This window comes from Oncorhynchus tshawytscha, linkage group LG05 (assembly GCF_018296145.1).
Source record: "Oncorhynchus tshawytscha isolate Ot180627B linkage group LG05, Otsh_v2.0, whole genome shotgun sequence".
Taxonomy (NCBI): Eukaryota; Metazoa; Chordata; class Actinopteri; order Salmoniformes; family Salmonidae; genus Oncorhynchus; species Oncorhynchus tshawytscha.
Window position 1 is genome coordinate 59,776,575 of NC_056433.1, and position 123,616 is coordinate 59,900,190.

At 41.7% G+C, this 123,616-nt stretch overlaps 4 protein-coding genes and 1 pseudogene across 17 annotated transcripts; all 5 read right to left on the reverse strand.

Moving 5' to 3' along the window:
• Window positions 1-1,398: 1,398 nt before the first annotated feature.
• Window positions 1,399-31,863, reverse strand: rnf11b (ring finger protein 11b). Its single transcript, XM_024421617.2, has 3 exons — window positions 31,342-31,863; window positions 5,322-5,491; window positions 1,399-3,069 (listed from the first exon to the last, which is right to left on the reverse strand). Exons 1-3 carry the CDS (start codon window positions 31,462-31,464, stop codon window positions 2,898-2,900), a joined length of 465 nt encoding a protein of 154 aa, XP_024277385.1. The 5' UTR covers window positions 31,465-31,863; the 3' UTR covers window positions 1,399-2,897.
• Window positions 31,864-32,434: 571 nt separating this feature from the next.
• Window positions 32,435-69,459, reverse strand: ttc39a (tetratricopeptide repeat domain 39A). 8 transcript variants are annotated; one of them, XM_042322168.1, is made up of 21 exons: window positions 66,749-66,885; window positions 65,655-65,799; window positions 65,279-65,338; window positions 64,666-64,731; window positions 59,618-59,722; window positions 48,336-48,467; window positions 46,995-47,038; window positions 46,563-46,630; window positions 46,351-46,415; window positions 46,158-46,257; window positions 45,895-45,960; window positions 45,665-45,773; window positions 45,394-45,461; window positions 44,846-44,905; window positions 44,500-44,661; window positions 44,184-44,275; window positions 35,818-35,938; window positions 34,769-34,880; window positions 34,550-34,664; window positions 34,280-34,396; window positions 32,435-34,113 (listed from the first exon to the last, which is right to left on the reverse strand). In XM_042322168.1, exons 2-21 carry the CDS (start codon window positions 65,690-65,692, stop codon window positions 33,996-33,998), a joined length of 1,818 nt encoding a protein of 605 aa, XP_042178102.1. In that variant the 5' UTR covers window positions 65,693-65,799; window positions 66,749-66,885; the 3' UTR covers window positions 32,435-33,995. The 8 variants fall into 8 exon arrangements, with proteins under 8 accessions (XP_042178102.1, XP_042178103.1, XP_024277386.1 ...); XM_042322169.1 differs by lacking the exons at window positions 64,666-64,731; window positions 65,279-65,338; window positions 65,655-65,799; window positions 66,749-66,885 and adding exons at window positions 67,190-67,240; window positions 67,363-67,416; window positions 69,121-69,459; XM_024421618.2 differs by lacking the exons at window positions 64,666-64,731; window positions 65,279-65,338; window positions 65,655-65,799; window positions 66,749-66,885 and adding exons at window positions 67,363-67,416; window positions 69,121-69,458.
• A 1,361-nt stretch (window positions 69,460-70,820) lies between these two features.
• eps15 (epidermal growth factor receptor pathway substrate 15) lies at window positions 70,821-95,594 on the reverse strand. Of its 7 annotated transcripts, none has more exons than XM_042322173.1 (25): window positions 95,445-95,594; window positions 92,763-92,804; window positions 92,172-92,261; window positions 92,002-92,049; window positions 91,800-91,895; window positions 91,587-91,649; window positions 91,213-91,338; window positions 90,923-90,982; window positions 90,491-90,703; window positions 90,257-90,402; window positions 89,808-89,970; window positions 88,990-89,072; window positions 85,309-85,381; window positions 80,033-80,194; window positions 79,665-79,862; window positions 79,088-79,420; window positions 78,918-78,980; window positions 78,602-78,782; window positions 78,436-78,480; window positions 77,952-78,325; window positions 77,570-77,642; window positions 77,383-77,453; window positions 76,949-77,096; window positions 76,546-76,733; window positions 70,821-73,615 (listed from the first exon to the last, which is right to left on the reverse strand). In XM_042322173.1, exons 1-25 carry the CDS (start codon window positions 95,469-95,471, stop codon window positions 73,469-73,471), a joined length of 3,213 nt encoding a protein of 1,070 aa, XP_042178107.1. In that variant the 5' UTR covers window positions 95,472-95,594; the 3' UTR covers window positions 70,821-73,468. The 7 variants fall into 7 exon arrangements, with proteins under 7 accessions (XP_042178107.1, XP_042178106.1, XP_042178105.1 ...); XM_042322172.1 differs by having other exon boundaries at window positions 77,570-77,639; window positions 78,602-78,785; XM_042322171.1 differs by having other exon boundaries at window positions 70,821-73,612; window positions 78,602-78,785; window positions 95,445-95,593.
• A 175-nt stretch (window positions 95,595-95,769) lies between these two features.
• On the reverse strand, window positions 95,770-99,498 carry LOC112251016 (annotated as a pseudogene).
• A 13,762-nt stretch (window positions 99,499-113,260) lies between these two features.
• Window positions 113,261-117,130, reverse strand: LOC112251017 (torsin-1A). The gene is made up of 7 exons (XM_024421626.2): window positions 116,966-117,130; window positions 116,499-116,765; window positions 115,966-116,088; window positions 115,603-115,868; window positions 114,874-115,049; window positions 114,644-114,768; window positions 113,261-113,991 (listed from the first exon to the last, which is right to left on the reverse strand). Exons 2-7 carry the CDS (start codon window positions 116,662-116,664, stop codon window positions 113,744-113,746), a joined length of 1,104 nt encoding a protein of 367 aa, XP_024277394.1. The 5' UTR covers window positions 116,665-116,765; window positions 116,966-117,130; the 3' UTR covers window positions 113,261-113,743.
• Between the last annotated feature and the right edge of the window lie 6,486 nt (window positions 117,131-123,616).

Here is a 123,616-nt window from a genome sequence, read left to right on the forward strand (position 1 = left end):
TGCCTTACCTCCCTAATCTTACCTCATTTGCACACACTGTATATAGATTTTTTTCCCTATTGTGTTATTGACTGTAAGTTTGTTTATTCCATGTGTAACTCTGTTGTTGTTTGTATCGCACTGTTTTGCTTTATCTTGGCCAAGTCGCAGTTGTAAATGTGAACTTGTTCTCAACTGGCCTACCTGGTTAGATAAAGGTGAAATAAAAAATATAAATATTTGGGCTGGAATTTCTGAGGCTGATAACTCTAATGAACTTATCCTCTGCAGCAGAGGTAACTCTGTGGCGGTCCTCATGAGAGGCAGTTTCATCATAGCGTTTGATGGTGTTTGCAACTACACCTGAATAAACGTTCAAAGTTCTTGAAATTTTCCAGATTGACTGACCTTCATGTCTTAAAGTAATGATGGACTGTCGTTTCTCTTTGCTTATTTGAACTGTTCTTGCCATAATATGGACTTGGTCTTTTACCAAATAGGGCTATCTTCTGTATACCACCCCTACCTTGTCACAACACAACTGGTTGGCTCAAACGCATTGAGTATAAACGTTCAAAGTTCTTGAAATTTTCCAGATTGACTGACCTTCATGTCTTAAAGTAATGATGGACTGTCGTTTCTCTTTGCTTATTTGAACTGTTCTTGCCATAATATGGACTTGGTCTTTTACCAAATAGGGCTATCTTCTGTATACCACCCCTACCTTGTCACAACACAACTGGTTGGCTCAATCGCATTGAGAAGGAAAGAAATTCCACAAATTAATTTTTAACAAGGCACACCTGTTATTTGAAATGCATTCCAGGTGATTACCTCATGAAGCTGGTTGAGAGAATGCCAAGTGTGCAAAGCTGTCATCAAGGCAAAGGGTGGCTACCTTGAAGAATCTCAAATATAAAATATATTTTGATTTGTTAAACACTTTTTTGGTTACTACACAATTCCATGTGTTATTTCATAGTTTTGATCTCTTCACTATTATTCTACAATGTAGAAAAGGGTATTAAAAATCCTAGATTGAGTTGGTGTTCTAAAACTTTTGACTGGTATTGTATATCTTCTAGTCTTGCAGTGCATTCCTGTAATTTATGCTGTTGGGGGCTGTGGATAATTTGAAGTACACAATCTCATTGTTGCTTCATCTTTCAGCATTCCCACCATCTCTAGTGTCCTTAAAACTTATCGGCAACGACCAGGCCATTCCTAAGCCATGTCTGGGATCCATGTTCACTCCCCTCATCTCTTTGAGATAATGTGGGTCCCATGCCAGACTGGGAGCTAATCAACCTCATAAGACGACGGATGAGGAGAAAACAGTGATAACAAGTTACGACATGACTTCCTTTGTAAAATAGATAATATACCGCTCTTCACATCCAAAAACTTCAAACTAACAAAATGGATCAACATTTTATGCTTTCATAGTAATTTATGGAACATTTGCATATTTTTCCCAACTATGAGAGAACAGGTTTTCAATTAACAAATACATCTAAAATACTTTTATTAAATGTCGCAAAATGATCACTTAACATGAAAGATACCTTGCCCCCATTTAAAATAAAATGGAAATAAACATTTGCATTTAATTCGAGCCAGTCAAAATACAGCAACATAACATGACCAAAACCACACCCATTATTTATTAACTATTGGTTACAGCGAACTGTGCTGATTGAATAGTTGTTAAAAGGTTCTAGCATGTTATCATAATACATTTGAGATTTTTTTCTATGTTTAAGTATGAGAATCAGGATCTTGGAAAAACAACATTATTTACAAGTAGGATGAGGAAACACACGTGCTCAGACAGATGCAGACGAACACAAAAATCTAAAGGTTTGGGGTGGTTAGCACACTCATTTCCAAACCCCTTGCACAACAACCTGATGATTCATATGTTGAACTCATAAATAAACACTAGGGCATGTAACTTAATTCATTGAAATTAACTGAATGACTTGTGTGTATGCATTATGAACTAGGGCCCTGTGTTTTGGTTAATCATGTCACATGACCTGGATTTCAACCATTATTTAAAGCTTTTTCATCAAACTTTTTATGTCAGATGCATCAGCTCCATCCTTAGACAATTGCTTTCATTTTGAATCTAAATTCTGGAAACGGCTAAAAAGAAAAGGTTAAAATCCAGGTCATGTGACATGATTAACCAAAACACAGGGGCCTAATTATGATAAATCATATGGTCTTGGTAATATGACTGACACTTGTTCTGAATGGGGTGAATTGAAGGTTGAATATCTCTGGTATGAAACGTGATGTGCAGTCTAGAAAGACTGTGCTAAACAAGAGTATTTTGATCGAACACACCTTGCGACCAACCACTAGCAGACCAATATGATCAGTTTTTGACTTCTGATTTGTGTACATGTGCATTAATAGTTTGCTCCTCTGTATTAGTAAAACTAATCCAATGAGCCCTTAAGAGGACTGGTAGAACAGAGCTTCCGACTTGAACACAATGTTAAGGAGAGGAAAGCCAGTGAATCACCTCCTTGCAAGAGATCTTTGCATATATCTGTATTTCTAGAGAGTTTTAACGCGTTAAAAATGTTGGCTGTGGACAGAGGGTGATATATGACAGTAAGAGACAGTCTTGGTCACCAGTATCCACAGTCCTCCCCCAGCCTGTGCTTTCCTGTCCAGCAGGCCAGGCCAGAAGGTAGAGGCCCCCTCTCTGTGTTAGCCATCCATCGCCTCCACAGCACCCTTCAACACCACCACACAGCCCTCAACTGCTCCCAGAGGCTGTGACCCTCCCCCATGTTGGAGGTGCTGTCTGTGGGTTATGGGGATGCTGGAGGGGGCCGCATAGGTGGAATGTGGGAGTAAGTCAAAACAGTGTGCAGGGGTGGTAGCGGTGGTGCTGTTGTGTCTCAGTTGGTCTCGTAGGAGGAGAGCAGCGCAGCATCCACTGGCTCCATGCAGGAGGGGCAGGTGAAGGAGCGCATCAGCCAGTCATCTATACAGTCCATGTGGTAGATGTGCATGCAGGGCAGGAACCGGATGGGGTCTCCATACACAAAGTCCATCATGCAAATCACACACCTGCACAGATGGGGAGACAACATTTGTATCATGTGGGATTTAGAAAGAAGTTGTATCTACCTACTTATCCTATGCAGTATTTTCATTTATTACAAATTGACATTCAGCACCAGTAATGTTTCGGGCAATTCCACCGTAACAGAATTACGTTACCAGTTTTTTCACTTTAAAATGTATGACAAACAAACAAAAAATATTTCAAAGTTTAACAAACCATACAACTACTTTGATCAATTTCCGTAGAATATTTTACAAAAACAAATTTTGTGGAAGAAATGTACAGGTGCCAACTTTGGTAACAAAATTACGGTAAAATCTCCCTCAGGTTTTTAAGCGACCATGTTTTTACAAAAACTCTTAAATATATGCCCGAATTAAGATTCAAATATGTCTGCAGAAAGAATGGGGTTAGAAAAAGTTAGAAAAAATATACTTTGGGCTTTGAACTACATTAAGTGAAGTGGATTAACACCCGATAACATATTTACGGTAACGTAATTATATCATGGGTCCCGTATCTGTATTACACAGCAATGCATAATTATGGATATGAATGTCATTCTCCTCATGTTTCACATGTTTGGACATCACAGTGCAGCACAGTTGAATAGACTGCAGTACAGTACAGCACAACACAGCAGAATAAAGTAGAGTAGGGTAGAGTTCAGTACGGCAGAGTTCAGTATATTACAGTAAAGTACAGTATAGTTCAGTACAGTACATTATACAGTACTCTACAGTAGTGTGCTCTACTGTACAGTATTGTACTGCACTTTACTCTACTGCAGTGCACTGTCTTGTACTCTACTGTGCTCTACTCACTGTAGTGTACTGTACTGTGCTCTACTTACTGTAGTGTACTGTACTGTGCTCTACTCACTGTAGTGTACTGTACTGTGCTCTACTCACTGTAGTGTACTGTACGGTGCTCTACTCACTATAGTGTACTGTACTGTGCTCTCCAAACTTGTGAAACATACGCCTATGGTAGGTTCAGATTGGGTCCAGTCTAGTCTGCCTGTGGACGTTGAAATCAAGGCCAGGGTGGACCAAATTGCAACTACTTTTTAACATCCATGGGCATCCGGTGACGGTCACTGCTCAGTGTGAGGATGCTGGTTACATTCGATGGAAAGAGAGGGAGCTCATGGGTAGGTGTCAGTAAGAGCTAGGAAAGGTGACAAATGGAGAGTGAGAGAGAGAAGCAGAGAGAGAGCGAGAGGGATGAGTTGTCTAGACTCAGACCGTTATAACATTCTTGGTTTGACCACCAGATGACAGAAAGAGAAAGAAAAAACAGATATGAGCTGAACATGGAAGGGAAGAAAGTAGCAGGGGACCCAACTGTGGTTTGTGACTATTATGATTTCCCATTGAAGCCGATTCAGTTGCAGTAATTACATTACAGATTTGTTTGTAATTCTGTTACCGATTTGGTAACAAAATTATGAATTTTAATCACTTAAAGGGATACTTAGAAATGTTATCTAATTCCCCAGAGTCAGATGAACTTGTGGATGCCATCTTTATGTCTCGGTGTCCAGTATGAAGGAAGTTCGAGGTAGTTTCATGAGCCAATACTAACTAGTGTTAGTCTATGGGTATCTACTAGCATACCAAAATACCAAAGTATACCTTTAATAATTCATAAGCAAAATAATTAATAAACAAAAATAAAAATCACTATAACTAATTAACTTTACTTGTTACACATCTGTGAACTTTCATTATCCTCTCTCATGAGGTAGAGAAATTTGAAAATATCTTATAGATATGTGAGTTTTTGATCACGGATTTACAAGGCACAAGGCAATATTTCTTAAACTTACAGAAGGCAAACAATTTCTCCAAAACTAAATATAAGTGTTGATATTAGTTGCCAACGGTCTTTACATCAACATTATGTTTTGATGTATTTCTAATTCCTTATTTGACTTTTTCTGGTAGATGTTTATCCAGAAATTACTTATGCCAAATATTTAAGATGGAAAATGGTTGAAAAATGTATCTATGGCTTCATTTCCCCAAAATATAAACTCTTAGCTTTCTTTTGATTGGCTCCCATGAACTTCACATGTTGGTCCTCATGGGGTCTTTTACATGGAAATACCCGATGTGCATGTGCATACAGAGGTAATGCAGATTCTCATTTCCATTCAGTACGAGGCACATTAATGCAACACAATTACAACATAAGTGTTTTAATGCTTGGAGATGTGTTGCGTTTGAGTGCTGTTGCCGGTGGTACTCACTCTCTGATTTTCTTCTCGGAGCCGTCCCTGCTAGCGTCGTACACTCCCTTGGGGAGGTGGTGTATGAGGCCAATGCGTTGGGCAATGCGGACCTGCTCCTCCTCTGTTAGCTGGCTGGCCAGGCGGGCCTGACTGGGCGTGGGGTGGTACACTGGCACATAGGGCTGCTCCTGCATGGGCACAACGACACATAGGAACTTGCACTTAGAGGCCTGAGAATAGGCCTAGGTAACACAGAGGGGATTAGTGAAAACACCCACGTTGAAAAACCCTTGTTTATTGTGAATATAACGTACAAGGCCATTACACTGTTTTACATTCAAACGACCAAGTTATGTGTTGACTGGAGTAAAGAGCATCACTGTAGTGCAACTAGAATGAGAATATTAGAGGTGGTTTGAAATTATAGAGCCAGCAGGTGGCAATCTTTCCCAAGTCAGAGAACTTTCACTCTAAAAAGGGGAACATGGGCAGTTCAGTTCAAATTACTGTAATTGAGAAAATGCAAGACAAAGTGTCCTATTGAAATCTGTTACCAAAGAAAGGAGTGATTGGCAAGGGCAGCATAAACTATTAAGCCGTGTTCACGTTGGACCGTTTGAAGTGACTCAAATCCTATTATTTTTGCACATCCGATTCCAGTTTGTTATTCTTCCTGCAGTCTAAACAGCCAAAAAGCACATAGATTCAGATATTTCAAGCCACATTTCAAACCACCTTCGTAAGTGGTTTGAAGTCATACACAAATCTGATTTCTGGCCATGCGACATGTGTCTGAACAGTCAAATCTAATTTATTTGCCCTCAAGTGGTTTTTAGACTGTTATTTGGCATATCTTGTTGCTTGTTAGCTACTCTGTTGACAGTTTGATAGGAACATGTGGTAGCTAAATAGCTTCTTAATTGTTTACAAGCAAATACGTGAATTTGCTAGAAAGCTAAACAGCTACAGCTATCTAGTTGACTGCTGTGGACAGCCAAAAAGGACTCGTTTGAAAGTTATCCTTTGAGGATTTAAAAGTGTTCTTACACTATGATTTTGAACATTCAAAGAAACTGGGAAACATCCATGGCAGGCATTGTTGTCACCTTAGCTTGCTACATAACTTCTGAGTGAGCACCACCACCAAATCAGCTTACACCTCTGTGCACACACCTGTCGTTACTATGACAACTAACTGTAGCCATGTCAGCAAATGACTGCTGTCGGAACACACACAAATCTGATTTGGCCACATGTAGCTTGCTGTTTGGACAGTCAGTATTCCAAAACAGATTTGAAAAACAAAACTGATTTGAGCATTAAGGCCTGCAGTGTGAACAAGGCTTTAGTTTAGAGCATGCAGTCAATGTCTGAAGCCCATGTGAGGGTTACAACTTCTAACAGAGTCAATCACTCGTACATACACGTCTGCGTCAGATTTTTACCTTGTTAGCTCGGGATTCGATCCAGCAACCTTTCTGTTAGTGGCCCAACGCTCCAACCACGAGGCTACCTGCCGCCCCATTGACTCAGGGGGTTTAATAATTATCTAAATCAAGATATATGTGTTTAATTTTCCATTAATTAAAAGAAAGTTAGCATTTTTATTCTACTTTGACAGAGTATTTTGTGTAGTTTGTTGACAAAAAATGGACAAAATCCCTTCTGTAACATACCAAAATGTGGAAAAAGTCAAGGGGTGTGAATATGCTCTGAAGGCACTGTAGATATCCAAATCCTGCCAGAAGCTTTGTCTACGTTTTCCTAATCAACCATAACTTGATCAGGTCCCATCATACGTAGCTTCTAATGTTACAAACATAGTACTTACACTGATTATGAAATCGCCTTTTCTGCTTAGCCATTAGAAATCCTGACTGATCTTTTTATTTGCACACATTGTGTAACACCAGCAATTTTCATAGAGGCATGGCGTGCATGGCAAAGACCTCAATTTCATGCATTTGCGGATTACTATAGCAAGTATTTTAACCCTTAAATGATGTAAATTAATCTCTGCAGTCAGGCCAGGGACAATAAACCTGATGGAAGAATGTTAAATGTTCTTCAACGTGACAATATCTCCACGGATAAGCAGCATAGTGTCACAGCCAGGGGAATATCGTCGCCCCAAAGCAGTGCTGGAGGCATCGAAGGCAGAGAGGTGCTGGTATGAGGAGGCAGCACGGCAGCGCGGTTGGAAGCCTGAGAGTCAGCGCCAAAAATGTTGTCTCTGATTGGGAACCATATTTAGGCAGCCATCTTCTTTGGGTATTTCGTGGGCTATTGTCTATGTTATGTTGCACGTTAGCACATTGTTTATATAGCGGTCACGGTCGTCTTATTCGTTTTGTTGTTTTAGTGTTCTTCATTAATAAAGAAGAATGTATTCTAACCAAGCTGCGCTTTGGTCTACTCCATACGACGATTGTGACACATAGTTTAGGCCTAATAAACAAAAAATAATCCTGTTCCCAATCGCATTGGAAGAGATTATACCAAATACCATTCAATTGGTTTCCTGAACAAAAATATAAATGCAATGTTGGCCTCATGATTTCATGATCTGAAATAAAATAAACGTTTCATATGAACAAAAAGCATATTTCTATCAAAGCTTGTGCACAAATGTGTTATATCAAGAAGCTGATTAAACGGCATGTGGTGCGGACAATAAAAGGCCACTCTAAAATGTGCAGTTTTGTCACACAACACAATGCCACAGATGTCTTAAGTTTTGAGGGAGTGGACAATAGGCATGCTAACTGTAGGAATGTCGACCAGAGCTGTTGCCCGAGAATTTAACATGAATTTCTCTATCATAAGCCGCCTCCAACATTGTTTTAGAGAATTTGGCATTAAGTCCAACCGGCCACACAACCGCAGACCACGTACAACTATGCCAGCCCAGAACCTCCACATCCGGCTTCTTCACCTGCGGGATTCAGCTGATGAAACTGAGGAGTATTTCTGTCTGTAATAAAGCCTTTTGTGCAGAAAAACTCATTCTGATTAGCTGGGCCTTGCTCCCCAGTTGGTGGGCCAGTCTCCCAAGTGGGTGGGAGTGGGACTATCCCCTCTCATACCCACCCATGGTGGCTCCCCTGCCCAGTCAAGTGAAATCTATAGATTAGGGCCTAATTCATTTATTTCAATTGACTGATTCCCTCTATGAACTGTAACTCAGTAAAATCGTTGAAATTGTTGCACGTTGAGTTTAGATTTTTGTTCAGCATAGTTTGTTTCGCTAATTGAACATAAGTGGGGCATTTAAGGAAAGTACTATGTAATAGGAATAACCACAACGGAATCTCCTTGATTCAGGGTTTCGATGGTGTCCATTTATCAGAAGTTCACAACAACCCGTCTAAGCTATTAGTCTAGGCCTACTTAGTGTATGATCTGTGAATCTTCTCAATGGGATTGGCTATGATGTACAGTGCCTTGCGAAAGTATTCGGGCCCCTTGAACTTTGCGACCTTTTGCCACATTTCAGGCTTCAAACATAAAGATATGAAACTGTATTTTTTGTGAAGAATCAACAACAAGTGGGACACAATCATGAAGTGGAACGACATTTATTGGATATTTCACACTTTTTTAACAAATCAAAAACTGAAAAATTGGGCGTGCAAAATTATTCAGCCCCTTTACTTTCAGTGCAGCAAACTCTCTCCAGAAGTTCAGTGAGGATCTCTGAATGATCCAATGTTGACCTAAATGACTAATGATGATAAATACAATCCACCTGTGTGTAATCAAGTCTCCGTATAAATGCACCTGCACTGTGATAGTCTCAGAGGTCCGTTAAAAGCGCAGAGAGCATCATGAAGAACAAGGAACACACCAGGCAGGTCCGAGATACTGTTGTGAAGAAGTTTAAAGCCGGATTTGGATACAAAAAGATTTCCCAAGCTTTAAACATCCCAAGGAGCACTGTGCAAGCGATAATATTGAAATGGAAGGAGTATCAGACCACTGCAAATCTACCAAGTCCTGGCCGTCCCTCTAAACTTTCAGCTCATACAAGGAGAAGACTGATCAGAGATGCAGCCAAGAGGCCCATGATCACTCTGGATGAACTGCCGAGATCTACAGCTGAGGTGGGAGACTCTGTCCATAGGACAACAATCAGTCGTATATTGCACAAATCTGGCCTTTATGGAAGAGTGGCAAGAAGAAAGCCATTTCTTAAAGATATCCATAAAAAGTTTGCCACAAGCCACCTGGGAGACACACCAAACATGTGGAAGAAGGTGCTCTGGTCAGATGAAACCAAAATTGAACTTTGTGGCAACAATGCAAAATGTTATGTTTGGCGTAAAAGCAACACAGCTCATCACCCTGAACACACCATCCCCACTGTCAAACATGGTGGTGGCAGCATCATGGTTTGGGCCTGCTTTTCTTCAGCAGGGACAGGGAAGATGGTTAAAATTGATGGGAAGATGGATGGAGCCAAATACAGGACCATTCTGGAAGAAAACCTGATGGAGTCTGCAAAAGACCTGAGACTGGGACGGAGATTTGTCTTCCAACAAGACGATGATCCAAAACATAAAGCAAAATCTACAATGGAATGGTTAAAAAATAAACATATCCAGGTGTTAGAATGGCCAAGTCAAAGTCCAGACCTGAATCCAATCGAGAATCTGTGGAAAGAACTGAAAACTGCTGTTCACAAATGCTCTCCATCCAACCTCACTGAGCTCGAGCTGTTTTTCAAGGAGGAATGGGAAAAAATGTCAGTCTCTCGATGTGCAAAACTGATAGAGACATACCCCAAGCGACTTACAGGTGTAATCGCATCAAAAGGTGACGCTACAAAGTATTAACTTAAGGGGGCTGAATAATTTTGCACGCCCAATTTTTCAGTTTTTGATTTGTTAAAAAAGTTTGAAATATCCAATAAATTTCGTTCCACTTCATGATTGTGTCCCTCTTGTTGTTGATTCTTCACAAAAAAATAGTTTTATTTCTTTATGTTTGAAGCCTGAAATGTGGCAAAAGGTCGCAAAGTTCAAGGGGGCCGAATACTTTCGCAAGGCACTGTACATCATGTGATATGTGGTCAGACAGAAAATGATCTGTCTGTGGTGTGTCTGCATGAACAGAGCACATGGACTTCCCAATCTGTCGTTCTGTCCTCTCTCGGGTTATTTCTGTCAAGAGTCTGGCTGTGAGACCGGAGTTCAGACCAGTTCACGGTCTCAGAGCCCAGTTCAGTCAGATGTTAAACTCGGCTGCTCGGCCAATTTACAGGAAGCTACAACCAGGTCACAGATTAACTTCACTCTCAAAACCAACAGAGCCTCAATGGTAGTGAGGCAGTGATGTAGTGAGGGTATGCATAGTACTGTGTATGTAACCTAAAAGATGGGAGGGAGTCTCAACTCTGAGGGATTAAAGCAAGAACTGGATGACAGAAAATAAGCAAGAAATGAGTGCAGGGTGAAAGCTGGACTTAAAACAACAAAACAGGTTAATTTCTCAAAATGCAACCCTTTTGGAAAATGCTTAAGTCCTCTTTATTTATGTAACCTTTATTTAACTAGGCACGTCAGTTAAGAACAAATTCTTATTTACAATGATGGCTTACCCCGGCCAAACCCGGGGTAGACCGCCCTTTCACCAGGTGACCTCAGTGCCGAGATGCTGCATATATATAAAAGTCAGAGCCATAGAGAGTTGGAGGATGCAACATTGTATCTGTACCATTATGGCGTCTGTAAGAGCATGGGCAGCTCCATTGAGGCCATCTCCATTTTGAAGCTTCCCCTAAAGTAAATTTAATTAAATTGACAAAATTGTATAACCTAATAAGCCTAGTCCTTTCTATACAGAAATAAATAAAATCATTCAAAACAGATTACCAAGAAAGCATGATTTGGCCACAGAGGATCTTTAGCTTCTTTAAAATTTGCAGTGTCTATAGTCGGAAGGGCCTGCAATTTTGGTAGCTTGCGCAGCAAATATCAAATAGATGATTGTTGAGTTGCAACTGTCAGTAAAAAGTAGAAAGGCCCAGCTAGGCATATTGCAATATTTTTAAATTCAATTACGGGGGAAAAATGAAGACTAATCTGTGTAGTTTAGTTCAAAATTATTTTAGTTCAAAATGATCAACTTAACTGAGAGAACAGTAATAGCCTATCTTATTGGCACCAACGGAGAGCATCGGCCATGTCCCCAGTGAGTGCACATATTCACTCTTTATCATTGTTGGGTCAGTGCCACTTGACAGTTTGTTTTTGGACAATCATTTCTTCCAAGTTATTGTATTGTATTTGTGTCTCCCCTTCTCGTATGGATCAGACAACGTCGTTTTATTCATCTGTCTACCCTGCAATTTTTTTTCCTATTAAAAAAAGATTCTGCTAATGTCTCCAGTCATATAAAGTGTAGTAGAATTGCATGAAATGTGTTTATAAAAAAGGTAAATTTTTCCCGTGTAAAGGATAAGAAATGCATTTGATAAAGCCTAGGCCTACTTGACGCCACGTCGCGCTCAGCCATGCATTGAAGTTTTTTTTGCCGAACAGTGATTGAGTTATATTATTAACCTAAATAATGACTATCCAATCTACTCATCGCATTAGGAATAGAAGGCTATCTTCCGTAAGTCTGCAAATGCAATGATGCATAGAATGCTTTATTATAAAGGTTAATTTTTATGGTGAAAAATAACTTCCCCAAATTTGAACCGCCACCTATGTTTTAAGTTGATAAACTGAAAGGGTGCATACTGCCACCTGGACTGTGTTGTTTGAACAGATATAAAGCTAAGATGTTTGCTCAAGAGTATAATCCATTGGCTGATCTCTCCTGATGACCTGAATGGAATTATGTGATCCTTCCTTAATAACCCATAGGAGGTCCCACCCAGTTGACTACTTCAAAATGGTGAAAGTCGTCAATGGTGCTGCCCATGCTAAAACAGCCTTTTGGGTACTAGAGTCCTCTTACCTCTTATTGTCAGAGCCCGTCAGACTGAGATGACATCACATCAGACCAATGCGCTCCAGGCACGAATGCTGTCTCATGGGGAGAAGCTCAAAAACTTTTCCTTGATTCCTCATGTCCTCGCTCCTCACCATCCAAAACCTATTGGATGAGGTCATAGAGAAGGGTCCTCATAGAGAAGGGTCCTTCTCATCCAATGGGTTTTGAGAAAGAGGTGAGGAGAGAGGATGCAAAGAATCTAGAAAATTGCAATTAATATTCTACCATGGAAACCTCACTCAAAGTGGTCATCCAATCTCACCTCAACATGGATCACACACTCAGTATAATGAAAAACAGGGTCTCCGGGTGTAAAACAAAAAGGTGCTTTTTCTTTGTACACACATTTTCTAATGTCAGAAACATAACATCTCTCAAGCATGCAAACGGTTCAACTTGAAACTTAGTTTTAATAGGCGTAAAGGCCAAACAATTCATATCCGTTAGGCTTTTTGCACTGGGCACTGTATTGTGTAAAGCAAAAGTGAAGCATGAGTGATTAAGTTCCTGTGGGATTTCAGTCACAGTCCCTCATTCCCTTATACAGTCACTCAATGTTTTTTGAAAAGCTGTGACTCAGCATTTAACTAACAAAATGGCCAGGACATAATTTTCAGCCCTGAATTATATTCTCCCTGTCCACTTGTGTGTTAAAAACAGACAGACTGAGAATAAAAGTGTCAGAATAACTTTTCCAGACGAGGTCTGGTGGGAGGCTGTGTGATTAGCTGGGGGTGTGGCGGTGGGGCCAGGGGATGTAGTGCAGCAGTCAGCAGTCTCTTTGTCCCGGGGGCATTAGCTGGGATGTAACGGCTCAGCTCGGCCTCTCCTTTTGGCAGGAAACCCACAGGATGACGAGGAGGACAGGAACATGACTGTCCTTCTCCCTGCTCTCCCATTTAACTCAAAAAGTCACCCTAGAACAGACACCCTTCAATTACCTAAAGGACAGTTTGAAAAATACTGGAGGGGGACTGGTCTATCTCGAGACCAGCCCCCCTACAGTAAATTGTGAGTTAAATGTCTAATTCCACATCATGGTTTGCCATTCGGGCCGTTCTGCCACCCTAGACGACGAGACCAAAAAATTGCCACTCCGAAAAACGACAATAGTCCCAGTCAGCAAAATTACATTGAAGTTAGTTTAAATTTTCAATTTAAATTCTGAATGAAAGGTGAAAATGTGTCTTTGCCGGATGTTGAAATCAGGATAATTAAGTGAAAGTTGAAAAGACTTCATTTATAGACGTCTATGTTTGGGCAAAATCAAGGCTGGTCCAGACCGGACCAAATCTGAACGTCTGATTGGTTTAGATTTGGTCCAGAACAAAAACCAACATCTGTGGACATGGAAATCAAGGCCGGTTCACACGGCACCATAAAAATATGTCCAAAGCCTACATTGTTGCCTGAAATAGAATTTTAGAAATGCCCATTTATGTGGTAGGCCCACTATTTGTAAAACAGGCAGTTGCATTGGCTTTATTAGTCCTGATTCCTGTGACTAATCAATTTGGCTATTAAGCTCTGAATATCAGCTACCCAACTTTATAAGAAGGAGTTATCCTGAGCCTATTTGCAATGTGCTCACACAGCGGGAAATGCAGAAGTATTTTATTTCATTTCATTATGATCAACTCATAAAAACATTTACGGATACAAACTTGAAAACCACCAATCGTGACAATTTAACTCAATGAAACTCCCGGGCAGCAGCTGTGAGTAGCCTGATTGTCCATTCCATACTGTCCATTTTACTTTGACCTGTTTTAAGGATATGTTGTTTGTTAACATGCCAGTGAATTCTCATTTGATTGTCCGCCATTTAGGTTTAGCTAGTTAAATTGGAGAAGCCTGCATGATGTAAAAAGTTTCCGTCTCATTTACATTGTCATACATTTTAACTTCAGTCTGTAGGCTAAAGAAAAGTCCAGATACTCTTTCTACCATTATGCTATATCTGCTACATGATTTTATAGATAATTGTTTTGAGGGAACGTTGGTGGAGCGCTGCAGAGATGATGCGGCTCTCCAACAGCACCCTGGAGAGGCGCGCAGGGAACAAACAAGATATTTGGGTTTTGGTTCCCTGCCTTTGACAAAGTGGGAACTGCTTATCACAGGGCGGCATCAGTACTCACCTAAAAAGCCCATATGCCACTGGTTGAAAGAAATTGACATTGTTTTTGGGCAGAATTATGTGAGGCTTTATGTGTTGTTGGAGGTGCGTCTTGGCCAGTTTAGCTCAGAAAATGTTGCCATTGTCAATCTGGCGCCATAGGCAGCGTCTAATTCTGCCTAATGGGCGGGCCGGCCCTGTGTGCAGGTAGCCTACAGGAGACGGTTGAAGTAGCCTAATCAGATTAAAACACTGGACCTGGTTGTGTTTATGCCCCACAAAAGATAATACATTTTAAAAGTTGAGACAAATATTTAGGCTATATGCTATTGAAGAGTTATGAGTTCTAGGTGGGCAAGGAATAGAGGCTCGAATCGGAGGAGGCAGAGAGGGCATTAAGCTTTCCTGAATAACTGGGCCTGCTGGGAGCATATGTGGCAACATTATTATAGGATGACTTGGGAGAATGATGATCCGCAACAGACAGCGCATCTCAGTATCAGAACTAAAAATACAGCCAGACTGGCATGCTAATGTGTCTTTCTGTACCTTATAAACTGTAGAGAATAGACCCAACACTGATCCAATTGGAATGAAATATTTTGCGCCATTATTCAAAATGATATTTTCACAGCAGTTTACAGCCTAGAGTAGAATTTTGTACTCGCTTAAAAACAATAATGCAATTACTCATTGTAATGTGGTATTGTAGACTAGTCTAGGGAGGATAATTGTAGTGTCCCTAAACTAGATCAATAGGGGAGCATTGAGCTGAGCGTCTCATGTCTTCACTGTTCTTTTATGAGCAATGACACACCATGGCCTCTCTCCACTTATATTGAAAATTGGTGCAGCTTTGAATGATTTTGTGTGTGGTATGATTGCTAGTTAGCATTTTGCAGATCTGGACCTACTTACCACTATTGTCACTATGAATGGTGTATAGGGTGCAGGATAGACAGACAAGAAATGCACGATATATCAGTGAACATATCGGAATCGGCTGATATTAGCTAACAATGCGAACATCGGTATCGGCCCGATGTCTAGTTTAACGCACATGTTAAAAAACGTTGTCAAAGCTACCGTGCATAGCTATAAAACGTAGAAACATTACATAATAACGCCACAAGAAAATTTGCGCTACACGTGCAACACAGCATTCATAACCTAGCCCACAATGTCTGCTGTGTGGATAGAGCAGTAAACAAGTCGAGCAGTCATTTGAAAAATTAAGGTCACAGTTATGAAAACTTAGGACACTAAAGAGGCCTTTCTACTGACTCTGAAAAACACCAAAAGAAAGATGCCCAGGGTCCCTGCCCATCTGTGAGGACTGCAGATGTGGCCTGGGCAATAAATTGCAATGTCCGTACAGTGAGACGCGTAAGGCAGCGCTACAGAGAGACAGGACGGACAGTTGATCGTCCTCGCAGTGGCAGACCACGTGTAACAACACCTGCACAGGATTGGTACATCTGAACATCACACCTGCTGGACATGTACAGGATGGCAACAACAACTGCCCGAGTTACACCAGGAATGCACAATCCCGCCATCAGTGCTCAGACTGTCCGCAATAGGCTGAGAGAGGCTGGACTGAGGGCTTGTAGGCCTGTTCTCACCAGATATCCCAGGCAACAATGTTGCCTATGGGCACAAATCCACCGTCGCTGGACCAGACAGGACTGGCAAAAAGTGCTCTTCACTGACGAGTCGCGGTTTTGTCTCACCAGGGGTGATGGTCGGATTCGCGTTTATCGTCGAAGGAATGAGCGTTACACTGAGGCCTGTACTCTAGAGCGGGATTGATTTGGAGGTGGAGGGTCCGTAATGGTCTGGCGCGGTGTGTCACAGCATCATCAGACTGAGCTTGTTGTCAATGCAGGCAATCTCAACGCTGTGCATTACAGGGAAGACATCCTCCTCCCTCATGTGGTACCCTTCCAGCAGGCTCATCCTGACATGACCCTCCAGCTGCCAATGTCACCAGCCATACCGCTCGTTCTGTAAGTGATTTCCTGCAAGACAGGAATGTCAGTGTTCTGCCATGGCCAGCGAGAGCTCGTATCTCAATCCCATTGAGCACGCCTGGGACCTGTTGGATCGGAGGGTGAGGGCTCGGGCCATTCCCCCCAGAAATATCCGGGAACTAGCAGATGCCTTGGTGGAAGAGTGGGGTAACATCTCACAGCAATAACTGGCAAATCTGGTGCTGTCCATGAGGAGGAGAAGCACTGCAGTACTTAATGCAGCTGGTTGCCACACCAGATACTGACTGTTACTTTTCCCCCTTTGTTCAGGGACAAATTATTCCATTTCTGTTAGTCACATGTCTGTGGAACTTGTTCCTTTTATGTCCCAGTTGTTGAATCTTATGTTCATACAAATATTTACACATGTTAAGTTTGCTAAAAAATAAACGCAGTTGACAGTGAGAGGACGTTTCTTTTTCCCCCTAAGTTTACTACGGAACGCTGTTTGGGTCTTTGCGTGTCGAAAAAGATACACTAGCACTGTCAAAGCTGTACAAAAAAGTTGGCAAACAAGCAAACACCGGCCACGAACAATGTGTTTTTAGAATACCGCGTTGGTAATAAAGCATCATTTGTTCGACCGCAACTTCTGGGGTAGCTAGCTTTAGCTTGGTACCTAGCTAGCACCAATACAACCAGCCTGAAAACAATGACCAGTAGAATCTGCAGTCATTTTCATTATTCTTAGCAATGATTTAGGAATCCTTTTGTTTTAGCTAGGTTGCCAATTGAAATTGAACTTCAGTTCATGAAAATAAATAGCTAGCAAGCTACTATACCCTGTTGCCCAAAGCTAACGTTATAAGCAGCCAGCTAGCTTCATCTGGCTAGTGAGGCTCTACCGGACCGGGTTATGAAGCTAGCCACAATAAGGACTAGGCACAATAGTGGAATTTGCGGATTTCCTTTCAAATAAAATATGTCATTGACAGTGATGCAAATGAATACAAATCGTAGAAATATGCCAAACTGTTATTTTGAAAGCTAACCGCAAAGTCCACTATTGTGGCTAATCCTTATTTTGGCAAGCTTCACATAGATGGGTACGACCACCATTAATCAAATAAGAACTGTCTCATAAATTAGGGTTATTTTAGATGAGGACACCTAGCTATATACTTAGCTAGCTAATTATAGCTACTGAAACAGATTGTCGTGTTGCTATATTTTTGTGGAAGAACATTGTTTGCATCCATGAGCTAGCTAGCTTTTTTTATGACCAGCACTGTAGGTGCACGAGATAACTTTACCAGCATCATAGCATACGTATCAATGAATCGTTGTGACATATGAAATACGAGTGATAGGGTAATCTATGTGTAAGAACTACATAAAAAAATGTATGTTCAATTATTATGTGACATGCAGTCATATTCAGGTCCTGACTGGTCAAATAGTGTTATTTGAGATGTATCTTTTATGACACGCAAAGACCCAAACTGGTTTAATAGAAATCCTGATTGAGAATGAAACGACTGAACAAATGAACAACGAAACAGCACAGCAAGTAAGTGAAAGAGATAGGTTTTTCATTATGTTTTACTGGTAATGGGGATATGTAAATGTATGTAAATGCCAACAAAATACCTTTTTGGTCAGTGTGATGTGTGTAACCTTTATTTAACTAGGCAAGTCAGTTAAGAACAAATTCCTATTTACAATGATCGCCTGGACGACAATGGGCCAATTGGGCGCCGCCCTATGGGACTCCCAATCACAGTCGGATGTGATACAGCCTGGATTCAAACCAGGGACTGTAGCGACGCCTCTTGCACTGAGATGCAGTGCCTTAGACCGCTGCGTCCATGTGTGTTAACTATTTAACTGTACTAGAATGCTTAAAAGGCCCCCCCAAAAATGTTATATCGGTTATCGGTATTGTTTTTTTTTTTGGCAAGGAAAATATCGGATATCGGTATCGGCTAAAAATGTCATATCGGTGCATCACTAAGCCAGACTGTAGACCATATTGACCTGGGGTATAGTTAGCGCACGTTAAAGCGTAATGCATAAGGCAAGTACCAAAACACCTTGATATAGTGGAGGCGCATGCTAGGAGATGAGGAAATTTAGCTAGGATGGAAGAAAATATATAGTCAAACCAGCAAAAGGGCAAATGTAAACCTGGGAGAAAACGCATCACCCTCCCCTGTGCCCAATAATGGCAATGTTTTAAAGCTAATTTCCTGCAATTCTACACATTTTGCCTTGGCTTATGCAGTGTAGAATTAAAGATGGCGCTGATAGACATGGCCGCTCTGTTTGTAGCTACTAAGCCACTTTTGTAATATATATATTTTTGGTAATTTCTGATAATTTTTAGCCCCGAACATTTTTTGCGTTATTATATACAGCCGGAAATAACTTTTGGAAATCAGAGCGGTGGTAACTAACCAGCATTTTGATTAGAAATATGACTTCCTGAATTGGATCCTTTGTTACTACCCTCCAAGGTGATTTAACATGTCCCAGAGGCTGCTCCAAGATGTCGCCGGCAGAGAAGTAGTATTCGGAGTGGACTTTTAGTCTGACTCAGGAGGCGTGCACACCATCCACCACTTCAGAGCATACTACTCACTAATGTTCAGTGAAAGGCCTGATTACCAACAACGATGAGCCTACAGGGAGGAGGTGAGGGCCATGGCGGAGTGCTGCCAGAAAAATAAACACATCACTGGGTGCACAGTGCCTGACCTCCAGAACATCTACAGCACCTGGTGTCACAGGAAGGCCAAGGAAATCATCAAGGACCTCAGCCACCCAAGCCACAGCCTGTTCACCCCGCTATCTTCCAGAAGACGAGGTCAGTACAGGTACATCAAAGCTGGGACCGAGAGACTGAAAAACAGCTTCAATCTTCAAGGCCATCAGACTGCCGGCCTCCACTCAGTACCCTGCCCTGAACCTAGTCACTGTCACCAGCTGGGGTACCACCAGGTTACTCAACCCTGCACCTTAGAGGCTGCTGCCCTATGTACATATAATCACTGGTCACTTTAATAATGGAACACTGGTCACTTTAATAATGTTTACATACTGTTTTACACATTTCATATGTATATACTGTATTCTATTCAAGGCCAATAAGGACTAGGCAGAGTTAAATTCTTCAGTCAGTCATATCATTTAGTGTCATTACTTGAAGTCAAGAGCATTTCAGAATCTCCAAATAAAATCTCCAAATCGTTAACTATTGCTGCACAGATACTATTCTATCCTACATATTCTTCAGATATACTACATATTATATCCACATACTGTCCATAATGTCTATACATCCCATACACATACACACACGCTCACACACACACACACACACACACACACACACACACACACACACACACACACACACACACACACACACACACACACACACACACACACACACACACACACACACACACACACACACACACCTCGTCCTAATATTTCTATATTTCTTAATTCCATTATTTTACTTTTAGATGTGTGTATTGTTAGATATTACTACACTGTTGGAGCTAGGAACATAAGCATTTCGCTACACCCGCAATAACATCTGCTAAATACAGTATGTGTACGCAACCAATAAAATGTTATTTTATTTTGTTCTTATGCTATCTGAGTGACTCAAACATAACAAAATTAATGGGGGCCCATGCCATGCCATTTTGGGAATTTAAGATTCTCTTCATCAAAGTATCTTGTATATCTTGTGTCCCTGACTATTTTTATTTTGGTGATTGTTAGTTCTCAAAGACTATAATTACATAGATACATTATCCTTTCTGCATACATTATATCTGGTTTTAGCCATTTGTTTACACAGAAAACGTTTTACCATCCTGAATTTTTAAGCAGCCCTCCGCTGCTAAATGAATATAGGCTGAACACTGGTAACTCTAAGGATAACACATGTGAAGAAGGGAGCAGATAGACAGACAGGGAGCCCATAGAGAGAGGGAGAGCGAAAGCTAGAGCAGAGTCACAGAGCAGCCCTATGTGCACTGCCAAGCCCTGGGCAGCCAGAGACTCAGCAGACAATACTGGCTGCCAGCCTTCCCCCACAGACTCACTGGAGATACAGAGATACAGATACAGAGAGAGTAAGAGAGCGAGCGAGAGAGACAGAGAGCAAGAGAGAGAGAGAGTGAGACAGAGAGCAAGAGAGAGAGACAGAGAGCAAGAGAGAGAGAGAGCGAGACAGAGACAGAGAGACAGAGAGAAAGAGAGAGAGAGAGAGCGAGACAGAGCGAGAGAGAGACAGAGAGCAAGAGAGAGAGAGCGAGACAGAGCGAGAGAGAAAGAGAGAGAGAGAGAGCGAGACAGAGAGAGATAGAGACAGAGAGAGCGAGACAGAGAGAGCGAGAGAGAAACTCCCATATCTACTGGGTGAAATACCAGTGTAACATCACAGCAGCAAGATTTGTGACCTGTTTCCACAAGAAAAGTGCAACCAGTGAAGAATAAACACCATTGTAAATACAACCCATATTTATGTTTATTTATTTTAACCATTTGCACATTGTACAATACTGTTGTAACGATGTGCGAGACCGAGAGAGCGAGCGAGACAGAGAGAGTGAGCGAGTGAGTGAAACAGAGAGAGGGCGTGGGTCTGTTCCTCTTCAACCATCCACTCCCCCACCCTTCAACTCAGACAAACAGGCATACAGATGCGCCCTCTCAGCCTGCAGTAGGAGTTCCAGGCCCTGTAATCTCCACACAGACAGACACAGGCCAGTAGCAACTGCCACTACCTCAGTGGCTTCCTTCAGGGGACAAACAATGGAAGGCTCTGCTGGCTGCCTGAACTGCTGAGCCCCGTCTGAGAGCCTGGCACTGAAGCACAGCCCTGGAGATGCACACACACACACACACACACACACACACACACACACACACACACACACACACACACACACACACACACACACACACACACACACACACACACACACTTCCCTGAAGGAAGCCACTGAGGGAGTGCCTGTGTCCCTGTGGCCACTGGCCTGCGTCTGTGTGGAGACTACAGGCACGTCCAAGTCTCGGTTGATATGGGAAGCAGTGAAAGAGAATCTGATGACAGAGATTTCTCTTCAGCCTGTTTTCAAACAGCAATGTCATCAGTGATGCAAAGAGTTAGATGCTGCTTTCACAACTAAAATCTTCAGCGGTTTCCTGAGGAATAAACAAAACAAGGCCTTCTACAATAGGCAGCATGACTTTGCATTATTCCCTCTGAAAACAACAGAAGAAACTGTAGCCCTCGCTGTGAAATCTTAGTCGTCAGTCTGGCGCTCCTCAGAGCAATCAAGTCATTTGTTTAACCTGCAAACACTATAGTGTACACCCTTGTAGTGTATAACGACACAACAGGGGAGAAAAACCTGAACATCAATGGATGTTGTGTTACATTTTCTCACAGGAAAGCCTGTAACTGTCAGATTAGTCATATCACATTAGGGTTGTTCCATGTCACTTCAGCAAGCCATGACATCCACCATCTCAGATTGTTCTGAAATCGTTTCTGTAGTTAAAAACAGATAAGCATTCCTGCAACATTATATTGTTGAAATGTAATTTGAACTGAGAAATTAAGCTAATTGATTGCACCAAATGTAACATTGTATTCATACAGCATATAACATCCGAGTTGGATCCCAAAACATTCTAACACTTTAAAGATGCAAAATATTTTTTATAAATAAGTCAAAATGACAGAAAACTTGAGCGTGCATATTTAATCACCCCGCCAAAGTCAATACTTTGTAGAGCCACCTTTTGCGGCAATTACAGCTGCAAGTCTCTTGGGTTATGTCTCTATAAGCTTGGCACATCTAGCCACTGGGATTTTTGTCCATTCTTCAAGACAAAACTACTCCAGCTCCTTCAAGTTGGATGGGTTCTCCTGGTGTACAGCAATCTTTAAGTCATACCACATATTCTCAATTGGATTGAGGTCTGGGCTAGGCCATTCCAAGACATTTAAATGTTTCCCCTTAAACCACTTGGGTGTTGCTTTAGCAGTATGCTTAGGGTCATTGTCCTGCTGGAAGGTGAGCCTCCATCCCAGTCTTAAATCTCTGGAAGACTGAAACAGGTTTCCCTCTAGAATTTCCCTGTATTTAACGCCATCCATCAGTCCTTCAATTCTGACCAGATTCCCAGTCCCTGCCGATGAAAAACATCCCCACAGTATGATGCTGCCACCCCCATGCTGTGGGGATAGTGTTCTTGGGGTGATGAAAGGTGTTGGGTTTGCTCCAGACATAGCGTTTTCCTTGATGGCCAGAAAGCTCAATTGTAGTCTCATCTGACCAGAGTACCTTCTTCCATATGTTTGGGGTGTCTCCCACATGACGTTTGGCGAACACCAAACGCGTTTGCTTATTTCTTTCTTTAAGCAATGGCTTTTTTCTGGACACTCTTCCGTAAAGCCCAGCTCTGTGGAGTGTACAGCTTAAAGTGGTCCAATGAACAGCTACTCCAATCTCCGCTGTGGAGCTTTGCAGCTCCTTCAGGGGTATCTTTGGTCTCTTTGTTGCCGCTCTGATTAATGCCCTCCTTGCCTGGTCCATGAGTTTTGGTGGGCGGCCCTCTCTTGGCAGGTTTGTTGTGGTGCCATATTCTTTCCATTTTTTAATAATGGATTTAAATGGTGCTCTGTGGGATGTTCAAAGTTTCTGATATTTTTTTATAACCCAAACCTGATCTGTACTTCTCCACAACTTTGTCCCTGACCTGTTTGGAGAGCTTCTTGGTCTTCATGGTGCCGCTTGCTTGGTGGTGCCCCTTGCTTAGTGGTGTTGCAGACTCTGGGGCCTTTCAGAACAGGTGTATATATATATATATACTGAGATCATGTGAACTTAAATAAAGTACACCTGTGTGCAATCTAATAAATTATGTGACTTCTGAAGGTAATTGGTTGCACCAGATCTTATTTAGGGTCTTCATAGCAAAGGGTTGAATACATATGTACGCAACCATTTTCTGGGGGTTTTTGTCAATTTTTTTTAAACAAGTAATTTTTTACATTTCACTTCACCAATTTGGACTATTTTGTGTATGTCCATTACATGAAATCCAAATAAAAATACATTTAAAATTACAGGTTGTAATGCAAAAATTTTGGGAAAAATGCCAAGAGGGATGAATACTTTTGCAAGGCACTGTATTTTCTTTGTAGCCTAATAAACTGTATGGTTTCCCGATTCGCAGAGGGAGGACCTCACACAATATCATGTGACTCCAAATTGACTTTGATATGATGGTTATTATATCAATATATGTGCATAAAGGCTTTTCCACTGCTATTTCTCATATAATTAATTTTACCAACACAAAAAGATCCCACCATGTCGAACGAACAAATGATCTGTCAGCATTTTAAAATTTGTACCGAAACTCCTTGTTCAATCACAGCTGTCTTGATTTTTTTTTTATCGATAGATTGCTTACAGGGTAAGGAAACCAATGTAATTTTGTCATTTGGATGAAAAATATCACTTTAACATTGGGTGGGGATAGACTTAAAATAAAATAATCTAATAGCAGAAACAGCATCTAGTGGTCAGAACCTGGTAATAGCAGGATGTAGGATGGGACATAAACCTTCAACAACTAATTTCGCTGAACAGGGGGAAAAAATCCAATCACCAAATTCACTGAGAATACGCTTCATAGGATGAAGAAATAATACTCTGAGCCGCAGCTCCATACTACTGGTCATACATACTGAAACGGAAACTGTACAATCTTTGTCGATTTGGGATTGGCGTCTTTGTTATTGTTCAAATTTTTCTGGGTCCAAACTGGATGTCATGTACTATATTTATTGAATATTATATGAATCCTATAATTTTAAAATACCCAAATTGCAATCAATTAGCTTAATTTCTCAGAGTTCAAATGATATTTCAACAAAATAATGTTGCAGGAATGCTAATCTAACCTGTTTCTAACTACATTAACAATTTCAGAACAATCTGAGATGGTGGGTCCTCTTTCTTGTGCTTTTTAAGGTAGAAATTACCCATTATTCTATCAGTACAGTTAAACGCCACATCATAAACCGAATATGAACAAATGTTGCCACTGAAACATTTGTTTACATAGGCCCCCCTCCAAGTTACCCCCACTCAAGCCCCCCAACATGTCGCCTCAGTCACTACCACTTACGGGAGCTAGAGGTATGAAGGGGGAAACAGTTGGTTATCTCAATGGGGAAGGTTAAACAAACAAGTGTATATCTAACAGCCAATCAGAGCCTGAGACAGTCAGAGTAGTAACAGGCTGAACCAGTGCAGAGTTGTTCTACATACAGCAGTACAGTAAGGAGACCTGGGGATCTCTCAAACAGGAACAGTAAACACACTCTACTGGCTGACCGACTGGCCCCATGTTGGTCAAGGCTGGCCTGGCTGACAAAGGCCTGTTTGTTTGTCCTTTGTCAGTTAGTTCTGACGTAACGTTTAAATATATAATTTGGGAACGCCACAATGTTGTAATGCCTCCAGATTACAGTCAGTCTTACTCACGTCTTTTCGAAGGAACATGTCCTTCATTGTGTTCATACTTGAAGAATGTACAATACAGGCATGATAACCTATAACCCCTATTTCTAGCCTGTTCAACCTCTCTTTCGTATTGTCTGAGATTCCCAAAGATTGGAAAGCTGCCGCGGTCATCCCCCTCTTCAAAGGGGGTGACACTCTAGACCCAAACTGCAACAAACCTATATCTATCCTACCTATTCTTTCTAAGGTCTTCGAAAGCCAAGTTTACAAACAGATTACTGACCATTTCGAAACCCACCATACCTTCTCCGCTATGCAATCTGGTTTCAGAGCTGGTCATGGGTGCACCTCAGCCACGCTCAAGGTTCTAAACAACATCATAACCGCCATCGATAAGAGACATTACTGTGCAGCCGTATTCATCGACCTGGCCAAGGCTTTCAACTCTGTCAATCACAACATTCTTATTGGCAGACTCGACAGCCTTGGTTTCTCAAATGATTGCCTCGCCTGGTTTACCAACTACTTCTCTGATAGAGTTCAGTGTGTCAAATCGGAGGGCCTGTTGTCTGGACCTCTGACAGTCTCTATGGGTGTGCCACAGGGTTCAATTCTCGGGCCGACTCTCTTTTCTGGATACATGAATGATGTTGCTCTTGCTGCTGGTGATTCTCTGATCCACCTCTATGCAGACGACACCATTCTGTATACTTCTGGCCCCTCCTTGGACACTGTTTTAACTAACCTCCAGACGAGCTTCAATGCCATACAACTCTCCTTCCGTGGCCTCCAACTGCTCTTAAATGCAAGTAAAACGAAATGTATGCTTTTCAATCGATAGCTACCCGCACCTGCTCGCCCGTCCAGCATCACTACTCTGGACGGCTCTGACTTAGAATACGTGGACAACTACAAATACCTGGGTGTCTGGTTAGACTGTAAACTCTCCTTCCAGACTCACATTAAGCATCTCCAATCCAAAATTAAATCTAGAATCGGCTTCCTATATCGCAAAAAAGCATCCTTCACTCATGCTGCCAAACATACCCTCGTAAAACTGACCATCCTACCGATCCTCGACTTCGGTGATGTCATCTATAAAATAGCCTCCAACACTCTACTCAACAAACTGGATGCAGTCTATCACAGTGCCATCCGTTTTGTCACCAAAGCCCCATACACTACCCACCATTGCGACCTGTACGCTCTCGTTGGTTGGCCCTCGCTTCATACTTGTCGCCAAACCCACTGGCTACAAGTTATCTATAAGTCTCTGCTAGGTAAAGCCCCGCCTTATCTCAGCTCACTGGTCACCATAGCAGCACCCACTCGTAGCACACGCTCCAGCAGGTATTTCTCACTGGTCACCCCCAAAGCCAATTCCTCCTTTGGTCGTCTTTCCTTCCAGTTCTCTGCTGCCCATGACTGGAACGAATTGCAAAAAATCTCTGAAGCTGGAGACTCACATCTCCCTCACTAGCTTTAAGCACCAGCTGTCAGAGCATTTTACAGATCACTGCACCTGTACTTAGCCTATCTGTAAACAGCCCATCTATCTACCTACTACTATTTAGTAGGTATCTACCTACCTACTATTTATTTATTTATTTTGCTCCTTTGCACCCCAATATCTCTACCTGCACAATCATCTTCTGCCGATTTACCATTCCAGTGTTTAATTGCTATATTGTAATTACTTCGCCACCATGGCCTATTTATTTCCTTAACTTACCTCATTTGCACTCACTGTATATAGACTTTTTGTTTTATTTTGTTCTACTGTATTATTGACTGTATGTTTTGTTTATTCCATGTGTAACTCTGTGTTGTTGAATGTGTCGAATTGCTACGCTTTATCTTGGCCAGGTCGCAGTTGCAAATGAGAACTTGTTCTCAACTAGCCTACCTGGTTAAATAAAGGTGAAATAAAATAAAATTAAAATAAGTATATTTTGTCTTTGTACTGGATCATTTGAGGAGAGTCGTTTCTCTTGAAGCATACCATAAAATGTGATTTCCACTAGAAGAAAACTAGTCCCAGTTGCCAGAGCCTGGGATAAACATTTATCATTATACACAATAAGATACTTTATTGTAAATCAACAATGTTAGACAGGACACTGTGCAAGACGGTGCAGTACAACAGGGAAACAAGAGTACAGTAATACTGATCTCTTTTTGCATCTCCTATCCTCAAGCATTTCTATGGAAGCACAGCCAGGCAAGTGAGGCTAGACAGCTGGTTCACTGTGGGAGTGGGAGACCAAGGATCTGCAGGTGAACCAGGTACCAGAGCAGCTCCACACAAAAACGGTCGGTCACATCTGAGGAATTCACTGGTGAGGAATTATTATTTTAAATGATCCCCATATTTTCCTTTCACTATTGGTACAGCGGTGTGAATGTGAGTGTCTTAAACATTGTGAAGTCAGCATCTATTCCAATCGAAGCTTTGTTTTCATTGCTTTCTTGACCTCTGCCTTCACTAGCTCACCTTTCTCTCCCGGCAGCAGTAGGTCTGACAGCTCATTAGACCGCCCCTCCAAAGCAAAAACTTTCCCTCTTCACAGCCCGAACTGAGCTTGCTGGCTCAAAGCAAAACGTTGACCAGACTTCCATTCACCAGAGTAGTGACTATGATACAGGTTCTCTCCTCCTTTTGCCTCCAATTCTTTCCTCCAGGCCTCATGACACCTCTGAGGGGAGATTTAGTGTTAGTTCTCAGTCCAGGCCAGCACACGCTGCTGGTAAGTCTTAGATCATGCTCTCCCCTCCAGCCCTGGCTGTGACAGGAAGGCAGCCTTTTCAATGTCTGCAAGGTTTTCAATCCAATGAGGTCAAACCATAAAACACACTGACAACAGGATAATTGCCATTGTGCTGGACTGAATATGATCAATAAAAGAGGGCCTCTGCTCTGTCATTGGGTGAGGAGGTAAATGGACCTCGGATTAGTCATGTCAGGAAACTTGATGACAGTAGCTACAGTGATGGGACCTAGATATTCTTTACCACTCAGCCATCATATTTGCCACCAATGCTCCTTATAGGACACATCACTGCACTCTATACTCTTCTGTAAACTGTTCATCTCTGTATACTCGTTGCAAGACCCACTGGTTGATGCTCATTTATAAAATCCTCTTAGGCCTCACTCCCCCCTATCTGAGATATCTACTGCAGCCCTCATTCTCCACATACAACACCCATTCTGCCAGTCACATTCTGTTAAAGGTCTCCAAAGCACACACATCCCTGGGTCGCTCCTCTTTTCAGTTCGCTGCAGCTAGCCACTGTAACGAGCTGCAACAAACACTCAAACTGGACAGTTTTATCTCAATCTCTTCATTCAAACACTCAACCATGGACACTCTTACTGACAGTTGTGGCTGCTTTGTATGATGTATTGTTCTCTTTACCTTCTTGACATTTGTGCTGTTGACTTTGCCCAATGTTGTGTTGCTACCATGTTGTTGTCATGTTGTGTTGCTAACATGTTGTTGTCATGTTGTGTTGCTACCATGTTGTTGTCATGTTGTGTTGCTACCATGCTGTGTTGTCATGTTTTGCTGTTATGTTGTTGTCTTAGGTCTCTCTTTATGTAGTGTTGTGTCTCTCTTGTTGTGATGTGTGTTTTGTCCTATATTTATATATATATATATATATTTTTTTTTTAAATCCCAGACTCCCGTCCCCATAGGAGGCCTTTTGTCTTTTGGTACACCGTCATTGTAAATAAGAATTTGTTCTTAACTGGCTTGCCTAGTTAAATAAAGGTTAAATAAATAAAAATAAAATATACATATATATATATAGCACACCCTGCCCCCCTTCACTCACACAGACGGGCAGTTATCTCCTCTGGCCCAGTCAGTCAGCACTCTCGCCAGCTGCTATCCAAATTACCACTAGCTCTGTACACCCCTTCCTCTCACAACAGACTGCAGAGTAACACTGTAAATAATAGGGGAGCCTTCTTCCTCAGATCACCATGCAGTGGAGGGTGATGACATTAACACAATCCCCCCAATAAACATCTCCTTTGAGCTGGTAATCAAGGAGGATGTGTCAGTCTTGTTTATTAAGAAATTATTTAACAGAAAAAAAAGAAAATCAACATTATTGGTGTTTACAGCCTCACTGCTGGGCTGAGAACTGTAAAGGAATCAAATGGTATTTATTCCCACAACAACAACAAACAAAAAAATCCTAGTCTAATATCAAGTGATTTCTTACATTACTTGCTTATTATATGCTACATTTTTGTCTAACCATAGCCTAGGTTAATTTGTAAATGTTACCAGTTTTCTACTCTGAAGGTTTGATGATTATAGACCTTTTCAATCAAAACTTAGTGCAACTGTGCAGCTGTTTAATGAAAATGGGCAAGAGAAGTGCAGCTCCAAGGCTCTCCAAACATACCAAGCATTGGCAGGTCTCTGTTTAAAAGAAGAAAGTGCAATCGAAAATGCTTGGCGAGTGCCCGAGGCAAGTGTCTAAATTGGGAATGATGTGGGTCCTAAAGTAGATATCTGGCCTTCCTTTGCTCAAGCTATGGTTCAAACAAGACAGTTAGTGTTGAAAAATCCAACAAGAGCCTCAGCTGTTTAACCAGGATATTGCACAATGCGTCCTGCCATCCAGTCTGTTACTGGAAAATCAGCTCCAGACTGTTGAATTCCAGCCCTTCTTATTAATTCCTGATCCTGGACCCAAGGGACTCAAGTAAACACTGAAATTCTGAGAAAATGAGAGACGAGTGGTTTTCAGCAGAAAAACACAGTATCCGGGGTGTGTGAATCTGCATTTCTGTGCAAATGAGAGTAAAATGTGTTTGTTTTCTTTTATTATGGGGATAATCTGGACAGATGCCACTTAAGAGAGGCTGTTTTCACTTGGCTTTTAAATGGCCTCATGGGTATTATAGGTCTTTGCATTTTGGTTAAATAAAAATGACTTATTCTGTTCTGTACTCCCTTATAATGTTGACAGTCAACTTCAGTTCTACCGGTTGGTAAATTGTTTGTAATGTCAATTTTTTAAGAACAAAGACATATTCTAAATGTAGATTAGTAGAAAATCTAAACAGATAAGTTATAAGGAAAATTACTTTTCAAAATGAGTTAGGTATGCGTCATCATGCAAGCTATGTGTATGATCAGACTTTGTGTTCTCTTGAACACGTCTTACAGTCTTGTACTACTCTGGTAAGTAGGCTCAAACTAATTAATGGATAATTCTGGTGTCACATGAGACCCGGAGACTATGGTGAAAGACTACCTACTCAGCCAAAGCTCTGGGAGTTGTGGAAGCTGACACCCGTGTCAGCCATGGCCATTGGAGACCTTTACTGGAAGGGTTCCGGCAGGGGGACTCCAGCTATCAAGATCTGTGTATAACATGCTTATCTTCACATTTGAGATAGGGAATTAACCTGGTGACACTCTTTCCTTCCTGGCTAAAGTCTTTCGTAACATGACCGACTTACAGAAAAGGAATCCATATTTGGATTATTATAATGACAATGACCTGCAACAACCTGGTCCAAAAGAAATTTGGGAGCACAAAGACTACTGTTTTCTCATCAGCATTAGAGTTCAATCTGTGTTCTCCAATGTAGGCTTTTGCCATTGCCTGTATCAGGGAGTTTACAGGTTCTGAAGATCATTCTACTTTTGAAGTTATCTTTCTTTGTTGAGCTAAAAGCAAAGGTGGGTGCTTCTGTAGTCTTTGGTCTAGGCCTATTTCAAGTATATTTTTGGATTCTAGCTTGAGCTTAAAAAAACAGCCAGCTTTTGCCTCGTCTCTCCCTCAACACTTCAGACCATACACTTCATTCCAGGAGTATGATGAGCATCTCCAGGCTCTTTTTGCTGTAGTGTGTGACTACATGGCTGTTCTCATAAAATGCATTGCTAGATCATTTGCATCTCATGAGTCCCTTGGGTCAGTGTTCTGTGATGATGATATGTAATGAAGGAAGACATGATGGTCTGATAAAACTAAAGACTGCAGCAATAGTAAACTTGTCATTACACCCCTAAATCCTTGTAGAAATAGAACAAGATGATAATGTAAAAGGACAGCTAGTTGATGGTCGTGTGCAGCATTGATAAACAATGTAAGGTTGTGTGTGTATGTATACCTGCCATATCTCCCAGAGTCAGCTGGTTATTACTGTTTACATGAACATCTGAAAATCATAACTGGCTGGCAAGCTTGAGTGCAGTGTTTTTTTACTTCGGTTAGCCAGCTGCCAGCGCCACATAAAGGCAGCACCAAATTGTAAAGTTCCTTCGCATGTCAAACCTTGAATTTATTTAAATACTGTATAGCTGGCCAGCAAGCTAACCAGTAGCTATTAGCTAATGACCTACCTGGTATGGTGGCGGTGGTTCCTGATCTGGATCTGCCCCATCACCATAACTAGCTCTATCCGATAGTGATTCATGAAGCAAGGAAATATCATCCGAGGTTGGAGATTTTAGACAATTCCCCATCTCCTCGACGTCAAACTCCTTATATCTTTGTCGCTTTGCAACGTCCACAGGCTACTTTTTCTAACCTTTCAGTCAAAATTCGCAGCGTATGCTATCAATATTATGGGCTTCAACACATTGCAAATGATCTAACAAGCTACGAGAGCTGTGATGTTCAACAAAAACAAAACATCCCTACACAAAGAGCCTGGCTGGCCACCTAGCCAATGTACACCCTCAAACTGAAGTGATTTAGCGGTTGTTTGCTAGCTAGAACTCTCACAACGCCTGTGTGCAGGTTGAACGTAATAATGCTAAACACCTAATAGTTATTAACGCTCTAAAAACGGATTCTCATCTTCAGACTGAAGACCATTTGAAAGGGACTTTCCAGCCCCGTCAAACGCGGGGAAGGTAACGAACGTAGCAACATGAAACACCGCCCCTTGATGCACGGACCAATCAACTGCCATCTGTATTAAGGAAGCTCTCCACCATCTCACCAATCAGACCGTTGTTAAAAACATGATACATCATTATATTTGGTAATATTTAACATGAATTACAATGTAACAAGCAAGTATGTAGCTAAGTACAGATAGATAGTTGTTCGTTGGCAGTTTTCTACATAACTGCGTCTGCATGTACACTAGTAGTAGTGCGTAATCACAAGGAAACGTTATTTCAGTAGCAGTTACTGTGGTATAAAATGCCTATACCTACTATGTTAAATGTGCAATATATTTGTAATTTCTGTGTTTTATTGAAGGAGGGGATACAGTTTAGTTGAATGTGCCTTACAGCACGTCGTAGTTGGTTCCTGGCTGCCTAATATGGCAGTTTTGACTGTTCCTAGTCACTTTATACTGTTATATGAAATAAGTACACAAACAATACCAATTTGAAAACCAGACAGCAGCTTGGTGTTCAGAGTGCAGTTCATCCAAAAGCAAATGGCTCATACAAGAGTAAAAAATATAACCAGACTCAATTTCAGTTACTTATCATTTAATCTTAAATGAAAAAACAAACATTCAGTATGTACAGGCCCAGGAATGTCAATCTGTTTAGTAGCCAGTTCCCATATAATATGCTGACCTCAACATCACAGTGCTAATAAGATTGTTTGTACTAATATCAGTTAATTCAAAGAAAACCATAGAACAAAACAAGTAATGTCTAACATAATAATTTGAACATCCCAAACTACAATCATCTCTATATTTAAAATAAATCAATGTCTACATTTCCTCCGCCCGTTAGAAAAGTCTAAATGAATGACTGGTCAATTGCTTTCACCCAAAACCATATTCTAAGTATGAATAAATCAGCTCTGATTACATTTAAACTTGAGACACCATTCTAGTGCTTGGGGCTGGATACTCATCTTGTTGTACATAAAGGTTCAATAATCATAGAACATGAAAAAGGAGGAAAAAAAATCTAATTACAAATAATATTGGTCATACACAGTCTATTAGCTCATTTATTACACATGAAAGGAACTATTTAATATATAATAGTTTCCTACAAGTCATTCTTTTATAGGTTGATGTTGGAGGTGTATATTTATATATAACGGAAGGCTCTAGTGGTTGTCAACGCTTCACTTACTACAGATGGAACTGTTTGTTTGAGCTCAAGTACTGCTGGATTGTGTCCACATTAAGATAACAAGGAAGGAGTCTGCCTTTCTAAAAGACACATTCATCTGTCCACTTAAAACGAGACAATTTAGTAAAAGGCGCCATTACAGTTAATAAATAAATACAGACAAAATAACCCCTTAACCATCACACGTGTATTCCTGCAATGTGAGTTTGCACGGTTGGATGACTTAACTTTGTGCAGTCAGTGGGCACTATTTTCGCAAACATTCAGTTGGACTGGTCATGCATGCCTTCACAGAAAGTGTTTCAGTTGATCCAATGTGCCAAAACTTCCATTGAGCTGTTCAGAGTGGGGAAAGGAGTGTGAAAATGAAGAAATAAGAATAAATCCAGTAGAATAATTACAGAGATAAAAGCATTAGGGAAGGAGGTTATCTGCCATAGAACATTGTCAACCCAAGACAGACCTTGTCCAAGATTGGACACAGTGATTTTAGTCATTAGCTCCGAGCAGAGGGTAAAACCCAGGAAGGAGAATACCGTTAACCACTCGAATACTGTATGTTGCAAAAACCCTTGTGACAGGTGTGAAAATACATGTTTGTCAGTGAATGTATGTATTTATACCAGAGGGAGAATATTCAGGCATTGGTAACGAATAGGTTTTTGCAATGACGGATGAGACCCTGTAAATTTCCATCTATTAGTGACGTATTTTCTATATATTGCGTAGACTTTCTTTGTCTGAGTAAATACTAGTGTCTGTATGCTTTTGACTGTTTAGTGTAATAGTGTAGTGTTGTGTATCTTTTTGAAAGCTTGATGGCTGGCAAGTAAAGCACTTGTTGCTGGTAGTGGGTGGTTTGGTACTCTGCCTCATCCCTGCTGCATTGGGCTGTGCACTTTGGGATGGCTGGACTTTGGGCCTGCCATGCCCTCCAGCTACGGGCTGGAGGGCATGGTGTGAATTCCATTCTCGCCTGTGGCCTTGGCCTTGTGCAAAGCAGCCTGGATTCTGAAATGTGTCCGCGATTCCATGGAGTAGTTTTTGTAACTTTGCCTTTAAATATTGGGGAAAGAGCAGATCAATGAAACAGCTAGACCAGATGATTTAACTATCTGTTCTGATATAATTATTGTAAACAAGTCATGTTTAAGAATTCCAATGAACTACTGTAATGGGATGGGTAGAGATAATAATGTTGTGTAAGAACCAAGACACTCACTTGGCTGTCTCCAGTAGTTTGATTCCCTCCTCCTTCCTCCCTTGTTCCAGACATAACAGCCCGTGCTCCAGCAGTGCATTGGGAACCAAGTAGTGATCAAACTTGATCTGTGTTTCACTGACAAGAGTAACAATACAGTAGAGATCAGGATTTAAACAAGAAAGGAAGTATTTGCTAAACTTGTAAGGAATAGTAATCGAGTAGGTCTCTTCTACTGTCATGTTGTGAAAATTTGAGTATGTGCTCAATATTGGTGTGTTTTGAGCTCACTTGCAGAGGACAAGGGTGAAGTAGTGCTCAGCCTCCTCCTGGTGTCCCAGGTGCTTCAGACAGAGACCTCTAAGTAGGCTCAGCAGACACTGGTCGTCTATGGAGAACTCGGTCCCTGAGGAACACAACATACGACACTCAGGCCCATCACTCTCTCACAATAGACTGTGTAGAGGCAATATCAAGTCTCTAAGGGGGACATGAGTTTGTGTTACTTACTTGGGCTACTTTCGAGTTTCGCCTGTGCCTCGTCCAGTGTTTTCAGCATGCCCTCTGTCAGGTCTTTGTGTTTCCCAATGACTGTGTAGCCATTCCAGATATACATCATCTCCTGCAGAGGACAGACAAGGCCACAGGGTGTCACAGTTACACTGTAATAGTGAACATGCGGTCAGACCACGCAGTACTAATCTAGTCTTGAAAACCAGACCCTAGCCAACAGTAACTAGGGTCTGGTTTCAATGACGGACTTAATTTTTTACATTTTATTTTATTTGACCCCCTTTTCTCCCCAATTTTGTGGTATCCAATTGTTAGTAGTTACTATTTTGTCTCATCGCTACAACTCCTGTATGGGCTCGGGAGAGGCTAAGGTCGAAAGCCATTAGTCCTCCGAAACACAACCCAACCAAGCTGCACTGCTTCTTAACACAGCGCGCATCCAACCCGGAAGCCAGCCGCACCAATGTGTCGGAGGAAACACCATGCACCTGGCGACCTGGTTAGCGCGCACTGCGCCAGGCCCGCCACATGAGTCGCTAGTGCGCGATGAGACAAGGAAATCCCTACCGGCCAAATCCTCCCTAACCCGGACGACGCTAGGCCAATTGTGCGTCGCCCCATGGACCTCCCGGTCGCGCCCGGCTGCTACAGAGCCTGGTGTGCGAACCCAGAGTCTCTGGTGGCACAGCCTAAGACCACTGCGCCACCCGGGAGGCAATGATGGACTCTTTTGGCAACTTCGTTAATGGAAAGAAATTTGTTCCGTGGTGGGTCCTCTTGAGACAGACAACTCTCTCAACAAATCACAAGGCAGACATGCCAGAACATTGCGATTTTAAACCAAAGTTTGCAGGCAAAACCGTTCCAGTGGTTTTAGTGAAGGTAGTCGATGCACTTCCCACTAAAGAAATGCACTTATTAAAAATAACCTTGCTAGCTACATTTTCAATTTCATTTAAGCGAATAAGGTAGTCACGTAGGCAGCGACTCAGTTCTTCGATGCCAAAGAAGTCACCTAGGGTCGGGTTTCGGAGACTTGTACTGACCAGAGGAGGTGCAGGTAGTGTAACTGGGTTCTCAGTCAGGTAGCGACGGGCTTTTCGGATGGCAAACTTCTCAGTTGGCAAAGACTTTCCAGCAATTTTCTGCTTAAGCCCATGTACCTGCCTGGAATGGATAGACAATAGATAAATATAAGATATAGATTAATTTGGTTAGAATGACTTCTTTTTGTTTTTATTTATTAGGATCCCCATTAACCGACGCCAATGGCGACAGCTAGTCTTACTGGGGTCCGACACATAACGAAGAAGACAATACAGACATTTTTTTTTTTACAATTTACATACATTTAAAAACATTAACATGTAGTGTGTGTGTGTGTGCGCATCTATAAGTTACACATACATGTCAGTACATACACACAACAAGTAGGTCACATGGGTGAGAGGTGTTGTGCCATGAGGTGTTGCTTTATTTATTTATTTTCTATTTTTATTTTTTTGCTGTTCACTTATGCTATATAAGATGGAAGGGAGTTCCATGCACTCATGGCTCTGTATAACACTGTACGTTTCCTTGAATTTGCTCTGGACCTAGGGACTGTGAAAAGACCTCTGGTGGCATGTCTGGTCGGGTAAGTGTGTGTGTCAGTGCTGTGTCGGAAAGTATTCAGAACACTTGACTTTTTGTTTATTTATTTTTTTACGTTACATCCTTATTCATCTATCACTCCAGTGTTTAATTGGTATATTGTAATTACTTTGCCACCATGGCCTATTTATTGCCTTACCTCCCTTATCTTACCTCATTTGCACATTCTGTTTATAGACTTTTTCTACTGTATTATTGACTCTATGTTTGTTTATTCCGTGTGTAACTCTGTGTTGTTGTATGTGTCGAACTGCTTTGCTTTATCTTGACCAGGTCGCAGTTGTAAATGAGAACTTGTTCTCAACTAGCCTACCTGGTTAAATAAAGGTGAATTAAATCAATAAAATACATTTTAAAATTGATCAAATTTGTCATGGCGTGGCCCTCTTTGGGTATAGCGAGTACCACCCCCCCCCTCTCTCACTCTCCCTCCTACACCCAGGTTCTGTTATCTTAGGATGTAAATTCCTGGAGGAGACTCTCTCCTCATGGCCAGGCAGTATAGAGAGAGGGTTTCACAGTAGAACAAAGGAACTTCTTCTACATCACAGAACTTCAGAACTGAACAACTTAATGTGAGAGAATTGTATTTCCGTCAAAGTTTAAGTCATTGGCCCGCCCCCGTCAGCACAGACATGATCTGGCTCATGGGACAGCCCTTTTCTACTGTTACGCATAAAACCCCCACCTGAAGAAACCCACTTCAGACCATGCATACCTCGGTCAGCTGAGGGAGCGAAGGTTGAGTAGAGACCACAAAAACCTTAGTATAAGCTAAGGTTGTAATGGTTGTTGAAACACTGAGACTATCGATCCCGACAATAAGAGCAAATCTTAGATACTAATTACTAGTCTGCAGCTAGAAATTATGTTAACCTGAGATGCGAGGACCGACATCTGCCGAAACATCTATCTATAAGAACATTTCTGAATGGGACTCTGAAGTATCCATTCTAACCACGAAAAACTGATTGGAAGGCGCAGTGCCAACTGTGCCACCAGAGATTCTGGGTTCGAGCCCAGGCTTTGTCGCAGCCGGCCTCGACCGGGAGGCCTATGGGCAGCACACTATGGCCCAGCGTCGTCCGGGTTAGGGAGGGTTTGGCCGGCAGGGATATCCTTGTCTCATCACTCACTAGCGACTACTGTAGCGAGCCAGGCGCAGTGCACGCTGACCAGGTCGCCAGGTGTACGGTATTTCCTCCGACACATTGGTGCGGCTGGCTTCCGGGTTGGATGTGCATTGTGTCAAGAAGCAGTGCGGCTTGGTTGGGTTGTGTTTCGGAGGACGCATGGCTCTCGACCTTCGCCCCTCCCTAGTCCGTACGGGAGTTGCAGCGATGAGACAAGACTGTAACTACTACCAATTGGATACCACGAAATTGGGGAGAAAAAAGGGGTAAAATATATATTTTTTAAATACTTCTTGGAAGCAGATGGAAAGACGAGCAGATTAACTTTCCAACAGAGATCACGACGACACACTGAGTGTAAATATATATATTGATTTAAATTATTCCTGAATGAGTGAGCCTTCAAAGGTGCAAAGGATTAGCATTTCAATTCATATAATTATCAACTGTGTAGTGACTCTTTTGTCTTTCGCGCCCTTCTCAGTCCACACCCACTTCCCTTTGTCCACCAAGCCGTCATATCGGTTTAGCCCACTAGGGAACCTCCCCTATCATTTCCTTGTAACCACATCTACTGTTTGTTTGTTTATGCATGTCTGTGATTATTTAGTTAGTTAGTAAATAAATGATTAAGACAATTGATGTTTGGATGATTCATTGTGAAGGCTGGGATCATGCAGATAACCAACAATTTACGACGTTTGGAATGAGACTAACATGAGGTAAAGAATAATTCATTAATTAGAAGACTAATTGATCAAATATTAAAATATCTGAAGAGTTATATTAGGAAAATTATAACTTTGTAATGTGAAGATTTTCCTTGGTGCCCCAACTTCCTAGTTAATTACATGTACATGATTAGTTTAATCACGTAATAATAATAACAGAGAATTGATTTGATAAAATAACAGTCTTCAATTGAATGATGCCAAAGACATGACAAATAGTTTTTTCCATCATAAATCCACACATACTATCCCATAATGACAAAGCGAAAACAAGTTGATTTCTTTGCAAAACAACCTACCAAAACCCCCCTGAAATATCACATTTACATTCAGACCCTTTACTCAGTACTTTGTTGAAGTACCTGTGGCAGCGATTACAGCCTCAAATCTTCTTGGCAATGAAGCTACAAACTTGGCACACATGTATTGGAGAGATTCTCCAATTCTTCTCTGCAGATCACTGCTCTAGCACACTCTGCTAACCCTGATGTCCTTGCTGTGTCTGAATCCTGGCTCAGGAAGGCCACCAAAAATTCAGAGATTTCCATACCCAACTATAACATCTTCCGTCAAGATAGAACTGCTAAAGGGGGAGGAGTTGCAGTCTACTGCAGAGATAGCCTGCAAAGTAATGTCATACTTCCCAGGGCCATACCCAAACAGTTCGAACTACTAATTTTGAAAATTACTCTCTCCAGAAATAAGTCTTTCACTGTTGCCGCCTGCTACCGACCCCCCTCAGCCCCCAGCTGTGCCCTGGACACCATTTGTGAATTGATCGCCCCCCATCTAGCCTCAGAGTTTGTTCTGTTAGGTGACCTAAACTGGGATATGCTTAACACCCCGCCAGTCCTACAATCTAAGCTAGATGCCCTCAATCTCACACAAATCATCAAGAAACCCACCAGGTACAACCCTAACTCTGTAAACAAGGGCACCCTCATAGACGTCATCCTGACCAACTGGCCCTCCAAATACACCTCCGCTGTCTTCAACCAGGATCTCAGCGATCACTGCCTCATTGCCTGTATCCGCTACGGAGCCGCAGTCAAACGACCACCCTCATCACTGTCAAACGCTCCCTAAAACACTTCTGTGAGCAGGCCTTTCTAATCGACCTGGCCCGGGTATCCTGGAAGGACATTGACCTCATCCCGTCAGTTGAGGATGCCTGGTCATTCTTTAAAAGTAACTTCCTCACCATTTTAGATAAGCATGCTCCGTTCAAAAAATGCAGAACTAAGAACAGATACAGTCCTTGGTTCACCCCAGACCTGACTGCCCTCGACCAGCACAAAAACATCCTGTGGCGGACTGCAATAGCATCGAATAGTCCCCGGGATATGCAACTGTTCAGGGAAGTCCGGAACCAATACACGCAGTCAGTCAGGAAAGCTAAGGCCAGCTTCTTCAGGCAGAAGTTTGCATCCTGTAGCTCCAACTCCAAAAAGTTCTGGGACACTGTGAAGTCCATGGAGAACAAGAGCACCTCCTCCCAGCTGCCCACTGCACTGAGGCTAGGTAACACGGTCACCACCGATAAATCCATGATTATCGAAAACTTCAATAAGCATTTCTCAACGGCTGGCCATGCCTTCCGCCTGGCTACTCCAACCTCGGCCAACAGCTCTGCCCCCGGCAGCTCCTCGCCCAAGCCTCTCCAGGTTCTCCTTTACCCAAATCCAGATAGCAGATGTTCTGAAAGAGCTGCAAAACCTGGACCCGTACAAATCAGCTGGGCTTGACAATCTGGACCCCTATTTCTGAAACTTTCCGCCGCCATTGTCGCAACCCCTATTACCAGCCTGTTCAACCTCTCTTTCATATCGTCTGAGATCCCCAAGGATTGAAAGCTGCCGCAGTCATCCCCCTCTTCAAAGGGGGAGACACCCTGGACCCAAACTGTTACAGACCTATATCCATCCTGCCCTGCCTATCTAAGGTCTTCGAAAGCCAAGTCAACAAACAGGTCACTGACCATCTCGAATCCCACCGTACCTTCTCCGCTGTGCAATCTGGTTTCCGAGCCGGTCACGGGTGCACATCAGCAACACTCAAGGTACTAAACGATATCATAACCGCCATCGATAAAAGACAGTACTGTGCAGCCGTCTTCATTGACCTTGCCAAGGCTTTCGACTCTGTCAATCACCATATTCTTATCGGCAGACTCAGTAGCCTCTGTTTTTCGGATGACTGCCTTGCCTGGTTCACCAATTACTTTGCAGACAGAGTTCAGTGTGTCAAATCGGAGGGCATGCTGTCCGGTCCTCTGGCAGTCTCTATGGGGGTGCCACAGGGTTCAATTCTCGGGCCGACTCTTTTCTCTGTATATATCAATGATGTTGCTCTTGCTGCGGGCGATTCCCTGATCCACCTCTACGCAGACGACACCATTCTATATACTTTCGGCCCGTCATTGGACACTGTGCTATCTAACCTCCAAACAAGCTTCAATGCCATACAACACTCCTTCCGTGGCCTCCAACTGCTCTTAAACGCTAGTAAAACCAAATGCATGCTTTTCAACCGATCGCTGCCTGCACCCGCATGCCCGACTAGCATCACCACCCTGGATGGTTCCGACCTTGAATATGTGGACATCTATAAGTACCTAGGTGTCTGGCTAGACTGCAAACTCTCCTTCCAGGCTCATATCAAACATCTTCAATCGAAAATCAAATCAAGAGTCGGCTTTCTATTCCGCAACAAAGCCTCCTTCACTCACGCTGCCAAGCTTACCCTAGTAAAACTGACTATCCTTCCGATCCTCGACTTCGGCGATGTCATCTACAAAATGGCTTCCAACACTCTACTCAGCAAACTGGATGCAGTCTATCACAGTGCCATCCGTTTTGTCACTAAAGCACCTTATACCACCCACCACTGCGACCTGTATGCTCTAGTCGGCTGGCCCTCATTACATATTCGTCGCCAGACCCACTGGCTCCAGGTCATCTACAAGTCCATGCTAGGTAAAGCTCCGCCTTATCTCAGTTCACTGGTCACGATGGCAACACCCATCCGTAGCACGCGCTCCAGCAGGTGTATCTCACTGATCATCCCTAAAGCCAACACCTCATTTGGCCGCCTTTCGTTCCAGTACTCTGCTGCCTGTGACTGGAACGAATTGCAAAAATCGCTGAAGTTGGAGACTTTTATCTCCCTCACCAACTTCAAACATCAGCTATCTGAGCAGCTAACCGATCGCTGCTGCTGTACATAGTCTATTGGTAAATAGCCCACCCATTTTCACCTACCTCATCCCCATACTGTTTTTATTTATTTACTTGCTCTTTTGCACACCAATATCTCTACCTGTACATGACCATCTGATCATTTATCACTCCAGTGTTAATCTGCAAAATTGTAATTATTCGCCTACCTCCTCATGCCTTTTGCACACATTGTATATAGACTCCCCTCTTTGTTTTCTACTGTGTTATTGACTTGTTAATTGTTTATTCCATGTGTAACTCTGTGTTGTCTGCTCACACTGCTATGCTTTATCTTGGCCAGGTCGCAGTTGCAAATGAGAACTTGTTCTCAACTGGCCTACCTGGTTAAATAAAGGTGAAATAAATAAAAAATATTTTTTTTTTATTTTTATTTTTTTTAAATCCTCTCAAGCTCTGTCAGGTTCGATGAGGAACGCTGCACAGGTATTTTCAGGTCTCTCCAGAGATGTTAGATCGGGATCAAGTCCGGGCTCTGGCTGGGCCGCCATTCAACGACATTCAGAGACTTGTCCCGAAGCCAATCCTGCGCTGTCTTGGCTGTGTACTTAGGGTCATTGTCCTGTATGAAAGTGAACCTTTAACCCAGTCTGAGGTACTGAGTGCTCTGGAGCAGGTTTTCATCAAGGATCTCTGTACATTGCTCTGTTAATCTTTGCCTCGATCCTGACTAGTCTCCCAGTCTCTGCCACTGAAAAACATCCCCAAGAGCATGATGTTGCCAACACCATGATACATCATAGGGATGGTGCCAGGTTTCCTCCAGACGTGACACTTGGCATTCAGGCCAAAGAATTCAATCTTGGTTTCATCAGACCAGATAATCTGGGTTTCTCTATTTTGGCAAACTTCAAGAGGGCTGTCATGTGCCTTTTACTGAGGAATGGCTTCCATCTGGTCATTCTACCATAAAGGCCTGATTGGTGGTGTGCTGCAGGCGATGGTTGTCCTTCTGGAAGGTTATCCCATCTCCACAGAGGAACTCTGGAGCTTTGTCAGAGTGACCATCAGATTCTTGGTGACCTCTCTGACCAAGGCCCCTCTCCCCCGATTGCACAGTTTGGCCAGGTGGCCAGCTCCAGGAGGAGTCTTGGTGGTTCCAAACTTCTTCCATTTCAGAATGATGGAGGCCACTGTGTTCTTAGGGACCTTCAATGCTGCAGAAATGTTTTGGTACTCTTCCCCATTTCTGCTGCAGTAGTTTATGTGTCGGGGGGCTAGGGTCAGTCTGTTATATCTGGAGTATTTCTCCTGTCTTATCCGGTGTCCTGTGTGGATTTAAGTATGCTCTCTCTAATTCTCACTCTCTTTCTCTCTCTTTCTTTCTCTCGGAGGACTTTAGGCCTAAGACCATGCCTCAGGACTACCTGGCCTGATGACTCCTTGCTGTCCACCTGGCCATGCTGCTGCTCCAGTTTCAATTGTTCTGCCTGCGGCTATAGAACTCTGACCTGTTCACCGGACGTGCTACCTGTCCCAGACATGCTGTTTTCAACTCTCTAGATACAGCAGGAGTGGTAGAGATACTCTGAATGATTGGTTATGAAAAGCCAACTGACATTTACACCTCAGGTACTGACCTGTTGCACCCTTGACAACCACTGTGAATATTATTATTATTTGACCCTGTTGGTCATCTGTGAACACTTGAACATCTTGGCCATGTTCTGTTATAATCTCCACCCGGCACAGCCAGAAGAGGACTGGCCACCCCTCATAGCCTGGTTCCTCTCTAGGTTTCTTCCTAGGTTCTGGCCTTTCAAGGGAGTTTTTCCTAGCCACCGCGCTTCTACACCTGCATTGCTTGTTTGGGGGTTTTAGGCAGGGTTTCTGTACAGTACTTTGTGACATCAGCTGATGTAAGAAGGGCTTTATAAATAAATCTGATTGATTGATTCTTTGCCTCGACACAATCCTGTCTCGGAGCTCAGCGCACAATTCCTTCAATTCCTTTTGCTCTGACATGCACTGTCAACTGTGGGACCTTATATAGACAGGTGTGTGCCTTTCCAAATCATGTCCAATCAATTGAATTTACTACAGGTGGACTCCAATGAAGTTGTAGAAACATCTCAAGGATAATCAATGGAAACAGGATTTACCTGAGCTCAATTTTGAATGTCATAGCAAAGGGTCTGAGTACTTATGTAAATAAGGTATCTGTTTTTTTGTGAACATTTATTAAAACCTTTTTTTGCTTTGTTATCATAGGGTATCAATTGTAGAATAAGGCTGTAACATAACAAAATGTGGAAAAAGTCAAGGGGTCTGAATACTTTCCGAATGCCTTCTACATTGGTAAAAATAGAAGAGTAGAGGGCCTAGAAAGCTGCCCTGCTGCACACCACACTTTACATATTTGACATTAGATAAGCTCCCATTAAAGAAAACCCTTTGAGTTATAGTAGATAGCTCAGAATCTACGATTTGGCAGAGATTGAAAAGCCATAACACATACGTTTTTTTCAACAAAAGGTTATGGTCAATACTATCAGACTGTACTGAAATCTAACAGTACAGCTCCCACAATCTTCTTATTATCAATTTCTTTCAACCAATCATCAGTCATTTGTTGAGCGCCCTTCTCTATAAGCATGCTGAAAGTCTGTTGTTCATTTGTTTACAGAGAAATAGCATTGTCTTTGTTGCAGTGACCTACCTGAATAGCGCTACCTCGTTCTCCCTGAATGGTTGGCATTCCTCCCTGGTCAGCATGCTAAGGTAGGCACCTTTCATATACGCATATGTTGCCTGGAGGGAAATGTGCATGTTTTACTACCGCAACTCTGTAAGCATCAACATAGATTTGTCCCTCTAAAGGCTAAGCGGAATACATTAAAAGCTGTTAAACAAACAAATCTATATCGCATTTACCAGCAAAATAATGCAACCATTACTGTACTGAAACAGATGTCCTTCATACTGCACTATATTGAACTGATATGCACAAATACAATTACTCCAGAATGTCCCACCTTGGACCATGCATTCTCTTTGCTGAGCAGATCAGCATAGAAGTAGGCCATCTTCCAATGTCTCTTGTATGTGAAACACCACATCAGTTCCCAGTAGCACATGTGATGGAACTGATTCCACTGCTGCTGAGCTTCACAGCACTCCTCAAAGCGCACTATAGCCTGTTACACACACACACACACACACACACACACACACACACACACACACACACACACACACACACACACACACACACACACACACACACACACACACACACACACACACGTGACAGCTGGCCAGATTTGGAGTCTAAATACAAAATCATTTTGGTAGTAGTCAGAATCATTGATCCACACTCACAGCATCCAGGTTTCCTTTGATAACCTCAATTCGACCAGCGAAGAACAAGAAGATGGATCCCTAAAAACAACACACTATGAACTGTTTTGATGGGACAGTGTGTGTGTCAGGCCTATGCACTAAATAATTCAGAGTAGTTTCACAAAATCAATACAACTGGAATATATTTTAACTGTACACTGAGTATACCAAACATTCGGAACATTGTTGATACAAACTGTTGAGCGTGAAAAACCGAGCAGTGTTGCAGTTCCTGACACAAAAAGTGTACCTGGCACATACCACCATACCCCATTCAAAGGGACTTACATATTTTGTCTTGCCCATTCACCCTCTGAATGGCACAATCCATGTCTCAAGGCTTAAAAATCCTTCTTTAACCTGCCTCCTCCCCTTCACCTATATGAATTGAAGTGGATTTAACAAGTGACATCAATAAGGGATCATAGCTTTTGCCTGGATTCACCTGGTCAGTCTATATCATGGAAAGAGCAGGTGTTCTTAATGTTTTGTATACTCAGTGTACATGCTACAATGTTCTCACTGACCTTAGGATACCGTTTGAGATATGGCTGAAGGAGTTTCTCTGCATCCTCCACATCCGCTTCCCCAGTGCCTGGAAGCCGCGAGGAGAAAAATATACAATGTTATTTCATGTTAGTTTAAGACATTTCTGCAAGATATGACCAGGGTTTTCCTTTCCTGTAGAGGTGACCACCAACCAGAATGTGGCTAGGCTACAGTATAGAGCTTGTTTTGGCAGTTGAAAAGGTCAGTGTGGTAACATTTGATGTGTGAAAACATCAGTCTTTCTCTCACCCAGGATGAAGCTCATGAAGGTGTGGTAGCAGAGCAGCAGCATATTACACAGGAAGGACCTGAACGTCTGCCCTGCTGCGCCTTCCGTCAGCTGCTGCAAGCCAAACTCCTGCAGACACACACAACACAGGACACAGGGGGCTTAGCTTAAACCTGCCCAGTCCAGCCCAGTCTAGTCCAGCATCTCACACATCATCTCAGGGCCACCTGCCTAACAGTAGGAGATCTACCTTGTTTCCAGAGAAACCCACAAATTCCAGCAACCTAAGGGTCCGAGTGGGCAGCATGGAGATCATCTGTACAAAACCCAAGAACACAGGAGTGGAAGAGTGAGAAGATGAGCCAGACACAATTACATATTGTACCAATCAGGACCATGCTTTGAGTTACACAGAGTAGCTATTGCCATAACACCCCAAAATGTCCTTCTATACAGTCTACTAGCCCAGAAAACTGGACCACAAACGTTTGTAACATGAAGCATTTCCCTCACCAGGTTGAAGGATCCCACTCCAAGCTTGACCCCGCCTTCAAAATGCCCATGATTGTCACCATGGATGTAGCTTGAGGACTGGAGGACCGTATGAAGCTCTCTGAAATACAGATATACATTCTTTACTATAGTATGAGTTGAGACATAAGGGGAATGCACTATAAGGCCCATGCACTACATCAAGAGTACTTACTTATATGTCTGGTAGCTATTCCTCACTTTAATTCCTCCCTTGATGAAACTGACCATGTTTTCATCCTACAAAAACAGGGGGAAAGAAAACGTTTAAGGATACAAAGAACAATATCATAAATGCACATTCAACTTTTAAATCTGTATCAGTGCCTCAGCGAGATAAAGAGTGTGTGGGTGTGTGTTACTGATGTTGTGGTAGCAGTGGGTTACCTGAAGGAAGGTGAGTGCTGCCCTCTGCAGGAGACATTCTGCATAGCAGACTTCAGCATGGAGTTCCTCTGAGGTGAAAATGACAGCACAATTATCTTCTGACATACTGAAACCACTACATCAGCAGGAGGCTGCACAATAAACCCACAGACAAGAAACACATTTTAAACTGTATTCTCAACTACTGAACAACTAGTGAACAACCATCATGGCTTGAAGCAATGGAGTAATACATTAAAATCACTCAAAAACAGAGTATATTCTCCAGTATCACAGCAGCTGTGTTTTATTTACTTAGGAATACACAGCTATAAAAAACTTTGTTCAATTTACACTCGTGAAATGAGTGATAAGATAAGAGGCCTGTGATAAAATAATATGTCTATGTCTAAGTGGAATGTACTGAAGTAAGTATGTTTTAACTATACTAACCTTCTGTGGAGTTTCTGTTGCTAAAGGTTGTCTTCTTGCGGAACCTGGGAGAGAATACACTTTATTACGCACCAAATCCAACATGCCACATTACAGTGTTTGATGAGACAGATATAGCAGTGTTTGTTCACAACAACTCAACACCAGTCTGTGGATGTGTGAGCTAAGAATCTGGGAATTCAACACATTCCTGTGCTTGGATATTGAAAAACGGTGATATGTAGTAACCACATTCAGACAGACATTGACAGACAGTATTTCTAACTAAAATCAGGTTTCAGAATTAGACGAATTACATGGGTTAAGGGAGATACACAAGTATAATGAGTGGTTTACTGTGATCCATGGGAAAACATTAAAGCTCCTGTAAAAGTTGTATTTGCATAGATATCTACATTTCATGCAAATCAGTGTGGCCCAGCCACATTCCATGGCTTATGTTGGTAAGATGTAGAGCGTCTCCCAGGTTAACACAGGGTCCTGGGCCTTGTAGCCAGGCAGATGGCTGTGTCATGCCCCCCCCCCAGTCCGGGAGTTTGTGTGTGTGTTCCAGCCTTTGGAAAGGCGCGTCCGTACAGGACATTTCACACACTGACTCCAGAGCTCACTGTTACAGGCCACTCACACTCCCCCAGTCAGCAAGATCTGATAGAACCTGGGTGATATCTACTCTGTGATTATCTCACAGAACATGGAGCTCACCAGCCACCACAGACCAGGATGGACATCTCCCAAAATAGCCAGAGGCCCTCACCAGTGGAATGGCCAGGTTTATCAAGAGCCAAATGGATTTCCTCTGTATATTGTTGTTGTTCATAATTAAATGAGTTAAATGAGACTTACTTGGTTAAAAACACGTGTTACACAATTCACAAAGTGGTTTCACTTGATCGGATCATATAGTTCCTCTCTTCATGATTGAATAGATCTGATAAGGGAGCCTTACCACCAAGTCAAAACCTTTGTTTTTGAATTTATTAATAAATAAAAATAACAATGAAAATCGATATATTTTATGTGGACCCATTTTTTAATGCCTCTTTTCGGCTGTATTAATCTCTTTTTGCAAGTATGGGTTCCTTATACGAACACCAAATGTTTTATTTGTACATGGATTTTGTTCTAGTAGAAATACATGTAGAATATTTTATAGTATTTGTACTGTATTTCTGATATTATGACATCTAGTGGTACTTTAGATTACCATAGGTGTCTGTAATTACCACTGGCTCACTGTGTGGCCTCATCTGTCCCACTATTAAAGAAATGTGCATCTAACTGGAAGGGTGCGGAGACATTTTCCTGCTCTTTGAATGTGGATCCTTTACAAATGAGCCTTACCGCTGACACACTGCCTGAGCCTCCTTCATGGTGTTACCAGCTGCCAGGATGTTCTCCGGGTCAAAGGTCATCATGGCCTGCATCTCCAGTATGGTGGCGTATGTGAGTGCATGGTACATGCTGTCTTTGGTTCTAGGAAGGGGGAAAAAAAGACAGCACAGAAATACTCAGCTCTATTTTTAGCAGCTATTGTTGCCTCCTCAAAATGCAATCAGATGACTCAACAAAAAATATTCCTTTGCACGTCTTGAAAAGAGGAGGAGCACAAGTATAGTGCCTTCAGAAAGTATTCACACCCCTTGACTTTTTCCACATTTTGTTGTGTTACAGCCTGATTTTATCACTGGCATACACACAATACCCCATATTGTAAAATTAGAATTTTGTTTGTTGAAATTTTTACAAATTAATGAAAAATTAAAAGCTGAAAAAGTATTCAACCCCTTTGATATGGCAAGCCTAAATAAGTTCAGAAATAAAAATGTGCTTAACAAGTTACACCTTTTTGAGTCTTTCAGTTTTTATTGTTACTCTTTTGTTTTTAACCTCTTATTTGTTGTGTAGTAAATATTTCAGTTATTATTTTTGTTTTTTAATGTTTTTTCCTATGAAGCACATTGCATCCAAAAAGTGCTATATAAATAAAGCTTGATTTGATAAAAAGTTGCATTGACTCACTCTGTGTGAAATAGTGTTTAACATGATTTTTGAATGACTACCTCATCTCTGTACCCCACACATACAATTGTCTGTAAGGTCCCTCAGTCGAGACAAGGGCGGTTTTCCAATGCCTCGCAAAGAAGAGCACCTATTGGTAGATGGGTAAAAATAAAAAACAGACATTGAATATCCCTTTGAGCATGGTGAAGTTATTAATGACACATTGGATGGTGTATCAATACACCCAGTCACTACAAAGATACAGATGTCCTTCCTAACTCAGTTGTCGGAGAGGAAGGAAACTGCTCAGGGATTTCACCAGGAGACCAATGGTGACATTAAAACAGTTACAGAGTTTAATGGCTGTGATAGGAGAAAACTGAGGATGGATCAACAACATTGTAGTTACTCCACAATACTAACCTATTTGACAGAGTGAAAAGAAGGAATCCTGTACAGAATAAAAAATATTCCAAAACATGCCAGGCACAAAAGTAAAACAACAAACAATGTGACAAAGAAATTAACTATATGTCCTGAATACAAAGCGTTATATTTGGCAAACACAACACATGACATCACTAACACTCTTCATATTTTCAAGCATGGGGGAGGCTGCATCATGCAAGAACAAGGGAATTTTTTGGGATAAAAATAAATGGAAAAGAGCTAAGCACAGGCAGAATCCTTGAATAAAACCAGGTTCAGTCTGCTTTCCAACAGACACTGGGAGACAAATTTACCTTTCAGCAGGACAATAACCTAAAACACAAGGCCAAATATACACTGGAGTTGCTTACCAAGACAACATTGAATGTTCTTCAGTCTCCTAGTTACATTTTTGACTTAAGTCTGCTTGAAAATCAATGGCAAGACGTGTCAAGTTGATCAACAACCAACTTGACAGAGCTTGAAGAATTATAGTACAATCTAAATATTGTACAATCCAGGTGTGCAAAGTTTACCCAGAAAGACTCACAGATGTAATCACTGCCAAATGTGATTCTAACATGTATTGACGTACTAACCTAATCAAGATATACTGTATTAGTGCTTTATTTATTTTTTTACAACTGTTAACATTTTTCTTCCATTTTGAGAGATTGTTGACAATATATACAGTGCCTTGCGAAAGTATTCGGCCCCCTTGAACTTTGCGAACTTGTGTCACATTTCAGGCTTCAAACATAAAGATATAAAACTGTATTTTTTTGTGAAGACTCAACAACAAGTGGGACACAATCATGAAGTGGAACGACATTTATTGGATATTTCAAACTTTTTTAACAACAAAAACTGAAAAATTGGGCGTGCAAAATTATTCAGCCCCCTTAAGTTAATACTTTGTAGCGCCACCTTTTGCTGCGATTACAGCTGTAAGTCGCTTGGGGTATGTCTCTATCAGTTTTGCACATCGAGAGACTGACATTTTTTCCCATTCCTCCTTGCAAAACAGCTCGAGCTCAGTGAGGTTGGATGGAGAGCATTTGTGAACAGTTTTCTCTTCTTTCCACAGATTCTCGATTGGATTCAGGTCTGGACTTTGACTTGGCCATTCTAACACCTGGATATGTTTATTTTTGAACCATTCCATTGTAGATTTTGCTTTATGTTTTGGATCATTGTCTTGTTGGAAGACAAATCTCCGTCCCAGTCTCAGGTCTTTTGCAGATCCATCAGGTTTTCTTCCAGAATGGTCCTGTATTTGGCTCCATCCATCTTCCCATCAATTTTAACCATCTTCCCTGTCCCTGCTGAAGAAAAGCAGGCCCAAACCATGATGCTGCCACCACCATGTTTGACAGTGGGGATGGTGTGTTCAGGCTGATGAGCTGTGTTGCTTTTACGCCAAACAAAACATTTTGCATTGTTGCCAAAAAGTTCAATTTTGGTTTCATCTGACCAGAGCACCTTCTTCCACATGTTTGGTGTGTCTCCTAGGTGGCTTGTGGCAAACTTTAAACAACACTTTTTATGGATATCTTTAAGAAATGGCTTTCTTCTTGCCACTCTTCCATAAAGGCCAGATTTGTGCAATATACGACTGATTGTTGTCCTATGGACAGAGTCTCCCACCTCAGCTGTAGATCTCTGCAGTTCATCCAGAGTGATCATGCGCCTCTTGGCTGCATCTCTGATCAGTCTTCTCCTTGTATGAGCTGAAAGTTTAGAGGGACGGCCAGGACTTGGCAGATTTGCAGTGGTCTGATACTCCTTCCATTTCAATATTATCGCTTGCACAGTGCTCCTTGGGATGTTTAAAGCTTGGGAAATCTTTTTGTATCCAAATCCGGCTTTAAACTTCTTCACAACAGTATCTCGGACCTGCCTGGTGTGTTCCTTGTTCTTCATGATGCTCTCTGCGCTTTTAACGGACCTCTGAGACTATCACAGTGCAGGTGCATTTATACGGAGATTTGATTACACACAGGTGGATTGTATTTATCATCATTAGTCATTTAGGTCAACATTGGATCATTCAGAGATCCTCACTGAACTTCTGGAGAGAGTTTGCTGCACTGAAAGTTAAAGGGGCTGAATAATTTTGCACGCCCAATTTTTCAGTTTTTGATTTGTTTAAAAAGTTTGAAATATCCAATAAATGTCGTTCCACTTCATGATTGTGTCCCACTTGTTGTTGATTCTTCACAAAAAAATACAGTTTTATATCTTTATGTTTGAAGCCTGAAATGTGGCAAAAGGTTGCAAAGTTCAAGGGGGCCGAATACTTTCGCAAGGCACTGTATATATATTTTAATCCCACTTTGTAACACAACGAAATGTGGAAAAAGTCAAGGGGTGTGAATCCTTTCTGAAGTATATAGTCATTGACATTCAACAGTGCATTCAACAGTGCAACACAGTGCATTCGGAAAGTTTTTTTCAGCCCCGAAACCTGAAGGATCTGGAGAAGGTCTGTATGGAGGAGTGGACCAAAATCCCTGCTGCAGTGTGTGCAAACCTGGTCAAGAACTACAGGAAACGTATGATCTCTGTAATTGCAAACAAAGGTTTCTGTACCAAATATTAAGTTCTGCTTTTCTGATGTATCAAATACTTATGTCTTGCAATAAAATGCAAATTAATTATTTTAAAATCATACAATGTGATTTTCTGGATTTTTGTTTTAGATTCCGTCTCTCACAGTTGAAGTGTACCTAAGATAAAAATGACAGACCTCTACATGCTTTGTAAGTAGGAAAACCTGCAAAATCGGCAGTGTATCAAATACTTGTTCTCCCCACTGTAAGTACGTATATCTAGCTGTCGAATAACACATTCTGATGGAATAGCTTGTCCTGCATTTGTAAAAACCCAGAGTGCATTGAGAGAATGTAGGAACAAGTTATTGGTTACAATTCTAAACATAGCAATGTGAATACAAAGAGGACAGACCACAAAATAGGTGAAGTGAATAGGCAAAAGAGTTGAGTCCTCATTCAAAGCCAAGGGCAGTGTGAATACAAAGAGAACAGAGTTATTTTGCTTTTTTTTTTTACCCAAGAGTTCACTTTAAAGAGGACTGAGATTGGTTGTTTTAAGGAGAACTATATGTGAAAATACCCTAAGTTATAACATTTTCCCTTGGAAACAGGCCCAAGATAAGTCGCTGAATGTGACACTGCAGATCTGACAATGCACACCCAAGAGTGCTGGTCTGACTGGTTCCCAGAAAGTTCCACCATAGTCAAAGTAGCTATGAGACAATGCAGGTGCGACAGAAGTCTCTTAACTGGAATGTTGCATGTCTGCATGCCTGACATTTGACTGCCATTGACCACAAAACAACTCATGGGACTACCGAGAGGACTTCTGTACAAAAAGAAGCATCACTTACAAAATCATTAGTCTATTAGCCACAAGATGAGTAGTGTCTTCCTGGGTACCTTACCTATCGAAAATAAAGTTTTGCTTTTTGTGTGACTCACATTCACTATGTGTAAATATACACTTTATCATCAAATGTATGTCACATCAAAAACCATACACACATTATTTAAAAGGAAGACATAAATCAAGAGATATTTAGTCGTGAGAAAGTGCAGAATGGTAAAAACAGGCCATGAATTGGGATGTTTGTGCCTGCTGCCTGGCTTCTGTTGTTGACTGTTGTGGAGATAGACAAGTGAAGCATGGAGGAGGAGGTGCGATGGTGCTTTGCTGGTGACACTGTCAGTGATTTATTTAGAATTCAAGACACACTTAACCAGCATGGTTACCACAGCATTCTACAGTGATACGCCATCCCATCTGGTTTGCGCTTAGTGGAACTATCATTTGTTTTTCAACAGGACAATGACCCAACACACGTCCAGGCGGTGTAAGGTCTATTTGACCAAAAAGGAGAGTGATGGAATGCTGCATCAGATGATCTGGCCTCCATAATCACCCGACCTCAACTCAATTGAGATGATTTGTGATTAGTTGGACTGCAGAGTGAAGGAAAAGCAGCCAACAAGTGCCTATCATATATGGGAACTCCTTCAAGGCTGTTGGAAAAGCATTCCAGGTGAAGCTGGTTGAGAGAATGCCAAGACTGTGCAAAGCTGTCATCAAGGCAAAGAGTGGCTACTTTGAAGAATCTCAAATATAAAATATATATTTTATATGTAGTAACCAAAACACTTTTTTGGTTACTACATGATTCCATGTGTTATTTCATAGTTTATGTCTTCACTATTATTCTACAATGTAGAAAATAGTACAAATAAAGAAAAAGCCTTGAATGAGCAGGTGTGTCCAAACTTTTGACTGGTACGGTTTATGAATAAACATTTTGAAAGTTGTTCCAAGGTACAGTGGGGCAAAAAAGTATTTAGTCAACCACCAATTGTGCACGTTCTCCCACTTAAAAAGATGAGAGAGGCCTGTAATTTTCATCATAGGTACACTTCAACTATGACAGACAAAATGAGAAAAAAAAATCCAGAAAATCACATTGTAGGATTTTTAATAAATTTATTTGCAAATGATGGTGGAAAATAAGTATTTGGTCAATAACAAAAGTTTATCTCAATACTTTGTTATATACCCTTTGTTGGCAATGACAGAGGTCAAACGTTTTCTGTAAGTCTTCACAAGGTTTTCACACACTGTTGCTGGTATTTTGGCCCATTCCTCGATGCAGATCTCCTCTAGAGCAGTGATGTTTTGGGGCTGTTGCTGGGCAACACGAACTTTCAACTCCCTCCAAAGATTTTCTATGGGGTTGAGATCTGGAGACTGGCTAGGCCACTCCAGGACCTTGAAATGCTTCTTACGAAGCCACTCCTTCGTTGCCCGGGCGGTGTGTTTGGGATCATTGTCATGCTGAAAGACCCAGCCACGTTTCATCTTCAATGCCCTTGCTGATGGAAGGAGGTTTTCACTCAAAATCTCACGATACATGGCCCCATTCATTCTTTCCTTTACACGGATCAGTCGTCCTGGTCCATTTTGGGTCCAACAGCCCCAAAGCATGATGTTTCCACCCCCATGCTTCACAGTAGGTATGGTGTTCTTTGGATGCAACTCAGCATTTTTTGTCCTCCAAACACGACGAGTTGAGTTTTTACCAAAAAGTTATATTTTGGTTTCATCTGACCATATGACATTCTCCCAATCTTCTTCTGGATCATCCAAATGCTCTCTAGAAAACTTCAGAGGGGCCTGGACATGTACTGGCTTAAGCAGGGGGACACGTCTGGCACTGCAGGATTTGAGTCCCTGGCGGCGTAGTGTGTTACTGATGGTAGGCTTTGTTACTTTGGTCCCAGCTCTCTGCAGGTCATTCACTAGGTCCCCTTGTGTGGTCTTGGGATTTTTGCTCACCGTTCTTGGAGCCCCAGATCAAGGGAGATTATCAGTGGTCTTGTATGTCTTCCATTTCCTAGCAATTGCTCCCACAGTTGATTTCTTCAAACCAATCTGCTTACCTATTGCAGATTCAGTCTTCCCAGCCTGGTGCAGGTCTACAATTTTGTTTCTGGTGTCCTTTGACAGCTCTTTGGTCTTGGCCATAGTGGAGTTTGGAGTGTGACTGTTTGAGGTTGTGGTCTTTTATACTGATAACAAGTTCAAACAGGTGCCATTAATACAGGTAACCAGTGGAGGAAAGAGGAGCCTCTTAAAGAAGAAGTTACAGGTCTGTGAGAGCCAGAAATCTTGCTTGTTTGTAGGTGACCAAATACTTATTTTCCACCATAATTTGCAAATAAATTCATTTGTTTTTTCCTCATTTTGTCTGTCATAGTTGAAGTGTACCTATGATGAAAATTACAGGCCTCTCTCATCTTTTTAAGTGGGAGAACTTGCACAATTGGTGGCCGACTAAATACTTTTTTTTGCCCCACTGTAAATTAAGAAAGTTACCATAGATTGCCATATATTACCTGTTATTTACCAAAATTACAGAAGAATGTTGGACAGCCAATGAGACGGAGTCTGGCTAGGCGATTACACTACACCCTTTCAATGAACATGTGTGTTCCATCTCTACATATTTCTCAGTATAGATGGACAGCCCCTCCCTCACCTTTCACGACGTATACACTACCAACAGTTCCATGCCTAGTGTACAACACTCACATATAGTGTGGTGGTTAATTTCTTTTCTATCAAATGAGGAGAGACAAACGTATCACACAAGTCAGAGTTATACTTCAACTAAATCTTTATTCACTTATTAATAAGGGGGCAGGTCAATACAGCACACATATATAAAGTGAATCGATTGAGTGCTCTACGATAATGATGGCTGGTCGATGAATCACCCTCAGATGATTCGTTGAGAGCCCCAAGTCTTTTATAGCCAACATACACCCCCTTCAGTCTACATGACAAACAATAGATGTATGGAATGGGTCACAAGGTTAATATTTGGTTGAAAGATACTTATAAATCACACCCGACAGTATCTAATGTAAAAACGTCTCCTTGTGTACAAACCAGGGTCTGGTCCCGAGTCATCTCTTCCTGGTAACTTCCAGTCAGGCACACATACACTAATCATGCAAGGGAATGCGGTCTTGTTAGGTTTATCTCCAATCCCTTGTAAATCCACTGTCAGTGTTAAATCTCCCAGAGGCCCACTTTCAGTTCACACAGACAGAATAGAGTTATATGAACCCTCTATTCTGTTGCATAAAACAACAACTTGATGCAATAACAGTATTATAACAATCTTGAAATTTCTCTCACAATAGTTGTCAGGAATGAGGTGGGACTGGCAAGTCCTTGATTGGGATAGGACAACTATGTAAGGCCTGCTGCTGTTCCTTGCCCAGTCGGCATGTTTGTACAGGTAAATAGTAGCTTCAGAGAGCAGAAGGCAGTGCATAATTTTACTCTCTAATCAGAAAAGCTAAAGCTGTGAAATTAAAAGTATGAGGCTGGCTGTTTTGATGTCATTGCAGTGCCTTTTTCCTCTTTCAAGCCTTTGTCAGCTTCAATTAACAGGTGTGCCTTGTTAAAAGTTAATTTAATCAGTTGTTGTGACAAGGTAGGGGTGGTATACAGAAGATGGCCCTATTTGGTAAAAGACAAAGTCCATATTATGGCAAGAACGGCTCAAATAAGCAAAGAGAAATGACAGTCCATCATTACTTTAAGACATGAAGGTCAGTCAGTCCAGAAAATGTCAAGAACTTTGAACGTTTCTTCAAGTGCAGTCCCCCAACAAATAAGTAGGTGTGTCCAATCTTTTGACTGGTACTGTATAGTTAATCAAATAATCCAATTTTATTGGTCACATACACATGGTTAGCAGATGTTATTGCGAGTGTAGCGAAATGCTTGTGCTTCTAGTTCCGACAGTGCAGTAATATCTAATATCAATCTAAGTAATCTAACAATTCCACAACAACTACCTAATACACACAAATCTAAGTAAAGGGATGGAATAAGAATATATACATATAAATATATGGATGAGCGATGACCAAGCAGCAGTCTGATGGCCTTGAGATGGAAGCTGTTTTTCAGTCTTTTAGTCCCAGATTTGATGCACCTGTACTGACCTCGCCTTCTGGATGGTAGCAGGGTGAACAGGTAGTGGCTTGGATGGTTGTTGTCCTTGATGATCTTTTTGGCCATCCTGTGACATCGTGTGCTGTAGGTGTCCCAGAGGGCTGGTAGTTTGCCCCCGTTGATGCGTTGGGCAGACCGCACCACCCTTTGGAGAGCCTTGCGGTTGTGGGCGGTGCAGTTGCCATTGAGACCATGGGCTCAACGGCAAGCTTAATGATGAGCTTGGATGGTACTATGGTGTTGAATGCTGAGCTGTAGTCAATGAACAGCATTCTTTCATAAATATGCCTCTTGTCCAGATAGGATAGGGCAGTGTGGACCTATAGGGGCGGTATGCAAATTGAAGTAGGACTAGGGTGGCAGGTAAAGTGGAGGTGATATGATCCTTGACTAGTCTCTCAAAGCACTTCATGATCACAGAAATGAGTGCTATGGGGCGATTGTAATTTAGTTCTGTTACCTTTGCCTTCTTGGGTACAGGAACAATGGTGGCCATCTTGAAGCATGTGGGGACAGCAGACTGGGATAGGGAGAGATTGAATATGTCCGTAAACACACCAGCCAGTTGGTCTGCACATGCTCTGAGGACGCGGCTAGGGTTGCCAGCCTTGTGAAGGTTAACACAATTAAATGTCTTACTCACATCGGCCACGGAGGAGGAGAGCCCACAGTCCTTGGTAGCGGGCCGAGTCGGTGGCACTGTATTATCCTCAAAGCAGGCAAAGCGGGCATTTAGTTTGTCTGGAAGCAAGACGTCGGTGTCCGTGATTTGGCTAGTTTAATTTTTGTAGTCCGTGATTGTCTGTAGACCCTGCCACATACGTCTCGTGTCTGAGCCGTTGAATTGCGACTCCACTTTGTCCCTAAACCGTCATTTTGCTTGTTTGATTGGCTTGTGGAGGGAATAACTACACTGTTTGTATTCGGCCATATTCCCAATCATCTTTCCATGGTGTAATGCAGTGGTTTCCGCTTTCAATTTAGCGCGAATGCCGCCATCTATACACGGTTTCTGGTTAGGGTAGGTTTAAATAATTACAGTGGGTACAACATATCCAATGCACTCACTCAACAAATCAGTGTATAAATCGATATTATTCTCGATATTAGGCTGCCCGGAACATTTCCCAGTCTGCGTCATCAAAACAATCTTGAAGCGTGGATTCCGATTAGTCAGACCAGCGTTGAATAGTTCTATTCGCGGGTACATCCTGTTTGAGTTTCTGCCTATAGGACGGGAGGGGAAAATGGAGTCGTGGTCAGATTTGCCAAAGGGAGGAAGGGGGAGGGCCTTGTATGCATTGCGGAAGTTAGAGAAGCAGTGATCCAGTGTATTGCCCGCACGAGTGCTACAATCAATATGCTGATAGAATTTAGGTAGCCTTGTTCTCAAATTTACTTTGTTAAAATCCCCAGCTACAATAAATAAATGCAGTCTCAGGATATATGGTTTCAGTGAAGTTCCTTGAGAGGCCGTCGTGGGATCGGCTTGAGGGGGGATATTCACGGCTGTGACAAAAACCGAAGAGAATTCTCTTGGGAGATAATATGGTCAGCATTTGATTGTGAGGAATTCTAGGTCAGGTGAACAAAAAGGACTTGAGTTCCTGTATGTTGTTACGATTACACCATGAGTCGTTAAAACATACATTATATTGCTGTGTTCATCATTCTGTGACATGGAAGGGCAGACCCCACAGTATAAACATACTCTACATTATTACAAGAGTTTAGTATATGGGAGAAAGCCTGCCACTTTGTGTGCTCACTGCTCTGCAGAGGTTCTGGAATATACCTGGCCCAATTTACTGCCTCAGTACAATACATCAGCCTGAGGGGAGGGGAAGGAGGGAGAGAGGGAAGAAGAGATGGAGAGAGAGAGAGACATTGCTATTTCAGCACCACAGGCTTTCTCTACAGGTTTTTTTCCTTCCATAGATTTTCTCTTATCATTATTCTACCACACAATGCTGTGTAAACCTATGCTCAACAAACCTTAGGTGATATTACACACTAGGATTCTGATGACGTGGAGGATTTCTTGAGGCTTTTCTCACAAAGGGCTTCTTGGAATAGCAAACAAAGGAAGCCATAGGGGAGTTTAAGTGCCTACACCTTTGCTCTGCAATACACAACTCAGTCTACCATCACTCCCCTTGTCTTGCCCCAGGGTGACAGCTGACAGAATATGCCAAGACTTGGAGAGATTAATTGTATACATAGACTAGGCTACCATGTATTCAGAACTAAGACAGGATATCAACATTGGGAACTGAAAGGGATTAAGTACATCTATTGAGTTGTGAAACAGTGAAAGGATGGCAAATGGAAGACACAGTAGGGAGAGCTGGAGAGAAACTGGGACTTGGGAGTGGCCAAAGAAGAGAAAAGATTGAATGTTGAGAAGGCCATGATAATGGAGGAGAAAATTCACAGAGGAAATTTAAGAAACCTGATGATGGTGTGTTTGAACACAATGCTGAATGGGTGTCAAACAGGAGAGGTGGTGATGTTTATGAAACCAGCTCAGAGTGTACACTGTAGCACCAGTCACATTGTGTATTACCACCAGCCACCTGTGTGGACACTACATTACCAGGGTACAGGTCTCTCACCTGCAGCGAAGCCTGGACAGGGCCTCATCAAAGTCATTCCTCAGGAACAGGTCCATTGCTGCCATACAGTCCTCCAGGGCCAAAGACAGGTCCGACTTCTGGGACCTGAGACACAGAAAAGGGGTAAAGGGGACAGAGAGATGAAGCATAGGTCAGTTAAGTACCTACCCATTGCTTCTCAGTGCAGGACCAAAATGTTAGAATAACACATTATCCTGTCTTATTTCTTGACATCCCCACAGAACAGAAAATAATTTACCTCTGATAAATTAGGTTTACATTGTTGAATGAAAGAAGCTGATTACTGCCAACTTCCCAGTGGACCTAAATATATTCTATTATTTTATGAATGAAACCCAGGACAAAACCTGTGTTTGTTCATGTCAACTAGGTGACATGTCTGAGTTCTATGTAGAGTAGCAGCCTGTAGAGTAGGATGACACAGCTTTAACGACAAAGGAGCACTTCACTGGCTCCATCTACAGTAACGGATATCTTTAAAAAGAGCCACGTCACTTGTTTTCTCTCCCAGGCAGCTCTGCTGCAGTGCCCCTGTTCTGTTGTTAGTGGGGGTGTGGGGGAGGGGGGGCAAGGGGAACACGGACAACCTCCAAACATTCTGTGAGGAGTGTAGGTCATGATATTGTCTCACTTTCCCACCCAATCTGAGCAGGCTTTTACACTGAACAAAAATATAAACGCAACAAGTAAAGTGTTGGTCCCATGTTTCTTGAGCTGAAATAAAAGATCCCAGAAATGTTCCATATGCACAAAAAGCTTTTTTCTCTCAAATGTTGTGCACATATTTGTTTACATCCCTGTTAGTGACCATTTGTCCTTTGTCAAGATAATCCATCCACCTGACAGGTGTGGTATATCAAGAAACTGATTACACAGGTATTATTACACAGGTACACCTTGTGCTGGGGACAATAAAAGGCTATTCTAAAATGTTCCATTTTGTCACACAACGCAATGCCACAGATGTCTCAAGTTGCGGGAGCATGCAATTGGCATGCTAACTGCAGGAATGTCCACCAGAGCTGTTGCCAGATAATTGAATGTTCATTTCTCTACCATAAGCCGCATCCAACGTTGTTGTAGAGATTTAGGCAGTACATCCAACCGGCCTCACAACCACAGACCACGTGTAACCACTCCAGCTGGACATCTGATGAAATTGTGGGTTTGCACAACCAAATCAACCAAACTGTGGGTTTGCACCACACAACCAACCAAACTCATCTGTGTGGTCGTCCTCTTCACCAGGGTCTTGACATGACTGCAGTTTGGCGTCGTAACCGACTTCAGTGGGAAAATGCTCACCTTTGATGGCCACTGTCATGCTGGAGATGTGTGCTCTTCACGGAGTAAACCCGGTTTCAACTGTACCGGGCAGATGATATGATGTTGTGTAGGCGAGCGGTTTGCAGATGTCACTGTTGTGAAGAAGAATACCCCATGGTGGTGGTGGGGTTATGGTATGTATAAGCTACACACAACGAATACAAAGGCATTTTATCGATGGCAATTTGCATGCACAGAGATACCGTGACGAGATCCTGAGGCCCATTGAGGTGCCATTCATCTGCCGCCATCACCTCATGTTTCAGCATGATAATGCACAGCCCCATGTTGGAAGGATCTGTAAACAATTCCTGGAGGCTGAAAATGTCCCGGTTCTTCCATGGCCTGCATTCTCACCAGACATGTCACCAATTGAACATATTTGGAATACTCTGGATTGAAGTGTACCACGGCGTGTTCCAGTTCCCGTCAATATCCAGCAACTTCACACAGCCATTGAAGAGGAGTGGAACAACATTCCACAATCAACAGCCTGATCAACTCTATGCAAAGGAGAAGTCACGCTGCATGAGGAAAATGGTGGTCACACCAGATACTGACTGGTTCTCTGATCCACTCCCATACATTTTTTTTAAAGGTATCTTTGAGCAACCGATGCATATCTGTATTCCCAGTCATGTGAAATCCATAGATTAGGGCCTAAATCATTTATTTCAATTGACTGATTTCCTTATATGAAATTGTTGCATGTTGCATTTATATTTTTGTTCAGTGTACATGGTTTTCACTGCATCTACTATTGAGTGGTCTTTTACTGCTATCAGACTAACGCTAGACTTTTCTTATCTGACAAGATTGGATTCTTTTCACTGTTTCTTCAGTGAGCTGCTTTCTCATTCGCTCTGCATCAAATTACGGGTCTTTCAAATGGGTGATTTAATCAAATAAGTAAGTGGGGTTTCACCACATCTTTTAATATAAAGCTAGAATCTTCATCCAAACAAATCTCTGTTGGTGATGTCAAGACTCCTCTCCATTAAAAACAATAGAGCACTATGTACAGTTGAAGTCGGAAGTTCACATACACCTGACTAAATACATTTAAACTCAGTTTTTCACAATTTCTGACATTTAATCCTAGTAAAGATTCCCTGTCTTAGACCAGTTAGGATCACCACTTTATTTTAAGAATGTGAAATGCCAGAGTAATAGTAGAGAGAATTATTTATTTCAGCTTTTGTTTCTTTCATCACATTCCCAGTGGGTCAGATGTTTATATACACTCAATTAGTATTTGGTAGCATTGCCTTTAAATTGTTTAACTTGGGTCAAACGTTTTGGGTAGCCTTCCACAAGCTTTCCACAAAAAGTTGGGTGAATTTTGGCCCATTCTTCCTGACAGAGCTGGTGTAACAGTGTCAGGCTTGTAGGCCTCCTTGCTCGCACACGCTTTTTCAGTTCTGCCCACAAATTTTCTATAGGATTGAGGTCAGGGCTTTGTGATGGCCACCCCAATATCTTGACTTTCTTGTCCTTAAGGCATTTTGCCACAATTTTGGAAGTATGCTTGGTGTCAATGTCCATTTGGAAGACCCATTTGCGACAAAGCTTTAACTTCCTGACTGATGTCTTGAGATGTTGCTTCAATATTTCCACATAATGTTACTTCCCCATGATGCCATCTATTTTGTGAAGTGCACCAGTCCCTCCTTCAGCAAAGCAACCCCACAACATGATGCTGCCACCCCAGTGCTTCACGGTTGAGATGGTGTTCTTCGGCTTGCAAGCCTTCCCCTTTTACCTCCAAACACAATGATGGTAATTATGGCCAAACTGTTCTATTTTTGTTCAGACCAGAGGACATTTCTCCAAAAAGTGCGATCTTTGTCCCCATGTGCAGTTGCAAGCCGTAGTCTGGCTTTATGACGGTTTTGGAGTCGATATAGGACTAGTTTTACTGTGGATATAGATACTTTTGTACCTGTTTCCTCCAGCATCTTCACAAGGTCCTTTGCTGCTGTTCTGGGATTGTTTTGCACTTTTCACACCAAAGTACGTTCATCTTTAGGAGACAGAACGTGTCTTAGTGCATGTAAACGTCTGACCCACTGGAATTGTGATACAGTGAATTATAAGTAAAATAATCTCTCTGTAAACAACTGTTGAAAAAATGACTTGTGTCATGCACAAAGTAGATGTCCTAACCGACTTGCCAAAACTATAGTTTGTCAACAAGAAATTTGTAGAGTGGTTGAAAAACGAGTTAATGACTCCAACCTAAGTGTATGTAAACTTCCAACTTCATCTGTACTTTCATTGATTAACATTTTTTATGTTTGTTTACAACAGATATTTTAGAAAGGTTCTGTACCTTTGAAGCCACGGTGTGACCACAATAACATTTTATAAAAAGGTTCCAAGAAAGCTGTCCAGAGTTATACCTAGAAAGACACAGCAACGATTTGGCTGAGGCCTCTGAAGTTCACAACAAAGTGGGGGTTCGTCACACTATTTGCCAAACTGTACCATACCTAAACCACCCCAAGCGTAACAGTCCCAAAGTCGACATAATGTCTTCTCAGCAAATTGGGCTCATGGACACAAAGTATTGAACCAAACAATGGAGTCTGGCTGACACAACTGAGGAGAATCTCTACAATGAAGACGGCTAACTGACATCCCTTTACATTCCTGCAGATCAGTGATACATAGGACTTCTTTATGCTAGACCAGGGCAACATTGATGGGGTGGGAACCACAAAAAAATCTGAATTCATCATTAGGGGCAGAAGTGTCTCGTGGGTCTGTTCAACGACATCCATACCAACACATGCAGTCAGAGCCGGCCTTAACCCTTTGGGTGCCCAAATGGGGCCCCACCTTGTGAACCAAACATTTTAGCGGCCCTGCTCTTGACAGCGGGGAGATTTAAAATTTAAAAAATACAGCAAGTTTGCTGTAGTTCTACACATTTTGCCATGGGCGGAGAAAAGATTTAGCAATTTTATAATTCATTTCATGCAATTCTACTAATTTTGTCATGAGACGAAGAGACAAATTAGCAGTTTTACAGCTAATTTACTGCAATTGTACACCTTCTGCCATAGGGTGGAGAGAAATGTTTACAGGTTTTAGTATGATATCTGAGTGAGAATGACGAACAAAATCAATTGGAGCCCCACGCTCTGTAATTCGACCATGACAACTACAAGTTTAGATAGCTGGCTAGACTAACTTAACAATCTAAAAAACAAATCCTGAAATGGGCTAATTGAGTGACTGTCCGTGACTGACATAAGACGAAAAACTGCTGATGCGCAAACAAATTTCAAAATTGCACCTTAAGTACTATTCTAACTCAACAGTAAGTTGAGACCGCAATTGAGTTCTCGCAACTGAGTTTCTATGTTTCCTAAATGAATCCACGGGCCTACAAAAGGGTGTGCTGCCAGTTGCCCAACCCTGTGCTAGACCATGGTTGAAATCGCTCAAACTATAATGGGTCCACTAGGGATCATATGGAACAACAAGCCTGTATTTCCACTCATTCACAGGCTAATGACATGGGGATGACCATACCATCCATCCAACCTATGACCAGCACCAGCCTGTAACTTCCTGCTCACTAACACACAGTGATGAATGTCAGAGCAACACAGACAGTCTAGGGACTAATAGTATCACACACAGTCATGAACATATTCAATTCACTTAGTTATAATGAAATGTATAAGCAATACCTGAAAAGTAATGCAGTGTAAAGATACAGAAAGATGGATGCATTCCAGTAGCTTCTGTATTTCCATCTAAAAAGGTCCATAAAGCCCAGTTTCAAATCAGTTGCTACAATCAGTACACCACCTTTAATAAAATGTGATATTTCTTATTGAATAAAGAAAACCTGCTGACGCACATCAAAAATGTCAAGTGACTTGGCTGTTATGTTGGAGAGCAAGTTAAGTTGTTTATCAGACCAAAGATAGCAAACTTGTCCAGCAGAGAGTACAGATGTAAATCAGACAACTCAAGAAGACTTGTTCAAGAGACAGTGCTAAAGCAGGACAATGTAGTTTAACATTGGCCTATTGGCTACTATGGCCATTTGAATGAACATAGCACACTTATAAAGACGGTTAACCATCAACTCAACAGGGGAATAATGTAGGTGGGTCTGAGAAATGGCATGATAATGTACACATAATGGAGGCTATTGTTTCCTGAAAGGTTGTACATAGTATACATCCAGATAATTAATGAATTGAAGTCAGCAACTCTCTGATGCTGATTTCTTTGGAGGGAAACTTGAACACAAAACACACACACAAAGATAGAGTGACAAAACATAGCTTTTACCTGCCTTCCTCCTGAATTCTTTCACCAGTGTTATTTTCCATTGAATTAAAGTACTGGAGGCTGAGTAACAGAAAGGCAAACAAAGCACTACAGCAGTAAAGCAAGCTGCTCCTAAACACAATGAAGTCATGAGACAAAAGAAATGAGGTGGATCTTTAAAAAACCTGTCCAGTTTTACTGGATACAGCTCAATTACAAATCCTCTCTTATTTCAATCACAGTCAAAATCAAAAATGATTAATAGTGACAGTATATCACATTCAAAGACACACACACACACACACACAAAACCACAAACTCAGCATCTCTCTGTTTACTTCAACACATTGTCAGTACCTATCACTTCACCACGCAGCAGTATCTACATAACTCTTACCCGTTTGATAGAGTTTCTGCTTCTCCTGACATTTTCATCTGGCAGACAGAGTACTAGAGGGAAGTAAAGACAGCAAACGCAGAAGATAATTGACTATCTCTGGCTCCGGCCTTTCCAGCAGCGCAGCCCGACACACTGTCTCCTTCTGGCAACAGCAGCAGCAGCAGGCAGTAGAGGGAGGAAGATCGCAGCTCTTAATAAGATTGGGATGACTATCACACGTAGGGAAACTAAACATCTTCCACCCCCCAACTCTTTGCATCCAAACACACATGCATACACACTCTATCGCTCTCACACACACAGTCCCTAAACTCTCCTCCTATCCCACCTCTTCCCATCATCACACTCACGCTACACACTGCAGTCGCCTCACTGATTGGCTGAGGCAGTGGCAGGGCTGGCCTAGCCGCACAGGACTCCAGTCAAATGATAAACAACAAAAATCATACACAAAAAAATGAACTATGCAGCACAGATAAGAGGTACCCTGGCTATTACATCAACCGAAGAGGACAGGCAACCGCACTCAGACTATCAAAAATTTAAAAAATATTCAGGTACTAATTCAGATCTCTGAATATATTGAATAGACTATTTCAAAATCCCTCAGTAAGATTCCGTACAGAGATGTAAAGTGACTTCATGCCAGTGAGAGGAATAGTCCTGTAAAGAAGGAAGCCTTTACTGCAGTGACACAGGCTTACTACTGCAGCAGCACAGACACACTGCCCACTATAACATAGCCAGTAGGACTGAGCCAGTAGGACAGAGCCAGTAGGACAGAGCCAGTAGGACAGAGCCAGTAGAACAGAGCCAGTAGAACAGAGCCAGTAGAACAGAGCCAGTAGAACACTGTGTAGCGTTTAGGAGCTTAGGAGAGATGGAGAGATGAGTACCATTGAGACCCAGTAATTACACCACAGCCAATCGCTCTGAAAGTGAATGACCCATGAAAGGAGCCAGTCACTTGTCAGAATGAGCTCTCAGACAGCTGTCTACATTTAGGTCATAGAGGAGAAGTGATCTGAATCATGGTAAATCTGTAAATCTCAAGACACAGGAAAGAGGTCAGCTCATGCACACACACTTACAGTGTTCTATTAGCTTTCTCTCTGACATCTGTTAAGCTGAATCAGTTGAAGTTTTTAAATCTATGAGCACTAGGACAGCATCCAGAGGTTCAATTTAGTCCAAAAACATTTTTGGGCTCCTGCTCTTTTTGCGTCAGTGGAATTGCTTTGTGTTATACATGATCATGGGAAAGCTATTTATTTCAGGGACAGCTCCACCTTCAATCATGTGATGTCAATAAAACTGTGTGGTCACAACAACAGCCTTCTTCCCACATGTGAGAAGCATTGGTGAGAGGTGAGAGGCATTGAAATGTAATGATATCTCTATGGATGAGAAGGTATTCTCATCTTCCTCTTGGTCAATCTCTGCCTGGACCGGAGCTGAGATTGCCAGCTTTAATGGCATCCTTATCTGAATGATTGATAAATTGAACAGCAGGAAGGAGCGATGTCACTTACTTGAAATCTGTGACTTTGGGGTCAAGTTCTGGACTGTTTATGACGGACAAACTAGAAGCAAACCATGCTGTTATAAAAATGTTCTATTAATCAAATCCCATTCAATGCCTTGGCATAATGAGGATAAATATAGTTTTCACAGAAACTGTTCCATGTTTTTCATGTAAACTTACAGTGTTGGGCAGCCATTGGGGTCGGCTGAGATTTCTTTCGCCTGCAGGGCGTCCCTAGGGTCACAGTATAACAGACAGAACAGTAAGTACTAGGGATGTGTCTCATTTACCAATGCTGAGATCACCAATGGTAATACAAGGCCTCTACTGTAGATGCTATTCTTTGGAGCTATTTACCATTATAGTTTATGTTTATATTTCAGTGAATTGGTTTCCCTAAGTAGCTTTATATTCAGCACAGTGTATTTTTCTTTATCAAAGCAAGTCACCTGAGAGGGGTTGGTAGCTGTTGCTTTCTTTTACATAGGCCTTAATCCAGAATAACTATCCGTTGAACAATTTGTGAAAAATACTTTGTAACAAGCTAGTTACTAATTAGTCTGTTACTGTGCAGTTTAGTTCTTTCCTTTTTGTATTTTTGAAGAAAAGAGTTGTATGAATTCCGGAACTGCCAATAAATATTTGTTAACATGATATTACAAAGGTTTTCCTTTACAGTAAACCTCATTTTACCCCATCTTAACTGAACTTCCTTGACTGTACATTTATCTCCAGATGTAACCACAGGTGATGGCATGTAAAGAGCCACATGGTGGTCCTGTGATTACAAATGTGCTTTACCTAGATTATACTTTATAGAAATGTATCTTGTATCTACTTGAGAGAAGCCATTCCTATGTTTTTGAGTCTGAAAATCAACTGATTTGATGTGTAGAAAAAGTAATCTAAAGTGGCTTAATTTTCTTATTTACTTTGCAGAATTGAAATCTATTACATTTCCTACTACATGCTGTCTCCATCTTACTGCTAATATAACAGCTGGCAATAGCATTCCAATTTCTGTCAAATAAAAAAAGTAGCATAATCAGAATGCGTACATAATCACTCAACATTTATCAAATCCGTCTGCCACGTCTTCAATAATCTGATAGGTAATCTAAAATCATCACACAAATCAATCATTAAACACTAGGCAGGTTTCCATTGACCTAGATTTATTCGACAAAAATAAATGTTGCAAAATAAATCCTTGCTAAATGTGTATTGGAAACGGCAGATATAGAAGACATTTTCTAAAGATAACGTTTTTATCCGTTCGACAAATGATGGAAACTGTATTTTTCGAATATATTATGCAGAATAAAGGTCTAATAATGTTTCTTAGCGGGTCAATGATTGTCCTAATTTTAATGAATCCCAAAAGTTGGCGAATTTCACCATATAATTATTTCAGATCTACAGGAATGCAGGTTTCACCATGGCACTGATCGTGGCTATACATTGGCACATGATAATTATTAGAGTATGGCAAAGCAGTAAAATGCTGGCTTTCGTGGGCTACCTGAGACATGAAACAGATAGGTTGGAGGACATACAGGCTGTCGCCAATATATTAATGCGCAATTTGCCTACATGGCTAATGGAAACAGTTCAACCAATATATTTTTATTCGACACGGTAGGTTTGGGTGTCACGTCATTACGTCCAGACGTTTTTAATCGACAGAAGATAATTAAATCAAAACGCACTTTAGCAGGCAATTGTTGCATCGGGTTTCTATGCAAACTTTCTAAATGTCGACAAACAACATAAATGGACAAGTTAATGGAAACATAGCTACTGTTGTGACCACAAATACAACATGCTTAGACTACTGTAGACTGTAAATACAAATATTGCTGGGTTTATTCGTAAAAAACGCTGTCAATGCTACTACTAACTAGCCTACTGTATAGTTCCGTGGATTTTGCGACTCACCCTTTGCTGCCATTTTTCTTCACGCTGCGTCTCCAACCAGTGATAACACTCATTCCACTGCACTGAAATACTGTAAACGTGCAGAATATCCAGAAAAAGTGCGGCGCCTGATTATCCTTAAAATGACATATGGTGTTTACCTGTGCACAGGTGATAATGTATCTGGCGAGTGTTTGAGAAAGTATGAGGAAGAGGTTGTGTCTTCTTGATAACTATATTCCTCTTTCCTGACCTAGTTTTTTTAAGTGGATATACTCATCGCTATTATAACCAGATCCCTTTTAAAGTGTAATGGAATGTGGGTCAGTAGTACTGCTACAAGGTCTTAGAGCGCTCCAATACAGCCCCACAGTGGTGGTATCATGATAACAGTAAAACCTAGCGGTCAAATAGGGAAATGGTTTCAAATCGTTTTTCCACCATTCATTTTTCCCATAGGGGATTTTAGAAACACTTAAAATAAGGGCTGTGTTTTGTGTAGGCTTACCCTGGCGTGACGTTTTGATAACCATGTAAATCTCTCTCGTACAAGTGGACTTTTATCAATATATTCGGGTCTATTTACTCTCAGATTCTGAAATGCTAATTAGCGTAAAAGTAGACATGCAAAACAACAAATCACTACAAGCTCCTGAATGTCATCTGTAGCTGACACTTTTGCTAACGGGTATTGTGTAAAAGTAAAACTTGCACAAGACAGTTCACAGAATTGTCCATTTAAAGAAATGTAGCCAATTTGATTCCTTACTGCATTTAGCTAAAAGATAGTTAATCCAGAGATTCTTACCATTGCCTCGATTCGGCAGTCTCGTCCAGATCATCATGTCATTTGTAAATTCTTTATGATAGCCACATTAGCATGACATTTTGTGGGGTTAAATACAGGTGACTGACTATATTGATAAGTCAACTTGCCCTAGAGAGATTTACACAGTTATCAAACCTACATGAAACACAGGTCTTATTTGACGTGTTTCTAAAATCCCCTATGTGAAAATTGAATGGTGGGAAAACGATTGGAACCATTTCCCTGTTTGACTGTTAGGTTAAGTGTATTATGACTCCTACTGTGGTATTCTAGAGAGCAATAATGTATTTTTGGAGGTACTACCTCCGCTATAGTTCGTTGGACAAAGTCTATGGGGAAATTGAGTTTTTGGATAAACAACGAAAAAAAGGTCTGTGGTAAACACCGGTTTAGGAGATCTTATATATTCTGCTCTATGATCATCTTAATCAGCTAGTCACTTTTTATGAATTGTGAAGCATTTGAAATAAATTTAAAGAGCTACTGTCCTGTAGGTCGTTGCGCCAACCCTAATCTAGCGCCCCTGATTCTAATAATTAGCTGGTTGATAAACTGAATCAGGTTAGTTACAACTGGAGTTGGAGCAAAAACCTACAGGAGGGTAGCCCTCCAAGATCAGGTTTGGAGAAACCCAAATCAGATGGGTGGCCTCCAAACAATGTAGACCTACCAATGTTCCAGCGTGTTGCTGCCCTAGGTCTGGGATTTCCAAGACTACTGCTAGTTGACAAAAACTAATTGGAAGTCAACTATGGAGTTGCTTGGCATTTAGCCATTATAAAATACATGAAGGCTTTCACATCTATTATTAAAAACAGTATATTGGTAATATGCTTGTCAGTTTTGATTGACACCATCCATCCTCACACAAAAAAAGCATTTAACAGTCCGGTGTTGTTCGAGACGTTTATATTTATTATTCTGTTTTCAATTAAAATGTTGCACATACCATATTCTGACCATAACTCCCAATACTGACATGTTTAAATTTAACTAAAATAGGCCTACAATTAGCCCGTTTTTAAAAGCCTATACGTAGACGGCCTAGAAAGAAAAGTGGTTTGTAATTTGAAAATAGAGAAGTCTATACAAATGATCAATAGTATTTGATAGCCTTTAAATACTAGATGAGGGTATAAAAGAAACCGCTGTCTCAGGAGAATGGACAACTCCATTGTATTTACAAACAGAACCATGTATTGAATGAAAAACACTAGAAAGTCATAACTGACCACAAAGCTCATTTACAGAATGCTCTCTACTGATGAACTCAAACAACCTGGATGAAAAGCAGGAGAAGTTGTGCATTGGTCAGAAAACAGTCAGCCCATATCACTCCAGCGCCTTATCTTTCCCTCGTCAACAGTGTACGTTCACAGTATAGCCCTCTTGATTAGTGACAGTCTCATTTCATCTGAAAACAAATAACCAAACAAAAAAAACATTTAATGGTATGCTTTGAGATGTTAACATGCCTTAATTTAATTTCACCCCCAATTCGGCCTCTCCTTGCCAACACAACAGGGCTTTGTAAGTAACCCCCCCCCAAGTGACTGAAGTTCAGACAGAAGAACAGCCTTTGTACAAACAGGCAAAGGATACTTTCCTCAGTCAGTTAAGACTTTGAAATGCAGTCAAACACTGTGGAATCACTTCAGTGAAAAACACACACAAAAAAAGATGCGTAGCTTTACAACACTAACATGAGCAGCGACAGCCATTTGCTTTACAACGGAACCTCCTACTGACAGCTGTATTCACCTAAAACTAGACGTGTTGAAAATGCAGTGTATATAAAACAAGGGAGAATTTTCCATAGTGGGGCCAGGAGTATTTCTAAGCAAGAGTACAGGAAAAACTCCTTTATCCAGAATACATGACTAAACTATTGCATCTCTAAAGAGATGAGACAAGGTGTCATATGTTGTAGATTATAGTGACATTTGGAAACAGACATTACAGAAGATGGCAAAACCAGCTATTCTAGTAGGAAGTATTTTCACACATGTTTCCAAGTTTCTAGCTAACAATTCAATCATTATATCTTTCAACTTAAAATACATTTCAATAATATTCCTGTACAACCGACCTACTTTCCAAAATCTTGATCTGATATTTAACACAACATTACTTCATGAACCACAAAATAAAATAGTTTAGTCATGTTCTTCATCTTTTGACTGTATTGGTGCGTAGTGTTGGGAGGGGCAGATTATATATCAAGATCATTAAAAGTGGCCTACATTTGGGGCTACATGCACAGGTTTGGACATAAGTGGTTTTACTGGTTTAGTTCTTTTTAGCACCTGTACAACCATGGGAGTCTTGTTCACTGCCTGGTGTTTGGCACATAAATATTAATAAAGGGTACTTTGAAGAGAGTTGAGCAAAAGGTTAACAACTAGTAGTAAGTAGTGTCATTAGAACTATATGCACTAATTCAATCACGTTAACTGTAGTTGAAGTAGTCTGACCATCACAATTGCCTAATGCACGGAGTCATTCACACATTAGTGTTTATCTGAATACAGATGTCCTCTTAGCCATTTCAACCATCTGGATCATTTGACTTCTGCTACTCTACTCATAAAACGCTAATTCATTTAATTTGGTAGACCTTGACGTAAGGACATACGTCAGGTCATCTAAGAACATTGTTTTTTTTAAACAAGCAAGATCTCACCCCAGCCATGAAATCCAATTCACTCTGTACTGTAGATGTCTGGTGTATAGCCTGATGAATGACAGAGATTGACATTAAGGTCTGAAAAGGCACCCATTGGGCAAGTCAGGAGTATTTTCTGGTTTGCACAAAGACTATGATCAAAATGTAAAGTAGCCTTTTTTACCTACACACGTGAGGAACCAGAAAGACCAGACTACTGGAATTTTTTGCATTTAGGGTTGTCATCAATGGGGCAACCAGAGAGCAGTCAACTTGCACAACTACTCAGGTCACTTGCCCCAGGCAACGCTTGATCACATATGGATTCCAATTTGACATTGGTTTTCACCCAGATGAATTAGATGAACATTACTCTTTTCCTATCTTGTTAGAGTTAATCATATAAAGTCAATATCTTTTTTAAAGGAGCTCAATACCATCTGGTCTGGAGCAGGCAAGAGCAATGCAGATGGGGACTGAACTTTTGCAGTTGGTTATTAGCAATGTGGTCTGTGTAGTTGAAATGAGGGGACATTACAGCTACACATACAGTATAGACATGGGGATTGTATCAGGACGACTACTGAAGTCTTACAGCCAATCATCTCTATACCCACTACTCAGCCAAACACCAAAAATAACAAACATGAAGATTTGTTATTACATAGACAAACTATGAAAATGCCAATTGTGAGTGAAACAAAAGACAGTTGGTGGAATTGTGGGGGTTGGTGGGTGGGTAGGAGCGAGGAGCAAATACTCAAATATCTTCATTGGGACCGAATAGTAGGCCCTTTAGTTCAGTTTTCCCCATCCCTCACTCCTTCCTTCCTTCCTTTGGTGCGTGCTGGGTCACAAGGGTTGACCAGAGTCTTTCAGGAGAACTCTGACTTGCTCAGGGCAATGGCCAGCTCCAGATCCTCTTGTTCCTGTTGTGCCTGTCTGGCCAAGCGCACCTTCTCCTCCCGCTCACTCTCCCTCGTCGCCCACTCAATCATGTCCTCCTCGGTAGGGTACTGCTGCTTCACACCACATAGAAACACACAAAAACACACGCATAGACACAGCACAGCCCCATCAGAACACCTCAGAGAACCAGACAATACATACTACTACCCCCCCAAAGACATCCACTGAATTTAACATCCCCCATATTGGTCACAAATTTCCCCAAGACACAGCATGTCTGTAATTCTCTGTATTAAAAACAGCCATGTCTCTCCGAAGCAACAGCATACTGATTGCCTTGGTTATGGTAAGCTGTTCCATTCTATAGATTACAATATAGCTTTTTGTTTGTTCCAATAGCAAACAGTTGCAATTTCTCACAATGTTTAAAATCAAAATGAAAAATGTATTACCCCCCCACCCCAGAGTCGTGTGACAGAATTTACAAGTCTGTTTCAAACAGCAACAGACATCATGCACATAAGACAGTGGGATGGCAAAACCTGGTTAGTATTTAGTGAGTACATACGGAATATAATAAGAAGCATGCGTGTCTCTGCAGTGTCCCATCTATATCAATGTGAATGTAAATTAATACAGTATTGTACTGCAATATGCTGACTATTGGCTCAGATTGCAACATGCATATTTCTTAGTCCTAAAGTGCATGTGAATGATACCAAAAGGAGAGATGTGGTAGATCGACAAAGAGAAAGCAGAAGTTCTATATAGAGTTCTGCACATTGGCAAGGAGATCAAAGGTTAACAGTCAAGACCTGGGAGACATTATACTGTTTTTACAAGATTATTACTTCCCTATAGATAATGAGCATGTGAGTCTTGTTCACTGCCTGGTGTTTGGCACATAAATATTAATAAAGGGTACTTTGAAGAGAGTTTAGCAAAAAGGTTAACAACTAGTAGTAAGTAGTGTCATTAGAACTATATGCACAAATTCAATCACGTTAACTGTAGTCGAAGTAGTTTGACCACAATTGCCTAATGCACGGAGTCATTCACACATTAGTGTTAATCTGAAGACAGAGGTCCTTTTTGCCCTTTCAACCCTCTGGACCATTTGACTTCTGCTACTCTACTCATAAAATGGCTACTCAATTTAACAAACATCCATACATGCTTATGAAGAGGCTAGTAAAACTAGGTTAGTGAATTCAGAGCAAACCGATTGTTATTTTTTTACAGCTCAAGTCATAATTGAATTTGATTACACCAGAATTGACACATCATATTAGAACATAAAAAGGACCCAATGTTACGGACGTCACGCTGCTTTCTTAGCTAGTACCTCTCCCCCCTCATAAACTGGCTCCAACTCGGGACCTCTGCTTTGCCAACACGTGACTGCTCTCCTTGACAATGTTCCAACGGGTTGTGCCACCCAAAAAAGGTACAAATTGGATGGTTCAATCCACAACATTTTGAGTTAGCTGTGGAGCGCGCTTATGGTACGTTCTTAACTCTGTTACACAAACAGCAGCAATCTGTGGGAAATCAACCTGGTGAATATGGATACACATGGAGCCCAGAGATGGAACCCTTCAGACCTTTTATTGAGCTTATTTGACTGAGGAACAGAAGAGTAAAAACTCAAGAGCAGAAGTATCCTCCACAGTGCAGTCAGTGCTAATGGGTGGTATTAGTGGTAATAGTAGGACAAATGGTAGGATGCAGGATGAGGAATGATTCCAGTCAGAGTGAGAGGGTGATGAGGAGCTGTGGAGGGTCATTGGGAACCAGCCAATCAGACACAAGGACACAGTGTGTGCAGGGCGCAGGAGGTCATGCAGGGTGGAGGCAGTCAGAGGGAGGAGGAGAAGGAGCACGAGCAAGCCTTTCATCCTTTCTGGGGTTGTGCTAAATAAATAAAATCACAGGAGTCAAAGCAAGCAGCCTTTCCATCCATAGCCAACCAGGGGCTCATGAGTGATATGCAGAATACGTGTGTGCTTTTAGTCCAGTTAGTGGTGACTAATGTCACTCAGTGAAGATGATTGATTTTAAATATATTAGAATGTTTATTAATATACACAGTGGACAAAATATTAGGAATACTGAGTTGCACCCCCCTTTGCCCTCAGAACAGCCTCAATTTTTCGGGGCATGGACTCTACAAGGTGTCAAAAGCATTCCACAGGGATGCTGGCCCATGTTGATTCCAATGCTTCCCACAGTTGTGTCAAGTTGGCTGGATGTCCTTTGGGTGGTGGACCATTCTTGATACACACAGGAAACTGTTGAGCATGAAAACCAGCAGCGTTGCAATTCTTGACACACTCAAACCAGTGCGCCTGGCACCTACTACCATAATCCGTTCAAAGGCACTACAACATTTTGTCTAGTCCATGTCTCAAGACTTAAAAATCCCTCATTAATTTGTCTCTTCCCCTTCATCTACACTAATTGAAGTGGATTTAACAAGATCCATTGATAAGGGATCATAGCTTTCACCTGGATTCACATGGTCAGTCTACGTCATAGAAATAACAGGTTTTCCTAATGTTTTGTACACTCAGTGTATATCTATATCTACACTATTAAGTGAGTAAAGATAGGCAGTGCAAGTTAATCAAGGGAACATCTTCAATTATTACAAGGCTAAACTCCAGTTCAACTTAGAAATAAACAGAAATGTAACTACAGATATAAATAAAACTTTACATAAAGAAACATAACATTGCTAATAAAATAACTATGGAATACACAAGGCAGAAGGAATATAGAGAAAAATTAACAAAATTATAGAGATGACCTCTTTAGCAAAACAAAGGAATGCATTTAAAATAATCAAAAGTCTATATACACACACACACAGAGTTCCTTAAGGCCTTAACATGCTCCTCAGATAGTTAAGGTTGAGAGTCTGGCTATGGATGGAGGAGATGCTGAGAGTGCTGTTTGCTGGATGTGCCTTGTGAGCGAGGAAACAGAGGAGGGCGACCTAGTCGCTGTCAGGAAGGTGAGAGGGGGCAGGGGAGGTGCTCACTTTGTCAAAGCTGGCAAATCGGTCAAGGTCCCGTGCAGGCTGGCGGGGTGAGGATGGGGCGAAGGGGTCCTGGGCAGTGTCCTTGGCAGGTTGGGAGAAAGGGGGATCTCCTGAGCCCTGGGGCAGAAATGGTCCCCGTCTGTGGAAAGACTCCGACGACTCTGATCTGGAGATGGAGGATCTCTTACCTGCATTCACACACACCTCAGTAAGGAATGAGGCGCCCAGGCGAGAACTCCTAACAAGTGTAACAAGGACTATAAAAACACACTAGGTACTAAATATCCATGTTTTAAATACAAATGCCATTCTGCTACTTGTAATTGGCAGTAGAAAAGCACTGACAACAAACACCATGAAGGAAAATAAGCTTTCCAGAGTTAGGAGCAGCAGGAGAACTGACCTGGAGGTGGAGGGGGAGGTCTGGTGGGCGTTCCCGTCTTGGGGGGCAAAGCTGGCGGAACATCTGGGCTGCTGGGCTGGCTGTCCTCCTTAAACAGGTTCTTGTTGTTGGACGGGTTCGATGAGGCGAAGGGGTCACAACTGTTCGACTGGCAAACAACCAGAGGTCCAGAAGAGCATGACTGACTACTCTCTTATGTTTACATCAACACCACCAACACCTTCCTCCTTGACAGCATGAATAATTGAGGGGGGATGTGTTAACAGGCAGTCCTCTCCAGACATGCTCACACCCACAGATATCAAACTACTCCTTATCTAAAAAAAGGACACGGAGATTAAATGGAAGTCCCTGTTAATAGCTAGTGCTCCCTAGTCCTTCTCACGATGATGATACACAACAGGGACAACTAGAGAACCCAATCAGGATTTTACCTTGGCCAGTGCGCTGAAGTCTGCAAATCCAAGTCCAAATGACTCATTGCCAAAGACGGCAGCAAATGGATCTGAAGGACACACACAGTGTAGATATTACTCAGCACACACAGTTTAGCCAAACAGGGTGCTACCATCTGCCCTACCACCCACTGCCCAGAGGGAAGCTCCATCCCTGGAGTCTTACCTGGGTCAGAGCCAGTATTTACTGCAGTGCCTCCAGGTGCAAAAGGGTCATTAGTTGCTGCAGTGAGATCCTTCTGGGAGAAAAACACATACAATGTCAGTTTTATGACTCAAATCCTTAAAAAAAACAGTGCCAACCTAGCTAGAATAATTAAGGACAGGAGTAAGTGCACAGTCAATCTTCATAACCATGCACAGACAGTCTTTCTGGGAGCATAATTAACACAAAGTGTTGGTGCAGGGGGAGGGATTGGGGTAAACTGGGTAGCTGCCTGAGTGAGTGTTCCTAAGGCATATGGACAGTTCAGCACTGTGGCACCCATAGCAGTAGGAATGAGAATACTATGTTAATTTAATAGGATCTCTATGGTGGCACCACTCACGGTGGGGAGCTCAGATCCTGGCTGGGAGCAGCTGAAGGGATCTGGGCCTGCGGTGCCCTGCGAGCCAAACGGATCTGGCTCTGCCAGGGAGTCGATTTTGGATCCAAACTGATCCGCATCCACATTGTTGACCTTGGCACTGAATGGGTCCCTGGCTGCCTTGTTTTGGGGTTTGGAGCTGAAGGGGTCCATTCCGGCAGCATTGTTGAGCGGAGCGGCAAACAGATTGGGCTCTGCTAGGCTGGCACTCCCACTGAAGGGGTCGGCGAGGGTGAAGGAGTCAGCAGAAGGGAAGGGGGCTGCCAAAGACTGCTTGAAGAAGGAGTCAGCAGCAAAGGGGTCTGTGCCCTTAAACGGGTCTCCACCAAACGGATCTGTTGATGAAGAACAGCTATGTTATAGGTTAACATTCAAAATATAGGCTAATATGAAAATATCTGATATGGTGATAATACGATTTGGTGAGTTAATAAGACTCACTCACAGGAAACATCTGCCTTTCCAAACGGATCATCTTTAAATGGATCATCTGCACATAGAGACGGAAGGAAATACAATAATCAGTTGGGATTTCATTAAAAACATAGGTTTTTCAAGTTCGAAATGGCTCCTGTTAATTGTACCATTTGTGAGGTGGAGGGGGAACTCACGGTCAATGAAGGGGTCTGACTGGAAGAAGTCCATGCCAGGGAGCGGAGGGGGGCTGGTCGTTGGGGACATGGTAGGCTGGGCAGGGAGTGGAGGGGGAGTGGTCTGTGGGGGCAGGGCAGGCGGGGTAGCCTGCGGAGGCTCAGTTGACTCTGGTCTCCCCTCTGGCTCTGGGGATTCCACCTGCTGAGAAGATACAGGTTATCAGTACAGTGGTCAGGCATGAGCCCAGGGAAGAATCCAATGGCTAAAGATGATGTGACCATATTGTTCATTGGCAGTGCTAGCTTAAAACGACTCCTCTTCCTGTTCTTCTACCTCAACTTCAGAAGTAGGACTTCTCTGCTCCTGGAGAGTGAAAGCAACAGGACTAATGTGCTCCTAAGGAAAGAGAAGGGAAAACACATGTCAGACACCATGATGGCATGACAGAATACAGACTTATGAACAAAATTGTAAATTACATATTTCAGAGTATGATATATTGCCTTCACAGGGTTGTCCTGTAGTACTGGCCAGGTAGTGGAAGACAGGCTGTTATAGAGGTCTTCGAAGGCATCAGACTTAGGCACCGGTTCCTCTGGGGTCTTAGACCTGTCCTCCTTCACTACTTCTATCTGTTCTTCTCTCGGTTCAGCCGGACCCATCTGTGGCTGGATGGCTGGTGGCTCCACTCTCAGCTCCTCTGCCTGGTCCTCCTGATGCTGCTCATCCGCTGAACCATTCACCAGCACTGGATCCTCCTCTAGGGCCTTCTTCCAGCTGAGCTGGGATGTGACTGTCCTCTCTTCCAACTGTAGATCACTCAGCTTTTGCTCCACCTGCCCCCAGTGCAGACAGAGGTAAAGGGCAGAGGAATAGAAGGGAGAGAGAGAGCAATCCACTAACTCACCCTTTACCTGATATTCTCTTGTATATTTTCCTATGTCAGGAATAGACATTAGTGAAATCTGAATTTACACCAATCACTATAAAATCGTTGATTTTGTTCTGTCTCACCACCATTAAATCTTTGCACCATGCCACCACTGTGGTAGTAATGATGGTGAGTCTGAGTAGACTCACCTGAGAGACCTGAGAGAAGGAGTCTCGGACAGACTCCTGCAAGGGGGTGAGCTGCTCCCGCGCTGCCTGCACCTTCTCCTCCAAATGCTGAGTCTCCTCCTGCAGCCGCAGCAGCTCCTCTCTGGCCTGCACCAGCTGCTCCTCGTACTCCTCTATCCTCTGCTCCTGCTCCGCGTGCTCCACCTCTAGTGATGAGATCTACACACACATACACACACACACACACGAGATGAGAAAAAAAAGAAGAGTTAAAACAAAATAGAGGACAAGCGGACCAACAAATACACTTGCTATTGACTGGTTCCTCTCTGAAGGTGTTCCAGGTGCTGTGTGAGGTTATGGTTGGTTGATAGGTCATGTAGTCTCACCAGCTGGTTCTCATGGCTGCACTGCTGGCGGATGTGACCAAGCTGCTCCTCCAGAGTGGTCTTCTGCTGGTCCAGCTCTTCCAGAGCATCCTGGACCTCCTGGCGCTGAGACTGCAGCCGCTGCAGTACCCCGCTCTCCTTCTGCACCTCATTCTGCAACTCCTGGGGGGGGTGGAGTCATAATAGAGTCACATATCAGCCAGAGAAAGAGAAAAATAAGTGATAGAGGAGCAGAGGAGGATAGGAATAGAGACTAACTGAGCAGTCTGCAGAGAGGATGTGTCAGAGTCTAACCGTTATGACTGCCAGCCTTGACGAGGTGCTCCAACCAAATCAATGCGAGTTTACCCAAAGTGGCATCACACTTTGACTTAGTGTTAATGCCTACATGAGGTTTCTTGGGGAAGTGTATGTAGAAGGGTGTGGTTGGTGGTATAAAACTAATCAGCCGCTCCTCAGCCCAGGCTCAGAAGGATGAAAGTCTTTGTCCGTTTCCTCTAGGGAGCTTCTGCACTCTAAGCTATGTCTGTTTAAAGTAGCCAGGGAGTCGCAGCCCAAAATAGAAGCCATTTATCAAACCAACGTCAGCACAGCGGCAAAGCACTCCTGCCCACATCTCCTAATCATTTTGAAGGGACTGCTACACGTGCCAAGGATTCATGGTTAGCCTACTAACATGCAAATAGTTTATTGATCCCTCTTTGTTCAGAATAATTAATTAGTCAGAAAGTACAATATGACTTAATAAACATGTATTGTAGAGAGAATAATCCATGATCACTGAGAAAATATTTTTTGGGCCTTACATTTTACTGTACAATCCAATCTTAGTTACTCATACAGCTCTTGAAAAACCAGCTAGTTTCCCCCACCATGAATATATGGATGCTGGCTAATTGGCAATGACTGGTCATTGCGGAGCAGAACCCTGGGGTGAGAAAACAGTGCTGTCTGTCTAATGGCAGCCTTTCACACCACTGGCTAACACCTACAGTACCAAAGAAAAAGCAGTCTTTCACAAATACACAGCAGACAATTAATCTTGAATGGAAGTTAATATAGCCTATAGAGTTCTACGTTTGATCACTTGGGATGAAAGTGTGGTAATGTACACCTTTTTCTAGGTGTTTAAAAATGTTAATGAAGTCAGGACCAGAGAGGAGATAATTAAACCTGACATTCATACATCCAGTAAGATCAATAGAGACAAGGTGATAGTCACACACAGGCTTATGGTTTACAGGTGATACACCTCTGCTATGGCACTGGCTTATTCAAGAACACTTAATGTTTTCCTAAAAATGCATTTGTTTGCATAAAATAAGATTGGCAACCCCTGATGACAGAATATGAAAGTATAATAACATACTTCCTCTAAATAGGTTATATCAATAAATCAATTCATATCATTGATAATAACATGGAGGTAATTGTAAAAGAATATAGATATGTAATTTTTTAAATATCGCTAGCTAGGTTTCCAGCCAATTGGCGGCAGATTTTCATACAATTATTCTCAAATCCACATAAAGAAAATATGCAAATTCTCTCAGCAGTGGTTGTGTTTCCCACAAACGGACTCGCTGTGGATAAAAATCAGTGCGTGATGACGTAGTGCACACTTTTCTCCTAAATTTTTAATGTACCCAATATAAATCTGAAGTTAAATAGCAAATGTGCCGATTCTGGTTTTAGCACATGTCAACATCTCGCAGATACAGTGCGGGTTGGCTAGTCTAAATGAGATTATGGTTGAGAGCGAGAATATTTTTTATTTGTCCAACGGCAGTAAAGAGTCAATCATGTCACCAGAATTAGACACTCAATAGTTATTGTGAAGGTGCATCAAGTTGGTACACTTTCACCACCCTGTGAAGTTCATCATAAATTATTTCATCTGTATCCTAATAAACTACATGGTTTCCTAAGTCGTGACTCCAAGTTCACTTCGATATGATGGTTATCAATATTTGCGCAATAAGGCGGTTAAAACCTCTTTGGGCTAGGGGGCAGAATTTTTACGTCCGGATGAAAAGCGGGCCCAAAGTAAACTGCCTGCTACTCAGGCCCAGAAGCTAGGATATGCATATTATTCATGGATTTGGATAGAAAACACTCCAAAGTTTCTAAAACTGTTTGAATAATGTCTGTGAGTATAACAGAACTGCTTTGGCTGAAAATCCGAGCACAATCCATCCAGGGAAAAAATGTTGAGGTCAATGTGTTTTCCACTAGTTCTGTGGGAAGCCCTTTTTAATAGGAATCTGGTTGCAGTTCCTATGGCTTCCACTAGATGTCAACAGTCTTTAGAAATTGGTTGATGTTTTTCTTTTGAGAAATTAAGAAGTTGTCCTATTCTTTCCATGTGTCACTCAGATGGATTCAAGTGTTTTGGTGCGCGTGACCTGGAACGCGCTTCACATTGTTATGATCCGGTATTAGAAACAGTTAATTCCGTCTTAAATTTTATCAAACATTTACGTTTTAGGGTACCTAAGGTTGGATTAGGAACGTTGTTTGAAATGTTTGGACCAAGTTTATAGGTAACTTATTAGATACTTTGTAGGCATGTTGAAACCGATGCATTTCTGAATCAAACGCACCAAATAAATTGACATTTTTGGGACAAAAATGACATTATCGAACAAAAAGGACCATTTGTGATGTTTGTGGGACATTTTGGAGTGCCAACAGAAGAAGATCTTCTGCCTGGTTGAAATCTGATTTTCATGTGTTTGTATGAGAGGTGCTGTCCTCAGATAATCGCATGGTCTGCTTTCGCCGTAAAGCATTTTTGAAATCTGACACACCGGCTGGATTAACAAGAAGTTAAGCATTATTTTGATGTATAACACTTGTATGTTTTATGCATTGTTTTAATGAGTATTTCTGAATTTGAATTTCGTGCGCTGCAATTTTACTGGATGTTGTCAAATCAATCCCGTTAACAGGATTAGAGCGGGAGAGGGGTATAAGGGATCCCTAAGATTAAACAACAAAAAGGGATCCCACTGTCTAGCGTATTTAGTTTTGTCATCATTTGGAACGTTTTACCGACATTTTATTTTTACATCAGGCCCATTTTTTTCGCCCGTAAGGGAGTTGTAGCGATGAGACAAGATAGTAGCTACTAACAATTGGATACCACGAAAAACGGGGTAAAATTAAATAAATAAAAAAACACAAAAAAAACACCTTCCCAATATTTTGCAATCAAAACAGCCTCAATTCATTGGGCCATGGATTCTACAAGGTATTGAAAGCATTCCACAGGGATGCTGGCCCATGTTGACTGAAACGCTTCCCACAATTGTGTCAAATTGGGTGGATGTCCTTTGGATGGTAATACATTCTTGATATACACGGGAAACTGTTAAGAGTGAAAAACCCAGCAGCGTTGCAGTTCTTGACACTCAAACCGGTGCGCCTGGCACCTACTACCATACTCCGTTCAAAGGCACTTCAATATTTTGTCTAGCCCATTCACCCTCAATGGCACACATACACAATCCATATCTCAATTAGAGGTCGACCGATTAATCGGAATGGCCGATTAATTAGGGCTGATTTCAAGTTTTCATAACAATCGTTAATCTGTGTTTTTTTTTTACACAATTATTTCATCTTTATTTAACTAGGCAAGTCAGTTAAGAACACATTCTTATTTTCAATGATGGCCTAGGAACGGTGGGTTAACTGCCTCGTTCAGGGGCAGAACGACAGATTTTCACCTTGTCGGCTCGGGGGGAACCAATCTTGCAACCTTACAGTTAACTAGTCCAACGCAATAACGACCTGCCTCTCTCGTTGCACTCCACAAGGAGACTGCCTGTTACGAGAATGCAGTAAGCCACGGTAAGTTGCTAGCTAGCATTAAACGTATCTTATAAAAAACAATCAATCAATCATAATCACTATTTAATTACACATGGTTGGTGATATTACTAGTTATTATCTAGCGTGTCCTGCGTTGCATATAATCTGACTGAGCATACAAGTATCTGACTGAGCGGTGGTAGGCAGAAGCAGGCGCGTAAACATTCATTCAAACAGCACTTTCGTGCATTTTGCCAGCAGTTCTTTGTTGTGCGTCAAGCATTGCGCTGTTTATGACTTCAAGCCAATCAACTCCCGAGATGAGGCTGGTGTAACCGAAGTGAAATGGCTGGCTAGTTAGCGCGCACTAATAGCGTTTCAAACGTCACTCGCTCTGAGCCTTGGGGTGGTTGTTTACCTTGCTCTGCATGGGTAACGCTGCTTCGAGGGTGGCTTTTGTCGTTGTGTTCCTGGTTCGAGCCCAGGGAGGAGCGAGGAGAGGGACGGAAGCTATACTGTTACACTGACAATACTAAAGTGCCTATAAGAACATCCAATAGTCAAAGGTTAATGAAATACAAATGGCATAGAGGGAAATAGTCCTATAATTCCTATAATAACTACAACCTAAATCTTCTTACCTGGGAATATTCAAGACTCATGTTAAAAGGAACCACCAGCTTTCATACGTTCTCATGTTCTGAGCAAGGAACTTAAATGTTTGTTTTCTTACATTGCACATTTTGCATTTTTACTTTCTTCTCCAACACTTTGTTTTTGCATTATGTAAACCAAATTGAACATGTTTCATTATTTATTTGAGGCTAAATTGATTTTATTGATGTATTATGTATTATATTAAGTGTTCATTCAGTATTGTTGTAATTGTCATTATTACAAATACATTTTTTTTAAACGGCCGATTAATCGGCATTGGCCTTTTTGGCCCTCCAATAATCGGTATCGGTGTTGAAAAATCATAATCGGTCGACCTCTAATCTCAATTGTCTCAAGGCTTACAAGCCATTCTTTAACCCGTCTCCTCCCCGTTCATCTATACTGACTGAAGTGGATTTAACAAGTGACATCAATAAGGGATCATAGCATTCACCTGAATTCACCTGGTCAGTCGGTCATAGAAAGAGCAGGTGTTCCTAATGTTTTGTACACTGTGTAGACGTGTGCATCATAGAACTACTGGAGACGGCTCTGACTCATACTCAGACGCACAAACAGAGAAGAGTATGTTCTCTTCTGCTCAGCCACAGCCTAATAGAACCAAGCAGACTACCGCTAACACATTCAACAAGAGCAGCTAAAACAGTAGAATGTTACAGCATTGTAACATCTTACAACAACAAAAAATGAATTCAGACAATAGAGTCATCAACTGCATGAAAATAAACAATCTAAGGGTAGTGAGAGAGCTGAGGGGCATGCAGGCAGCTAGTTTACTGTACCTGGACTTCACTGGTCCTTTCTCTGACGCGCTCCTCCTTTTCATTAATGTCCTGTTCTACAGAGCTCTTCTCCCTGTAAGACCAGCACAGAAGACATGAGTTTTTAATCACAGTGGAGACCGAGGGCACCCCCAGCCAGGCTACCACCCCACCACCAGATGACAGCTCCTCTCCCTGCACCACCATCCTGATCCTCTGTAGCAGACCACACTGACCGACCAATGCCTGCAGCAACAGCCTTGAGCGAGAGAGGGTATTGTGTGTGTGTGTTCTGGCAAATTGGAGGAGGAGGAGAGAGGGGCAGGGCTGTGTGTAGATGGCTGCCTGGAGGAAGTCTCAGTGATTCAGCAGAGAGGGAGGGATGAATGTCTTTCCTTCCCCTGTCAGTTCATCCTCCCACCTACCCCTCCCATCCCATCCCTGCATGGTCAGATGACAAGGTAAAAAGGAAGGAGCAGAGGATGTGATGAGGGAGCGGCAGGGTAGCCTAGTGGTTAGAGCATTGGACTAGTAACCAAAAGGTTGAGCTGACAAGGTACAAATCTGTCGTTCTGCCCCTGAACAGGCAGTTAACCCACTGTTCCTAGGCCGTCATTGAAAATAAGAATTTGCTCTTAACCTCTCTGCGCACCGAACCCGTTAGCGGGATTAAATTCGACAATATACGGTGATCGCTACATAAATAGTCATATTAAACATGAAAATACAAATGTCTCACATGGGTCGAAAGCCTAGAATCTTGCTAATCCAACTGCGTTGTCAGATTTAAAAAAGGATTTATGATGCGATTATGTGACAACAAAGCCCCATAAAAAAAAACATTTCAACCAGCATAGGCGTAACATCACAAATTGCAATAAAATAAATAGTTTACCTTTGACGATATTCCTCGGTTTGCAATCCCAATGCACATTGTTACACATTTGTTTGATAAAATCCATTTTTATAGCCTAACACGAAACATTTTGTGAACCGCTTGTGTCGTGAATTCCGTCTCATTCAATTTTCGACGACACATTCGATGTAAATACACACACTAAACGTGACTTTTCCAGTCATGTTTGGTTTCATTGCAATCAACTGGTTTGTTTGTAACACAACCAAACATGATGGGTCATTTCGCGGGACGTATTGACTGAAAGAAAGCGATTTGAAGACAACAAGTAATGACATCATTGTGCACCAATGATATGACCGCTGTTTCGTTGATTGACTGTATTTTAACCCAATGACCACTGATCGTCTTGAAATCTAGCTAGGTAGATAGCCAATGACCTGAGCTAAACTGCAATATGTAATGGTTATGTGTTGGAAGACCAACCCATGTAGTAAACTCCGGTGTAAAGAAGGTCATTCGCCATTGGAGATTCATACCGGAAGGAGCCACGCATGTTACGCACAGCATTGTTTTGGGAAAGTGCATCTTCAGCTGTTTATATATCAATCAGTATGGCGACTAAGTCAGAGAAAGCTAAATCTAAGTCTAGATATACAGATGTACACACAATTTTAGAAGAAATTGATCGGGAAATTGAGACAGAGATTGTTGGAGGACGATTCATGTAGCGATTCCCAAATGGAGGAATATTTTTTGAACGGAGAGGACATCGTTTTGGACTGGTAAGTTATTCTCATGCTAATGCCGTTGTTTGAAATTAATAACATAAAATATGTGATTTAAAAAAGAAAAATAGTAGCAATATATAAAAATGTAATGAAATGTGTAAAGTACACGTTGGCTATACATTGTGGGTGTATATATACATATTGTGGATTAGAGGGAGCATGGCCGAGATGCGTGTCTGCCGCTCCATCCCACCCCCACATGAAATAGCCTATTTGAGGCTGTTGAGGGGAGGACAGGCCCACAACAATGGCCAAAGTGAAATGGAGACACTACAGACCAGCTGTATCTACTAATACAATAGAGACAGTAGATCTAGCAGGTCTATAATAATATATTCAACCTTATGTTCCCTGTACTCTATATACAGTGGGACAAAAACGTACTTAGTCAGCCACCAATTGTGCAAGTTCTCCCACTTAAAAAGATGAGGCCTGTAATTTTCATCATAGGTATACTTCAACTATGACAGACAAAATGAGAACAAAAATTTGATCATTCTGAAACTTTGCACAAGTACTGTTGTCCTCTTATGTTTTTCACTGAAATTGTCCCCATCATCCTATCTGAATGTTTGTTTTGTCTTGTTCATTTTAAAGATGATACAACAATAAAAATGAAAATTAAAAAAGTTTTATCTAAACCAGATCTATTGTGTTATATTCTCCTACATTCAATTCACATTTACACAAACTTCAGAGTGTTTTCTTTCAAATGAAACCAATAATATGCATATCCTTGGTTCTGTGCCTGAGCTACAGGCAGTTAGATTTGGGTATGTCTTCAGGTGGAAATTGAAAAAAGTAGGGGGGTTAGCTGTAAGAGGTTTTTAACTGACTTGCCTAGTTAAATAAAGATTTTAAAAATATTTTAAAATGTGTGAAAATATGCAGAATAGGCAGGGCCTCTTCGGTTATCTGCTCTACCTACCAAGTCCAAATCCTTAAATCTACTGACAATAACAAAACTATTCATTTAGCAAGGTAGAACACTAAAATGCCAAAAGGCATATGCAACAGAATATATATTACTACAGTTTATATTAATCAAATCAATAATAGAAATGTTTTGCTCAACATGAAGACTGTTGAAACAAAAAGGCAGCCAGATACAAACAGCCCCACATGTCGAGAGAGAGTGTAGAGCCAGTTGAGAGAATCTGAAGTGAGGTAGGCGACGTACGAGTCAGGAGTACTAACTTAACTGACTGTATATTGCAATGCCCTGGCTGGCAATCATCCAGAAACAACATGTGTAGACAACATCCCATGCACCTCTTCCAATGTCAGCCAAAAATAAGAAAATGCTGGTTTCGGACAATCATTCTAAATCTATGACACCCTCACCCAGTAATGCTCTCAGGCTCAGCTAAAAAAACACAGCTTCATCCAATGCCCCTCCATAGGGTAGAGTACACCGCATGAATACCTTTCCTCAAGGACAGCAGCACCTTCGAGGACACTCACAGCAATCTTGAAAACATGAATCATCTTTGCAGTTTATGGTCCACTATGCTAAAATCCAAATTTTCCTCATCTTTCCTAAAATTGAAACTCACAGCTGATATTCATAAACTGATGCAGACTACTACTATCCTCAATATTTGTTTACCAGAAAAGGGAAGTAACAACTACAAACTATAAAGAGATCCATTTTAAGAGACCCCCCCCCCCTTCCCCTTCAGCAGGTGTTTCTCCCTCATCACACATACACACACAAAAAGTGAGACAGAGAACCTCTGGAGACCCTGCTTGAAGGCTCCCTTCCGCACTTATGAGTCCCTGGACCACTGGTCAGTCTACCAGCTCCCCTCCATCTGCTCTTTCTGCAGACAACAAACATACCTTAGCGGAGAACTTGTCTCTTTTCTCAAGATCCCCTTAAAACATGCAACTATACCATGTATTCCCTGAAATATTTCAATGTGAGACAGAGCAAGACCCAGTTCCTTGGCTGTCATAGCAACCTTAACAGGAGAAGTTACAAGCTCCAACAAACTCCTGTCAAAACAAAGCTGGAGCTAACCCATCCCTCGAACACAACTGCTTGCCACTCACTTTTGTAGATCTACAATCTCATTGCTGAGCGAGTCCAGTTCCTTGATGGCAGAAAAGTCTGCTGCCAGATTTGCTGCATTGCTCTGGTGGGAAGAGATCATTGAGAGCAGAAAACAATGTTTACATTCACATCAGTGTAGCTTTACTGACCAGACATACACTACAACATATACACAATGTCTAAACATTAACTCAATGGAATGGCAAACATGATGTGGAATAATATGAGCCTCCAGCTAAAGTGGCAACTAATCAATCTCACCAGTTAAATCAAACCCATTTTGCTAAAGAAATCACAAAATGACCCATACAAGAAAAACTGAATGGGGGACAACACCGAAAGCACATCTACATGCAAACAAATGGTAGAGGGCACTAAAATGACTAACAGTTGAACTAGGAGGAAAGCCAAGGAAATATTATGAGGTAGGTACATGGGCGGGTGACACTGCCAGGGGCTAACCGGAGACACCGTGAAGCCAACACTCAGGAGAGTCCCCAGTTAGAGGGAGATCCCACCTTGTGTACAATGCATGAGTCATGAGGAAGAATGCAAAGAGACAGCATACACAGACAGGGTCAGAGACACAGCAGCAAGCTAGAACACAAAAACCCACACCACAGGAGAAGGGAAGGAAAGGTTTAGTAAAACATCAGGAAATAGACGTTACCAAATCTGCATCACAATTAAGTAGCCTATTCATCAAAATAGTCCGACATTCTTCATAGAGAAATACACTGGATAAAAATAAGATATTCATATTATTGGCTGTCTAAGACTGGGTTGCAACGTGCAGGACAATAGAGAGGAGTCTTACCTGCTTGGCTGCAACGCTTAGTCTGTCTGAGGGAGGGATCATTTCAGGACAGAGGTTCTGGGGTGGGTCCACACCCTTGGTCAGTTTTTGGTTAATTAGATGCAGCGCTAGTGCAAACTGTTCCCTGGTAAGCTTCCCTATGTCCCCAATGTCACAGAGCTCCCTGTGGAACACAGATGACCACATTACACAATAGAAAGATCAATTTACCCCTCCAGGAATGGGCAAAATATTGTCAAACTATAGGCAGGTCACAGACCCATATTAAGCCTAGTTCTGCTCAATAGAAAATCTTAATTGAAATAGATTTTTAGTCCAAGAATTTACTCTAGGTCCAGAAACCAGCCCTATATGACCAACGTCCAGATTGAATTAGTAAATGCAAGTGCAGGCACCGCATATTATCTAAGTCGCCTAAATTATACTAAACATGTCCTGATATGTCTTACCAGATGTGTGCTAGTGTGGCGGAGGGCAAGCCAGTCTTTAGGAAGATATCTCGGACTTCAGGCCCAGACACCAGACCATCCATGTCAAGATCGGTCTTTGCAAAAACCTCATCATACTTGGCTTTGTCTGGAGGAGATACAGCCCACTGAAAAGAGACAGAGGGGACAGGATTGTTAGAGATGGGGGTAAGTCTTTCAGCCTCACTTTCATACTAGGATGAATAGGATACTCACTGTGACTGGGGTCGCTGCTGGTTTGGAGGGCAGGGTTTTGGACCCGGAATGGGAGGAGCGTCTCTCTTTGATGGAGGGGGGCGAGGGTAAAAGGGGCATCACAGGGGGTACAGAGACAGGGAGCTTTTTCCTCTTGGAGGGTGGCACAAGGGTAGTAGGCAGAGACATGGGTATGGGCTCCCCCTCCAGAGCTCTGTAGACCAGGTACATGACCTAATGAAGGAGAACATACACGCATAAATATACAATTTACATACATAAATCTGCCTTTCATGTCTGTTTCAATGTAAGATCAGGGAAGTCCAATGTTGACAAACTACTTATTCTAGTCGAGAAGCACAACCCCACACTAAATCTGACAAAATAGTCCACATTTCATCTTTGAACATACTAAATGTTTATATTACACTTTAATGATTCATCATTTCTTACCACAGCAAACTCATCTCGGTCGAGCATACCATCTCTGTCTAGGTCACTGAGTTCCCATACCTGCAACATTATTTATGGGGGAGTTCACTACACCCAGCAATATGTTAACAAAATTCATCAAATCAGTAAAATAGACCAGTCGTAAAATAGACCATCCAAGTCAAGTTTGGAAAAGCAACAGAAATGTTTAACACAAGACCACCCCCCAGTGGGCACACATGCATTTACTCTGTGGTGGTCACCAAAACTCATTCATTAGGAGCCCTGAAGATACTGTATGTTAGGCTTACCCTTCCCAGTACATCCACTGGAAGTTTGGAATTGAGCAACACTGGTTTGACCTTCTCCCCAGAGAGCATTCCACCAACGGGGGAGAGGCTTTCGAATATGGCATCAAATTTCAGCTTCTCTTCCGTCTGAAAAGTCACACAGGAACATGGTACAGGTGTGTGATTCAAGCATAATTTCCACTTTAGTTAAAAGTAATTGATTGATTTTGCAAGGTTCGTAACCCCCCTGAAATGGCTTTGAAAAACTGATTTGAATAAGAGGTAAATGTTAAAAAAAGAAATGTGTCATCCACATGTGGTTTGTTACTGCTTTCATTATTAGAGACCAGGACAAGATTACATTTTTTAAGAAATATTGATAGGTTTCCCCTCACCTTGACCACCCATGGGCTGTCAATGGACACTCCCCCAGGTAGAAGTGGGCTGCTTGTGTCATGCTGAGACAAAAAAAATATATTAAAAAAATAAAGTTAGCATCATTAACAAAGGTGCTGTTTTTTTTTTTCAGTAGTAAAGCTCACATGCGATTAAATCAAACCTCTGTTTCTTGAATAGAGACTATGGGTTTCAGTGATGATTGTACTCACAAACTTTGGGGGAGGAACTGCCAAATTGAGACTCTTGAGTGCCACCTCCAGTCCATTTTGAGCACAGGCCACCAACCGGAGAGCAATGAAGAATTGCTGATGGGTGCAGAGACAAGAAGTGTATTCTGGTTGTCTTACTACAAGGAATCTTTGAATACGTCCAACACGACATTGTAAATCTACTAAGTAACAGCTGGTCTACCTGATCGTTAAGGCACCCCTTGCGATCTGAATCTGCCAAATCCCAGATCTAAGAAGACATTTTAAATCACTTAAATTACATCAGTCATATAGGAATTCCCGTAAACAACCATACTGGGTAAGTTCCATAGCTTGGTATCTGGCCATCAGCTGTGTCATCTAGTATCTTACCTTGCCCAGGACGAGGTCTGCCAGGCCTGATCTCTTCAGGAACAAGGCTGCATCAGCAGCTGCCACCCGTCCACTACCAGACGGGTCAACCTACACCACAGACAAAACAAGTCAACACTAGAAAGAAGAATTAGCCAGTAAAAGCACCAGATCTCTAGCTAATTTGTGCTGACTTTGCAATACAACATTTTATTGAGTATTTAAAAACAGGTATGCTTAAGGATAGGCTAATACTTTGATGGGAGTCCTTAATACATCACATTTTCCCATTGCAGTGTCTAGCAATTTCACTTAGTCCTCTTTGAGCCTCCGCAATGACAGGGTTAGCAAAGAATTACCATTAATTCATAAAGAAGCCTCATCTCGCACAGAATAGATCACAGAGTGGAGAAAAGCCTGGAGACATGTTCAGTGCAGTTCTGCAGTTGCTGGCTAATGCGACACAGCATTTCCCATTCTATCTGGTGCTCTCTCATCTGAACAGCCCTCATCCAAATGAGAGATTCTCTGTTACTCAGCTTATAAACCAAGGTACTACTGCTTTAGTACATCCTGGTAATTCGCCCATGGACTCACAAAAAGACATCTTACCTGTCGATAGTATTTGTCATAGAGAGGATTTCCACTTGAGAGCTGTGGAGATAGACATAAAATGCTCCTTGAGACACATTTTATAATCATAAAAAGGGCCAGACAACACCCTTCAAGCAAGCCAATCATAAGATTACATGTCAATCAATAATTTGTCCAACATCAACCAAGATGCAAAAGCAAAGCAGCATAGGATTTCTGAGTAGAAAAATATAATCCATTAAATAAAGCTAGGCCTACATATCAACGTGCAAGCACTAGCTAGTTAAATAACCAGAACACCATCTAGAACACAGTACACTCACAGTAGACCCATTAGCTGAGATCCACAAGTGGTTGTTTGACTTCTGGCCAAGCCTGTATTACATTGCCCTGGCAGCTGCCAAAAAGCAAGGCTAATAAATTACAAATAGGAATAGGCCTCTATCTACAGGAAATCAATGTTTCCTCTGAGCATTATGCATCATGTTCATCTTAATAGTTAATCAGTGTGTCTCAAGTTCCTCTACCAAGACAGGGTTTCAATTACATTTAGGCCAATACATTCATAGGCTGGCAATGTGTACTTCAGTACTGTGTGTGTGCAGTGCTTGAAATCAAGTGGTTAGGAAAGTGGAATGCCTAGTCCAAGCAACAGGCTAAACTAAGTTATTATCCAGGTAGTCTCACGGAGATAAAATCTACTTTTAAAGAGACCTAGTCCAACCAAGACAGCAGCAGCAGGGGAACAATGTTTCCAGACGTAACAACTTAGGCGTCAACATCATAAACAAATTATAGACGTAAACACACTTACATTACATACAAACATCATAGATAATCAATCGTACCACCGCATCAAATCCTACTGATAATCACAGTCCTCAGTAACATGAGTCAACCAACCTTCTGAACTCCTCCAAAGAAACGAATAGCCTGCACTACCACATTTTACACAATTAATAAGACAAATAGGGTCTAGCCGAAGTATGAAATCAGATCAGGAGAAGACCGTCATCTGCCAATGATCATATGAAATAGACGAGCACTATCCCACCTTGTTTAAAGTTAACATACAAATGGCGCCTCTCAAGTAATGTAATAAAGGAATGGGTATTTTCTGATTTCCGAAGAAGAAAACTGACATTCATTTCCTGTAGCTGCTTATGGTGCATTCACAATGGGAGTGTTTGACCAGTAAGAGCTTTCTCTGTGAACAGACTAAATATTGGTTATGCTCTTCTCCTTTGCACTTTTACAAAAATATTAATATTCAAAGAACAGCTAACTAATAAATGTAACATTTTAACAACTGCAACCTTACAGTACTATAGACGAGTCAGACGATTCCAAAAGGCTATATAAAACATATAGATCTAGCTTACTCGTTGAAAAGTGTTTGACATTGCATGTTACTTCAATAATACATTCATAATCTGATCATTATTCACTATAACTTTCCCCGACCCCCACACCATTTTCTATTGGAAACAATTGTGTGCCTGGCACTGTTGGCTGCCTAAACACAGAGTCTTTGTGTGACTAATTGCATAGCAGTGAATACTCTTCACAAAACTGCAGATGATACTAGCTATACTGTAAAGTTTGCAGTATTTTCTTGTCCAATCCTTATTCCCCCCCCGCACAGCACAGCCCTGCTGCCAAGAAATTGCACCAACTGTAGTTACCAACCCCAGTCTTTTGCCTTGGTATAGCTCAGCCTAGGTAAAGAACATGTCACTCCATTGAAGAATGGCAATATCCCATAACATAAGACAAAGATATAAATCAGTGCATACTAACTTCGCTAGCTAGTTAATGACATATAGCTAACGCAATCATTATGCAGTCAAAATATGTAGTAGCTATGAGATTAACAAAATCACCATAGTCAGGATGTCAGCTAAACTAGCTAGTTTAGCCAGTAGAATACTGCTGGCAAATAATGTCCACTATCAATTTAAATTAATCAGAAAACCAATGCTAATATCAATGTGATTAATAAAACAGCGGTCGTCTGCAACATAGTTGGCCATTGGCAGTGTCATATGGGACAACATGCGGCTACTTCCTCTTCTCTCTGACTAGCTGATGATAGCAAGCTACCTAGTGAAAGTTAGTTTGTATTGGCAGTTTAATAAATTATTAAAACGGTCACATCGGACAGCTGACTTGATATCCTCTACCTAATACGTTACAATAAACGTTTACAAAGGGAGGAAAGTGGATTGAAGCTAGTTAATGTTACCGTGCTAGCTTTGCTATGCGGCTCACACAGCATGAATGCAAACTGGTAGTTAGCTAACATTACGCTTCCAAATAAATGTTGACAGTCAAATAGGAACTTTGAGAGCTCCTTTATTACAATATGCAAAGTTAGCTAGGTAATGTAGTGACCAGTGAATACAATCAAAAGAAACAAAACTACGCAAAAGTTCTAGCTAGCTACTGTAGCCATCCGACCATTCCAAAATTGACAACAGGCAGCTAATGTTAGCCTAACTAGCAACGCCCTTACGCAGTCGCTTAAGGCGTTAAGGCAGAAACTTTACCCAGTCATATCTTGGGTTGAGGAAAACTTCAAAAGAGTTCAAGACCGCGAGGCACAGCAGTTCAAAACCACTTAGTCCTTAAATCCATTTGCCCAAGAAGTACAAGGCACCTACATACTAATCACCATTCGTTTTGAAATAAAATACTTACCTGAGTCAGGGAAAGACTGGCAGCCATAATGTTTCTGTTCCCACTACTTCATTCTGCGTAACGAAAGATTAGAGGCAGCTTTAAAAACGAGGCACTGGAATTTGTGTACTGGAATGGGGTCATTCAATCAGCTACGTCAGATGGCGCTGCCCCCGCGACTGTCTGCAGCAGTGCGCTGGTGTAAATGTGAACGAGTTTAATGCCAGTGTAATGAATGGCTGTTTGCAACGCTGCAAATTTATCCAGGGGAAGGTGGAGTTACCCTCAAATTACGCGACACACGGTGAGCGTTATAGAATATATAAGAATGAGACAAAACAATAAATTGAGTCACTTCCTTTATGTTGCATTATTGGAGAGTAATCTGTATAAGAACTTCTTCCTTCCACAATAAAATGAAAACAGCCTCCCCATACATAGTCTAAAATGTTTAACAGGGTCAACTTCCAATCAGCATTGGGACAAGTCTTTAAGGTAGAGCAGTGCAGAAACATTGACATTAAATCAGAGGGAAAAAAAAAAAAAATCCAATTTAAAAAAAAAAACATTTCCCCCAAAATGAACATATCAATGGTCAGGCATCACACTCCTGCTTTAGATCATCTTAACAGTTGTATGTATGCAGTCTGATCTTTGTTATTTTCAATTTAAAAAATAGGTGCATTTGATTTAAGGTAGCTTGAGTAGTTAGTAAAAACTGCCTACCCAATACACAGAGTGACCCCATGAGTGCTGAAAATAATCTGCAGAAAAGAATAGTCAGTAGACTTTCACACCATAGCCAAAACAGTTGAGAGACACACCATCCTAATGCCATATACATGTTTGGGGTACAAGCACCTACCAGACATCAGGTAGCACAGACTCAACAAAAATGTCAGATTAAAAAAGAAAAATGCATTGAGGTAAACATTGTCAGGAAATTTGAGATGGTCAATATACTTAACAATGTAGTTAGCAGAAGAACATTGTTTTCAGAGATGAGATTCAAATTGTTGTAAACTTCACTTTCAAAAACAATTACTGGATGTCACTGCTAAAAAAAAACCTCAACAATAAATCTTCAACCAAATCTCAACTCCTATAGATTATCAACATAACATGGAAACATTACTAATTGCTGTCCTTAGTTTTCACCCCTTCCCTTGTGATGTAGGCAAAACAATAGCTACCCATTTGTTTTGGGGGAGAAGCATCAATCATTAACGGAAAGGCCAACAAAGCCCCATCTTCAGCCTTGCGCCAATGGATCATAGTAGACAGGGTTCCTTTTCAGAAGTTCCGGTTTACAACTCATCTTTGTGTTTAGAGTCAGTTTCTTCATCCTCTTCTCCCTCCTTTTTATTAATCTCTTCTGCATCCCGTTTCTCTCCTCTTCCTGACTGTCCATCATCATCTTTTCAGGGTCCTGTGCAGACAGCAAAAAAATTATTGACAGGGTAGGAGACGATGCACACATCACCTCTTAGAGAGGGCATATTATAATGACAACTCAATCTAAACATAACTGGTAAAGTTGATGGTATATCACAAAAAAAGGAGACCATCGACTTACCTTCGTTGCACCCCATGTCTCGTTCCCTACTTCTTCTGCAAGCTGTGTCATTGAGAAAATTGTCAAAAATAGTCCCCGACTTCACCTATAAAATGATAAAGGGTCATTGGTTGAGATTTAAATAAACATTCACTTTTATTTTTTTTTAAAGTCAAAAGAATAGTAAAAGTTAAACACTACACACCATGTTACATTAATCAAGGATTAGAGAGTCAGTCACTCTACCTGCCACATATCCAATCACCCCCATGCTGGCATATTTCAAGGTCAGCAGTGTAGTCAATTTCAGGGTTCACCCATTTCCCCTTGTAGGCAGGATTGTCAATCTGTTTGGGCTTCCACTCCCCCTGGGAAAAACAATGTCAGAAAGTGCTTAGTTCCCTGTGCAAAAGTATTTTTTCCCCCACTATGTATCCAAGTAAATAGGCAAATTAGTAAAAATGGCAAGACCACATTTCACCAAGTGTAGTACATTCACACCAAATCCTTGTGGCCACAAGTACAAACGACTGTGGAGGCCTACCTTATAGTCAGGGTCCGTGACCATGGGAGGCTCCCAGTCACCATCCATCTCATCGTTCCAGTCATCAGGCTTCTTGGCATCAGGGTCAGGGATAGTCTCAGCCACATCCCAGTCCTAAAGGAAACAGTGGCTTAATAATGTCACCTGCATTTTCTACAGAAAATGAAGTGTTCTCATGCATTCATGCAGTCTTGTTAACATGCCTCTGGTTTCTTGTCTTCAGGATCATCAATGTTCTCTCTCATCCCAGTCATCTGGCTTCTCAGAATCAGGGTCCTTAATCTTCTTGGGGGGGAAGGAAGTCCCAGTCCTCCTCTAGGCTTCCAGACTCAACTTTCTTGTTGTCGTTCTCCACCTCGTAGGTGTTATCCGGATTGACTACCAGTGTGTACATGTGGGTATATTCATCATCCTAGGGAACACACAAAACAAGTTACTGCATGCAAAAAGAAAATAATGTTTCTTTAACTTCTTTAAGGCCAATACTTTTAAAACATAATACTGAGAAAAAGGTGGGATAGCAAAAATGTTCAACAGATAAGATGGTGAAGCTCATGTATTTATTATCTAACTTACCATTGACTAGAAAATATAGCAGAATTGCTTATGGACAAAAGGGCTTCTCAGCACTTTCTTAGTGCCTGGACCACAGATGTCTGGACCGAAGACAGCCAAAACACAGACACAGGAATTTAACTTCACACTGCCAATAGTATGTGGTGTAAAGTAGCCAGGCAACTCAAGACAGTGAGACAAACACGGGGAACAATACCTAGGGGACTCTCAAAACAGAAAGTAATGTGACAAGTGAGTCATAACCTACTTTCCAATGTTCCCAGTTACAAATAGGATGTTTATACTTACCAAACATGTTGTTTGTGGATTCTCCATGCATTTACTCCTGGTTGAGATCAGCTGGGAAACACTTGAGGTAGCCTCCACCACAGTCAATGTTCTGTTCATGTTTCACAGTAAACTGGATTACCAGTGGCTGGTCTTTGTTGCTGACGGACTCAAAGCGGGAGGATGCAGAGTGAAAGTGAGCATCCTGGCTGGTTTGAAGGCCTGAAATGTTTTAAACGCTCAAGAAATACTCATATCAAGTGTCAACCTATTGAGAAACAGCTAGACGCACCAGATTCTATTGCTGGAGCCTAAATGGCAAAATGACAGAGGAACCTTTGTCTTTGTCAACGTCGCCATAGAATTTCCCAGCAGTGAGAACAAACTTCCCATAGTCTGACTTGTGTTTAGATTCCACCCATCAGCTTTTCCAGGCATCTGCAAAATGTTATTCAAAAGTCAGGTGTAAGTAAGTCACCTGAGTAATGAGGGCATAGCCACTCGGGCAAGGGCCATGTACCTGTGTAGTTAATCTGGGAAAAGAGCAGAGGGAGTGCATGCAACCCATTGATGGTGTTTTGGAGGAGTAATCACTAAATCAGAACATGTCAGCTAAATGTGAATTACATTTTGAGCATGTCAAGCTGATATTGCATAAAGTGAGCAGGCTATGAAATTGTGTCTCTGTGACACTCATCCAACATATGACATGTAGTCCAATCACCACATTTCAAATGTCGAACCCCCCACAAAAAAAAAACAGGAAGGTTCAGTATTTATTCAGAACTTACCCCCATCTTCAAATTGTTCTCGGAAATAAATGGAGGACTCAGCAAATAGTGATACGATCGATACGGCCATCAAAACCATCGACAGGGTTGTCATTTCAGCTTGCTAAAAAAAACACCCTCTAAAATAGAAAATGTAATTAACAAAGTAAATAAATACCATACATTTTATAGACACTAAATCTAGCAGTAAAACTAGCTATGGCTAGTTACACGCTATATTGGTCAAAATCCTGACCTCAAATGCTGTACTTACTGCAAGCCCCAAACGCTGCTGATGGTCTCTCGTTTCCGAACAGATGTCTGGTTTTCATTGGATAGCAGCTCCAGGAGGAAGCGTAACAACCTTTAACCAATCGAATTAATTGAAAAAAAGCATGGGACAAATCGTTTCAGCCAATGCCAGCTGACCACGCGTTTGCTTCACAAACGCCCCTCAGTAGTGGAATGGGTAGGTGGTCTATATTATCTCTCGCACGGCGCCCGGGGTAAGAGAGAGCAGAGTTTGCACGAATGCAGTAGAATGGGTAGGAAAAAAACACGCCACACACCCGCCAGCTGCGATAAATCATGTGCACCTTCTGTGATTCTGGTAGTAGTTTTTCTTTTTTTTTTTTATAAAGCGATTTAAAATATACAATATAGAAAAACAAACGGAGTATAGAACATAGTATACAAACAATGGTAAGGGGAATAAAGACAATACATTATTTAAAGTCCTTGTGAAACTTACGAACTTCAACGTTTTGATTGCTTTTTTGTTTTGAGAAGAAATTGTGTTAATATTTTTGTTCAATTTCATAAAAAAAGAATAAGAGGCTTTTGACTCAAATGTACATTTATGAATATGGATTTTAGCTAAAATAACAATGAGGTTACTTAAGAAGAAAGGCTTTGCATATACATTAATATACTTTGTAAACCAAATATCACATTTTCAAGTAGAAGGGAAATATTTGCATGTATTTGATCTAAAACAAATCTTATAATATCTTGCCACAGCTTCCAGGTAAAAGAGCAATACCAATTTGTTAGTAGTTGTTAATTACAGGAGGTATAAAAAACATGTTTTTTTTCTTTCTTAAAAAAAAAAAACTTTTCAAGATAATGTTTAGTAGTGTAGCACTTATGGATTAATTTAGAATAAATATCTTTAATCTCATTAGTTAAAAGACATTTCTGAGAAAGAGACCAAAAAAAAGAAAGGCCATTCTAGAAAGACATGAGGTATGGGACTGAAACAACATCAAATCAAATCAAATCCAATCCAATTTTATTTGTCACATACACATGGTTAGCAGATGTTAATGCGAGTGTAGCGAAATGCTTGTGCTTCTAGTTCCGACAATGCAGTAATAACGAACAAGTAATCTAACTAACAATTCCAAAAAACTACTGTCTTATACACAGTGGTCACATACACATGGTTAGCAGATGTTAATGCGAGTGTAGCGAAATGCTTGTGCTTCTAGTTCCGACAATGCAGTAATAACGAACAAGTAATCTAACTAACAATTCCAAAAAACTACTGTCTTATACACAGTGTAAGGGGATAAAGAATATGTACATAAGGATATATGAATGAGTGATGGTACAGAGCAGCATAGGCAAGATACAGTAGATGATATCGAGTACAGTATATACATATGAGATGAGTATGTAAACCAAGTGGCATAGTTAAAGTGGCTAGTGATACATGTATTACATAAGGATACAGTCGATGATATAGAGTACAGTATCTACGTATGCATATGAGATGAATAATGTAGGGTAAGTAACATTATATAAGGTAGCATTGTTTAAAGTGGCTAGTGATATATTTACACAATTTCCCATCAATTCCCATTATTAAAGTGGCTGGAGTAGAGTCAGTGTCATTGACAGTGTGTTGGCAGTAGCCACTCAATGTTAGTGGTGGCTGTTTAACAGTCTGATGGCCTTGAGATAGAAGCTGTTTTTCAGTCTCTCGGTCCCAGCTTTGATGCACCTGTACTGACCTCGCCTTCTGGATGACAGCGGGGTGAAAAGGCAGTGGCTCGGGTGGTTGATGTCCTTGATGATCTTTATGGCCTTCCTGTAGCATCGGGTGGTGTAGGTGTCCTGGAGGGTAGGTAGTTATTTCACATTGAAATAGAGCATATATTTTCCGAATGTTGTTCAAAACAGAAGGAGAGAAATCTATATTGCCTGCTGTCAGCTGTATCAAGAGAAGGTAAAGAAGAGGGGATAGATTTGGCTACATCCCTAAAAAGTACAATAACTCCAGAGGGGATTGCATCTCGAATCCCACCGTACCTTCTCCAGTGTGCAATCTGGTTTCCGAGCCGGTCACAGGTGCACCTCAGCCACGCTCAAGGTACTAAACGATATCATAACCGCCATTGATAAAAGACAGTACTGTGCAGCCGTCTTCATCGACCTTGCCAATGCTTTCGACTGTCAATTACCATATTCTTATCGGCAGACTCAGTAGCCTCGGATTTTCTAATGACTGCCTTGCCTGGTTCACCAACTACTTTGCAGACAGAATTCAGTGTGTCAAATAGGAGGGCATGCTGTCCGGTCCTCTGGCAGTCTCTGTGGGGGTGCCACAGGGTTCAATTCTCGGGCCGACTCTTTTCTCTGTATATATCAATGATGTTGCTCTTGCTGCGGGCGATTCCCTGATCCACCTCTACGCAGACGACACCATTCTGTATACCTCCGGCCCATCCTTGGGCACTGTGCTATCTAACCTCCAAACGAGCTTCAATGCCATACAACACCCCTTCCGTGGCCTCCAACTGCTCTTAAACGCTAGTAAAACCGTTCGCTGCCTGAACCCGCATGCCCGACTAGCATCACCACCCTGGATGGTTCTGACCTAGAATATGTTGACATCTATAAGTACCTAGGTGTCTGGCTAGACTGTAAACTCTCCTTCCAGACTCATATCAAACATCTCCAATCTAAAATCAAATCTAGAGTCTGCTTTCTATTCCGCAACAAAGCCTCCTTCACTCACGCCGCCAAACTTACCCTAATAAAACTGACTATCCTACCGATCCTCGACTTCGGCGATGTCATCTACAAAATAGCTTCCAATACTCTACTCAGCAAACTGGATGCAGTTTATCACAGTGCCATCCGTTTTGTCACTAAAGCACCTTATACCATCCACCACTGCGACCTGTATGCTCTAGTCGGCTTGCCCTCGCTACAATATTCGTCGCCAGACCCACTGGCTCCAGGTCATCTACAAGTCCATGCTAGGTAAAGCTCCGCCTTATCTCAGTTCACTGGTCACGATGGCAACACCCACCCGTAGCATGCGCTCCAGCAGGTGTATCTCACTGATCATCCCTAAAGCCAACACCTCATTTGGCCGCCTTTCATTCCAGTTCTCTGCTGCCTGTGACTGGAATGAATTGCAAAAATCGCTGAAGTTGGAGACTTTTATCTCCCTCACCAAATTCAAACATCTGCTATCTGAGCAGCTAACCGATCGCTGCAGCTGGACATAGTCTAACGGTAAATAGCCCACCCAATTTGACCTACCTCATCCCCATACTGTTTATATTTATTTACTTTTCTGCTCTTTTGCACACCAATATCTTTACCTGTACATGACCATCTGATCATTTATCACTCCAGTGTTAATCTGCAAAATTGTAATTATTCGCCTACCTCCTCATGCCTTTTGCACACAATGTATATAGACTCTTTTTTTCTACTGTGTTATTGACTTGTTAATTGTTTACTCCATGTGTAACTCTGTGTTGTCTGTTCACACTGCTATGCTTTATCTTGGCCGGGTCGCAGTTGCAAATGAGAACTTGTTCTCAACTAGCCTACCTGTTTAAATAAAGGTGAAATAAAAAATCAATCAAAAACTACAGCAAATTCCTTTGGAGTGATCAGTATTTTATGAAAGCTAAAAATTCAGCATAATTAAATAAAATACCATTGAGGAGTTGAATCACCAATATAATATTGTTTCGGGAAACATTATTAAAAAAACAAGGACTTGCCTTTGTATAATATATCTCCATAGTTGCAGATAAAATATTTGTGGGGAGAAAAATTGTGCTTGTAGATCAAAGACCATGCTAAAAGGGAAGGAAATTATGGAAATTAAATAAATTAGTTGGTATTTTTTCAATACTGTAGAAATTTGAGGCCACCTAAATGAGAAAAAACATACTGAGAGATAAAATTACATATAGAGGTAGGATTATTCAGGAGTTGCTTAATCCAATTCATCTTTAAAGTGTTATTCAAGAGGGAAAATCAAGAAAATTGAGACCACCCTCTTCACAAGTATTCATAATGGCAGATTTTTTTGATATAATGTGTCCTGTTCTTCCATACAAAATAAAAAAGTATCTTGCTTATCTGATTGAGGGCATATCACAGTTTTTAACTGGCAACATACCAGATGCTTTAGATAATGAATGAATCCCATTAAGCACAGTTGGAATCTGAGATTAATAATTTAAGAAGAGGGTGGTGTCATCCGCTAACTGACTAATAATCTCCCTGTCTGCAATATAAATACCCTTTAAAACACTTGTCTTGATATGAGAAGTAATAAACTGTGTGGCTAATAGAAAAAGATCAGGTGAAATTGGACACCCTTGTCTGTACCCTGAATGAATTCAAACCTTGGAGAGGTACATGCTTTCAATTTGATAGAGATATTATCATATGTATACAGAGCTTTAATAATTTGACAAAATACAGTAGCTCTCCAAAGCCACATTTTTTAAGGGCATAAAATGTAATGTTCTACTGTATCAAAGGCTTTCTAAAAATCCTAAAATAGTATAAAACTCTCATCAGAGAACACATGAGTAATCTATGATCTCTAATATCAGTCTGACATTATTCTAGATTACTAGTCTATTTTTCATAAACTCATATTTTACATTGGAAAATTATACTTTACATGCTTGTATAATTAAGTCACTATTTTACCTCCATAGAGTTTTTAATAAACCCTGACTGGGTCTCCTCTATAATGGCATCCAAAACAGCCCTTAATCATTTAGCAAGGATAAGTTCTGGCCTGGTTTAGATCTTATCTGTCGGAAAGATATCAGTTTGTCTCTGTGAATGGTTTGTCCTCTGACAAATCAACTGTAAATTTCGGTGTTCCTCAAGGTTCCGTTTTAGGACCATTATTGTTTTCACTATATATTTTACCTCTTGGGGATGTCATTCGAAAAACATAATATTAACTTTCACTGCTATGCGGATGACACACAGCTGTACATTTCAATGAAACATGGTGAAGCCAGAAAAAATTGCCCTCGCTAAAAGTCTGTGTTTCAGACATAAGGAAGTGGATGGCTGCAAATGTTCTACTTTTAAACTCGGACAAAACAGAGATGCTTGTTCTAGGTCCCAAGAAACAAAGAGATCTTCTGTTGAATTTGACAATTAATCTTAATGGTTGTACAGTCATCTCAAATAAAACTGTGAAGGACCTTGGCGTTACTCTGGACCCTGATCTCTCTTTTGACGAACATATCAAGACTGTTTCAAGGACAGCTTTTTTCCCTCTACGTAACATTGCAAAAATCAGAAACTTTATGTCCAAAAATGATGCAGAAAAATGAATCCATGCTTTTGTTACTTCTAGGTTAGACTACTGCAATGCTCTACTTTCCGGCTACCCGGATAAAGCACTAAATAAACTTCAGTTAGTGCTAAATACGGCTGCTAGAATCCTGACTAGAACAAAAAAAATGGATCATATTACTCCAGTGCTAGCCTCCCTACACTGGCTTCCTGTTAAGGCAAGGGCTGATTTCAAGGTTTTACTGCTAACCTACAAATAATTACATGGGCTTGCTCCTACCTATCTCTCTGATTTGGTCCTGCCGTACATACCTACACGTACGCTACGGTCACAAGACGCAGGCCTCCTAATTGTCCGTAGAATTTCTAAACAAACAGCTGGAGGCAGGGCTTTCTCCTATAGAGCTCCATTTTTATGGAATGGTCTGCCTACCCATGTGAGAGACATAGACTCTTAAAGGTCTAAACCTTTAAGTCTTTACTGAAGACTCATCTCTTCAGTGGGTCATATGATTGAGTGTAGTCTGGCCCAGGAGTGTGAAGGTGAACGGAAAGGCTCTGGAGCAACAAACCGCCCTTGTTGTCTCTGCCTGGCCGGTTCCCCTCTTTCCACTGGGACTCTCTGCCTCTAACCCTATTACAGGGGCTGAGTCACTGGCTTACTGGTGCTCTTTCATGCCGTCCCTAGGAGGGGTGCGTCACTTGAGTGGGTTGAGTCACTGATGTGATCTTCCTGTCTGGGTTGGCGCCCCCCCTTGGGTTGTGCCGTGGCGGAGATCTTTGTGGGCTATACTCGACCTTGTCTCAGGATGGTGAGTTGGTGGTTGAAGATATCCCTCTTGTGGTGTGGGCTGTGCTTTGGCAAAGTGGGTGGGGTTATATCCTTCCTGTTTGGCCCTGTCCGGGGGTATCATCGGATGGGGCCACAGTGTCTCCTGACCCCTCCTGTCTCGGCCTCCAGTATTTATGCTGCAGCAGTTTATGTGTCGGGGGGCTAGGGTCAGTTTTTTATCCTTATCCGGTGTCCTGTGTGAATTTAAGTATGCTCTCTTTAATTCTCTCTTTCTCTCTCTCTCTCGGAGGACCTGAGCCTTAGGACCATGTCTCAGGACTACCTGGCATGAAGACTCCTTGCTGTCCCCAGTCCACCTGACCGTGCTGCTGCTCCAGTTTCAACTGTTCTGCCTGCGGCTATGAAATCCTGACCTGTTCACCGGACGTGTTACTTGTCTCAGACATGCTGCTTTCAACTCTATAGAGACAGGAGTGGTAGAGATCCTCTTAATGATCGGCTATGAAAAGCCAACTGACATTTACTCCTGAGGTGCTGAATTGCTGCACCCTCGACAACTACTGTGATTATTATTATTTGACCCTGCTGGTCATTTATGAACATTTGAACATCTTGGCCATGTTCTGTTATAATCTCCACCCGGCAGAGCCAGCAGAGGACTGGCCACCCCTCATAGCCTGGTTCCTCTCTAGGTTTCTTCCTAGGTTTTGGCCTTTCTAGGGAGTTTTTCCTAGCCACCGTGCTTCTACACCTGCATTTCTTGCTGTTTGTGGTTTGAGGCTGGGTTTCTGTACAGCACTTTGAGATATCAGCTAATGTAAGAAGGGCTATATAAATACATTTGATTTGACAAGCGCTATTAGCTTATAATAGTTACTTAAAAGGCAAATTGGACACTGATTATCAATGAGTAACAAGTATTTTTTAGGTTTAGGAGTTAGAGTGATTAAACCTTGCGTTAGAGTGGGAGGGAGTGCTTCATTGGCTGTACTTCAGAGTTCACTTCCAATAGAAAGAAGGCCAATTCTTTGGAAAAACTTCTGCAGAATTCTGTTGATGGTAGTATTACCATCAACCCCAGGGGATTTGTTCAGTTGAAAGTGATCAATAGCCTCTATAATTTCCTCTAAGGAGATGGGATTATCACATAATTCCTGATCAGAAGAATCAATAGACACAACATTTCCAAGAGAATCAAAGAACAGAGCTGCAGACTCCTCACACTACCTAGAGGTGTAAAACATTGGCACAGTAGTTGGCAATTGTCCTAGATCATATTATTCACCTTTAACTGTTCAAAAGAGTTAGTTTTAGAGTGAACTTTCTCCAGTCTGAAAAAATAAGCAGAGTTCTGCTTTCCTCCTTGATGAAAGCACCCTCTTCTCCTGTTCCTTAATTAACTCTGCTTTATCTGTATCTGAAAGACTATTAGGTCTCTGGAAGAGCAAATCTTCGCAAGATCACTGCTATTTTCTCTTAAATATTTAGCCATTACAAACTTTAGAACTTCCCAGTTTGTTCTTTGGAGACTTTCACTCTGGACCTTATTCCAAAAAGGTATAATGCATCCTATGATATCAAATTAGACTATTTCATCTTTTAATATGGAGCTATTAAGTTTCCATTATAAAGCCTTGCACTGACTATCATTAAAGGGAAATATTTGAGCTTGTATGCAAATAGCTCTATGGTCTGTTATAGGCATGTCAAGAATATGAACAGAAACATCCTTTCGTAAGCCCTCTGAAACCATCCAACTGTCAATACATAAACATCTAGTACATGTTTTGTTACACCAGATATAGGATCTCTCAACCGAAAACGTCTCATTCCATTTATCCACTAGATCCAACTTCTGCATAAATACTCTGAGCGCACAGATTCAACATCGACAAATGTAGTTTTGATTCACAGAAAATTCACCAGTTGCAAGTTTAGTAAATGAGTCGCATTCATTCTGAAATGTAGCATGCTTGCAAATCTTATTGAATTTATTCACATATTAACTTACATGTTTGGAAGTGTTGTATTTATTCACACATGTTATGAGCTCGTGTTGTATTTATTCTCAAAAGAAGTTCCATGTTTGCAAATGTTTTTTGCAACTACAAACTCAGTATACAGGTACAACTCATATTTTACATGCTTGTATAATTAATTCACTCTTTTACCTCCATAGAGTTTGGCTAGGTGCCAGCAGAACTGAAGCATGCTGATGGGAATCAACTGAGGTGAAATAATCAGCCCACAATTTATTATGAGTGCAGGTTTTAGATTCACAGTAAACTGACTCAAATTAATCAAGGATGCTTTATTAGTCTAAAGTAACTTACAATCCATCTGGCACAGCATACTTTCTCTTTCTTTTGCAGCCACTTTGTTTGCCTGATCTGAGAGACAACTTTTTTTCTTTTTTTTTTTTACACACACAATAATCTGGACAGAGGTCATTAAATAGCAGAAATTATGGAGGACGACACTATCATAAATCATATCCTATTCATAACGCAACCTCACAGTTTCTTACAAAACCAAAAATGTGCAGTCAATATGCTAACACTTTTTACAATGACGGAAAAACAGGCAGTAAAATGTACAGCACATGTACAGACAATGGAACACTTAGAAAAACTTGATATGTATGTACTTGCTAATTATAATTAGGAGGTGTATTGTGCAAGTAACACATAAAAATGGACAAAAAAAAAGCATCAAAACATCATTGGAATAATCAGATTATAATAATGGGCTCCTGAGTGCCGCAGCGGTCTAAGGCACTGCATCTCAGTGCAAGAGGCATCACCCCAGTCCCCGGATCAGCTAGATTCATTGATCAGACCAGCTAGATCTACTGTCTCTATTATATTTTGACAGACCAGGTAGATCTACTGTCTCTATTGAGATGTTTCTACAACACGATTGGAGTCCACCTGTGGTAAATTCAATTGATTGGACATGTTTTGGAAATGCACACACCTATCTATATAATGTCCCACAGTTGACAGTGCATGTCAGAGCAAAAACCAAGACATGAGGTCAAAGGGATTGTCCGTAGAGCTCCGAGAAAATGTATGCATCATTGAAATCCCCAAGAACACTCCATCATTCTTAAATGGAAGAAGTTTGGAAACACCAAGACTCTTCCTAGAGCTGGCTGCCCGGCCAAACTGAGCAATCGGGGAGAAGGGCCTTGGTCAGGGAGGGGACCAAGAACCCGATGGTCACGCTGACAGAGCTCCAGATTTCTTCTGTGGAGATAGAACCTTCCAGAAGGACAACCATCCCTGCAGCACTCCACCAATCAGGCCTTTATGGTAGTGGCCAGACGGAAGCCACTTCTCAGAAAAAGGCACATGACAGCCCGCTTGGAGTTTGCCAAAAGTCACCTAAAGGACTCTGAGAAAAAAGATAATTTGGTCTGTTGAAACCAAGATTGAACTCTTTGGCCTGAATGCCAATTCTGGAGGAAACCTGGCACCATCCCTACGGTGAAGCACGGCGGCAGAATTATGCTGTGGGGATGTTATTCAGTGGCAGGGACTGGGAGACTAGTCAGGATCGAGGGAAAGATGGTCGACCTCTAGTACAGAGAGATCCTTGATGAAAACCTGCTTCAGAGCCCTCAGGACCTCAGACTGGGGTGAAGGTTCACCTTCCAACAGGACAACAACCCTAAGCACACAGACAAGACAGCGCAGGAGTGGGTTCAGGACCATTCTCCGAGTGTCCTTTAGTGGCTCAGCCAGAGCCCGGACTTTAACCTGATCTTTGGAGAAACCTGAAAATAGCCGTGCAGCGCTGCTCCCCATCCAACCGGACAGATCGAGAGAGAAGAATTGGAAAAACTCCCCAAATACAGGTGTGCCAAGCTTGTACCATCATTTCCAAGAAGACTCAAGGCTGTAATCGCTGCCAAAGGTGCTTCAACAAGGTACTGAGGAAAGGGTCTGAATACTCATTGAAAATAAGAATTTGTTCTTAACCGACTTGCCTGGTTAAATAAAGGTAAAATAAAAATAATAAAAAATGAGATTTTTATTTTTAAGGAATGTGCAACATTCTTTTTTCATTATGGGGTATTGTGTGTAAATTGATGAGGAAAAAAGCTATTTAATACATTTTAGAATAAGACTGTAACGTTAAATTTGGGTAAAAATTCAAGGGGTCCGAATAATTTCCGAATGCACTGTAGTTCCGTAACCATTTCAACAATAAGCAGTTGCCTGTACAATTGCACATCAATACTACTTTCTTCAAACCTGAATTGTAATTATTGAACAGGTTATAAATTATTTTAAGTGATGTCACACTGTTAACCTGTAAATATTTAATCAACCTGTAAAACAAGTCATCTCTATACAATTCTAGAATAATCATTAACATGCCCTTCAAAAGTTAATTTAATTATATTTAGTCTAGTTTGCTGCAATTTACAGTATTTCTTCCTTTGCATTGAATGTACCTACCACTGCTTAAGCAGATAGTTGTAATATATCATCAGTACCAACAAAACAAAAGGATATACAGTACCACACAAAAGTTGACACACCGACTAATTCAGGGGTTTTTCTTTATTTTGACTATTTCCTACATTGAAGAATAATAGTGAAGACATCAAAACTATGAAATAACACATACGGAATCATGTAGTAACCAAAAAAAGTGTTAACAAATACAAATTATTTTATATTTGAGATTCTTCAAAGTAGCCACCCTTTGCCTTGACAGATTTGCACACTCTTGAATTCTCTCAACCAGCTACACCTGGAAAGATTATCCAACACTCTTGAAGGAGTTCCCACATTTGCTGAGCACTTGTTGGCTGCTTTTCCTTCAGTCTGCGGTCCAACTCATCCCAAACCATCTCATTTGGGTTGAGGTTGGGTGATTGTGGAGGCCAAAGCATCCTCACACCATCACACCTCCTCCTCCATGATTCACGGAGTCTAATGTACATTGCTTGTGTTTCTTGGCCCAAGCAAGTCTCTTTTTTTAAATTGGTGTCCTTTAGAGGTGGTGTCTTTGCAGCAATTCGACCATGAAGGTCTGGTTCACGCAGTCGCCTTTGAACAGTTGATGTTGAGATGTGTCTGTTACTTGAACTCTGTAAAGCATTTATTTATGCTGCAATCTGAGGTGCAGTTAACTCTACATCAAATAAAATTGTATTGGTCACATACACATGGTTAGCAGATGTTTCTGCGAGTGTAGTGAAATGCTTGTGTTTTTAGTTCCGACAGTGCAGTAATATATATAACAAGTAAACTAACAATTCCACCACAACTACCTAATACACACAAATCTAAGTAAAGGGATGGAATAAGAATACATATATATATATATATATATATATGAGCGATGACCGAGCAGCATAGGCAAGATGCAGTAGATGGTATAAATTACAGTATATACATGAGATGAGTAATGCAAGATATGTAAACATTATTGAAGTGCCATTATTAAAGTGACTAGTGATCCATTTATTAATGTGGCCAAGGATTTCAAGTCTGTATGTAGGCAGCAGCCTCTCTGTGTTAGTGATGGCTGTTTAACAGTCTGATGGCCCTGAGATAGAAGCTGTTTTTCAGTCTCTCGGTCACAGCTTTGATGCACCTGTACTGACCTCGCCTTCTGGATGATAGCGGGATGAACAGGCAGTGGCTCGGGTGGTTGTTGTCCTTGATGATCTTTATGGCCTTCCTGTGACATCGGGTGGTGTAGGTGTCCTGGAGGGCAGGTAGTTTGCACCCGGTGATGCGTTGGGCAGACCACACCACTCTCTGGAGACCCTTGCAGTTGTGGGCGGTGCAGTTTCCGTACCAGGCAGTGATACAGCCAGACAGGATGCTCTCAATTGTGCATCTGTAAAAGTTTGTGAGGGTTATAGGTGACAAACCAAATTTCTTTAGCCTCCTGAGGTTGAATAGGTGCTGTCTTCGCCACACTGTGTGTGTTGGTGGACCATTTCAGTTTGTCCGTGATGTGTACGCAAAGGAACGCACCTTCTCCACTGCTGTCTCGTCGATGTGGATAGGGGGGTGCGCCCACTGCTATTTACTGAAGTCTACAAACATTAACTTTGTTTTGTTGACGTTGAGTGAGAGGTTGTTTTACGGACACCACACTCTCGAGTGCCCTCACGTCCTCCCTGTAGGCTTTCTTGTTGTTGTTGGCAATCAAACCCACTACTGTTGTGTCGTCTGCAAACTTGATGATTGAGTTGGAAGCGTGCATGGCCACGCAGGCATGGGTGAACAGGGAGTACAGGAGGGGGCTGAGCACACACCCTTGTGGGGCCCCAGTGTTGAGGAACAGCAAAGTGCAGATGTTGTTTCCTCCCTTCACCACCTGGGGGCGGCCCGTCAGGTAGTCCAGGACCCAATTGCACAGGGCGGGGTTGAGACCCAGGGCCTCAAGCTTAACGATGAGCTTGGAGGGTACTATGTTGTTGAATGCTGAGCTGTAGTCAATGAACAACATTCTTACATAGGTATTCCTCTAGTCCAGATGGGATAGGGCAGTGTGATGGCAATTGCATCATCTGTGGACCTATTGGGGCAGTAAGCAAATTAAAGTGGGTCCTTGGTGGCAGGTAAGGTGGGGGTGATATGATCCTTGACTCGTCTCTCAAAGTACTTCATGATGACAGAAGTGAGTGCTACGGGGAGATAGTAATTTAGTTGTGTTACCTTAGCCTTCTTGGGTACAGGAACAATGGTGGCCATCTTGAAGCATGTGGGGACAGCAGACAGGGATAGGGAGAGATTGAATATGTCCGTAAACACACCAGCTAGTTGGTCTGCACCATGCTCTGAGGACACGGCTAGGGATGCCGTCTGGGCTGGCAGCCTTGCGAGGGTTAACACGTTTAAATGTCTTACATCGGCCACCGAGAAGGAGAGGGGGGGACCGATGCAACCCTTGCCAAATTTCATCTTCCTTGTTATCTAGAGACTGGACATTGGCGAGTAATATAATCGGAAGCGGTGGGTGGTGTGCAAGCCTCCAAAGTCTGACCAGGAGGCTGCTCCGTCTACCTCTTCTGCGGAGACGTTGCTTTGGGTCGGCCTCTGGAATGAGATCCAACGCCCTGGGTTGCAGTGCAAACAAAGGATCCGCTTCGAGAAAGTCATATTCCTGGACGTAATGTTGGTAAGTTGCCGTCGCTCTGATATCCTCTATTTCTTTCCGGCTGTATGTAATAACACTAAAGATTTTCTGGCCTAACAACGTTAAAAAAATTTAAAAAAAAAAAAAAAACTGAAATACTGTATTGTTTCCTAAGGACTAGAGGTGTGATGACCCTCTGTCGGCGCCATCTTGATAGCGCTAATGAACTTATCCTCTTCAACAGAGGTAGCTCTGGGTCTTCCTTTCCTGTGGCAGTCCTCATGAGAGCCAGTTTCATCATAACACCTAATGGTTTTTGAAACTGCACTTGAAGAAACTTTCAAAGTTCTTGACATTTTCCAGATTGACTGACTTTTATGTCATTCCTCTTTTCTTATTTGATCTGTTCTTGCCATAATATGGACTTGGTCTTTTACCAAATAAGGCCATCTTCTGTATACCACCCCTACCATGTCACAACACAACTGGTTGGCTCAAACGCATTAAGGGAAAAAAATCCACAAATTAACTTTTAACAAGGCACACCTGTTAATTAAAATGCATTCCAGGTGACTACCTCATGAAGCTGGTTGAGAGAATTGCAAGAGTGTGCAAAGCTGTCATCAAGGCAAAGGGTGGCTACTTTGAAGAATCAAATATAATTTGATTTTTAACACTTTGGCTTACTACATGATTCCATATGTTATTTCAGAATTTTGATGTCTTCACTATTATTCTACATATATTATATGTATTCTATTATGTAGGAAAAAAAGTACAAATAAAGAAAAACCCTTGAATGAGTAGGTGTGTCCAAACATTTGACTGGTACTGTACATGCAAATAATAATACTAGAGTTGACCTGAGCTTCACGTAAAAATAATTGCATAAAAATTGTCTAATGAGGAAGTGGAAAATGCACTCTAAAATCTCTTCGTTATCAGATTGAATCTTACTATAGCCAGATGCTCTATGCTTCCTTTCTTGGCAGTGTAGGGTGAAGAGTGGGCATACCACATGTTCGATTGACATGTGCCATTGCAGAAATGTTCAATGTGTCAGGACATACTTTTTCCTTTTTGCCAAAACACTGTTCATGTGTTTCCTGGGTTGCATTGGTCTGTTTAGGGTAGGAAGAAATTGATCCTCTGTGGTATGGATTTGCAGCCTTGGGCAGAGAACAGCCTCTCCTCCTTGGGTGTATATAGCATGGCCTTCGCCACTTCGTCCAGCGTTCCCTCGTCTGGCTCCAGACCCCGCGCTGCATAGGCATCACGGGCACAGAGCTTGACATGACGGTACTCCAGAGGTAGGAAGGGCACAAAGAAGTCAATAAGGTGACCTGACATCAGTTCACTCTGTGCAAAGCCTCCTGGAAAGCAGACAAACTGGTAAATCCACAATTCGAGAAAGGTATTTTACATCAAAACATGTTATGTAATTCAAAATGTTTTAATCTATTTCTAATTAGTATTCTGTATTTTGCAAACTATTTGTTTTTGTGTTAACAGTGTAGTAGCGTTTATGAGAAAAACATCTTCAATCTTGCTCTGTGAAAAATGTATTTACAGTGCATTTGGAAAGTGTTCCCGGACTTGAACCCGATCAAACATTTCTGGAGACCTGAATATAGCTGTGCAGCGACTCTCCCCATCCAACCTGACAGAGAAGAATGGGAGAAACTCCCCAAATACAGTTGTGCCAGCCAAGATTGTGGCTTAATACCCAAGAGGCTTTAATCGCTGCCAAAGGTGATTCAACAAAGTACTGATTAAAGGGTCTGAATACTTACGTAAATGTGATGTTTAGTTTATTTATTTGATAAATTTGCAAAAATGTATAAAAAACTGTTTTTGCTTTGTCTTTATGTAGATTGACAAGGGAAAATAAACAATTTTAATCCATTTTAGAATAAGGCTGTAATGTAACAAATGTGGAAAAAGTAAAGGGGTCTAAATACTTTCCAAATGCTCTATACCTAAAACCTGAGAATGAGTGTGTGATTGTAAAGCCACTGTTGGTACCTTGAGAATCCATAGCTTCAGCACGTAGCCGGTGTTCCAAGTCCTCCATCCCAATGTCCTCTCTGTTTTGCCCTGAGTGCCAGAAGTCCAAGGCCACATCGTTGACGGTGGTCGTACCTATATTACTACAAATAATTATTACAACATATCTTGATTAGGGTCAGTTGGGTTTCCTTACATGAGTTAGTGGAAGAGGCCTCTCAATAATTTAAAGGGTATATATGGCTAACCTGAGGAATAAGAAGACAGCCCTCCTATAGCTGACCCCATCCACATTGTCATAATGGTCCATATAGGGCTTGATAGCATCTATAAGGCCGGGGTGCAGTTTCTCAGCTTCATCAAAGATGAAAAGTGTCTGTGGGCAACGCAGCACCATGTCCCGGATAGCTTCTCTGAGCTGGCCCTGGAAAGAGAGTGCTATGGTGAGCACAAAAATATCACCTCTCACTCATTCCCATTTAAGACAGATGTGCAATATATTCACGAGATTAAAATATGCACAAGCATTCCATGTATTATTCTACATTTTTTATCCACAAAAAATGGCACTCAATAATTTGTATAAGTATAATAAGTTTGGACATACTATTGTATATTTGTTTAATTCCTACTTTGGTCAAGATCGAGTTGTGTAATTGAATCAATTGCATCACTATCATTTTGAAATATTATGCAATTTAACATTGAGTTTATAGTTGGTTGGAAGGGTGCCTAGCTGGTGTGAGTTCCAATAACTTTTATTTAGGTGGTGACCTGGAAAATGTCAAAGTTAACATTTTATTTTTAAACTAAATATTTAGGTAGTTCTACTCCATGAATGTTGACAATGCATGGCAATAAAACAGGGACTCAAAAGATTAATTATATAATCTATTAACCCATATTCACAACATAGTTCTGTTCTGCACATGTTCCTGGCAGAGAGGAGTCATGTATGTACCAACAGCTAGGCTCACCTTGTACGTGTCCACTAGTCTGGCATGGGGGAAATGGAATGGGGCGATGAACAGACGCACACACTCGCTCTTCACCCCGTCCCGGTACAAGTTGTCAGCTACAATCCGGGTCACAAAGTTCTTGCCCGTGCCGGAGCAGCCATGGAAGGAGAGGGTCAATGGCTTATTGGATTCAGGGTTACTGATGAAGCCCTGCACAGCCTTCAGAACCACTGATTGGGCAAGGTGCTGCCCATGAAGCTTTAGCTGTAGATCACTAGCCAGACCTGAAACAAAACATCAAAATGAGCACTGCACAAAAAATGACATAGCTGGTGGAACATGCATTACTATAAATATTGCCTCAATATGACTTAATCTTACCTGTAATATTATTTGTTATCCGACAATCCCCTGATTCACAGCACTGTCCCAGGCTGCAATACCACTGTGACAGCAAACTGATATAGTCTTGAGGGAATGCTGCCCATAGGTCCCTAGTAGGTACTAAAATGGCCACACAAATGTACAGTGTACACGTGTAATGCAGAGTTAGACATAGCTGTTGCAATCATTTAAACAACACTATCATTTCTGCTCAAGGCAAGTTTGCAAGGGAAAATGCTAACGCTTTTACATATCCTCACCGGATAATAAATTAAATAAGACATTCCCTCTATGTTTGAATGAACTAGATAATCATCGTTGCTTACGATCTCTGCATTGTAATAAAAATAGTTTTGTCCTGTGTAAAAACGAATTTATGCCTTACAAATAATTCCTATGGACAGTCAGTGACAAGAACAAGCTCCAGTGCGTCTGTTTCCCAGACTTGGAATTACGGCCTCAAATTTTGATATTTCTACAGAAAACATTGTTTTTTTTAAAAACTTGTAGAAAATAAATTAACACCATACCTTGCTGAGTCGCATCATCTTGATTCTGTTGACACTCCCCTTCCCATATATTACAATAAATATAATTGAAATAATACGTAGATACATTAGAAATACTTTCAAATTGAAAGAAATCTGCCTTTGCAGAAACAGCCCAAAATATGGGCAATAGTGGGTAGAAGAACATCAGTGACGCCGTAAATTTGCGATTATAAGAGAGTGGTCGTTAATGATGGCATTCTTCAAACCTCTGTCCATTCAAACCTGTCATACTATGGAGCGAAATATCTGCCAAAAGATGGAATGTACGTATCGTTAGAAAATCCATATCTAAATTGTTAGGATAGTAAGAAAAGCAATGCGTGAAACATGTAACGTAAACGTTACATTTAATCTGTGAACATGCAAAACACCATATTACGATTACGGACTAACATTTTAGGCTTGAACAAATCTTGTTGTGTTGCAATAATGATGTACTATAATACCTTTCACAGTTGGAGATTTCATCTCATCCCCCCCCCAAAAAAACCGTACACCAAACGGCCTGTAAGGAGTGCTACGCGAACAAACATAACACAGTATAGAAAAAACGGAAGTCAGGTAAACCGGAAAGAGGTATCCTGTACGTTTTCAAGTTAAAAGTTTCCCTTCTATATTGCTCCTTAGTTAAGTTTACTTCACAATTAGGTATTGTTGTGAATTGTGAGATATTACTGCACTGTTGGAGCTCGGAACACAAGCATTTCGCTACACCCGCAAATATGCTAAATATGTGTATGTGACCAATACAATTTGATTTGATTATGCCTACAACAGTGAAGTTTCAGTCCGCTAAGCATATCTCTACAGCATTGGCATCTACCAGGAATAAAAAAAAATAATAGCTGTTTAGTGATGGGTGGTTATTGTCCTTGATGATCTTTTTGGCCTTCCTGTGACATCGGGAGGTGTAGGTGTCCTGGAGAGCAGGTAGTTTACCCCCGTTGGGCAGACCGCACCACCCTCTGGAGAGACTTACGGTTGTGGGCGGAGCAGTTGCCATACCAGGTGGTGATACAGCCCGACAGGATGCTCTCGATTGTGCATCTGTAAAGGTTTGTGAGTGTTTTTGGTGACAAGCTGAATTTCTTCAGCCTCCTGAGATTGAAGAGCGCTGCTGCGCCTTCTTCACCGGGTGGACCATTTTAGTTTGTCTGTGATGTGTACACAGAGGAACTTCAACTTTTCCACCTTCTCCACTACTGTCCCGTCGATGTGGATAGGGGGGTGCACCCTCTGCTGTTATATTTGTCAGATATTCAAGCCCCTTGGGTGCTGCCATAGAGTTACAATAGAAGTGCCCATCCAAGAACGCTCAAGGTCAGTGGCCACAGATAAAATGAAGCCAAATCACGTTATATCTACAGTAGCTTTGATTGAACTGTCAACATCATACTTTCAACATTTTTCATGAATCAAGTCGACAATCTATTTGCAAATCCTTTTTAATCCTTGTCATATGAAGAGAAATAATGAAGAGAAATTATAGATAAAACGTATCGGTGCTCATCGGCCATTGGACATAAACATTACACAAGTCACGAATTTAACAATGAGTGGTTTGTTATGAGTGGAGTCTGCCACGAGCACAGTCAGTGTAGTCAGCTCAGCTATCCCCATTAAGACCATGTCTGTGCCTCGATCTAGGTTGGGCAAAACTAAAAATGGCAGTGTTCGCTTTAGCAATCTCACTAGAATAAAGACCTCCTCCATTCACAATAGCAAATTTCAATTTACAAAAAAGAAAACGACTGTGTTTTCATCTTTTGAGCGTCTAGTCATGAAATTTATACAGCCTACTCAATCACTTTTTATAGTTACTGTTTACAGGCCTCCTGGACCATATACAGCGTTCCTCACAGAGTTCCCTGAATTCCTATCGGACCTTGTAGTCATGACAGATAATATTATAATTCTTGGTGACTTTAATATTCACGTGGAAAAGTCCACAGACCCACTCAAAGGCTTTTGGAGCCATCATCGACTCAGTGGGTTTTGTCCAACATGTCTCTGGACCTACTCACTGTCACAGTCATACTCTGGACCTAGTTTTGTCCCATGGAATAAATGTTGTGGATCTTAATGTTTTTCCTCATAATCCTGGACTATCGGACCATCATTTTATTACGTTTGCAATCGCAACAAATAATCTGCTCAGACCCCAACCAAGGATCATCAAAAGCGGTGCTATAAATTCTCAGACAACCCAAAGATTCCTAGATGACCTTCCAGACTCCCACCACCTACCCAAGGACGTCAGAGTAAAAAAAAAAATCAGTTAACCACCTAACTGGGGCACTCAATTTAACCTTGCGTAATACTCTAGATTCAGTCGCACACCTAAAAACATTTGTCATAAGAAACTAGCTCCTTGGTATACAGAAAATACCCGAGCTCTGAAACAAGCTTCCAGCAAATTGGAACGGAAATGGCGCCATAAACGTCTCTCTAGCCACCGGATGTGTACCAAACTCACTAAAAGTGGCAGTAATAAAACCTCTCTTGAAAAAGACAAACCTTGACCCATAAAATATGAAAAACTATCGACCAATATCGAATCTCCCTTTCCTCTCAACATATTTTGAGAAAGTAGTTGCGCATTCCTGAAGATGAACAATGTATACGAAACGCTTCAGTCTGGTTTTAGACCCCATCATAGCACTGAGAATACACTTGTGAAAGTGGTAAATTACATTTGAATGGCGTCAAACCAATGCTCTGCATCTGTCCTCGTGCTCCTAGACCTTAGTGCTGCTTTTGATACAATCGATCACCACATTCTTTTGGAGAGATTGTAAACCCAAATTGGTCTATACGACAAGTTTTAGTCTGGTTTAGATCTTACCTGTTTGTCTCTGTAAATGGTTTGTCCTCTGACAAATCAACTGACAAATTAACATGTTGGTGTTCGTCAAGGCTCCGTTTTAGGACCACTATTGTTTTCACTATATATTTTACTTGTCTCTTCCAAGATGGCGTAGCAGTCAGACTTCTTTGTCCTGTCGTGTCCCTTGTATATATATTTTTATATATTTTTCATCCCATATCTTTTAAAAATATTTTCTTAAACCTCAACTTCAAAATACTCTCCTACAACCCGCCTACAACCTGTTTTTTAATTTTTAATTTCTATTTACTTCGGATCTGGAATCCCTCAACTGAAGCTAGTCAGCTAACTAGCGACCAGCAAACCACTACTGCTAACGGTCATCAGCTAACCTTTAGCTCGGAAAGCTCTCGCCAGTTCGTACAACGTGACTCAAACCAGAGCATAACGGACCTATTTTTTTCTCCATATCACTGGATTCCTACCGCAAACTCTTAACATTTATATCTGGATCTTCGCAACTAGCACTCTTGGGCTACAATATCCGGACCCCTTCTACTGCCGGTATGGGGCACGGAACCCCGCCGATCCTCAACGACTGGAATACCGACATAATTTGCCCGAGGATTCCAACAGGCCCCTCAGGCGTGACGTCCGCTGAAGGCCCATTCTGCTAACCGTGGCCTCCTAGCTACCTAGAGCTACTTGGAACCCAACTAATCCATGACTGGTCTATCAACATCACCGCACGAAGAGGCAAAAACAGAAATACCTCCATCGCGACGTCCCCCAAAGGCCCGTCTGCGAACTTGCTAGCCGCGGTCTGCTAACTGCTAGCCGCGGTCTGCTAACTGCGAGCCCCGGTCTGCTAACTGCGAGCCCCGGTCTGCTAACTGCGAGCCCCGGTCTGCTAACTGCGAGCCCCGGTCTGCTAACTGCGAGCCCCGGTCTGCTAACTGCGAGCCCCGGTCTGCTAACTGCGAGCCCCCGGTCTGCTAACTGCTAGCTTGCTTGCCAACCGCTAGCTTGCTTGCCAACCCCGGTCTGCTAACTGCTAGCTTGCTTGCCAACCCCGGTCTGCTAACTGCTAGCTTGCTTGCCAACCCCGGTCTGCTAACTGCTAGCTTGCTTGCCAACCCCAGCCTGCTAACTGCTAGCTTGCTTGCCAACCCCGGCCTGCTAACTGCTAGCTTGCTTGCCAACCCCGGCCTGCTAACTGCTAGCTTGCTTGCCAACCCCGGCCTGCTAACTGCTAGCTTGCTAACTGCCTAGCTTGCTTGCCAACCCCGGCCTGCTAACTGCTAGCTTGCTTGCCAACCCTGGCCTGCTAACTGCTTGCTTGCTTGCCAACCCCGGCCTGCTAACTGCTTGCTTGCTTGCCAACCCCGGTCTGCTAACTGCTTGCTTGCTAACCCCGGCCTGCTAACTGCTAGCTTGCTTGCCCCGTATGGCTAACTGCTAACTTGTTATCCCCGGCCTACTAACTGTCTGAATCGCTGTGTCCCCAGCCTGCCCAACCACTCACTGGACCCATATGATCACTTGGCTACGCATGCTTCTCTCTAATATCAATATGCCTCGTCCATTACTGTCCTGGTCAGTAATTACGGTCTCATTTCACTGTAGAGCCTCTAGCCCTGCTCAAATATGCCTTAACCAACCGTGTTGTTCCACCTCCTACATATGCGATGACATCACCTGGTTTAAACGTCTCTACAGACTATATCGTTCTCATCATTACTCAATGCCTAGGTTTACCTCCAATGTACTCACATCCTACCTTACCTTTGTCTGTACACTATGCCTTGAATCTATGCTATTGTTCCCAGAAACCTGCTCCTTTTTACTCTCTGTTCCGAACGTGCTAGACGGCTAGTTCGTATAGCCTTTAGCCGTACCCTTATCCTACTTCTCCTCTGTTCCTCTGGTGATGTAGAGGTTAATCCAGGTCCTGCAGTGCCTAGCTCCACTCCTACTCCCCAGATGCTCTAATTGGTTGACTTCTGTAAAAGCCTTGGTTTCATGCATGTTAACATTAGAAGCCTACTCCCTAAATTTGTTTTATTCACTGCTTTAGCACTCTGCCAACCCGGATGTCTTAGCCATGTCTGAATCCTGGCTTAGGAAAACCACCAAAAACCCTGAATTCTCCATCCCTAACTAAAACATTTCCCACCAAGATAGAACTGCCAAAGGGGGCGGTGTTGCAATCTACTGCAGAGATAGCCTGCAGAGTTCTGTATTACTATCTAAGTCTGTACCCAAACAATTTGAGCTTCTACTTCTAAAAATTCACCTTTCCAGAAACAAGTCTCTCACTGTTGCCGCTTGCTATAGACCACCCTCTGCACCCAGCTGTGCCCTCGACACCATATGTGAATTGATTGCCCCCATCTATCTTCTGAGCTTGTGCTATTAGGTGATCTAAACTGGGACATGCTTAACACCCCAGCCATCCTACAATCGAAGCTTGATGCCCTCAATTTCACACAAATGATCAATGAACCTACCAGGTACAACCCACATCCGTAAACACGGGAACACTCATAGATATCCTAACTAACTAACTCCTTGGTTCACTCTGGACCTGTCTGCCCTTGACCAGCACAAAAACATCCTGTGGCGTTCTGCATTAGCATCGAATAGCCCCTGTGATATGCAACTTTTCAGGGAAGTTAGGAACAAATATACACAGGCAGTTTGGAAAGCTAAGGCTAGCTTTTTCAAACAGAAATTTGCATCCTGTAGTACAAACTCAAAAAGGTTCTGGGACGCTGTAAAGTCCATGGAGAATAACAGCACCTCCTCCCAGCTGCCCACTGCTCTGAGGCTAGGAAACACTTACCACCGATAAATCCACTATAACTGAGAATTCCAATAAGCATTTCTCTACGGCTGGCCATGCTTTCCACCTGGCTACCCCTAACACGGTCAACTGCCCGGCACCCTCCACAGCAACCCGCCCAAGCCCCCATTTCTCCTTCACCCAAATCCAGATAGCTGATGTTCTGAAAGAGCTGCAAAATCTGGACCCCTACAAATCAGCCGGGCTAGACAATCTGGACCCTCTTTCCAAAATTATCTGCCGAAATTGTTGCAACCCCTATTACTAGCCTATTCAACCTCTTTCGTATCATCTGAGATTCCCAAAGATTGGAAAGATGCCGCTGTCATCCCCCTCTTCAAAGGGGGTGACACTCTAGACCCAAACTGCTACAGACCTATATCTATCCTACCTTGTCTAAGGTCTTCGAAAGCCAAGTTAACAGATTACCACCAACCATTTCAAATCCCACGTACCTTCTCTGCTATGCAATCTGGATTCAGAGCAGGCCATAGGTGCACCTCAGCCACACTCAAGGTCCTAAACGATATCATAACCGCCATCAATAAGAGACATTACTGTGCAGCCGTATTTATCGACCTGGCAAAGGCTTTCGACTCTGTCAATCACCACATTCTTATTGGCAGACACGACAGCCTTGATTTCTCAAATGATTGCCTCGCCTGGTTTACCAACTACTTCTCTGATAGAGTTCAGTGTGTCAAATCGGAGGGCCTGTTGTCCGGACCCCTGGCAGTCTCTATGGGGGTGCCACAGGGTTCAATTCTCGGGAGGACTCTCTTCTCTGTATACATCAATGATGTCGCTCTTTCTGCTGGTGATCTTGGCCAGGTCGCAGTTGTAAATGAGAACTTGTTCTCAACTAGCCTACCTGGTTAAATAAAGGTGAAATAAAAAAATTAAAAGCCACACAAGAAGTAATTTGTGAATTCACCATCCAGTCATCTTGAGAGGAGTGAAATTAAACGGGGCAGTATTGACAATATGTCCAGGTTCCCCAGTCACAATCAAGTCAACATAACTAAGTTCAGACATTTGTAAGAGTTACTGAAACCTGACACAAAAGGCATGTATATAGTGTTTGTCATTTCCATTATCTTCTGAATGAAATACAAAGTTAGATGCTTCCCTATGCAGTGAGGGGTCAAAGACCTAATCAACCCAACACATCAGATAGGAGTGAAAGACAACGCTAAATATTCATCATGGTTTAGCTGCTTAACTATGCAGTCATTGAATCAGATGATAGCAGTCTCATGTTGGTTGAGTGCACAAGGTAATTTACCATAACAGGTCCAGATCATTTCATTCCCACAATGTAAGCCATTTGCAGATAAGAAATATGTTACATTTCAGCTCAGAGACCAGAAGATCTGAACTAAATTCAACTGCACTGTCAATAAAAACATTTATTTTTGAGAGATC

Bases quoted from the DNA above. Each gene is read 5' to 3' on its own strand.
- rnf11b (XM_024421617.2), bottom strand. From the start codon at position 31,464: ATGGGGAATTGTCTAAAATCTCCAACCTCGGATGATATTTCCTTGCTT. The intron at 5,492-31,341 runs GTAGGTCATTAG...GTGCCCATGCAG, and splicing joins AACCACCGCCACCATACCAG to GAGCAGCCCTATGTGCCAGT. The intron at 3,070-5,321 runs GTGAGTACCACC...CCATCTGTGCAG, and splicing joins TCCGAGAAGAAAATCAGAGA to GTGTGTGATTTGCATGATGG.
- ttc39a (XM_042322168.1), bottom strand. From the start codon at position 65,692: ATGAAAATGTCAGGAGAAGCAGAAACTCTATCAAACGG. The intron at 44,906-45,393 runs GTCAGTGAGAAC...TGTTGTTTTTAG, and splicing joins ATCTCAAACGGTATCCTAAG to GGATCCATCTTCTTGTTCTT. The intron at 44,276-44,499 runs GTGGGACATTCT...ATTTCCCTCCAG, and splicing joins AAGAGAATGCATGGTCCAAG to GCAACATATGCGTATATGAA.
- eps15 (XM_024421625.2), bottom strand. From the start codon at position 95,471: ATGGCTGCCAGTCTTTCCCTGACTCAG. The intron at 90,983-91,212 runs GTAAGCCTAACA...ATAATGTTGCAG, and splicing joins CAGTGGATGTACTGGGAAGG to GTATGGGAACTCAGTGACCT. The intron at 78,981-79,087 runs GCAATATATCAT...CTCTTTCCTTAG, and splicing joins TACAGGACAACCCTGTGAAG to GAGCACATTAGTCCTGTTGC.
- LOC112251017 (XM_024421626.2), bottom strand. From the start codon at position 116,664: ATGTTCTTCTACCCACTATTGCCCATATTTTGGGCTGTTTCTGCAAAG. The intron at 116,089-116,498 runs GTATGGTGTTAA...TGGCCATTTTAG, and splicing joins AGATGATGCGACTCAGCAAG to TACCTACTAGGGACCTATGG. The intron at 115,869-115,965 runs GTAAGATTAAGT...GTTTTGTTTCAG, and splicing joins GATAACAAATAATATTACAG to GTCTGGCTAGTGATCTACAG.